Below are 144179 nucleotides of genomic sequence, written 5' to 3'. Positions count from 1 at the left end.
ATCTTTTTTTCTTCCTATTTTGTTTTTTTTGTCTTTTGTTCCTTTTCTTCTTTCTTTTTCTCTTTTCTTTTTCTTTCTTTCTTTCTTTCTTTCTTCTGTTTTTTATTCTTTTTTTCTTCTTTTTTTCTCTTTTTTTTTAATTTTTTTTTTTTTTTTTTTTTTTTGTTTTTTTTGTTTTTTTTTTTATTTTTGTTTTTTTTTCTCTTTTTTTTTCTCTTTTATATTGTGATTAAAAAAGCAAAAAAATTTTACCAAAATATATGCTTCGATTACGCTTGCTTTTAGTAAATAGAAACGTTAGATTGTTAAAGAGTTTATACACAGTGGACGACCTGGTCTCGAACCCGCTTCCACAGAGGTGATGCGGCTTTCAAACCGCGAGCGATCCACGTACGCCACCGCTGGCCGTCGCACTCGCCGCTGCATTCGGAACCTTCTTCAATCTGCAACCTGGACGTGTGGTTTTAAAAATAGAGGTGGTTTCCAGCAAGAATCGAACCCGCAGACTCATGGTCTCCAACCCGCAGCCTTAACGCCTGAGCTATCCGAGCTCACGCCGCTACCCGTCGTTTACGAGCTTTTCACGTTAGCGTACCAAAACACGATTAATACGTTGTTAGATTCACTCATGAGAGACTCATAAGACGGTGAGAGCGGGGCCGAAATCGTGGTTGGCTAGCTCAGCTGGTAGAGCGCCTTGTCTCCCAATCACAGGGTCGGGGGTTCGATCCCCATGTGAAACGTGTATGAAATGCAATGCTTGTCAAATGTATGTAATGCTTGCTAAATGTATGTGATCTGTATGTCTATGAATTGTGTGTGTGTGTGTGTGTCTGTGTGTGTGTGTGTGTCTGTGTGTCTGTGTGTCTGTGGGGGGGGGTATACAGAAGAAAAAAGAGCGGGAAAAAAAATTAAAAAAAGGGGGTTTTTTTTCCAAAAACTACTTTTTTCGACGCCATTTTGCGAATTTAGTCAGTTACTTATGTAACAGATTACTCTGTTCAGTTTTTAACTGTCGCTCATATAACGTTCAGCTCGAGGCCGGAAGCGTGGTTGGATAGCTCAGCTGGTAGAGCGCGTTGTTTCCCAACCACAAGGTCGGGAGTTCGATCCCAACATGAAACATGTATGGAATGTAATGCTTGTCAAATGTATGCAATGCTTGTCCAATGTATGTAATACGTGTGTGTGTGTGTGTGTGTGTGTGAGGGATTTCCAGTGGTCGAACGCGAGTTACAAATAACGCCAAAAAAGTTTTCTTTAAAATTATATTTTGCATATCTAGTCGATTATAATACTTAACTAATCGTTTATTTAACATCATGACTGCTTAAATACTTAATATATTTGATTTACTTCTACATTACTAATCGTTTACTTTATTAAATCTCATGACTGCTTAAATACTTATATTTAATTTTCTTCTCCATTAATTAATTGTTTACTTAACCTCATGACTGCTTCGATACTTAATATATTTAATTTACTTCTCCATTACTTTACTAATCGTTTACTTTATTTAATTTCATGACTGCTTCAATAGTTAATATATATTTTTTTACTTCTCCATTGCATTACTTAAATAATCATTTATTTCACCTCATGACTGCTTCAATACTTAAAATATATTTTTTTACTTCTCCATTGCATTACTTAAATAATCATTTATTTCACCTCATGACTGCTTCAATACTTAATATATTTTTTTTTACTTCTCCATTGCATTACTTAATCATTTATTTCACCTCATGACTGCTTCAATACTTAAAATATATTTTTTTACTTCTCCATTGCATTACTTAAATAATCATTTATTTCACCTCATGACTGCTTCAATACTTAATATATTTTTTTTTACTTCTCCATTGCATTACTTAATCGTTTATTTCACCTCATGACTGCTTCAATACTTAATATATTTTTTTTTACTTCTCCATTGCATTACTTAATCATTTATTTCACCTCATGACTGCTTCAATACTTAATATATTTTTTTACTTCTCCATTACTTTACTCACTCAAACGCTTCAATTAGCCCATTACTTGTTCTTTGATCACATTTGGCTTAACTACTCCTTTACCATAGTATTCAGATATTTTACTACTTGATTGGTTTGTTTACTCAATTCTTTAGGTATGTGATTACTTCAATAATCAATGACTTTGTTCTTCTCATTCATTCATTGATAATGGGCCGGTAGGACTGAGTCATGGAGGAGGTCACGGTCAAAGTGGAGCACGGTAGGCGCTTCCCTGCATCTGTGAGTTTGGCAGAATGTTTTAACCACAGGCTCTGCTACAAGATGAATCAATTCAAAACACCATATGACTCATTCAAACAGAGGAAAGCTTCCATCATGAAAGTCCACTACACTGTTGATGTGCAGTTGCATACATGGGCCCACTCAGTGCCACACAATACCAGATGAGTGTTACGTAGAGTGGCACTTTGTAAGAGTTTGAGTTATAAAGTGTGACACACTTTGCACATGTAGACCTGTTTCCCCTATTTGCTACATGTCAAGCTTAAGACAAAAAAGACAACAGACACAAATCCACTTTATTGCAACAACAACAAAAACCTGTAAAGTGTGACACACTTTGTACATGTAGACCTGTATCATGGCTACTCAAGTCATTTTTTTTCCTATTTCACCTATTTGCTACATGTCAAGCTTAAGACAACGCAGACACAAATCCACTTTATTGCAACAACAACAAAAACTTGTAAAGTGTGACACACTTTGTACATGTAGACCTGTATCATGGCTACTCAAGTCATTTTTTTTCCTATTTCCCCTATTTGCTACATGTCAAGCTTAAGACAAAAAAAGACAACAGACACAAATCCACTTTATTGCAGCAACAACAACAAAAATCATTGCACTTTGACTATCAAGTGAACAGGAAGAATAAAACTCTCTAACATAGGTTTGGTCTGTTTAAATCAACAACAACAAAAAAAAAAAAAACAGAGTTCTTAAAATTCTATCAAGTCTAAGTGGTGCATCAAACACCTCCCAGTTTAAAACTATTTGTCTCAAAATTGAGCCAAAACTCAAACCATTACAACTACATTTACTCTCTGGCAGTCCTCACAGATGGCTGTAAAGAAAGGAAAGTCCTATACCTAAGGTTGAAATGTTAACCTAAAGTGTGGAGCCAGTCACCAAGATTAAACGCGGCACAGTCTCTGTGCAGCCTTGAAATCAGACAGATGCCACTGGGTACAAGTCAAGCTTTTAATTTGCAAACACCCTCCACAACCCCAGATGCAATTCTTCCTCTTCATGGCCCAGGACACACACCAACTGCCTCTGACCCAACGCTTCCTGAATTGAACACAGAAACAGAGACAGGGAGACATAAATGAACCCTGAAATGTTTAAAAACAAACCAAAAGACTGAGCCATGTTGACCAACATGTTTGCTCTCACCTTGTCTCTCACAGTCCTCTGGATCAGCTGCTCCATCTGCACAATGCACAAAGAAACTAAACATGAGCCACAGGAAGAAAGAAAGTCTGACCTTGAATTTTTAAACACATGCAGCAGGGGGCGTACCTGAGCTCCACTTTGACTGTGACCTCCTCCACGACCTTCATGCCAATCTTCATCAACCTGTTAAACACAGCCACACACAGACTCACACCTACAGGCCCAAGTACAGCACCTAACCACCGAGCCACACAGCTCCATCAACAATACACAACTACTGACAGCCTCTACATCAAGAGCCAACTACATCTAACACACACACTAAACCTACACTGACAAATAACCACAACTAAGCCTGACAACACTCAGCTACACACTTCCAACACTATCTGCCCATAGGCTTCCACATATACACAGTTGTGTCCGGATCACAACTGCATATATGCTTCCACCTACAGACGACACTGACACAAACACTGTAAACCTACACCGACCTCAATGCTTTTCACACACACTGAATCCATCCACAACTAAACCCTGACCATACTCAGCCAGACCCAAACACCAATGCACCTGGATACAGAACAAAGCCCATCTAAACTGAGCTGAAGATAAGCCTGCAGTGCCAACACTCGCACACTCAGACACACACACACACACACAGAAAGAAATTAATGCATGCATATGTGTAGAAACACTAACCAACATGTTTGCTCTCACCTTGTTTCTCATGGTCCTCTGGATCAGCTCCTCCATCCTGCACAGGACAAACACACTCTACATCAGATACAGGTACAAACAGTCAGACCTATTTTAAACATTCTGCTACACTTCCACATACAGCAGGGGGCGTACCTGAGCTCCACCCTGGATATGGCCTCATCCACATGCAGCTGGAAAGAAAGAGACATTAATGCATATGTGTCAAAACACTGAACATTTGTCACATCTGGGTTTAAACTCAGCCTGGCGTCCACACACCACAGTCTAAAAGTCACAGTGCCAAACTATCATACATGTGCTCATACCAAACAAGTCTGACATATAAAGCCAACTATTACACACACATCTACTTATTCATGTCTAAAGTCAGAGAGGTACAGCCGAACAGTTACCCAGAAATCTTACTATTGCATCCAACAGCTCACAGTTTAAACTCTTACACTATGGCACCCAGACACCACAGGTCAACAGTCAAAGCATTCATCTCTCTAACATAGGTTTGGTCTGTTTAAACCAATAGAAAAAGAACAGCGTTTTTAAAACTATCAAGTCTAAGTGGTGCATCTAACACCTCCCAGTTTAAAGCCTAAGACTCTGTCATCCACAGAGCACAGCCTGTGCTGTTTCAATTACATATTAACTAGTTGTTTAAACATTTTCAACTACATTTACACTGACAGTCCTCACAGATGACTCTAACCACTTAAAGAATTAACTAAAAGTCCTAAACCTAAGGTTGAAATGTTAAAGTGTGGAGCCAGTCACTAAGTTTAAACATGGCACATTCTCCAAACTGCATGCAGCCTAGAAATCAGTTTGTACATCACAAAATAAGCACAGACAGCAAACAGACAACTGCCATTGAGTACAAATCAAACCTTTATTTGCAAACACACCCTCCACAACCCCAACAGGAGACAAAGCTCTTTACAATTCTTCCTCTTCATGGCCCAAGACACACACCAACTGCCTCTGATCCAACACTTCCTGAATTGAACACAGAAATGGAGACAGTGAGACACACATGAACCCTGAAATGTTTAAAAACAAACCAAAAGACTGAGCCATGTTGACCAACATGTTTGCTCTCACCTTGTCTCTCACAGTCCTCTGGATCAGCTGCTCCATCTGCACAATGCACAAAGAAACTAAACATGAGCCACAGGAAGAAAGAAAGTCTGACCTTGAATTTTTAAACACATGCAGCAGGGGGCGTACCTGAGCTCCACTTTGACTGTGACCTCCTCCACGACCTTCATGCCAATCTTCATCAACCTGTTAAACACAGCCACACACAGACTCACACCTACAGGCCCAAGTACAGCACCTAACCACCGAGCCACACAGCTCCATCAACAATACACAACTACTGACAGCCTCTACATCAAGAGCCAACTACATCTAACACACACACTAAACCTACACTGACAAATAACCACAACTAAGCCTGACAACACTCAGCTACACACTTCCAACACTATCTGCCCATAGGCTTCCACATATACACAGTTGTGTCCGGATCACAACTGCATATATGCTTCCACCTACAGACGACACTGACACAAACACTGTAAACCTACACCGACCTCAATGCTTTTCACACACACTGAATCCATCCACAACTAAACCCTGACCATACTCAGCCAGACCCAAACTCCAATGCACCTGGATACAGAACAAAGCCACATCTACACTGAGCTGAAGATAAGCCTGCAGTGCCAACACTCGCACACTCAGACACACACTCGCACACTCAGACACACACACACACACACACACACACACACACACACACACACACACACACACACACACACACACACACACACACACACACACACACACACACACACACACACACACACAGAAAGAAATGAATGCATGCATATGTGTAGAAACACTAAATGTTAACCAACAGGCAACGTCTCACATGGTCTCTCCAAATAAGCTCTGCCATCCTGCAAGAGAAACACAAACAGGAAGCATCAGCACACAAAGCACCTTTGAAACAGCCCTTGATATTTTTCTTAAATCCACTTACCACAAACAGTTCTGACAACACACCAACAGTTGCAGTGTGTCCCTCACTCCCACAGGATGGCGCTCTATCCTCACCAGCAGCACCTTCACTGGCTCCACCCCACATACACCTACAACACTCTCTGACTCTGACTCTCTCACACACTCTCACACACACACACACACACACACACACACACACACACACACACACACACACACACACACACACACACACACACACACACAGTATAAAATTAGTGCATGTATAAGTGTAGAAAGACTACAATGTGGTTCTTGTTCACCTGGTCTCAAATGGTCCTCTCACTCAGCTCCTCCCTCCTGCTGAAAAACACAAACACATTGGTTTTGGATACTAATCAAGTCAGTCCTTGAACTTGTAATATTTTGCTTCACTTCCAGCTGCAGCAGGGGCCTAACCTGAGCCCCCACCCAGAACTGAACTAAGCCCCATCTAAAGTGCATTAAAGACAAAAGCAGACACTGCCTTCTGATTTTAATAGACACATTCTCACACTCAGACATGGATGCATGCATATGGGTAGAAACACTGCACAATGTGGTATTCACACACCTGGTCTCAAAGGATCCTCTGGATCAGCTCCACCCACCTGCAGCAAATTTAGAAAAAAATTAAAAAAAACTTTGGATACTAATGTGTTCAAACACTTTTTTTTTTTTTTTTTTTTTTTTTTTTAATCTAAGATTGAGCAACAGGGCTACCTGCACGCCACATTGGCCACAGCCTCATCCAAGCTGGAGCCCCACTCAGTCAGATGCTGCCACCTGCTGAACACAAAGGAACACAAAAAAAAAAAAAAAACAGCAAACAGCAAGATACAACTGAGTCCTTCAATGCAGAAACATTGAGCATTATTGGTTAAGATGCATCTTCTCATGGTCCTCTTGATCAGCTCCTCCATCCTGCATGACTACTGATGTTATGCTGGACACAGTGTCCATCTTTAGAAGCTGAAGCGTTGAGACAGTGGTTCCATCCCTGCTTCAGCAGGCCTACAGTCACGTGACCACTGTGATTGATGAGTGCTTGAGGTTCTTCTCTCCAGGTCTTCCACTCAGATGCAGTACACACACTGTTGCTGGGAGTGAACACAAATGAATCCTTCAGTGTAGAAACACTGAGCAGTATTGGCCAACATGCATCTTCATGGTTCTCTGGATCAGCAGCTCCTCCATCCTGCACAACACACAAAGACACACACTCAACATTAAACATAGGTGCTAGGCAAGTCAAACACTGGAAGTTAAAACATCTTACAACACTTCCACATGCAGCAGGGGGCGTACCTGAGCTCCACACTGGCCATGGTCTCATCCAAGCTGGAGTCCCACTCAGACAGATGCAGCTACCTGCTAAACACACACAGACAGATACATGTTTAAATGTAGAAACACTGAGTAATGTTGACTTCCATGCTTTCTCTTACCCTCTGATGATTCTCTGGAGCAGCTCATCCTTCCTGCAGAGAAGGCACATGCATATATACACACACACACACACACACACACAGAAATTAATGCATGCATATGTGTAGAAACACTAACCAACATGTTTGCTCTCACCTTGTTTCTCGTGGTCCTCTGGATCACTCCCTCCATCCTGTACAGGACAAATATACTCTACATCAGATACAGGTACAAACAGTCAGACCTATTTTAAACATTCTGCTACAGGGGGCGTACCTGAGCTCCACCCTAGATATGGCCTCATCCGAGCCCCACTCAGCCACATACACCTGGAAAGAGAGAGACATTAATGGACACGTGTAAAAACCCTCAACATTTGTCACTCTATCACATGTTTAAACTCAGCCTGGCGTCCACACACCACAGTCTAAAAGTCACAGTGCCAAACTCTATCATACATGTGCTCATACCAAACAAGTCTGACATATAAAGCCAACTATTACACACACATCTACTTATTTGATTCATGTCTAAAGTCAAAGAGGTACAGCCGAACATTTAGCCATAAATCTTACTATTGCATCCAACAGCTCACAGTTTAAACTCTTACACTATGGCACCCAGACACCACAGGTCGACAGCCAAAGCATTCATCTCTCTAACATAGGTTTGGTCTGTTTAAACCAAGAGTTTGTAAAACTGTCAAGTCTAAGTGGTACATCTCACAGTTTAAAGCCTGAAAATCTGCCATCCACACTGCACAGCCTGTGCTGTTTCATCTGCATATTAACTAGTTGTCTAAAAATTTTCTGTTACCTACAACTCAAAATATTACAACTACATTTACACTCTGACAGTCCTCACAGATGACTCTAGCCACTTAAAGAATTAACTAAAAGTCCTAAACCTAAGGTTGAAATGTTAGAATGAAAGTGTGGAGCCAGTCACTAAGTTTAAACATGGCACATTCTCCAAACTCCATGCAGCCTAGAAATCAGTTTGTACATCACAAAATAAGCACAGACAGCAAACAGACAACTGCCATTGAGTACAAATCAAACCTTTATTTGCAAACACACCCTCCACAACCCCAACAGGAGACAAAGCTCTTTACAGTTCTTCCTCTTCATGGCCCAGGACACAGGTCAAGTGCCTCTGACCCAACACTTCCTGAATGAAAGACAGAAAAGGAGACAGTGAGACACACATGAACCCTGGAATTAAAAAAACAAACAAAAACAAAACAAAAACAAAACCAAAAGACTGAGCCATGCTGACCAACATGTTTGCTCTCACCTTGTCTGTCACAGTCCTCTGGATCAGCTGCTCCATCCTGCACAGTGCACAAAGAAACTAAACATGAGCCACAGGAAGAAAGAAAGTCTAAGTTTGCATTTTTAAACACATGCAGCAGGGGGCGTACCTGAGCTCCACTTTGACTGTGACCACCTCCACGACCTTCATGCCAATCTTCATCAACCTGTTAAACACAGCCACACACAGACTCACACCTACAGGCCCAAGTACAGCACCTAACCACCGAGCCACACAGCTCCATCAACAATACACAACTACTGACAGCCTCTACATCAAGAGCCAACTACATCTAACACACACTCAACCTACACTGACAAATAACCACAACTAAGCCTGACAACACTCAGCTACACACTTCCAACACTATCTGCCCATAGGCTTCCACATATATACAGTTGTGTCCGGATCACAACTGCATATATGCTTCCACCTACAGACGACACTGACACAAACACTGTAAACCTACACCGACCTCAATGCTTTTCACACACACTGAATCCATCCACAACTAAACCCTGACCATACTCAGCCAGACCCAAACTCCAATGCACCTGCATACAGAACAAAGCCCATCTAAACTGAGTTGAAGCCTGCACTTCCAATGCTCGCACGCTCAGACACACACACACACACACACACACACAGAAAGAAATGAATGCATGCATATGTGTAGAAACACTAAATGTTAACCAACAGGCAACGTCTCACATGGTCTCTCATGGTCTCTCCAAATAAGCTCTGCCATCCTGCAAGAGAAACACAAACAGGAAGCATCAGCACACAAAGCACCTTTGAAACAGGCCTTGATATTTTTCTTAAATCCACTTACCACAAACAGTTCTGACAACACACCAACAGTTGCAGTGTGTCCCTCACTCCCACAGGATGGCGCTCTATCCTCACCAGCAGCACCTTCACTGGCTCCACCCCACATACACCTACAACACTCTCTGACTCTGACTCTCTGACTCTCTCACTCTCACTCTCACTCTCACTCTCTCACTCTCACTCTCACACACACACACACACACACACACACACACACACACACACACACACACACACACACACACACACACACACACACACACACACACACACACACACACACACACACACACACACACACACACACACACACACACAGTATAAAATTAGTGCATGTATAAGTGTAGAAAGACTACAATGTGGTTCTTGTTCACCTGGTCTCAAATGGTCCTCTCACTCAGGTCCTCTCACTCAGCTCCTCCCTCCTGCTGAAAAACACAAAGACATTGGTTTTGGATACTAATCAAGTCAGTCCTTGAACTTGTAATATTTTGCTTCACTTCCAGCTGCAGCAGGGGCCTAACCTGAGCCCCCACCCAGAACTGAACTAAGCCCCATCTAAAGTGCATTAAAGACAAAAGCAGACACTGCCTTCTGATTTTAATAGACACATTCTCACACTCAGACATGGATGCATGCATATGGGTAGAAACACTGCACAATGTGGTATTCACACACCTGGTCTCAAAGGATCCTCTGGATCAGCTCCACCCACCTGCAGCAAATTTAGAAAAAAAAAAAAAAAAAAAACAACAACTTTGGATACCAATTTATTCAAAAAAAATTTTTTTTTTTTAAATTTAAGATTGTGCAACAGGGCTACCTGGGCTCCACATTGGCCACAGCCTCATCCAAGCTGGAGACCCACTCAGCCAGATGCTGCCACCTGCTGAACACAAAGGAACACACACACCAAAAAAAAAAAAAAAAAAACAGCAAACAGCAAGATACAACTGAGTCCTTCAATGCAGAAACATTGAGCATTATTGGTTAAGATGCATCTTCTCATGGTCCTCTTGATCAGCTCCTCCATCCTGCATGACTACTGATGTTATGCTGGACACAGTGTCCATCTTTAGAAGCCGAAGCGTTGAGACAGTGGTTCCATCCCTGCTTCAGCAGGCCTACAGTCACGTGACCACTGTGATTGATGAGTGCTTGAGGTTCTTCTCTCCAGGTCTTCCACTCAGATGCAGTACACCAGGGGTGTCAAACCTGTCCACAAAGGGCCGGTGTGGCTGCAGGTTTTTGTTCCAACCAATGAAGAGCACACAGTTTGACCAATCAACTGTCTGAAGACTGAGATCAGTTGATTAAATGAGTCAAGTCTGGTGTGCTGCTGCTTGGTTGGAACAAAAACCTGCAGCCACACCGGCCCTTTGTGGACAGGTTTGACACCCCTGCAGTACACACTCTGTTGCTGGGAGTGAACACAAATGAATCCTTCAGTGTAGAAACACTGAGCAGTATTAGCCAACATGCATCTTCATGGTTCTCTGGATCAGCAGCTCCTCCATCCTGCACAGCACACAAAGACACACACTCAACATTAAACATAGGTACTAGGCAAGTCAAACACTGGAAGTTAAAACATCTTACAACACTTCCACATGCAGCAGGGGGCGTACCTGAGCTCCACACTGGCCATGGTCTCATCCAAGCTGGAGTCCCACTCAGACAGATGCAGCTACCTGCTAAACACACACAGACAGATACATGTTTAAATGTAGAAACACTGAGTAATGTTGACTTACATGCTTTCTCTTACCCTCTGATGATTCTCTGGAGCAGCTCATCCTTCCTGCAGAGAAGGCACATGCATACACACACACACACACACACACACACACACACAGAAATTAATGCATGCATATGTGTAGAAACACTAAATATTAACCAAAAGGCAACGTCTCACCTGGTCTCTCATGGTCTCTCCAAATAAGCTCTGCCACCCTGCAAGAGAAACACAAACAGGAAGCATCAGCACACAAAGCACCTTTGAAACCAACAGTTGCAGTGTGTCCCTCACTCCCACAGGATGGCGCTCTATCCTCACCATCAGCATCTTCACTGGCTCCACCCCACATACACCTACAACACTCTCTGACTCTCTCACACACACACACACACACACACAGTATAAAATTAGTGCATGTATAAGTGTAGAAAGACTACAATGTGGCTCTTGCTCACCTGGTCTCAAAGGATCCTCTGGATCAGCTCCAATCACCTGCAGCGAATTAAAGGAAAAAAAAACAACAACTTTGGATACCAATTTATTTAAAATTTATTTTTAATTTAAGATTGTGCAACAGGGCTACCTGCGCGCCACATTGGCCACAGCCTCATCCAAGCTGGAGCCCCACTCAGCCAAATGCTGCCACCTGCTGAACACAAAGGAACAAAAAAGAAAAAACAGCAAACAACAGCAAGATACAACTGAGTCCTTCAATGCAGAAACATTGAGCATTATTGGTTAAGATGCATCTTCTCATGGTCCTCTTGATCAGCTCCTCCATCCTGCATGACTACTGATGTTATGCTGGACACAGTGTCCATCTTTAGAAGCTGAAGCGTTGAGACAGTGGTTCCATCCCTGCTTCAGCAGGCCTACAGTCACGTGACCACTGTGATTGATGAGTGCTTGAGGTTCTTCTCTCCAGGTCTTCCACTCAGATGCAGTACACACACTGTTGCTGGAGAGTGAACACAAATGAATCCTTCAGTGTAGAAACACTGAGCAGTATTGGCCAACATGCATCTTCATGGTTCTCTGGATCAGCAGCTCCTCCATCCTGCACAACACACAAAGACACACACTCAACATTAAACATAGGTACTAGGCAAGTCAAACACTGGAAGTTAAAACATCTTACAACACTTCCACATGCAGCAGGGGGCATACCTGAGCTCCACACTGGCCATGGTCTCATCCAGCTGGAGTCCCACTCAGACAGATGCAGCTACCTGCTAAACACACACAGACAGATACATGTTTAAATGTAGAAACACTGAGTAATGTTGACTTCCATGCTTTCTCTTACCCTCTGATGATTCTCTGGAGCAGCTCATCCTTCCTGCAGAGAAGGCACATGCATATACACACACACACACACACAGAAATTAATGCATGCATATGTGTAGAAACACTAACCAACATGTTTGCTCTCACCTTGTTTCTCGTGGTCCTCTGGATCACTCCCTCCATCCTGTACAGGACAAATATACTCTACATCAGATACAGGTACAAACAGTCAAACCTATTTTAAACATTCTGCTACAGGGGGCGTACCTGAGCTCCACCCTAGATATGGCCTCATCCGAGCCCCACTCAGCCACATACACCTGGAAAGAGAGAGACATTAATGGACACGTGTAAAAACCCTCAACATTTGTCACTCTATCACATGTTTAAACTCAGCCTGGCGTCCACACACCACAGTCTAAAAGTCACAGTGCCAAACTCTATCATACATGTGCTCATACCAAACAAGTCTGACATATAAAGCCAACTATTACACACACATCTACTTATTTGATTCATGTCTAAAGTCAAAGAGGTACAGCCGAACATTTAGCCATAAATCTTACTATTGCATCCAACAGCTCACAGTTTAAACTCTTACACTATGGCACCCAGACACCACAGGTCGACAGCCAAAGCATTCATCTCTCTAACATAGGTTTGGTCTGTTTAAACCAAGAGTTTGTAAAACTGTCAAGTCTAAGTGGTACATCTCACAGTTTAAAGCCTGAAAATCTGCCATCCACACTGCACAGCCTGTGCTGTTTCATCTGCATATTAACTAGTTGTCTAAAAATTTTCTGTTACCTACAACTCAAAATATTACAACTACATTTACACTCTGACAGTCCTCACAGATGACTCTAGCCACTTAAAGAATTAACTAAAAGTCCTAAACCTAAGGTTGAAATGTTAGAATGAAAGTGTGGAGCCAGTCACTAAGTTTAAACATGGCACATTCTCCAAACTCCATGCAGCCTAGAAATCAGTTTGTACATCACAAAATAAGCACAGACAGCAAACAGACAACTGCCATTGAGTACAAATCAAACCTTTATTTGCAAACACACCCTCCACAACCCCAACAGGAGACAAAGCTCTTTACAGTTCTTCCTCTTCATGGCCCAGGACACAGGTCAACTGCCTCTGACCCAACACTTCCTGAATGTAAGACAGAAAAGGAGACAGTGAGACACACATGAACCCTGGAATTAAAAAAACAAACAAAAACAAAACCAAAAGACTGAGCCATGCTGACCAACATGTTTGCTCTCACCTTGTCTGTCACAGTCCTCTGGATCAGCTGCTCCATCCTGCACAGTGCACAAAGAAACTAAACATGAGCCACAGGAAGAAAGAAAGTCTAAGTTTGCATTTTTAAACACATGCAGCAGGGGGCGTACCTGAGCTCCACTTTGACTGTGACCACCTCCACGACCTTCATGCCAATCTTCATCAACCTGTTAAACACAGCCACACACAGACTCACACCTACAGGCCCAAGTACAGCACCTAACCACCGAGCCACACAGCTCCATCAACAATACACAACTACTGACAGCCTCTACATCAAGAGCCAACTACATCTAACACACACACTAAACCTACACTGACAAATAACCACAACTAAGCCTGACAACACTCAGCTACACACTTCCAACACTATCTGCCCATAGGCTTCCACATATACACAGTTGTGTCCGGATCACAACTGCATATATGCTTCCACCTACAGACGACACTGACACAAGCACAAACACTGTAAACCTACACCGACCTCAATGCTCTTCACACACACTGAATCCATCCACAACTAAATCCTGACCATACTCAGCCAGACCCAAACTCCAATGCACCTGGATACAGAACAAAGCCCATCTAAACTGAGTTGAAGCCTGCACTTCCAATGCTCGCACGCTCAGACACACACACACACACACACACACACACACAGAAAGAAATGAATGCATGCATATGTGTAGAAACACTAAATGTTAACCAACAGGCAACGTCTCACATGGTCTCTCATGGTCTCTCCAAATAAGCTCTGCCATCCTGCAAGAGAAACACAAACAGGAAGCATCAGCACACAAAGCACCTTTGAAACAGCCCTTGATATTTTTCTTAAATCCACTTACCACAAACAGTTCTGACAACACACCAACAGTTGCAGTGTGTCCCTCACTCCCACAGGATGGCGCTCTATCCTCACCAGCAGCACCTTCACTGGCTCCACCCCACATACACCTACAACACTCTCTGACACTGACTCTCTGACTCTCTGACTCTCTGACTCTCACTCACACACACACACACACACACACACACACACACACACACACACACACACACACACACACACACACACACACACACACACACACACACACAGTATAAAATTAGTGCATGTATAAGTGTAGAAAGACTACAATGTGGTTCTTGTTCACCTGGTCTCAAATGGTCCTCTCACTCAGGTCCTCTCACTCAGCTCCTCCCTCCTGCTGAAAAACACAAACACATTGGTTTTGGATACTAATCAAGTCACTGGTTGAACTTGTAATATTTTGCTTCACTTCCAGCTGCAGCAGGGGCCTAACCTGAGCCCCCACCCAGAACTGAACTAAGCCCCATCTAAAGTGCATTAAAGACAAGAGCAGACACTGCCTTCTGATTTTAATAGACACATTCTCACACTCAGACATGGATGCATGCATATGGGTAGAAACACTGCACAATGTGGTATTCACACACCTGGTCTCAAAGGATCCTCTGGATCAGCTCCACCCACCTGCAGCAAATTTAGAAAAAAAAAAACAAAAAAAAAACAACAACTTTGGATACCAATTTATTCAAAAAAAAATTTTTTTTTTTAAATTTAAGATTGTGCAACAGGGCTACCTGGGCTCCACATTGGCCACAGCCTCATCCAAGCTGGAGACCCACTCAGCCAGATGCTGCCACCTGCTGAACACAAAGGAACACACACACCAAAAAAAAACAAAAACAAAAAAAAAACAGCAAACAGCAAGATACAACTGAGTCCTTCAATGCAGAAACATTGAGCATTATTGGTTAAGATGCATCTTCTCATGGTCCTCTTGATCAGCTCCTCCATCCTGCATGACTACTGATGTTATGCTGGACACAGTGTCCATCTTTAGAAGCCGAAGCGTTGAGACAGTGGTTCCATCCCTGCTTCAGCAGGCCTACAGTCACGTGACCACTGTGATTGATGAGTGATTGATGAGTCCTTGAGGTTCTTCTCTCCAGGTCTTCCACTCAGATGCAGTACACACACTGTTGCTAGGAGTGAACACAAATGAATCCTTCAGTGTAGAAACACTGAGCAGTATTAGCCAACATGCATCTTCATGGTTCTCTGGATCAGCAGCTCCTCCATCCTGCACAACACACAAAGACACACACTCAACATTAAACATAGGTGCTAGGCAAGTCAAACACTGGAAGTTAAAACATCTTACAACACTTCCACATGCAGCAGGGGGCGTACCTGAGCTCCACACTGGCCATGGTCTCATCCAAGCTGGAGTCCCACTCAGACAGATGCAGCTACCTGCTAAACACACACAGACAGATACATGTTTAAATGTAGAAACACTGAGTAATGTTGACTTACATGCTTTCTCTTACCCTCTGATGATTCTCTGGAGCAGCTCATCCTTCCTGCAGAGAAGGCACATGCATACACACACACACACACAGAAATTAATGCATGCATATGTGTAGAAACACTAAATATTAACCAAAAGGCAACGTCTCACATGGTCTCTCATGGTCTCTCCAAATAAGCTCTGCCACCCTGCAAGAGAAACACAAACAGGAAGCATCAGCACACAAAGCACCTTTGAAACCAACAGTTGCAGTGTGTCCCTCACTCCCACAGGATGGCGCTCTATCCTCACCATCAGCATCTTCACTGGCTCCACCCCACATACACCTACAACACTCTCTGACTCTCTCACACACACACACACACACACACACACACACACACACACACACACACACAGTATAAAATTAGTGCATGTATAAGTGTAGAAAGACTACAATGTGGCTCTTGCTCACCTGGTCTCAAAGGATCCTCTGGATCAGCTCCAATCACCTGCAGCGAATTAAAGGAAAAAAAACAACAACTTTGGATACCAATTTATTTAACATTTATTTTTAATTTAAGATTGTGCAACGGGGCTACCAGCGCGCCACATTGGCCACAGCCTCATCCAAGCTGGAGCCCCACTCAGCCAGATGCTGCCACCTGCTCAACACAAAAGAACAAAAAAGAAAAAACAGCAAACAACAGCAAGATACAACTGAGTCCTTCAATGCAGAAACATTGAGCATTATTGGTTAAGATGCATCTTCTCATGGTCCTCTTGATCAGCTCCTCCATCCTGCATGACTACTGATGTTATGCTGGACACAGTGTCCATCTTTAGAAGCTGAAGCGTTGAGACAGTGGTTCCATCCCTGCTTCAGCAGGCCTACAGTCACTTGACCACTGTGATTGATGAGTGCTTGAGGTTCTTCTCTCCAGGTCTTCCACTCAGATGCAGTACACACACTGTTGCTGGAGAGTGAACACAAATGAATCCTTCAGTGTAGAAACACTGAGCAGTATTGGCCAACATGCATCTTCATGGTTCTCTGGATCAGCAGCTCCTCCATCCTGCACAACACACAAAGACACACACTCAACATTAAACATAGGTACTAGGCAAGTCAAACACTGGAAGTTAAAACATCTTACAACACTTCCACATGCAGCAGGGGGCGTACCTGAGCTCCACACTGGCCATGGTCTCATCCAGCTGGAGTCCCACTCAGACAGATGCAGCTACCTGCTAAACACACACAGACAGATACATGTTTAAATGTAGAAACACTGAGTAATGTTGACTTCCATGCTTTCTCTTACCCTCTGATGATTCTCTGGAGCAGCTCATCCTTCCTGCAGAGAAGGCACATGCATACACACACACACACACAGAAATTAATGCATGCATATGTGTAGAAACACTAACCAACATGTTTGCTCTCACCTTGTTTCTCGTGGTCCTCTTGATCACTCCCTCCATCCTGTACAGGACAAATATACTCTACATCAGATACAGGTACAAACAGTCAAACCTATTTTAAACATTCTGCTACAGGGGGCGTACCTGAGCTCCACCCTAGATATGGCCTCATCCGAGCCCCACTCAGCCACATACACCTGGAAAGAGAGAGACATTAATGGACACGTGTAAAAACCCTCAACATTTGTCACTCTATCACATGTTTAAACTCAGCCTGGCGTCCACACACCACAGTCTAAAAGTCACAGTGCCAAACTCTATCATACATGTGCTCATACCAAACAAGTCTGACATATAAAGCCAACTATTACACACACATCTACTTATTTGATTCATGTCTAAAGTCAAAGAGGTACAGCCGAACATTTAGCCATAAATCTTACTATTGCATCCAACAGCTCACAGTTTAAACTCTTACACTATGGCACCCAGACACCACAGGTCGACAGCCAAAGCATTCATCTCTCTAACATAGGTTTGGTCTGTTTAAACCAAGAGTTTGTAAAACTGTCAAGTCTAAGTGGTACATCTCACAGTTTAAAGCCTGAAAATCTGCCATCCACACTGCACAGCCTGTGCTGTTTCATCTGCATATTAACTAGTTGTCTAAAAATTTTCTGTTACCTACAACTCAAAATATTACAACTACATTTACACTCTGACAGTCCTCACAGATGACTCTAGCCACTTAAAGAATTAACTAAAAGTCCTAAACCTAAGGTTGAAATGTTAGAATGAAAGTGTGGAGCCAGTCACTAAGTTTAAACATGGCACATTCTCCAAACTCCATGCAGCCTAGAAATCAGTTTGTACATCACAAAATAAGCACAGACAGCAAACAGACAACTGCCATTGAGTACAAATCAAACCTTTATTTGCAAACACACCCTCCACAACCCCAACAGGAGACAAAGCTCTTTACAGTTCTTCCTCTTCATGGCCCAGGACACAGGTCAACTGCCTCTGACCCAACACTTCCTGAATGTAAGACAGAAAAGGAGACAGTGAGACACACATGAACCCTGGAATTAAAAAAACAAACAAAAACAAAACCAAAAGACTGAGCCATGCTGACCAACATGTTTGCTCTCACCTTGTCTGTCACAGTCCTCTGGATCAGCTGCTCCATCCTGCACAGTGCACAAAGAAACTAAACATGAGCCACAGGAAGAAAGAAAGTCTAAGTTTGCATTTTTAAACACATGCAGCAGGGGGCGTACCTGAGCTCCACTTTGACTGTGACCACCTCCACGACCTTCATGCCAATCTTCATCAACCTGTTAAACACAGCCACACACAGACTCACACCTACAGGCCCAAGTACAGCACCTAACCACCGAGCCACACAGCTCCATCAACAATACACAACTACTGACAGCCTCTACATCAAGAGCCAACTACATCTAACACACACACTAAACCTACACTGACAAATAACCACAACTAAGCCTGACAACACTCAGCTACACACTTCCAACACTATCTGCCCATAGGCTTCCACATATACACAGTTGTGTCCGGATCACAACTGCATATATGCTTCCACCTACAGACAACACTGACACAAACACTGTAAACCTACACCGACCTCAATGCTTTTCACACACACTGAATCCATCCACAACTAAACCCTGACCATACTCAGCCAGACCCAAACTCCAATGCACCTGGATACAGAACAAAGCCCATCTAAACTGAGTTGAAGCCTGCACTTCCAATGCTCGCACGCTCAGACACACACACACACACACACACAGAAAGAAATGAATGCATGCATATGTGTAGAAACACTAAATGTTAACCAACAGGCAACGTCTCACATGGTCTCTCATGGTCTCTCCAAATAAGCTCTGCCATCCTGCAAGAGAAACACAAACAGGAAGCATCAGCACACAAAGCACCTTTGAAACAGCCCTTGATATTTTTCTTAAATCCACTTACCACAAACAGTTCTGACAACACACCAACAGTTGCAGTGTGTCCCTCACTCCCACAGGATGGCGCTCTATCCTCACCAGCAGCACCTTCACTGGCTCCACCCCACATACACCTACAACACTCTCTGACTCTGACTCTCTGACTCTCTGACTCTCTGACTCTCACACACACACACACACACACACACACACACACACACACACACACACACACACACACACACACACACACACACACACACACACACACACACACACAGTATAAAATTAGTGCATGTATAAGTGTAGAAAGACTACAATGTGGTTCTTGTTCACCTGGTCTCAAATGGTCCTCTCACTCAGGTCCTCTCACTCAGCTCCTCCCTCCTGCTGAAAAACACAAACACATTGGTTTTGGATACTAATCAAGTCACTGGTTGAACTTGTAATATTTTGCTTCACTTCCAGCTGCAGCAGGGGCCTAACCTGAGCCCCCACCCAGAACTGAACTAAGCCCCATCTAAAGTGCATTAAAGACAAGAGCAGACACTGCCTTCTGATTTTAATAGACACATTCTCACACTCAGACATGGATGCATGCATATGGGTAGAAACACTGCACAATGTGGTATTCACACACCTGGTCTCAAAGGATCCTCTGGATCAGCTCCACCCACCTGCAGCAAATTTAGAAAAAAAAAAACAAAAAAAAAACAACAACTTTGGATACCAATTTATTCAAAAAAAAATTTTTTTTTTAAAATTTAAGATTGTGCAACAGGGCTACCTGGGCTCCACATTGGCCACAGCCTCATCCAAGCTGGAGACCCACTCAGCCAGATGCTGCCACCTGCTGAACACAAAGGAACACACACACCAAAAAAAAACAAAAACAAAAAAAAAACAGCAAACAGCAAGATACAACTGAGTCCTTCAATGCAGAAACATTGAGCATTATTGGTTAAGATGCATCTTCTCATGGTCCTCTTGATCAGCTCCTCCATCCTGCATGACTACTGATGTTATGCTGGACACAGTGTCCATCTTTAGAAGCCGAAGCGTTGAGACAGTGGTTCCATCCCTGCTTCAGCAGGCCTACAGTCACGTGACCACTGTGATTGATGAGTGATTGATGAGTCCTTGAGGTTCTTCTCTCCAGGTCTTCCACTCAGATGCAGTACACACACTGTTGCTAGGAGTGAACACAAATGAATCCTTCAGTGTAGAAACACTGAGCAGTATTGGCCAACATGCATCTTCATGGTTCTCTGGATCAGCAGCTCCTCCATCCTGCACAACACACAAAGACACACACTCAACATTAAACATAGGTGCTAGGCAAGTCAAACACTGGAAGTTAAAACATCTTACAACACTTCCACATGCAGCAGGGGGCGTACCTGAGCTCCACACTGGCCATGGTCTCATCCAGCTGGAGTCCCACTCAGACAGATGCAGCTACCTGCTAAACACACACAGACAGATACATGTTTAAATGTAGAAACACTGAGTAATGTTGACTTCCATGCTTTCTCTTACCCTCTGATGATTCTCTGGAGCAGCTCATCCTTCCTGCAGAGAAGGCACATGCATACACACACACACACACAGAAATTAATGCATGCATATGTGTAGAAACACTAAATATTAACCAAAAGGCAACGTCTCACATGGTCTCTCATGGTCTCTCCAAATAAGCTCTGCCACCCTGCAAGAGAAACACAAACAGGAAGCATCAGCACACAAAGCACCTTTGAAACCAACAGTTGCAGTGTGTCCCTCACTCCCACAGGATGGCGCTCTATCCTCACCATCAGCATCTTCACTGGCTCCACCCCACATACACCTACAACACTCTCTGACTCTCTCACACACACACACACACACACACACACACACACACACACACAGTATAAAATTAGTGCATGTATAAGTGTAGAAAGACTACAATGTGGCTCTTGCTCACCTGGTCTCAAAGGATCCTCTGGATCAGCTCCAACCACCTGCAGCGAATTAAAGGAAAAAAAACAACAACTTTGGATACCAATTTATTTAACATTTATTTTTAATTTAAGATTGTGCAACAGGGCTACCTGCGCGCCACATTGGCCACAGCCTCATCCAAGCTGGAGCCCCACTCAGCCAGATGCTGCCACCTGCTCAACACAAAAGAACAAAAAAGAAAAAACAGCAAACAACAGCAAGATACAACTGAGTCCTTCAATGCAGAAACATTGAGCATTATTGGTTAAGATGCATCTTCTCATGGTCCTCTTGATCAGCTCCTCCATCCTGCATGACTACTGATGTTATGCTGGACACAGTGTCCATCTTTAGAAGCTGAAGCGTTGAGACAGTGGTTCCATCCCTGCTTCAGCAGGCCTACAGTCACTTGACCACTGTGATTGATGAGTGCTTGAGGTTCTTCTCTCCAGGTCTTCCACTCAGATGCAGTACACACACTGTTGCTGGAGAGTGAACACAAATGAATCCTTCAGTGTAGAAACACTGAGCAGTATTGGCCAACATGCATCTTCATGGTTCTCTGGATCAGCAGCTCCTCCATCCTGCACAACACACAAAGACACACACTCAACATTAAACATAGGTGCTAGGCAAGTCAAACACTGGAAGTTAAAACATCTTACAACACTTCCACATGCAGCAGGGGGCGTACCTGAGCTCCACACTGGCCATGGTCTCATCCAGCTGGAGTCCCACTCAGACAGATGCAGCTACCTGCTAAACACACACAGACAGATACATGTTTAAATGTAGAAACACTGAGTAATGTTGACTTCCATGCTTTCTCTTACCCTCTGATGATTCTCTGGAGCAGCTCATACTTCCTGCAGAGAAGGCACATGCATACACACACGCACGCACGCGCACACACACACACACACACACACACACAAACAAACAAACAGGCTTTGGCTATTAAACCTGGAATTTTAGACATTCAGCAACACTTTAAGGTGCAGCTGAGGGCTCACACTGGCCAAGGCCTCATCCACACTGCTGAACACACACCCTAAACAGACCCCGGGGCCATCTACACTGACAACTACCCACAATCAAGCCTGACAACACGACACACGCAACGCGACGCACGCAACTCAACCCATGCTGCCAACACCATCTGCCCACAGGCTTCCACATACACACAGTTGTGTCCGGATCACAACTGCATATATGCTTCCACAGACCGACAACACCGACGCAACGGCCCAGAAATAGCAAACGCGCGCTCCCAACCTACGGAGGCCTGAGTGCCTTCTACACACTGAATCCATCCACAACTAAGCCTTGCCAACACTTGGCCAGTCCCAAACTCCAGATCAGCTATACTGGTGACAAAGTCCATCTCAACCGAGCTAAAGACACAAGCCTGCACCTCCAACACTCAGATCACACACACACGTAAGTGTAGAGCCGATGAGCGAAGCCAAGCGCGGTGCTTTCTCCCAAATGGTCTCCGCTGCTCCGCTGGATCCCTTCGTCCGTCCTGCGGAAACCCGGCACATAATCAAACATGTTAGCCTCTGGTCACAAATCAACTCAAGCTCTGCATTTAAACGGTCTGTGTGGGCCTTACCTGGGCTCCACGTCCGCCATTTTTTGCTCCGGACATGTGAGCCGCCTGTCTCGGGCTCACGCCGAAGTTCCAGCTCCAGTAGGCCTGAATCGTCTCTCTGCTCTCAGCCACAACTTTCACTGTACACCGGAAAGTACAATAACAAATAACCCGTTAAACATGAACACAGACTTCCTCTGTCTACAGGTAACGGCTTCAGTTCGACCCACTTACCAGAAAAAGAGCTTGAACAAAGCAGAACGTTACGGAGGCACCCCGTATTCCACGCCTTATAAGCTGCACCTGACATAAACCTCTGCCCTGCTATTGGCTGAGCCCTCTCCTCCCCGGTCACATGGGTTTGATTAGCGCATGGGCAACAGGTGCGACTGATTTTTGGCGCGGCTCAAACTGGACTCTGATTGGACGGAACTAATGGGTGAAGTGGTAGGAGGGACCTGCGGTGACTGCCCTCATAAAGCAGCAGTAACGTCTGAATGGGAGTCCAACACAGAACAGGTGTTTGAAATGATCACAAATTGCCAGCGGTTCACTTTCAGTCTGACTCCATGGCTTTATGCATTAAAGACTTCAATCAGAATCAGTTTTATTGGCCAAATTTATGCACATACACAAGGAATATGACTTCAGTTTTCCTTTGCTCTCAGGCACTACAGAGCAACAACACAATAAACAGAACAACTATTTTTTGCCACAAATACCAATGGTGCAATGGGTCAGTCTGAATCTGGATAATGCAAACTGTGTGTCACCTGTGGCCTTCCCAGTAAAGAAATATCAAAAGAGGCAACACAACAGAGTTTATTTGGACTTTTACACACATAATAAAGAGTTCAAAACAAATTAAAGCTCATTAAAAGACATCATAGGTGACAAGAAGGGCCAACAAGCCACGGACACAGAAAGTGAACCTGCCCAACAGAATGTAACTGACATAAGATAAGATAAGATAAGATAGCACTCACAGCAGGGAAATTCACTTGTTCAGCTCACAAGCACAAACAGGAGAAAAGAAAAGGATAAAGTGCAGAAGTGTGCAAGTATAAGGAACAATGTGCAAAAAAATAGCATTTACAATCCAAAGAAAAAAGGAAAGTTACAAAAAACCAGTACACAAAATACAAAAACAGTAAAAACTAGTAAAAACTGGCAATATACAAATTTACATGATGGTGGAGGGGTGAAGAGACAGAGCTGGCCCTCCTGACCAGCTTGTTCAGTCTTCCTGTCTCTGTCTGTGCTGCCTGCTCCCCAGCAGACCACAGCATAATGTACAGCAGAGGCTACCACAGAGTCATAAAAAGTCTTTAGGAGAGACCTGCACACTCTAAAGGAGCTCAGTTCCCTCAGAAGGTGGAGGCCACTTTGGCCCTTCTTGTACAGGACAACAGTGTTGTGCATCCAGTCCAGTTTATTGTTGAGGTGAACACCCAGGTACTTGAAGCTGTCCACTAACATGGTATCATTTTTAACGCCAGACTCACTGTGCTACTTAGTAAGCACACCCAAGCTAACACAGCTGATGTTCAAGTGTTCAGCTCCTGCCACTCCAAGTGGTAGGAGTACAGATACAAGAACAAAATGATGGAGTCTACACTGTGTGCTAAATTAATATGCAAGTGATCTTTTATTGAAAATCTGGACGGCTGCTGTTCAGAAAAAAATTGTGTTTTAGTATGATGTATCTAAGACCCTGAGCTTTAATAAAACCCTTTTTGTTGGAATCTACAAAGCTTTCTCATCCTTTATCACAGACGACATGTATATAAGTGTGGTGGAAAAATACTTTCTTCCTGATGAGAAGTGAAATAAAATTCTTTAGACAGTAGCTGTCTGTCACACTAAAATACACAAATTGATCATATGATCAGTGACTACATTCCTTTAGGTTTGAGTAGACACATCATTAGCTGATATATGTGAAAATATTCACTTAGCTGTTTTTGTAGGACACAGACGTCCTTAGGTTGATAGCAAGCTAGGGGAAAATACAAAAACTCAAAACCTAAACATCAACATCATCATCATCATAAAGAGGAGGAATCCAATCAGTAAATAAATCAGTTGGGTTTTCAACATCTGACAGAAGACGAGTCTCAGCCAGAGAGGCCATCTGGTGTGTGATTGACCTATAGACCTTACAATGAGACTTCTAATGCAGGGAATAATACAACATCCAATCAGACTGAACACGCTCGCACCAATAAGGATACCAGTGATTCCTTGCAGTAGCGATGAATGGGCATAAAATGACATCTGGAGCACGACGAGGTTCAAACCTCAGCTATGGCTTTTCACCACCTCCAACTCCAAATGCGTGTCGGACAGTCCCATTAAACTGCAGCACAAGCTTTTCTGATATTTCTTGCAGAAAATCCTCTTCTGGTCCCGCTTTCTTGTTAAATTCGTGCAGAGATTTCTGTAGAAGAAAGGCCTTGTTTAGCCGTGGCTAAAATAATGTGGCTGTAAGGTTCCAGGGACATTTTGGTTGACAGGAACCAGGCTACCTTCTTCTTCTTCTTCTTCTTCGTCTTCTTCTTCTTCTTCCTGGTCGCTGGATTCCACCGTTCGCCCAAACGCGAGATGATTATAAATAAAGAACAGTAGGTGGCGAAAATCCTGCAGCCAGTAGCAGCAGCAGGTCTCCATTAAATAAAAGTAGAAGAAAACAATGACAACATCTGGTCTGTGGACACGAGAAAACGGTCCTTTTTGGTTTCTGCTTCTTCGTGACTTTGTATTTTGTTACGCTAAGTAGAGAAAGATAATCTAAGTCTTTTTTAAATTTCGAGGACTCCCTTAAGACCCACAAAAAAGTAAAATGCCTCGTATTTCAATTTTGTTTTTTTGTATTTTAAAACGAAAATCAAATAAACACAATTTTAATTTTTTTTTAATATCAACGTTTGAAGGAAATTCAAATACCTAAAGATACACGGACCAAAAAAAGGAAACTAGTTTATTTGGAGGAAGCGGAGAGAACAATATTATTTCAAATTCTGCATTACATGCATCAGTAGCTTGTGGTATATTACAAGAATACTGTTGCGATATGCACATATTTTAATATGAGTAGATAAATCATTACATCACCCATTCATAAATTAATTTTCCTCTCACTTGTCTCTGCATTATCTAACTTTACAGTGTTGAACAATGTAACCTTGATAGTAGGCAAAGAAAACACAACTAAGGCACTGGATTATATATATATATATATATATATATATATATATATATATTCATTGTGGGCATCAACTTATTTATATATATATATATATATATATATATATATATATATATATATATATATATATATATATATAAGTAGTAGTAAAAAAAGAAAAGAAAGCCTTTTAAATTGCTTTAAGATACCCATTAGGTATATATGCGCTTATATGTTCTGAAAATAATCTTTAAACAGTAGAAAAACCCAAATGAATGAGGGAAACGTGGACTGAACAACACTCCACCATCAAGACAGTTTGTGTCCTTATGTCTGCTTCCTGTCTGTCTCCTCAATCTGCTGAGACACTGAAAAATAAGAAAAATAAAACTCACAAAAAAATTCAGTTACAGTCAGAATTGACATAAACAAATCCAGATATATTAGTGTGTTTCACTGCTTCATAATAACTGAAGTACAGGACAGAAGGAGCAGAACTGAGAGGAATACCTGCTGTGATCTATCACTTAAAACACAGATGCAGCTAGAAACCAATATTAATCAATATCTGTACTCACTCTATTATATTTAGGGAGTATTTCTGGTTCTTGGTTAGTTAAGCGCTCTGATTCCTGAGTCTTCCAGACTGTTTCCCATCAGATGCAGCTCCGTCAAATGCCTCGTATTTCAATTTTGTTTTTTGTATTTTAAAACGAAAATCAAATAAGCACTGTTTTTTTTTTTTTTTTTTAATTTTCTTTAATATCAGCGTTTGAAGGAAAATTCAAATACCAAAAGATACGCGGACCCCTTTTGCTCAGAGCTGCACGGTGCTGGTTCATGTCTGTGTTATAGCAGCGCTCCATCTAGTGGCCAGGCCTCGTAATTTCAGTAAATGACGCGTCTGACGCCGGTTGACACAGCGCTTCTCTGGCTGCGTCTGTGTCAGTACAGCATCTCCTGTGTCACCGCCACCGGGACCAACAAACGCGCCCCTGAAGTAAAGGTAGGCTGTTGGATGTATGTCAGCGTAACACTATTACAGATGTGATTCATTCTGTCGACATCTTTTGATGGACGTGTTGTGAAGAGCTGATGCTTGCAGGGACGTTTGTGATGATGGTTATGTAAGTGCATCATACAGAGAGTCGAAACTGATAGTTGAATGCAGTGCGGCTTTGATGTCATGGTAATTTGATCAAGGCGAGCGGTGCCAAAAGTGCAGAGGGGTGTGGATCGGTATCATAGCGGGCTGCTCGCAGGCTAGGCCTGTATGGCGCAGTTTCAGCGGAGAAATATTCCGTTTGACAGTTATGCGGGAATCTTCTCTGTCCAGCATCATCATCATCCTGCTGCCACAGTAAAATCAGCACTGCTTGTGCAGCCGCCTGCAAGGTGGATGCCGAGACTTGCAGACATTTCTAAAACGCCTCCGGCTCTGCAGAGCAATGGACACTGAGTGTCTGGTAATTGCGGCATTGTCTCACACAGATGTCCTTTGTTGACATTTTTGCCACACGCTTTTTACAAGGAGATTCGTGTAAGCTAAATGAGGACAGTCATTCATTTTATGCTGACAAGTAAAAGCCATCAAAATCATCATGAGAGTAGCAGGTGTATTGGCCGTCGTCCTGTGATACTGAAGTAAAACCAAAAATCCTCAAACACAAACACACCCCCCCCCTAAAAAAATGCTCCAACAACAAGCAGTGTGATGATGATGATGATGCAGTCAGATAAAAGTTGAGTCAGCGCAGGTTAAAATCGTGCTGACAGAACCGTCTGTGCACGTGTACGTAAGCGCGTGCCACTGTAGGGAGACTGATGCAAGACTCAACCAGTGTCGCGAGCTTCATCGATTAGCTAAGTCACTGACTGAACTGTCTGCAGGAGGCTCACGGTAAGGGGCTGGATACCTCCATTGTTTGGTGTTTTACATTTGTATTCAATAATATCATTTTGATATATTAATATATTATTATTTTTAATTAAATGCTTAATGAAAACCGTTATCAGAAGGAATTTTCATGATTTCCCGTGCCAGTTTTGCTTAACATTAGCTCTACTCACGATAAATCTATACAGAATTAGCTAACGTTATGTAGTTATAACGTTTATATATATGTTATTACATTAACTCTAAAGGTTTGGCGGCCAATTGAGTTTTTTCTTTTCTGAGGTATATGGCGCAAAATAGGGGCTAATGGCTAATGGCTATTAGCTAATTTAGCTAGTGAGTTGAAAATGGCCTGTATGGCCCAGACACTGCTCTGCTGATTAGCTAAAGTTATTAACGTCACAAATTCAGAAACTGCTTAGAAAAGTAATCTAGTTTGCGACAAAAGACAATCCCAGTCCTGGAATAAATAGCTGTCTGATAGTCGAGTAATATGCTAATCTGTTAGCCTCATTTGGATAGTTTTCCTTGTAATGCCTTCTTGAAAAAACACACTCATTCTGCATTAAGTTGTTCTTTTAAACAGTAGAAAAGGAGACATTTAAATAAATAAACGGAGAAGAAAAACTAAACCGGTGTTCACGAAATCTATAAGGAGGGTGGGGTGCGGGGGTCCTTTCAGTCAGGGTTTCTGTGTGTCATACTCATTTAGAGGTACATTTAGTTCTTCCATTTGTTCATGTCTGAAGTTAACTTACTCAGTAATAACCAGTGCCATGCTGCACCATCCAGTCTCCCTTGTGTAATTCTATTGGTCTGAAGAATGATACTCGCTGACATTTGAATTACTTTGAGCTCCTTGAATTTCTTTGTCAGCATGATAACAGAAGTTGACTTCTCAGGATCTGCCGGAGACAAGCATCACTACAGACCTGAGATTGATTGATAGCTCTCCACAGCTCTGGGTTTTTGCCTCATTTGCTGGATGTTGTTAATTTCTGTTTGCTGGAATCTCTCACTGTCTTCCAGGGTCAGCTACTATGGGGAAAGAAAAGCTCCACATAAACATTGTGGTAATAGGACATGTCGACTCAGGCAAGTCCACCACCACTGGCCATCTCATCTACAAGTGTGGGGGCATTGACAAGAGAACAATCGAGAAGTTTGAGAAGGAAGCTGCTGAGGTATGACTCTTAATGACTTTTAATGATTCTCTAAAGTGTAACAGCAGGTGTTATAGTGCAGTCGTGTCCTTTTCTGTTTAATTTGGTGTCTCACCCAACAAATACCATGTCTGTTTCAATTATCTATTATATCTATTGTCTTGTTCTTCTCCTGAGTAATCTGTGCCCTGTTATTGTACTGTTATGCGGTTATGCAATAAATCTGTAAGCATTTAGTGCAAAAAAAATTATGTTTGATGGACATCATTGCATTGGTTTTAAGTTTAGCTTTAGTCTCATGTTTTGGGTAACAGTTTGCATTATTAGTTGTCCTGTATGTATGTGCAAGTTTATTTAGTTTTGTTAAAATTTAGTTTAATAAAGTTATGTGTCCTTTTCTTATTTTCCTCTACACATCTCCTAGATGGGTAAAGGTTCCTTCAAATATGCCTGGGTTCTGGACAAGCTGAAGGCAGAGCGTGAGCGTGGCATCACCATTGATATCTCTCTTTGGAAATTTGAGACCAGCAAATACTACGTCACCATCATTGATGCTCCAGGACACAGGGACTTCATCAAGAACATGATCACTGGGACATCTCAGGTAGAGGGACAGTAGGAATAAGGATAGAAAATGAGAAAAAGCTTGATGGAGAGAGAAAACTACTGGAGGAGGAAAACTCAGATTAGTTGAAAGGCTTTTCCATATCTCCCTCTCCTCACCCCTTTTCAGGCCGACTGTGCTGTGCTGATTGTGGCTGCAGGCGTGGGCGAGTTTGAAGCTGGCATCTCTAAGAACGGGCAGACTCGCGAACACGCCCTCCTTGCCTACACCCTGGGAGTGAAGCAGCTCATTGTGGGCATCAACAAAATGGATTCCACTGAGCCCAACTACAGCCAGAAGCGCTATGAGGAGATTGTGAAGGAAGTCAGCACTTACATCAAGAAGATTGGCTACAACCCTGACACTGTGGCCTTTGTGCCCATCTCTGGTTGGAATGGAGACAACATGCTGGAGCCCAGCCCTAATGTGAGTCTGCAGTGAGAGCCTGAACATTTACATTTAGCATTTAACATATTTGTTATAGTAACAAGTATGCACGTGTAATACAGTACTGTATATACAGATACACATCAAATTAGGAAAGTATGACCTCACGTATGTTGAAAGTTACATCTTTTGTGAGTGTTACATATATAGTGATAATATTAGTTTTCGTTATAGAGTATATCTTCATTATAATTCAGCACTTTCGTTTGTTTACAAAATCCGGTTAATAAAAGTAAGTTATTACATCTCCATGTCCTCAAATACACACAGCACTTTTACATCTTTAACAACAGCTGCTTAGGTTAAACCCTGAGCTTCTCTCCTTTCATAGATGACCTGGTTCAAGGGATGGAAGATCAACCGTAAAGATGGTAATGCCTCAGGCACCACGCTACTGGAGGCTCTGGATGCCATCCAGCCTCCCACACGCCCCACTGACAAGCCCCTCCGCCTGCCTCTGCAGGATGTCTACAAGATTGGAGGTGAGGGCGGTGTTGGTGTGGGTGTCTGTATAGGTGATGGTTGTGTAATTCACAGTTGGTAGCACAGATTTGAAAGATATTCCGTTAAGAGTATCTTGCGAATGAGAGCACATTGTGACAAAAAAGATCTGAACTGAATGTGGTGTTGAAAGAATTCCCACTGGCTTATAATGTCCTAAAGTGAGTGTCTGTCCTGTGTTTGAGGAGTAGTCTTGTAGAACTGTTTATGCATGTTTTTGAACCTGAAAGAATCAGTTTGTTCTTGCAGTTGTTTTACAGAAAGTTGTCCGTACAGACCTTGTAAAGTTAATAATTGCTCTCTATTAGGCATTGGTACTGTACCAGTGGGCCGTGTAGAGACTGGAATCCTAAAACCTGGCATGGTGGTGACCTTTGCCCCTGTCAACGTGACCACCGAGGTCAAGTCTGTGGAAATGCACCACGAGGCCCTGACTGAGGCGTTACCCGGCGACAATGTAGGCTTCAATGTCAAGAACGTATCTGTGAAGGATATTCGCCGTGGAAACGTGGCTGGAGACAGCAGGAACGACCCACCACAGGAGGCAGCCAGCTTCACCTCTCAGGTCTGCGTACAGGACTTAGCTTTGAAAGGGATTCTGACCTTTCACTTCACTGCTGCAAAAATATCCAAGTTCATGAATCTGTGCTTCTGCATGTGCCCTTACCTGCATCTGCCATCCTCTAGGTGATTATCCTAAACCACCCTGGTCAGATCAGTGCTGGCTATGCCCCTGTGCTGGACTGCCACACTGCACACATTGCGTGCAAGTTTGCTGAGCTCAAGGAAAAGATCGACCGTCGCTCTGGTAAGAAGCTCGAGGACAACCCCAAGTCCCTGAAGTCTGGAGATGCTGCCATTGTGGACATGATCCCCGGGAAACCCATGTGTGTGGAGAGCTTCTCTGAATACCCACCACTGGGTAAGTGCACTGTCCCACAACAGGATTCCTGTTTGCGGATCAAGCTGTAATACTGCAGTACAATTTGTTGTTTTACTAAAGGCAACAGGAATTTAAATCAATCATTTTCTCTTTGATCCTTCCTCAGGGAGGTTTGCAGTCCGTGACATGCGTCAGACGGTGGCGGTGGGAGTGATTAAAGGTGTGGAAAAGAAAGCCCCCACCAGTGGTAAGATCACCAAGTCAGCACAGAAGGCGCAGAAGGCCAAATGAACGTTGTGCTGGGCTGCTGCCCCAAACGCTCACCACGGCAGAAGACACATTAGCACCCCGCCCCTTCTGCACACCATAGTCAGTGTCTGGTCTATTATCACAATGCATCGCAAAAGCAGACGAAGGAAAAAAATAACTACCACACTGTTAGCGAATAACATGTTGAAACACTGTTATGTGTAGGTTTCATTGTCACGCAGCTCATGACAGAATAACTGGTTAAGCGCTGTTGTAGTTGGAATTGAGCTGCTCAGTGATCTGGCCAACAAACTTAGTTGCTTATTAGCAGTAATAAGGCAGAGTCGTTCCTTTGCTGGGTCCCTGTTGAAGTAATGCTGTGTTCTAGCTTTAAGAGATATGCTTAATAGCCAGAGGCAGACTGGCTGCTTGCATGTTCCTGTTTGCACCTTAGAGAAACAAGCTTCAGAAACTCTTGTCTGATACCTGAAGTCTTCATGCCTAGCACTTTGCTTGGCCTAAGCTCCCTTGCAGTAGCTCTGTTAAATGTTAGTTACTGTTAAGTTCATGCACCTTACTCTCTGTTGTTTGTGAGCATATGTTCATAAAAGTAAAGATGTTTAAACAGTCTTTGTTCCTGGTATCATTGCTACTGCTGCTTTACTTCCATACTCCCAAACTACTGAAGAACGGTTTCAGTGCATGACAATGAGAAAACAAAACACAAACTCTTCATAGAATTTCCTTTATTGATGAATGAGAATAAAAGTCCACTTGCATTTTCATTACATTACAGGCTTCATAAATCTAACTGAGATTATTACTAGTGTGTAAATATGTGCACATAATTTAAATAAATTAAAATAAATGAGACAGAATGTTAACATGTCAAAGGCCTGTTTTGTGCCCAGTAGCAAAATGATCTCTGAATAGAAAACTGTATGATGCCTCAAGTTAGAACATTTACAAGGAGAGAAAATGAAGACAGTGCAACCATTTCTGTTCAGAGGAATCTAATGCACTTTTCAGGAAACCGTAGGTATGGAGATGAATATGTACCACAAAAGCAAGGCACCAATATACTGTATGTACTGCAGGTTTTCTAGACTTCAGAGCTGGGGTCTTTTTTACTTTCTCTGCAATCGATTTGAACCATAAATAGTGCTTTGTCTTAATGATGTGGCATTCATTCCTCTGTTATAAATAGGTTTGGATATGACAACCTTTTCATGCAAAGTGTATTTAAATATCTTAAAAGAAAGTAAACTCCACCTCTCGAAAGCAAACTGACCCCAGGTCTCCTTCACATATTCTGGTCTTTGATATGAGTATTCAGAACTTCATTGAGGTACTGCTTGCTAAGGGTGAATATTCACCACTGAGGCTTCAAATGCTATATGGGTAGTATCTACAGTACCTGCATGTTGTGGTGCTGCAATTATTTTCCAAAACTTAGACAAAGCCACTTAACCTTACCTGATGCACCTGATTCTGCACCATGCAACAGGAAGAGGAAGCTGGTCATTAGTTATCTCGATGTCACTGCTCAGCAGTTCAAGAAATAGATTTTCTACTCATATTAATAATGAAATAAGCGATACATTCTGCAGTGAGTCCATTTCAAAGGAAGAAAAAAAAAAAATCCCACATCACTGTGTAAAAAGGAAAGCAAACATTGACCATGATTTAAATAAGATTTCATGTAAAAACGGGGAGGCAAAAAGATAAATGTAATACAAAGTTAGATTTCTGAACATTTCTTTCAGTGTGTCTGATTCGGAACCAAAACAAAGTGCTTTGCTAAGACACTCCTGTTCTGACAAAATAACAAACTGTTCTTTAAAGCAAGAAATGACATTCACAATGTGTTTCAATCCATGGCTGTCGTCAGCTGGAAAACAAACCGATCGGTGCATAACTGATCTGAAAGCAAGCAACAGCTGCTCCTTGCTCCTCTCCTCTGGACTGGACCTTAGATTCTGTTTAATGGGCTTTCTTATGTGTACATGTGTATATACATGTATGTTCTTTCAACATGATGGTACTGGAGCTGACTTGGCAGAAGTGGCATTGATAAGCGTCCACATACTTGGCAGTTACACTGACATTTGTCTTCCTGCTGTTCTCCTCAGTAACAGGTTATGGTTACGGCTGTCAAAATAAGATGCCCACCAATTCAGTTTACAGTTTAACTGACCGAAAAAAATGAAAGGGCCAATCCTGCAGTTCTACACGTTTTAGCCTATATCCTCCAAATCACTTGGAAACAAGCTTTTTCAGTTTCAGTTTCAGAAACTTGGATGTATTTTGTCCAGTATTGTTGGCAGTATGATATGCAAATCAGATTTTCAGACTTGAAAATGCAACTAAAAATTACCTGATGTTCACAATGACTTCTTACACAACTTAAGCATCTGCTAATTGATTTACTGTAGGGAAACAAATGAAAACCAGTGGATGCCTGAGAAAAAATACGCTGAACAAATTAACATTATATTTCCTTCTTTTGATAATGTTCGGCAAAAATGTTAAGTATTAATGACCTGTAGTTCAGGAACTAAAACTTGTATACACTGTTTTTGTGGCGTGGTACTTTCATTTGCTGAGGATTGTAATAAAATTGAACATTTGAGGATAGAAATTTGGGGAGATGATCGATCTGGTTTTCGAAAATGACTTGGAAATAAAACAGGAATAGTGGCAACACCAGAGAATGAAAAGAGGTAACATTCATTTCAGTATGGAAGCCTGTCATGTAATTGGAGAGACAGTGACATCTTGTATACAGAGCTGAATATGGCGTCACATCCCAGCATGCCTCTGTTCCACTAGCTTCTGTAACTCAATGCAATCTCTCATTCAGGATTTTTTTTGTGTCTTTGTGAATGAAACGAAGAATGTTCCTCAGGATTTCTTTCCGTATTCTTAGACAAATCATCCACCTCGACAGCACTGACTATTAGAAGTTGAATCCTTCAAAGTTAACAAAGTTAAACAACATTTTTTTTTTTAGCATCCAAAAAACTAGAGCTCTCATGAAATAAAACTACAAGTGCGGCAGCATGAGTACTTGTGTTTATTGTAACTTGGTTTGGTCCGTATCTATAAAACTCACCAGCACTATCTGTCCCCTAAATTCATTCTTTCTGGCTGTAAATCACAGCTTCCACTCCCCTCTGTGCTGGTGTTATTACATCCATGGTTTGAACTCGCTCATGGACTCGCCTCTTCTGTCAAGCAGTGAGATTTTGCCTGCGAACGTCTAGAGCTTATGGGAAATGGTGTTTGCTGAAGGCTGCTAAAAAGATAAATACTGAATAAGCAACAATATTAGATTGTTTTTCAAAAGACTACCATACTTATCTAAACACGTCAAGCGAGTCACACAACATACAGTTGAGAAAAGCTCTTTTTCAAGCCTGGATTTTTAGTTATTACCGATGTTCGATATCTCAGTGGGATATATGAGTTATGGGTTCTCTTATTCCTGGACAAGAACGCAAAAGTTCTGGTTTCACTTTGGCTCTCTATACAGCAACACATTTAACTATTAGGCCCCATTTTTCCCTTGCTTACTACAGATATGAATGTTGTTCTCAAAGGAATTTTCCATGTGTCTGTGCCTTCCTGCTTTGTTCAGTGTAAACTGTGTCTCGCTAATCTCAGTACCTTTGACTGAAAACATGCAGTGTTCATGCAGTGTCTCATGGTCACATATCAACCGGCTGTGTTACAGAGCCTTGTCAAGTTTAGTTGGCTTTGTTTCATAGCAGAGTCTCAGGTTTTGGGGGTCTGTGTTCCCGTTCATATTTATCTCAGGTTGTCAATCAAACTTTAAAACAAAGAGTAACTCATGCAATGATATGCCATATGTGATCAGCCTGTATGAAAATACTGTGATTCTTATCAAATGGATCAAAATGAAAGTTAACCAAAAAAAAAAAAAAAAGGACCCCTTGTTACAGTCCCACCCTCCCACTCCCATCCAAAAAGGATAAAAACTGTCTCTGCGAGGTGAGATTTACGTGCCTTCCCAACAGGTAGCTGGGTCTATTTTAGCCGCACGTGTGGCATGTTCAGCAATTCGGTGCTGCCAGCAGAGGGTGAGGATGCGTGACCGCTGGACAGGCTACGGTTAGAGCCCCGGGACCCTGCCCCTGCTCTGCCCCCCGTCCTCAGGAGCTCCGAGGTGTACGAGTGGGCCTCAGCAGTTCCCTGTGACAGGAAGTCAAATCCCTGCGCCTCTATGTCCCTGTCACTGATAAAAAGGTCCTCCTCACCCCATCCGCCTCCACCACTCCTGCCTATACCACCACCACCCCCTCCTCCCCCAGGGTCTTGGCTACAACTGTGGAAGCCAATGGGGGAGTCACTGCTTGTACTGGGGCTTGGAGATGACAGGCTGTGGCTGTGGTGGGTGTCCTGGACAGCCCCTGGAGGTACCTGCATCAGGTCTTGCACTGACATGGACTTGCCCAAGCCTTGGTCCATATGGCTGGGGCCAGAGCAGCAGCCCAGGGCTGGCGGAACCAGGGGCTCAAGCTCCAGGCTCATATGCCTCCTCCAGGAGCCCTCCTCCTTGGTGTTTAGCCTGCCATTGCTTTTGGTGTTGCCCTTTAGCTGCTGCCCTAACCTGCTCAGGCCCAACCCAAGGCCTAGGTCCTCCCTCACACTGCTGTGCTCCATCTTTGTCCCTAGACCTCCACAAAAGTCCTCCATGTCAGGGGACGCTTCTATGGAGGGCTCTCGCACCAAGTTGCTTGGGCCACTTCTCCGGCTGGGAGGGAGCGGTGGTGGTAGGCTCGGCAGAAGAGGAAATCCTCCGTCTCCTACTCCTCCTCCCCCTCCACTGCTGATACTGTTTGGGGTGAGGATGGGTGTAGAGCTCCCCACAGCCTCATCAGTGCCACTTTCAGGTGTGGTGGCCTGAGCCTGGGTATGATGATGGTGGGTATGATGAGGATGATGATGGTGGTGGTGATGATGATGGTGATGAGGCAGTGGCGACGGGCTAAAAGAGGAGGATGCAAGGCCAGATGGAGGTGTGGAAGAGGAGACATTGAGATTGAGGTTAAGCTCATTGGGTGGAGCCAGGATGAGTTGGAGTCCTCCCTGGGAAAGGTGGGAATTAGTGGTGGAGCGTGTGACACAGCCACCAGGGGGAGGCGCTCCGCTGCTGCTGACATGGGTGGAGCAGGACAAGTCCTTGCTGAAGACAGAGGAGTGGTAGTCAGAGGTCTGTTCCAGCTCGAACAGGGGCAGAGAGGAGAGCGTGAGAGCTGAAGACGAGCCTTTACGCAAAACCTGGCGATAAATGTCGAGCAGGGAGTCGAGCTTTGACTCAATCGACTGGACCTGTGAGGAGAAAGGGGGAGGAGGGGAGCAAGGAGTGGAGAGATACGAAAGAAAGGAAAGCAAATCACTGTGAAAGGAAGGTATTTTAAAACCACTACGTGTTGAATTTTTGTATGTGGTTATAACTTTAAAATCATTCTGTCCATTGATGAGTCTCCCCGGGAAGCATCCGTAGTGTTACACCACTCACTTGGTGTGAGGCGGTTGTGACATTATTAGCTAGTTCAGCATAAAGAGAGAAAGCAGTGAGAAGAGTTAGCCTGTCAATGTTGCCAGGTTTGATACACTGAGCCATTTCACAGAATTACTTCCAGGTAAAGTTAAAAAAAAAACATGGGAGTCGAAGAAAAGCTTTGCTAGAACTTAAGATTGTGTTTGTCTCAACAGCAGCAACTTCCTCTTTCTTCAGTTTGTTAACTGCAGAAAGCAAGTTGGGTCACTGTTACACAAACTATGTCCCATAATATAAACTCCCATTTACTGTCTTACATTACCATTCCACCTGTACAGAGACAGTAGGCTTCTCCTCTTCTCCTTTTACTTTTTTATTTGAGACAGGCTAATTGTTACCTCTGCTTCCAGTCGTTATGCTAAGCTAGGCTAACCACATCTTGACTGCAGCTCTGTACTTCATGCACAGACGTGAGATTGGTATTGATCTTCTCACCTAGCTCTTCAAAACTCTTGTAAAGAAAGCAAATAAGAGTACACCCTAAAACTCATTTGAGTTTTGTAATGAAAACTGAACTGTAAAAACTGAACTGACCCTTTTAATCCCCATCAAATCACATTTTCTGGAAATAGAAATAACCAATTATTTAATCCACCATAGGAAAATAAAACATAAAACAAGAAGTAACACACAAACCTGCCGCTCCACCTTACAGACGCGACCCAGCATGCTCATGTCCTCTAATATATCACCATCAGACAGCAGCTTCTCTCGAATCTTCTTGTCCAGGGGGATCTGGCCCTTGCCAAGGATTTGGTCCACTCTGGAACACGCACACACAGAAACACACACACACACACACAAGCACATGCAAACACAGTAAGACATTAATGATAAGAAAGAGTGACAAAGTAGAAATCCACGAGGCAGCCGACAGAAAGGAAGGAAGAGGAGACTGCAACAGAAGAATAGATTACCATAAGCACCTTCTTTTCCAACAGGTACAGGGAAATGAGAGTTTATACTTCCTCACTGGATTTGACAAATACTAAAACTGTTCTCTCGTGAGTTTCTTGTCACTTAACAAAAAAAAAACTTTGCTTTTTTTCTGATCTGAATAAAATCTTATATTCATTTTGTTCCACTGCGTCATATTCAAATTCAGTTTCTCCGTTACTCTCATTCCTTACATAAACACTGCTCCTGCTCAATCCAGTGAGGTTCAGTAGAATCGGGTTAATAAAGTGGGTTAAGTCTGTTAATGAGGGCATGGATAAGCCAAGGCAATGTCATGCAATTTTAACACCACCAACGTTTCTGAGAAATAAATGTTAAGAGCTTCAACAAGACCCTCCAACAAAAACACAGACTCACATTTTAAAATGTGTGTTTTCCTTGAGTGTGTGTTTTTATGCTTATTTGGATGTGTGTGGCACTGACGAGTGGTTTACAGCCTGTCCCAGGATGGTGTCACTTTTCCTTCCACCTCACTCTCCATTCCTCAGTCCCACAGAGGAATTCTTTTCCTCGTGGAGGTGGAAAGTTTATGAGCCACCAGCCACATGATCATACGCCCCTCTTCAACATGGAGCATGTCTGGACATACTGCATCTGCAGAAGACTGAAGGATCAGGCTGCTAAAAGATTCCTTCACAGGCGTGTTGAAGAGAGCACTGAGAAGTTGTGCCCAAATGCAGAAGGCAGGGTTGATTAGCACTGCTGTATTATCTAACATGTAGCTGTGCTGTGTGTGATTACAGGCTTTTGATGCATATTGTCTTTAATTAATTTCTCTGACATATACTGTAAGATAGCACAGTACATGAGATAAAGAAATGCCATTCTTTTTGTTGCAATAGAAACTTTATGGCCTTTTATTACAAATAAATACAGTAAATAAATGTTTCAAAAGCTGCTTCAAAGACAGAAGGGAGCCATGTTGTAATTCCACCTGTTGTTGGTGTTTTTTAGGTCAGTATGTTCTCAGTGTCAAAGTTTGTAAGACAAATATCAGTGTTCTGCTACAAGACGTGATCTGGAAATATGGATAAAGTGTTCTGGTTGCATTAGTACATTTTGGATGTGAGATTAACTGTTCTGCTCAGAGACTCTGTGAAAAGTTGTAAAAACAGCTGGTAGCACTAATTCTCCAGTCAGATGGACTGTTGGAGAATGCAATGGGATGATATCAGTAAAATAGCACCAAATAAACAAAAACAGTGTTGAATTTATGCAGTTTGTGTAGCGCTTATGTTTGTTATATGTGTTAATTTGAGGAAGGTTACTGTCTCCTCATTGCTGCACACAGATCTGATGTTTTTATCAGAGGAAAAGCTTCAGTTACATCAGACAGCAGCAAGTTTTTCACTTGCTGTCTGTTGTATTAACGATTACCTATCAATTAATCTATAAAGGTTAGAACAAATGTTGAAACAGCTGAGTGCGGAAGTTTATTCTTGACCTTAAAAACAGCAGTAATCTTAACTCAAGGTCCACTTACAAGCCTTTTCTGGACCTCTCAGCCACATCTCAAAGTGGATGGAGGTTGCTCAGTTGTCACTTCAGTCATGTGAAGACAACAAGAGTTATCATCATGGCAACAGTTGACCATGAGATGCTACTGAAAACAGCTCTGTAAAAAGCGAGCAAGTAGATTTTGGATTATTTTGTTAAAAAAAAATTATATATATGTTAATACTTTCTCAGTCTTATCCCCAAGTGTGATCATCACCCTGCAGAGGATCAAGAATAAACTGTACGCAGCAGCTTCAGTGAACGCTTGACAACAGCAGGGGTCAGTATTACAACAGTGATGGCAGGTAAAACTCACTGAGAATTTAGTTTGTGTGCGTGTGTGTGTGTGTGTGTGTGTGTGTATGTTACAGCAGATGTTTCTGTGTGGTAGGTGTTTACTTGTGTAAAGATCACTGAATTTCCCAGAATGCACCAGAAAAAAAAGGCAGAACCAAAGTCAATATATTGTAGGGTTTTGTTAGTGTTTGGTTAGAGGATGACCACACACCCAGGACAGAGGTGTTTAAGAGAGGGGCAACGAGTGAAGAAAGACTGGGATCATTTCACTTCTAGCTCAATCAGTTCAAAGAAGAAACCTCATATTCATCTTAATTTCGTCATAATTTCAGTTTTCTTTTTTTTTGGAGGGGCAACAAACTCTTGAATTGACTGACTGAAGTGAACTGAACCCATGTGACATGGATGGGGTGGGGAGGGGGGCAAATTCTGACCCCTGAGTGGAGTTCTTTCTGCCCTGGCTGTAATAGACAGGGAAGGAGGGGGAGGAAAAGGTCTTGGCTCTGTTGCTCAGGGGCTGCGGGCCTACAATCATGTCCAGCCTGTGAGGGAAGAAAACACACGCACACATACATATGCACACATAGAAAATGTAAAAGAACAAACAGACATACAGCAGCGTAACACACATATGTACCCATGCATTTATATGTTATGAGTGCATGTGCACGCATACATGCATACACACAATTACACACACATACACACCAAGACACAGATGTATCAGTTACAGTGTGGTCACACAGCTCTACTTTGATAGCAAAGGTTACAGTAATGAAAACTCAGCTGATGATGTTGTCATGCTGTGAGTGTGTGTGTGTGTGTGTAGTCTGTCCTTATTGCTACCTGGTCTGCAGGCTCTTGATGCGACACAGCATGTCCAAGTGACCGGCAGAGTACTGTTCAATCACATCCTTCACATCATAAGGACGCAGCGTCTCCTTAAACTTCTTCTTGGCTACATGGAACTTCATTATCCTGCGCAAACAGCAGAGAAATTTATGAAACAGCCACTAGGGGGAGCTCTGATCCAGTCAGTACAGGTGGACTTGCAGTGACTCCTTCAACATGTAATATTTCACAAACTGCGGCTAATGAAAACACAGCAAACCTTACCCCTCTTGTTTTTTTCAAAGGTGCTTGCAATGCGTCATACCTGTTTCTTTACACCAGAGCAAACAGTCACGGCACCTGAACAATCACTTCAGTGGACCTTATAAAAACACCCAGTGATGTAGTGGCTGTGTGCGTGTAAAACTATTGGTGTGAAAAAGCTTTCTGAAATGTAGGCACCTGTGGAGCCTCACCGCTAAATTCAGAGGAATTTGGCTGAATGTGAGAGTCTCGTAGAGTGAGACAGGGACCGGCAATCTACAACCCTTTGTACGGAAGTGTATCTGGCTTGTTGTCATAATGGAAATGCTAAGCACAGGAACAATTACATGCAAAAGCAACATGTCTTTGCAGAATCAGACTGTGATCACATTGTATTGGAACTAATTTTACTGAAGAAACAGTCCTCCATGTTGCTTGATGGTGGTACAGTGGTGGAATGTAACACTTACTCAAGTACAATTACAGAGGGAAATGACTCCATTACATTTATCTTACTAGTTCCTTTGCAGATAAAGCATTTTCAAAGAAAGGATATGATGAGCATCGCTATACATTAAACTGCCCATTGCAGTGGTATACAAAGTAGGTCAGCCACTTAAAACAGGAAGCATATGCAGGAAAATGCTGCATAAGTATTAATGAATCTGTAATAAAAATCTAATAATACAATACAAAAAAAATCTAACACAAGCTGCAAATATAGAATATAACATAACTTCTGCTGTTCAGTTCTGCCATGGAGAAATACTTTTTTGAAGTAAAACTCCAGTGGGTTGAGCCATAGGAGCTGAGTGACAGTTGAACCACAACTTTCTAAGATCTCACGGGTTCAAGGCAAAATTACAGTGTTTGTTAAAGCCCCCTCTGACTAACTATGTTTCTGTTTGGACATCATGACTAAGACACACACTGTGTCCTTGTGACATGGTCACCTTACATAGCTTTACAGTGTTAATGCTCCCGTGAACCATATTTCCTCTCTCTCAACATTTTATCCAATCACCAGTCACTTTAATCCCCCGGAGCACATTCAATCAGGAAAGCTGCTGAACAGCAGGGGGTTGCAATCAGGGTTTGTTTGCATGTAACCTTGGCAGTATAAAAATACAGTATTGCTTGGATTGGTGGAGGAAGTCTTATTTCCTTTGTCTCACCTGACAGCTCTAATGACAGACTTGACTGAGGGCAGCAGGTCCTCCACCGAGATCTCGCAGTGACAGCCCTTCTCATCAAAGCCATCCTCACCTGCTATGGTGGAGTCTGCTGCTCAGGAGAGAGGACACAGAAAATGACTGTTCAGATTTTGTTTCTTGGTCAGACCGCTTAATGTCACCAGTGGCATTTTACATGAAAAAACATGGATTACTGTGAGGCCAGGACTCAGACAGTGCGTTCACATGTGTTCCATTAGTCTTACTACTCTAAAAGCCTGGTTCACATGCAGTCAATAACCATAATCCTCCCAGCCACCTCCAAAGAAGCATCTGATTTTATTATCAGACTTCCTTACATGGTTGTAGAACAATAACAATCTCAGCATTTCAACCAATTACTGCTAAATGAAATAATGTGATTCCCTCCTCCAGGTCATCCTCCTACATAATGTTATGTGATGCTCAAAAAAAAAACTTTAAAGCTGCATAATAAGATTGGGGATGTTGGAACAAGCTGAAAACAACTCTGACATATTATCACATCATAAAAATCATACAGAAAATGTGTTAGTAAACAGTTAACATCCAGCATATACAGAGCAACATATATGACATATACATGTTTTTGAGCCTGGGGGCCTGACAACTAAAACAGTGACTCACAGACACTTAAATGCAAAATGATAATTACTTCTGCCATGGAGTTTATGTTTTCACACATCTCTGTTTGTTTGTCAGCAGGATTTTGACAGAAGTACTGAACCAAAATTTGCACCACATTTGGTGGAGGGATGTGGCAGCGGCCAGGGGAGAAACCATTACATTTTGTCATTGATCTGGTTAAAGTGGCAGATCCAGGAATGTTTACCACTTTCCTAAACACTGTGAGATAGTTACCTCCATGGGTTCATTACTACAGGAGAACTCTTTCACATATGTCATCCATTGTTTATGGATGGAAAATATTGGTGCAGCTTTAAAAGAAAAAAAAAATTAAATTGAGGTTGTCAGAGAGTAGAAATCTGGTTGCATTTACTGGGTTATTCTTAATTTTGTAAAGTAAAAAGGTAAACCAAGTTTAGGGTTTACACTGACCTTCATCAGGGTCTGATAATTATGATACTGGGGATTAATCAGGAATCAGACTGGAAGGAGGTGGATTGAATTGAAAGTGAAAGGGAAAGACAGATTGATCTGATAGAGTGACAGAGAAAAACAGTGTCCTGAGCTGCTGTCTGGAACAGCAGGCTAGTAGTAAAGAACAGGCCTCTGGTGTGTCTGCAGAGATATTGCTAACAATGCATCTTTTTGACAATACAGCTCTGTTTATGGGCCTTCAGAGTCACAACACTGGGTACACAGAAGGTTACAGTCCAAGAGCTGGACTGCAGAGTCGAGCTGTTTGTTCTGATTAACCAAATATTGTACATGACCTTGGATAAGCATCACTTAATAGTGCAAAGCATGTAGGCATCTGTTTGTATGTGTTGGGTATCACCAGAGGACAATGCCAAACAGTGTTGGCTAATGATTTGCTCCATTAAATATAATATAGAATCTTTTCACTAAAATAGCTTCTTTCACTTCTAATTAAGCCGTAATAAAAAGGAAACATTTCCCATCCTCTAACATCTCATTTAGCCAACATGTCAGCGAACAACCAGATGGAGCGTGGCTAACCAGCCAACCAGTTTGGTTTTGGCTAGCTTGGTTATTGATTCTTCTCCACCAGCAGGCCTCAGCCAGCTGGCTGGCTCCAACACCCCATATGGCTGCTGGAGCTCACCACCCCCACCTTCCATCAATCCCTCAGTCCACCCACAAACACCAACTGGCCATTACCCAGAAGGGCTTGCCAGGCCGGCACTTCTAGGCCAAAGGAAGGAAGTGCAAGCGACCATTAGCATTCCTCCACTCTGGCTGTCTGAATTAGTGGGAAAAACCAGTTCTGGTGGGTATATGGACAGTGCCTGACAATTAAAAACATGTGGGGGATTCACTTGTCACATGCTTGGACTTAAAGGGACTTTAATTCAACATTAAAAAAAAAAAAAAAAACAACACCTTTGCTTTCTTGTTGAAAGTTTGGTTGATACCACTTTCATTGTGTCTGTTAAGTACGACGCTGAATGACTATAACTCTACTTTGACTTTGGTTGCAAATCAACTTCATACTGCAAATTAAACAGAAGTAAGTCAGACATTGTCTGAACCAGGAATGGAAGGACAGAGACACCTACCATCAGTGGTGGAGCGGGACTGGCTCTTTAGGCGGAGTGAAGGTCTGAAACGTGTGCGATCATTGAAGCTCCAGCTCTTCTGGACCTTGGCAGGGCTGGTGCCCTCCGTACTGGCCTCAGCCACCGGTGACCGCCGATCGTTCACAGAAGACGTCTGCCTGTTCTTAATACTCTGACCTCGGGGGCTCGCCATCCTCACCCGCTCTTTGAAGCTCAACTTCTGACTGGAGAGTGAAGTTAGGATGAACAATGGTCAGAGAGGGGAGTAGGAAAAAGAGGAATAAGAAGGGAATGGTGTTGTGAAGAGGTGGAATGACAGACAGATAAAGATTTGTTAATGATTTCAGGGTAACAACATAAATGATCAAAGACTGCAAAATGCTGTTCCTTTACACAATATAATCATAAGGCAGTCATCATCCAGAACTTTACCTACTAATACAACTGTGAAGAGCTGCAGCACAAAATGGAGAAAGCCCAGCATGCATTGCAGCAGGTGCTTTGCACAAAATGCAAACTCGGGTTAGGTATTCAGCCGTGTGTTTTGAGTTGTGCCTGGATGTGTGCATCTATAACTGCTACAGTATGTCAGCCTACGTAAAAAACTAAAGGGACAGTCAGTTCCACACTGTTGTATCAAATGGTTTTATGTTCATTTTTGCTGATATCACGATAGGTTACTTACCATACACAACCGCAAATCATCATTTAAGCCACAGGATTTGTTGCACGTGAGTTCCATGTAATGTGTCGTGAAAGGGTGAGTTATGAAAAAACTGGAATGTGGAAAGTGAATGAACAGGACAATGGGAAGAAGAGAAAGTCAGGAGGTCGATGATTGTGTGTTCATGCAGCTTTAATGACTGCATGCAAAGGCAGCGTACAGGCAACAGGCATGGCTAATTTAAATACAGTCACTTAAGTGGTGCTGTATGTTAGATTGATCACGTGCAGTTTTAATCCAAAGAATAAGGCTGGTGACGGTTTATACTCTATTTTGTTTATCTCACTGTCAACAAGTGTAATGGAAAGACCAAAGCTAAAAAAATGTGTTAATCCATCTCTCAGTGCTTTCTGACTCTGCTGCCTTTTATGTGTCAACAACCCACTGATGTAAATTAGCTCACAAACACAGAATATAGTTTCATTTTTCAAAAAAAAAGGCTCAGTAATTTCCTACAACAGCTTGGTGCTCTGGGTTGTAACAAACAATCAGGTATAAATGATGTGTTTGTAAACTGAATTACTTTCAGCTGCAGATGAACTCACATTTGGTGCACATGTGAGGATTTACAGTAGCAGGATGGTGCATGTGGGATTGAGTCAAAATAAACCACAGTGGTCATGTTCATGGTAATGGAGGAACATGTCACCCAGTGCAACAGTGTGACTCACTCACTGATTCATTGCTGGTTTTGGTCTTTTCATTGGATTTGTTGGCAATAAAAATACAAGATATCACAAGACTTATCTTTGAAAGTGACTGTGGCTGTAGAGACACATACTGTATGATGTGGGTGTGTTTGAGAGACAGCAACATGTCATAGGATGGCACCACAGAGCTAAAAGTTTGTGTTGGGAATGTGGCGAGTGGAGTGCGACATGTAGTTTTAGATGCAACACCAGGAGCCACAGTCTAATCACTCTACAGTCATGAGAAATCACGTTACACGTTAATTATTTAACTGAACATGAAACCTGACACAAATGTTCTGAGAGCAAATGTAGTTAAAACCAAAATCACAACAGGCAGAAGTAGCGCATTGCTCAGGCAAAGATCAAACAAAGGCAGATAGTGTTTTACTATAGAGGCGACTGATGTCTCCCTGCACTGGCTCTGCCCTCTCTCAGGCTGCACAGCCTCCTACAAATACCCATGCACCAAGAATTAGTCAGCATTCCCAAAGAAAAACGTCATGTAACGGGAGCAGAAATGCTGTGTACCTATGTTTCCGAGTGGTACACCTCCTCAGTAGCTTCTGTTTATTACTATGAATTTTACTAAAAAACCAAGGGGAGATAGACATATGGTGATGTGTTACATGATGCAGAATTAGAGGAGAGAAAATGTTTAACTCTGAGTGTTTTAAGGATGAAATATTGCACTTGTTTCACCTTATTTCCATTTGCCCTTCTTCTTTTGTTTTTTTTGCTTTGACCATTGTGCTTCTTGCTTTCTTATTTGGTCCTCTACATTGTATTAATTTAGTCTGGCTGGCTGTCAGTGAAACGCCTGACATGTAAATGCAATGATCCTTCATAAGACTTTACGTATGCAGGCTATTAAGTATAAAGTAATATGTCAGACTTTCTGCTGGCACTTCAATTTGTCGACCACTGACATTTAGAAGCAGCGGAACGGAGGCAATTGAGCTTAGTCGAGGAAAATGAACATCTACAGCACCATTTGAAAAAGGCTGCAATTTGGTGACTCATGCACTTCATGTAGATATCCCTCATTTAACTATGTGAATTCAGCTGGGCCATGGCAACAAGTGCCTGAGTCACCAGTGTGAGGCCAATAACCTTTAGATAGACACTTGTGGGTTCACTGAGGGTATTAAGATGCAGACCTTGGTCTTTGTTTTTCAAGTATTTGTTTTTTTGTGTTCATTTATTTTGTTCTTTAGCTGTGTTTTATCACCATACTTATGTGATGTATTACCTTGAAAATTAATAAATAAATCTAAGTAATAAATAAAGTAAGGCAGCTCTGGTTGGACTGTACATTGTGGCTTTTAATCTCCTCTCCAGCTCTGCAGTGGAGATGTAAATAGAGTTGGAGGTTTGAAAAAAGCATAGGTGGAGACTGGAGCTCTCCTCCCTCGTTCTTCTGTCCTTCCTGTGTGCAGGTGAGGCTGACTCTCCTATCTTAATTTGGCTATATATGTATATATTTTGAAAACTTTTATCACATTCTTTGGCTTCCTCTGCAGTGCGGTGTAGTTCATATATGGCACCAGGCTCCAGGGAAAAACAGTTCGACTGCCTTCAGTTTGCTGTGGTGGTTCACAGACAAACATTTACTCAGTGTTTCATAACTGCAAAAACAACGTATTACATGGCTAAGCCCTCACTGCCCTGCACGCTGTCCTCCCCTAATGATTAGAAAAATGCATTAGCTAAAAGACAAACGTCAGGAGCAGTGATATCCTTAAACAGTTTGGTAATATGACCACAGTCACACTAAATATCATTTCTAATAAGAGTGTAATAAATACCTGAGGCAAGAGGATGTGTGTGTGTGTATAATTGCTTGTATTTGAGTGCCTCAGCAGGTACACAAAAATACAAGTGATAAGAGAAGAAAGATAAAGAACCCAACGACAAACAGAAAGCAGCAGGGCTACGTTTCATCACCCACAATCCCAAACCCCTCCACTTTACTGTTACAGTACAGTTCACACTGATATGGATCAACAGGAGTCTTGAGGTTTATTGGTTGATATTTTTCTCCAAAGAGGCCTGGGCTTCATTCGAAAGTATGAGTGGAGATACAATATCTGAACTTCAGTCCAGATACCAAAACAAGGGTTTTCTGATTTCTTACTGTAAAGCTACTTAAAGCTACACTGATCAAAATGACTGTGTAGCAATCGCTCATAGTTATGAACTCACATGAATCTGCAGGTCACCTCATTTCTTTTACATTTTAGCATCTTTCAGCTGATGTTTTGGTTTTAAGGTCAGCAACTTTATAGTTTTTTTCACTCTCATCAACTTCAAAACCACAGAAAAACTGCTGTAATTTCCCAGCACAAAACAGCAGACGAAGGAAGAGACGGGCTAGTAAACATAGTGCAGCATTTAGCAAGGAACAGCTAATAACCTGAACAATAACGGGAGTAATGAAATGCTTTCTTTCCTTTAACTAAGGAAGCCAAATTTCTCAGAAAAACTTTAACTAAATAAAATCTAAATGAGCAAAGCTCATATTATTTGGACATAAATAGGTGCAGTTCAGTCAGAACCAAAGCGGTATTCAGGTCCTCAGGTCTACAATTAAATGATTTAACCACAACACAATGAAGGACAGTGAATGTTCAGTAAAGCAGCAATAACAAACCTTGTGGTCGACTCTCCCTGCTCCTTCCTGTGTGCCATGAGAAGAAAAAAAACATACATTAGAAAACATCTTTTCATAATACTAAAGTTTTAACAGCTTACAGGACCATACCAGTGCTTTTGCATGTTTCTGCTCATTTACTACAAACCATGTAGATGTTAAATCACCCTGAAAACCACTAGAAATTTGAATTCATTTGAATTCATTAATTCAAACCATCACTTATTTTTGTTCAATATAAAAAATCAATTTGCTAATTCTTGAAAATGGTTTACATTTTTTGTTCAAAAATGATGGCCACAAACGTCAAGTGTATCTGATTCGTAGTTAAGGAGCTAAGACCTGGAAACACACTGGTGTGGTCCTCTCAGTCAGCATGATAGGAAGATTGCATTTTTTCTTTATTAGCTTTGTCAGCAACTGTTGGTTTAACAAGTGCAGAGGATTTGAGGACAGCAACACATCAATCAATAATAAGCATTCCAGGGGAAATAGACCTTAACAAATAGCAGGCTCACTACAAACATGCAGGTCAGTGCAGACTGTCCAGGCAAACTAAGGAAGCACTTGCACAAAGAGAAGGTAGTGACTGAGTAACTGAAGATTTTCCCCTTAATGTCCTTGCAATCAGCGTGTGTGTTCAGTACATTAAGTTCATTATGACTATAACTCTACACTGTATGCCTTGCAGATGGTTTTCCTAATATTTCCAGGCTCCATACAGGTTTCTGAGGGATGGCATGCACACACACAAGGGGGGGTAGAAAACACACCAGAATGAGTGCTTAATTGGGAGATCAAAATGAAAAGTTGTTCTAGTGCCAAGAATTGCAAATGTACTGTTTGGAAAATGTTCAATATCCCAACAGGGAAACCTCCTGGTTAGCTGAGAGAGCATAATTAGCTAACAGCTACCAATCAGGTGAGAGTCATGGATTTTTAATAAGGTGGTGGTTAATTTTACACAGAGGCTGGTAACACATCAGGCACACATCTAGTGGTTGTATGCATGTATGAATGTCCAGCTGAAAAACAGCAGGAGATTCATACATGCTGATGTTACTAATATAATATCCAGAATGGATGTGTTTTTAATCCGTGTTGCCCACGTATGGTTTGGAACACACACACAGCCCATTTCTCTCTATCTGCTAAAGCTAAAGCTTGTGCTTTTACTTGTACTAGCTGTGATTTTTCACTTGAGTTCTATGTGTCACGTTATCAATCAAAGAGGGGGGAGCAATTTAAAAAAAAAACCCTGGATATGTTGGGATGAGTTTCACATGTAAATTGACCTGGTTGAACTGGTTTCTATCTTTTACACCGGACGTGTTTGGTTCTGTTTTTCTGTTGGTTACTACAGTTTCTTTGGGCTGGTGTGAAAGCTGTCAGCTGGACCATGGTACGCTGTTTTCTGCGTCCCTGTGTGTGCATCCTCATTTGTCTGTGAATGGGAAACCTCTCCATACTGATCCATACTGTATCTTCACGTATAGATATGTCGGCTGCCAAAACTGAATTATTTGTGCTGTACTTCCAAATCACTCAGGGCATCAGGGCTGAGTGACGGCCCAATTTAAGAAGACTGAAATGCTGCAAATTCAAAAAAGCTTGACTGGCTCATTGAGGCCACAATTGCCGTCATAAATAGATTTGCTGCCTCAGTCTCTCAAAGTGACAGCAGTGAAAGTCCCCGGCCCATTGAGCACTCAAACTGACTTAAGTCAAACACTGAGAGCCTGAGCCAGCGTGAACAGCGTGGAGGGATAAAATGTTCATTTATATAATGGCAGCAAAATTTAAGGGTGGTTTAGTGAAATCAGCGTTTTGTGTTAATTCAAGCTGGCTGCGATTAATGGAGCCTGGAAATGATTAGTCTTTTTGATGGCTGTGAACCATTTTCTCATAAGAAAAAAGAAATTATCAAAATGAATGCATTTATATGGTCAATAAAGAGAAAAAAACAGATACATTAAACAATAAGACAGAGTAGAAAAAGTGAAAAGGGCTGAATAATTTTAAATAAGATAAATAGTAACTTCAACTGTACATTATTGAAGTACAGGGAAAGATGGCTAGAGTGGCACAGACACCAAATACAGACACCAGCTGCCATAGTTGTACCTACTTTGTAGGGCTGCAGGTATGCAACGCCTTCAAGTGAGGCTTCCAGGTAGCAATGGAAACCGAGTTCTCATCAGCCGCATAACTACGCCAAACACACTGCATGCAGAATACACAAAACCAGGAAGAGGAAAAAAGTACAAAGAGGAGACCCCAAAAGAAAAAGAGAAATAGAAAGAAAAAAAAATAATGAGAACAAAAAACAAAACCAAGGATGGCGTAAGAAGGAAGAGGAGGAAGAGGAGGGAGAGGATGAGGAGAATAAGAAAAGAAGACAAAGTAAAAAAGCTGATTAGTGAAAACAAAAAAACTGGTGTGTCACACGTCTGTGGTTTGGGCGGAGGTCAGGCATGGATACATGCCTGTGGGAAGGCAGGAGGCTCTCATAGTGCTGCCATGTGGCGTCCAGGTAGGGCCTGGTGCTGTCGGTGGAATAATAACGCCACGCAGCCTGGTACAACATGGGGGCGGACAGGATGAAGAGGGGCAGGAGGTGGTGGAGAGAAGACAAGAGGAGGTGGAGGTCAGGAGAGGGAGAGATGGGAACACAACATGGGAGAGACAGAAGAGAGGGGAAGCCAGAGAGGGAGAAAGTGGAGCACGTGGGAGGAAAGTAGGTGAGAGAGCAGGGGAGGAAAAGGAAAGGAATGGAGAAATAAATGAGGAGGACAACGTGAGATCAGCGCCACTAAAATTCAGGATGACACAAAATGAGTGTGAAGATCAGGCTGGAAAAGGAGGAAATGCGTGATGCAGAAATGAGGGTGGGGTTGGGGGGTAGGAGGGGGCAAGAATGGATTTGCCGAACTCCCAGAGATTAAAGAGCTTACTGCAGAGTGAAGATGAGGGGGCACAGGGCCAGACAGAGAGAAGTTACATGCTATGTGCTGTTTACTGGGTAAACTGAGGATTTCGGAGAGTCCGGGGAGGAAAAAGAGAAACTGGAGAATGATAAAATCATTTAGGGCTTTCAATCACAATTTTTATTTGGTGGGTATTCAGTTCTCTTACACACTGTGGTCTACTGTTTTGAATAAGAGCAACAATTCACATTGACTTTCATACATTGGCAATAATATTTTTATTTTCCAGCCCAAAACTGGCAAAGTGTGTGAGTGAAACAGAAGAGAGGAGGGGGCGGGGGGGGGGCTGTGTGCTTTACCTGGATGAGGTAGGCTGCTGGGTTTCTTCTTTTCTCAAAGTGCTTCTGTCTGTGCTGCTCTTGGACCTTCAGGGCAAAGCCTGAGCCCAGAATTCCCTGGTACGATATTAAAAGGAATAAATACTGGATGCATTTGTAAACCAAAGACTCTGAAGTATAACTGAGCTGCTGAGAAAGGCACTAAAACTCCAATGAGAAAGTCCACTGTGGCTGCATGAAAAATGACATGGTCAATTCAAACAGCATGTAATATGTTTATTCTTCTTGTTAGAAGAGAGTTAGATGAGAAGATCAGACCCACTCTCAAGGCATATTCACATTATGGTGGAGGAGCAGCTTTTGCGCGTGCCTCCGGTTTTATTGTGTGTGTGCTGTGTTGTGATAGCTCTGCGTGGATGCAGGGGTGAGCCAAATAATTCAGATTGGTTGAACTGTATCCTGAGCTGCGCTGGCCTTTGTGGGCACAGCCAGCTGCTGCTGCTGACCACTGCTTGAACTGGAAGATGCACAATTCATCCTGTTTCCAGGCGATTAGCTTAACTTTACGCTAAGGCAAGAGTCAATCCTCTCACCTCACTGTCAGCAAGAAATCAGTTTACTTCCCAAAATATCCCATGAAAAAAAATAAATAAAAATATGCTATGGAATACAGTAACTGTGATAAAAAATACACACCTAAAAATAGACAATATACTGTAGAATTCATTTAGATTTACTTCTTTTTTTCAGGTGTTTGATTAATAAGATTTTACTTTAGTAGATTTGGACTGAATTTCTGTGATTTTACTTTGATCTGATTAAAGCAGAAATGAAGGAAATTAAAGCAAGAGTTTGCTGACGTACTGCCATCGTACTGACCTTTATTCCACTAACATTCAACTAGGATCCATTTTTATTAGTAGTTTCCCCTGTCATTGTTAAGTGCAGCTTTTATTAAAGTTACAATTATATAAATTCAGTAGTCCTCAGTGGAGGATTTATAAATTCCTCTGCTCTCTGAACATCACAGTGAAAGGAACCATTTTAAGAGTTTGGACTTACTGCTGGCAAGGCAAAGAAGGAGATGCCCAAGAGGGCGAACCCTGCAGATAGCATCCGTCCTGTCCACGTCTTTGGTGTCTTGTCCCCATAGCCAATGGTTGTCAGGGTGATCTGTCAGCACACACAATTATGAATGAAATGAAAGTGTGGAAAAAATGGTGTAAGCTCATTTGTGAGGACAATAGAAGTAAGCGATTCAGTTTCTTTGAACAGCAATAAAGGAAATTTCATTCACTTGTGTATATTTGAGGAGGCAGATATTTCAAACTCTCAGCACCCTGAACTGAACTTATCAACAAGGCTACATCAGGATACAAGCTCCTTCAGGCAAAAATACAAGTAACATTTTAGAGGCTTCATTTGAATTCACCTCTAGTGGACAAAAAAACAAGAGGGTGGAACCTGATCTGTTATTATTTTTGTGAATAACAAGATATTTATTCTCCAACAAATCTAATATATTCATTTGTCTTTCTCTCTCTTTAGCTGTCCTGGGATAAATGTTTTCTGCTGTGCATAACTGTGTTATATTTGCATGTTTTTCCTTCTGCATACTGCTTGATTTTGCTGCATAGAGGCATGATTTGAAATGATGCCTTCAGGCAGTGAGGTCACATCTGAGTGATTAGACCTGTGTGGAGCCTTTATAGGAACAAGTTTGGCCTTGGTTCCACGTACACTGATGAAAGCCTGTGGCTGAAATGTTTATTCTGTCTTGGCTTAAAAAAAAGGGGGGGGGGGGGGGGGGGGGGGTTGAAGCACAGTATGTGGGTTGTTGTTGTCGTCCTTTATGTGTGAAGACCTACTTAAGTCTATGAGGATCTGTAAAAGACACAATGAGAGCCCATTTTGACAATATTACACCTTTGACTGACGAGAGGACAAAACCGTCTTGATGAAAGAAGGATCCTGTGAAAGATGTTTTAATAAGAGATGAAACAGAGTTAATTGTGATAATGATTCGAAGAGATGGTACTTAGCACATGACCACTGAAATGAGGCGTGCACATGTGTTCAGTAAAAGCCTGAGAAGTAGCATTTAATGCAGTGTATTCATTATTTAATGGCAGGAGCAAATAAACCTGGCTGTGAACAGGGATGGGAACTGCTTGCCTTCAGCACTCTGTTTATCCCTGTGTTTATCACATATCCATCTGACTCTCTCTCTGTTTTAGGCACATTGATCACCCTGGATTATCCTTCATTCAGGGTCTGATTACTACGCACGACAAAGGCGGCTGCAGCCATTTAATAGCTTTATGATTTTTTTGAGCCAGTATAAAAATGGCAGCTAATGGAGCCGTGTGGGGCTAATGCTCAGAGGCAATGAAAAACTGAATCCCAGCAATAGCAAGGACACTGATTTTCAGCATCCAGCCCGGGGCACATGTTTCTGAAGAGGTATCAGCAGACTTTTAAGGCAAAAATCACCATCTGATGCAAAGATGTGTAAAAAATCAATTCAAGAAATCCAACAGAAAGTTACAGGTAATGTCTGGCAGCTGTTTGCCATCATCTCCATTATTTTGTTTTTACTGAATCTTGGCAGGCAGAGCATATTCCACCACACTCACCGTGCCCCACCACAAGGCATCAGCGTAGGTAGCAAACTCCTTGTTGAACTTGTTCTCCACAAGGTAGACGAGGAACGAGGAGAAGATGAGAACCAGGAAACCGATGTACCAGGCAGTTACCAGTTCCTTCAGTCAGAGTGTCATCATGGAGAAAAAAAAGGGAATTTTGTTAATGCACAACCACTTTGGCATATGAACATTTACAGTAGGTCAACATAAATCGGCTTTTCTGTGAACTCTGAGGACAAAGGTTTCTATGAAATTGATTGACCAGGTGATAAAAGTGAAAGTTGTGACCATTTACTTGATCTGATTTTTACTATAAATCCTCTGGATGGGAGCTATTCATAGAAAGCCAAATACAAAAGAGCACAAGAGCAGGAACATACAGTATATTATATATATTATGTATATTACATGTATTATAATCATTAAGGTTATCAGGCAGGCACTTATTGTCATGTCTCACTGAACTGATACCTCCTCTAGCAAGTCAAATCTGATCACAAAGCAGATTTAGATGTAATTTCAACCTATTCTACTATCTACCTCTTAGTAAGCGGTGGTGGAACATGTATCCCTCGATTTAAATACAAGTACCAATATGGCAGTGTAAAAATACACAGTTACAAATAAATGGTCTGCATGAAATATCCTACTAAACCAGTATTATACTGTTGTAGCTAAATGTATGCTTTTTTTCAATGAGACCATGTCAGAACTTTAGAGTGGAAATCACTATTTGGTGGAACTGCAAACAACTTTACTGTTTTTATTAGAGGTCACAAGCCAGGTCAGCTGGAAACCACTGCTTTAATCTTTATCAGTGTGATGTCTTTTATAAGCTTGAAACGTTTTTTGCTGTTGTCAGGAGTGAATCACACTTAAATGGAGCTCATAATGTAGATAGAGGCAAAAACATCGAGTCCTTACTGCCAACCAGATCAGTCTCAGGTTTCAGGTTGGGTTTGGGCCCGGATCATGTTTCAAACGTAACTGATCAAAAACATTTCTTTTCTCACTCTGACTGTGCCAGTTGTCTGGGTCCATGTGTGTCATGTGTTGCAGGTAGATACGCAATCCCCAGATTGAAGATTAAAAGGTACAGAGTTGCATTACAGTTGCATTAGTCTGGTGGGATAAGAGTCAGCAGAGGATGAAACAAAGCAGAAAGAACAGCCTCGGGTCTCAGGTACTTTAGTTTTATTGGTTTACTTTAACTTGTCAGGGACCATGTATGAAAACATTAACATCATACAAAGATAAGAGACACTGTGTACCAGATTTAACTACCAATTACGATCCAACTGCAGTAACTGGGCAAGCAGACACAAGACAAACCTCAAAACTGAGAGTAAGGCTGGGGCTGGGTTATGGTCTCAGTTGTAGGCTGGTGTAGAACTCCACCCTGACCACCAAATTACCAGCCCTCCAAATGCCCAAATGCCCAGCTCAACTGCTTACTGCTACATATGATGCTGACTACCGCCACCACCTCAGCCTTCATCCGTGTGTTATTTGATCTCACACTGGCTCACACCGATCTGAGGCAGAAGTAAAAAGAAGTTGGTGGATTTGTGTGGGCTGATTGAGGTGGAGCACAGAGAGATGAGGTAAGAGGTAAGAAAGCTCAGACGTACGTGGAGAGGGTTTGTTAGAGAGGAGAAGCTGGACTGAGCTCTAAATATTTCAGCATCAACATTTCAATACCACTGAACCTGATACTTCAAGTTCTGCCCCTACACCCCCCACCCCCACCCCGCACCGCCTACCTTGCTGTGTGCGTAGACCACAGAGCCCAGCAGTTTCCAGGTGCCTCCTCTTCGGTCCATTCGCACCATGCGTAGGATCTGCAGGAAACGCAGGCTCCGCAGGACCGAAGTGGCGAAGATGTTGCCCTGACTGCCCGCAGACACCACCGCCACTGACGCTATCAACACTATGATGTCTGGAGGGCAGAGAGGAAACACACAAAAGGGCTCACCAAAAAAATTTAATCTGCAATATCCACAATTCATTAGGAATCAACCCTGAAAGTGAAATATCTCTGGTGTCATCTTCGTAAATGTCAGTTTTGTAAATGTCTTAAGACATCACTAAAACTGAAATCTTATTTCAGAGCAAGGATTGTTTTAATAAATAAATGTGTTTTTGCACAATATGTTGCCTTTTTCACATGCTTATTCATTTAGTATATTTTCATTATATTTCTTGCATAGTTCATGAATAATCCTGTAATTCAAGTAGGTATTTATTACATATGATCACTGTACTTTTCTTACATTTTTGAGGTTTCTGTATCAGTCAAAATAACAATCATTACAGCTAAGACAAAGTCACACAAGTAGGTTGCACATGTTTTTCCTGCACATGACAACAAAAAGAAACGCAAATGACTTGTAGTAGGAGCAGAGAGTGAGCGAGTGTTCAGTCCTGATTGCTTAAAGCTCCGACCTAAAGGCAAATATCTCTTATTAAAACTGATCTTGATGTGAAACTGTCCTTTAAACAGCCAGCCTGAATGGCTCATTCAACGCTCGGGGTCAGGATATGTGGGACTAGCTTGATGTTTATCATGCTGCAGCTCACAGCTGTCACCTCACTGTGGCAAATTATCCCAACAAAGGCGCCATTTTACTGGAGCTGACATAATGTGCCATGGGCATCAACAGCACAATGATGCACCATGTACTCCTCCTATACACACTATATGTTCATATAAGTCGCCTGGTTACCACATCGATCTGCTGCAGACACAAACAGGACAGTGGGGGAAGATGTAACTGAAGCATTGGCCCATGCAGAACACTTCACACACAGAATACTTTATATCAGAAATGATGAAGATCTCTGCCCTGCGTACCACTGAGAGTCTAACGGTTTGTGGGTTTCGTATTTGTTTCTTTTCGATGTCTCATAACGCACAAGTGCAGACAAGCCGTATTACTGCGTGTGCTGCAAATTGTGACAGACACATAGGCAAACATCAACAAACAAAGGCACAGGCAAAGGAACATACACACATACAGATTTGAGTCTGTTCAGAGGAAGTTCACACAGAAACCACACTGAGCAAATGAATAACATCAAACCCACAAAGAACACAGACAAGTAAAGCTCTTTTGACTCAGAACATTTTTTTTCCTTCTCTTTCCCCCTTTGCTCCGCTCACAAACAGATCTTCCATTTCAGTGACGTGCCACGTGAAACCCTACCCTTGACTACAGCTATTTCGTTTTTTGAAAGAAAATGCTGACCAAGGTGTGGCTGATGGCTCCTGCTATAAAACATGGATCAGTTGACCCATAGAGGAGAGAGGGAAAGGGGGGAAAAAGTCAGTAGCAGCACCATGAAAAATACATTAATGACACCCAGGGGGTGAGAGTCTCCAGGGCGCCCACAGATCTGTAGAGGGGTCACTCCCTTTGAAAGTCCAGAGAAAAGAAAATCTGGGGGAAGTGAATGGCACAAGGTGGAATATGTGTCCATGTGTAGGTGCATTTGACATGAGTGTGTGTGGCTGTGGTGGGTAACCACTTGCACAGGCCAACATGCCGTCTGTCAAAGATATCCTTGGCTTAACCTAACAAGAAACAGGGTCCTGAATTTTCAACAGTACAGATCCATACTGTCTCCTTGTTAAGCTGCAGTCAGACAGTATTTTACTGAGTGTAATGTGTTAGTATGCTTTGCAAAAAAACAGACAGTCCAGGAATTAGTATGGGTCAGGTGCAAACTGTTGGAGCTAGCATAGCTAGAAGGCTAACAACTGCATTCCACAGCCTCTTATCAAACATATTATTATTACTATTATTATTAATAACCCCTATCAGTGTCTGTGCAGTCACAACAAAGCATTAGGATTCATTTGCTGTGAAAGTGTGAAGGAGAGAAGACACATTGTGATTGTGTATTTGATTTATTGAATTTAAATTGTGTTGACCTGTCTCCTTTGCACTTCTTCCTCTGTCAGACCAGGAACAGCCAAACCTGGGCTGGACCGGTCCATTTGGTTAAATAGGGGGGTTCACAGGGGAAGAAACCAGGTGTGGTAGAGTGGGAGGGGTGTTTTTTCTTTTGTGGTGAAATGACCAGTATAAGTGTCTTGTTTAAAAAGAAATATGTGTAAGTAAGTTTAAGTGAACTTCTATTTGATAATGTTATTCGATATTGTTCTTATTGTAAGTGCAGTGTGCTGGAAGAGATAATTGATATTGATTTCTTGAGAAGGTGCAGTTCACCAGTATAAAATATTTTTTTTTCCCACTTTTTGCTTAGTTTACTCTTTCTGGTTGGCCCCAATGTGCACTTTTTGCTGTGCAGTTTTTGAACAAGACTCTAATTTTGTCAAATAAAAAGGAATTTGGAATTGATCCAGACTGCCACAACTCACTGTTGGAAACTGGGTTTCTCGGCCACCCTCACAGTGGTAACAAAAATGAACTGCATGAACTCATAACAACCTCAGAGTGGTTGATTACAGTAATATAAGCAGAGGCACAAATAAGAAATAAGTCTGATGGAAGCAAACTAAAAATAACCCGGCCCATCTAATCTCTACAGTACCCGAATCAATGGATGTTCATTACACTGATTTCCCAAGTTGCCTCCCAACATACAGCGCCATCGTTTCTGAGAGGCATTTTATTTGATTTGAATTAAAATAATACAAATTCAAAGCAAAAATTTTTTTCCATGATAAATGCGCAGGATTTGGGAATGTAACCTCTCATTTGTAGCATAAAGTGCTCTGATCTTCAGGGAAACCCTCAAGTGAAAAAAAGGGACAGGGAAATCCAACGAACACATTAGGAAGGCTGTGTAATATCACAGTGGATCCTCAGGCACACCATTCCAGCACATTTACAAACATTTGTTGAGGACAGAGCCCAGTGAATGATGGGAACTGTATGCTGCAGGAATCATTGTCATTGGCTGTGTTTCCTTCTCTGTCCTCAGGGATGGGTTTTGGTCTTAATGGACTTTAAATGACTCCAGTGGACAAATAACCTGCTTACACCAGTCACATTTCAGTTTTAGTTAGTCAGTAAATTCTGGTCAATCTAGGACACTACACTTTGACATACATGGACAGAAACACAGCCTCAGTAACTCTTAGTCACGAACGAGTGCGACAGAGGACAACGTTTTATATTAGTGTTTAAATTCTGCATGTAATATTCTGCCACTAATATGACTCTGTACCGCTCCAGCTAAGTTGTTTACATGTATCTTTGATAACCAGCAACCGAGGATACCTGCTGCCACAAATAAACTTTTTAACAGAATCTCCATCTGGTATAATCTGAGCACAATTTCAAGCTCAATCATTCAACAGATGAGTTAACTAAGTGATTAAACTTTCGGGTACAATCCTTTGTGCCAAAGGCAGCTCCCACAGAAAAAAAAATCAAATCAAAGTAAAACAAAATGCTTGGTTCAGTATTTTAGATGTTTTACAGATAAACCAGGGGAGAGACTCATTAAGGCTCACATATCAAGTAGTAGATGATAAAGTAATACAGGTAAGGTATAGGTAAGCAAAATACCATATGACAATAAGTTTAAAATGGTGTGACAAAATAATGTCAAGTCAAGCTCCAGTTATTAGCTTTGTATGAGCTTTCAACCACATCTCATGGTCTTCATCAGTGAATGAAACTGGCTCAGGTGTTGACTCATTTATGGTCAGTCATCTGGTGATCATCTAATTTCATCCATTAGCTGAGGAAGACCATGAGATGTGATTGAAAGCTCAAACAAAGCTAATAACATGTCAGTCATGTCATTGTTGGATTTATAACATCAAAGTGGTGTTAGTATGTACAGTGTTTGGAGGATCTGGGGAAGACCTGTTCAGCTCACTACCAGAGGAGAAAACTCTGAGACTGAAAGGGCCCCACAGAAGGACGAGGAGTGTTCAGTCTTCCTCATATTTAATTATGAGTTTGTTCACTTATTGTTTTCACTCCAGCTCTGTCATTTTCTGGAGCCAGATTCATTTCAATCTGTCAGTAAATCACACATTACTCTTCTGTCTGCACTGCGATGACATGTGAAGCCGCAGTTAGTCATTTAACTGGTGGCTGTTGAGGTGGTGTCCAGCAAATGATGCAGGCTTTGCAGATAATTGGTGGATTTTCTGGGGGATCCTCACATCTAGAAATTTCTATCAAGTTCATTAGTTGACCAAAACCCAGAGTGGTCATGAAATACTCACATTAACTGCCAGTTTTAATCAGGTTTAGTCCTTAATACAGATAAAGTAATTATAGTAGCTGATTTTAATGTTCATGTGGACGTTGATAATGAGCCTTCGCACAGTGTTTATCTCACTATTAGACTCAATCGGCATCTTTCAGAGTAGAAATAAGCCCACTCACTGTTTGAACTACGCCTTCAAGCTTGTTTTAACATATGGCATCGAAGTCCAACATTTAATAGTCTTTCCACAGAATCCTCTTTTATCAGACAACTGTTTAATAACTTCTGAATTCCTATTACTAGACTACACACCATTAGACACAGATGTCTGTCTGATGGTTCTGTAGCTAAATTTAAGGAAGTGATTCCATCAGCACTTAATTCAATACCGTCCCTCAATATAACAGAGGACTCCTGTGCTAACTTTAGTCCCTCCCAAACTGATCATCTTGTTGATAAAGCTGCGGGATGACTGGGAATGACACTCGACTCTACTGCCCCTCTAAAAAGGAAGTTAATAAAACAAAAGAGGTTTGCTTCTCGGTTTAACTCCTCAACCTGCAAATCAAAGCAAACATTGCAAAAACCTGAGAGAACATGGCGTTCCACCAAACTAGAAGAGTCACCTGCTCCTCATCATCATTAATAGAGTAAAAAAACAACAGCCCCAGGTTTCTTTTCAGCTCTGTAGCCAGGCTGACAGAGGGTCACAGCTCTATTGATCCATATACTCCTATAGATCTCAGTAGGAACAATGTCACAAGCTTCTTTAATGACAAAGTTCAAACTATTAGAGAGTAAATCCATCACTTCCTGTCCTCAGCCGGCACCGATCTTATGTAAAGGGTATGCCTGCTCTATATTAAAAAGTGCCCTGCGGTGACTTTAGTTATAATTTAGCACTATATAAATAAAACGGACTTAATAAAATAAAATAAAACATCAGGTACAATCAAAACTTCTAAAGTATTAAAAATGTAGTAGGTTAGAAATATAACAAAAAAAAAAAACCCTACTCTGTGATTTTATACACAACTCCCATAATCCCCCTAAATTTGATTACATCACGAAGTCCCAGAGGGACACTTCTAAATGGAGACATGAACGCACATTTACACAATTACAGCACAGTAACAGGGCCTCTCTCTTTAAGGAAGTGAAAACACAAAGAAAACTAAACGATACGACTAATTTATTAATTAGGTTTATCCGTCAAAGCTACAAATGCATGATGGGAGAGATCATCTTGTGAAGCTGCATCACCTCCACCTGTCTTTCTGCAGCTCAGGTGCTCTGAGTTCAGCTCATCTTCTCTTTCATTTTCTCACTTTATCCCATTATCTCTCTCTCATTCTTTCATGCACTCTGTCACACTGTCTCCCTGCCTCTCTCCCTCTCTCTCTCGCTAACTTTATTTTCGCTCCTTTGTTTTGCTCACATTCCCTCAGCACTGGCAAACAACAGCACCCGCTGCAAAGTGTGACAACGGGAGCTCGTGGAACCCCGCGTGACCTCCATAGCCCCGCTCTCTCTCTCCCTCAAGCACCCTACTGCACTTTCCAAGAAGCAGCAGAGAGATCCATGTCTAAACAGTGGAAAGAATAAAAGGCAGTTAATGCAACCTCATTACGTAAATGCTCTCTACTCTTATGAGCTCTGACCACAACTGAAAATAACACGAGCAAACCATGGTCAATAGCGTGCTGTGGAGCCGTGCTTACGTCTAACATCAAATTGCATTCACAGAGAGGAACAACCATGGTCCACTAGAGGGCAAGTACAGGGCAACAGAAAGGTGAAACAGTGAAGGAGAAGACATCATACTGCTGCTGGGGAAAAAAAAAGTTTTTATGGGGGGAATTGTTAGTGTCTACACAAACTTTTGCTCCAGCAACTCACCTATGACACAAAAGGGCTTTCTGGCAAAGCGCAGCCGCCCCTGCCATCCTCTGTAGCGACAGCAGCATCCCGCCGACCAGATACGGATGATGTACTCCAACCCAAACACCACTATCATCACAAACTCCTGTTCAAAAAGACAGAGACAATAGCTGTTTTGGCAGTGTTTTAATGACGGTAGCAGAGCACACTAATGTGGTTTCTCAGGCTCTGCAAATTAGTCAGTGTCCATTACAAATACACCATCACGTGTGCTCCTGTCATTATAATGGTTGCCAGGTTGACAAAATATTGCATCTGATAATGACTAAGACAGGCTGTCTGTTAATGCACACGCATTCATTCAGCTTCCATTAGATAACAACACTGATGCAATTAGAACAGTGCAATTTGTGAAATGGCAGCTGCAGCTGCAGGGGCTATCATGAGCAGTAAACGCTCGACAGTACAAAAAGGAAAATGACCTCTTCTTTCAGTGAGAGGCTTTTGAAAAACATATGTTGAGTCATACTTAAAGCATTTTTGCTCTTGTGCCCACTGGTAGCTCATTTCATCCTTCTTCACTTTCCTCCTGAAGGCAACTTTGAACTCTATTCAGTGTTATTAGAACTAAAAGTAAGTAAAGTTCCCAATTTGAGGACGTGGCTGTAGATTCGTAATACTATACTCAGTCTAATAATAATAATAATAATAAACAAAACTACAGAAGAAACGGGCTATGAACGTATACAAGCTGAGAGATAGAGGAGGAGAGAGGAGCGCAGTGCATCATGGGAAGTCACCCAGCTTTCTAAGCCTATAGCAGCACATCCAGGGTAATGGTTCAACGCAAAGCCTGAGCCAGCTTTAAACATAAGCTTTATCAAAGAGGAACGTTTTTAGGCTACTCTAAACCATGGAGTGGGTGTCTGCCTCCTGAACTCACACTGGTAAATGGTTCCACAGAAGAGGAGCCTGATGACTGAAAGATCTGCCACCAGTTGTACTTTTGGAGACTGTAGGAACCAATAGTAGGCCTGCGTTCTGAGAGCACAGTGTTCTACTGGAGTAACGTGGTACTATGAGCTCTTTAAGACATGATGGTGCCTGACCAGTGAGGGGCAGAATTTTAATTTCTATTCAGGATTTTACAGTGAGTCAATGCAAAGAAGCTAATTCAGGAGAAATATGATTTCTTTTCCTGACTGCTGTCAGTACTCACACTCACACTGCAGCATTTGGGATGAAATGGAGAGTCTTCAGAGACTTGTAGGCACAGCCTGATAATAAGAAATGACAACGGTCTACCCTGGGATTAGCCTCTGAACTAGTTTTTCTGCATCTTTTTGAGACAGGATGTGCCTGATTTTTGTAGTGGTACATAGGTAAAAAAAGGCAGTCTTTGTTTTATGTGGAAGTTAAAGGACATATGCTGATCAAACATAACTCTGAGATTCCTTAAGGTAGAACTATAGGGCAGGACAATGCCATCTAGAGAAACTATATCATTAGATAATGTGTTTCTGAGGAGTTTGGGGCCAAGTACGGTAACTTCAGTTTTGTCTGAGTTTATTAGCAGGAAATTGTTGGTCATCCAGGTCTTTATGTCCCTAAAGCATGACTGAAGTTTAGCTAACGGATTGGTTTCATCTGGCTTCACTGATAAATATAATTCTGTATCATCTGCATAACAATGAAAGTTTAATTAGTGTAATATTGCATAAAGGAGGCATATACAAGGTGAATAGAACTGGAAGAATTAGGAGGTTATTTGTAATGTTCACTGCTGCTGCCTCTGTGCTGTGATGCACTTTAGACTGAAAATCTTCAGATTAATTGATGCTCTGTAGAAAGTCACACAGTTGAGAGGCTTTCTCAAGAATCTTAGAGAGAAAGAGAAGGTTAGACATTAGTCTATAATTGGCTACAACACTTGGAGGTTTAATTCCATTTGCTTTAAAGGACTGTTAATAAAAACACGTTGATCACATCTAGTAAAATAATGCGGAACCTCCTGAAACAAGAATAATGAATAAAATAAAATAAAAATTAAAAAAAGAATAATTAGTAATAATTAAAATCTATTTACTATAGAGGAGGAACTCTTAATAATCCCAATACAGTACTGAACACATCCATCTAAACTGTTACATCACAGTTAGCAGACATTTCTCTGCTCAGGTTTTCTATTTACATTTCTTTACTTTTCTACTTCAGTACAGGGAACTTAGGGTCCACTGAGGACAATGACCTGGGAATGTCCGAGGAATTTTAGGATTTTGGGGACCTGTAGGGTTCTGATCTTTGATAATTAAAACTTACAGGCTTTCATGGGCTGATTGCAGTATTTTTGGACCCAATATATTTAAGTTTTACAACATTTAGACCAAAAAAGAAAACAAAACACGGATTCAGTATTTTCCATTACAGCTCTCTTTGAAAGCAAATACATTTTTACAAAAAATATAATTGATATAGATCCCTTAAATTTGTCTTTTTCAGTGGTGACAAATATTTGTGTTGACCTGTAGTCTCTAAAGCTCAAAAAGAAACCTATAAACTTTAACTTTTTAACTTTTTTGCAACTTTTGCAACAAAGACACAGTTTCTAAACTACCTGGGCATTTTTGTGCTACATTTTCTCATTGCTCATCAACCAACATTTTCACTGATACTAATCTGCAATAAGCTAATAACACCGCAACACCCACACGATCAATTTAATGGTGAGACTGGCGTGAATTTCTTGGTAATCAAATAAACAATATGGGTAATAAGTCAAAACTAAGGAAATAAAAGTTTGTTTGTTTGTTCTGGTTGTTGTCCCGTTTCTTACCAGGATGAGGAGACAGTGGGAGGAGAAGTCCTGATGAGCTGGGATGGTTGAGAACACAGAGAGCACCAGGCAGCTGAAGACCAAGATGAACCTAAATGAAAAACAACACAAAGACAAAATGGAGAACGATCAACACAACATACACACAAAACTGGAATCAAACAGGATGATATCAGCGGTCTGCCCTCTGAATCCACCGCACTGACCAGCAGATCAAATCACAGATTCCAAAACACAATTTCCACTGGTCACAGACAGTCTGTGGAGCTCAGAGCCGTACACTAAAGTGGAGCTGTCTGCTGTATTTTCCTCTGTGACAAACTCTTGAACCCGTTTTGGCATTCTGGCAGCACAATCACAGAACTTATTTCCTCTCTGCAGTGAACCATGAGTCCAGCTATTATTCAATTTCCTGAGATATCAAGTTAATCATGCTTGTTTGTGCAACATGATTTGCAAGAAACAAGCAGTGAAACTGCGGCTATTGGAAAACAAGCAACATCCGACCATTTCCACACTCTGACTGTCGCTCCCTCCACCAGGAAACTGTAGCCTTCCATCTTCATAACCATAATATCTTTTTTTTTTTTTCCCATCACATTAATCTTCCAAAAACACATCGTTGTCTGAAATACGAGCATGGGGTTTAGAGTTATGGTGGCTCTTGATGCTAAATGGTGAGAGCACATCTGTGTTTTATCATCTCAGATCTCCTCTTAAGCCTGCTGGAGAAGGACTGGTCCACATGCTGTGTGTGTGTGCTTTCTTTTAACTGCTGTCCAAGGAGAGGTTACAGTGGGCAGACATGGCTTTTTTCAGTCATGTCCTGCCTCATGTTTGTACAGTTACACAATCCTAATTCAATTTAGAGACCTTTTGGGAAGCTCTGTCCTTGAGGGCTTTAAAATTGCGAATAAAACTTTCACTTTATCGTGAACTTCATCACAGTTGAACAGAACTTTATCTGGGAATTTCAGTTCCCCACAGAGATCCATCAACCCTCAGATAAACAAACATTTACCTCCTGTTCACGACACAGATCTGAGGATAAACACTTAATCTGTGCAATATTACTCACTGTTTACTTACTAAAGAGTATAACACATTTACTGTCAGACATTTTATTTCAGTATCTGAAGTCTGACAGTGAAATCTCTGCAACATCTAGTGTCCTCACAAATTCCAATATGAGAACAGAGAAAGTAGAGTTCATGGTCTGTACACTACTTCTACACAATTCCACAATGCAATGTGGCATATTTTTATAGTTTATATTTATCTATTTTATAGTATACTATGCAGTAAACAGCTTAGTGTGCAGAGGGTGGAAAGCATGTAAACACGGCCATGATTTCTTTACTCTGTCATCTTAAACTACAGAAATTCTAACTCAATATGCAGAAAAATATTGATCCTAAACTTGAAATGTGTTGTTGGTAAGAACTGGTTCCAAACCATCAGAATCCTGTACCTCTGAGTTTATCAGTTTCTTTTACAGACCTCAGCATAATTTTCTGACAGTTGCACAAAACAATTACATCAAACTCAAATTTTGAAAAAGAAGCAGTCACGGCTGAGAGGAAGAAAGGAACAGTCCAAACAGCGGCTTCATTTCACAAAGAAAGCTGACGACAGCGCCCGTTGTAATGTGTGTGAAATGGCAGTTTTGAGTAAGGATGGAAACACCAGCAATATGCTGAAACATCTCTCAGCACGACACGGCCAGGAAAATCCAGGAATGCCATGTGTCTGCCGCTCTACACACGAGTGCCACTGCTTCACAACCGACCAGCGTGTCCTTTACTGACAGTAAATATCCTGTAAACAACAGTAAACCAGTAAAATCTTATGAATAATGTTCTTCATTACATGCGAGATGAACAAACGCACAAGCTGCATGCACTGGCTCCTGTTTTTTCCTGATTTTGTCCATTTGGCAAATGCATCATTTCCTGTAATTCACTTCAGCGTGTGCACGTCATGAATCCAGTGCCACTGACAACACAAACCAATGAGTGGAAAAACATTTAATAGCTGTAACTGAATAAATGGCAGCTGGAAACTGTTACCCTACAAATAGAGTTTGATATGACAGAAATCTTGAGGATTATAGAGTCATCATAAGTTACACACCCGATATGTGCTAACAGGAAAACACACACCACCAATGTGTTGTCAGCCGTTACAACCAGTTTACTACCATGAAACTACAGACCCAAATATTTCACAACTGGATTTCTTAATTCAGTACAATGATATGATGTCTTCATAACCACTCGACTTCTCAACTATTGGGGCATTTTGAATTTTACAATCCTTTTCTACTTGCAGAAACATCATTAATGGCAATCATTAATTTGGCTCTACCCATAATACAGTTCGTCCACAGCTGTATAGAAGCAGAGACTGGGGACTCCTTACTGTCAGCCCCTTGGTGCCAAACTGACCTCAGATTGTCACAGAGTTGAAAGGAAGTCTTTAGAACTTGGAAATGGAAGGCAATCGGTTTTATGTCCAGCGTTTGAATGGCGCCTGTGTGAAAATGGTGGGTGTGCAGAGTGGGTCACTGTCCCATAGCCTTCAGTACAGTACAGGACTGTGCTGTTCTGACCCCAGTCGGACCCTCTCTGACATCCACTGAACCCAAATGGAGGTCAAAATTTTCCACAGCCGCGAGGATGGTTATGTCATTATTTCCTGACCCATACATTCTCCTCCTGCTCAGTCACATGGCTCACAGAGCTGCTGGAGGTTCACAGTGAATTAAAAGCATACAGTATCAGAAGTTTGAGGTTTGCTCTGTTGACATTTCCAAAGATTTGAATAATGCGGTTTTGATTGGAGGAAAACATCTAGTGACAAGCATTGTGGTGCTGTCAGCTGAAAAGCAAGCTCCTTGTCACCGGCACACCTACGCCTCTCGCACTTACAAGGTTGTCAGACCGAAAATTACAGAGTGACAATCAACTCCCTTCATCCATAGCCTCACTCGTGTTTCCATTTTCAATATTTTTTACTTTAAAAGGGGATAGAGAACCACTGAAAAGCACCCTGACAGAGTCATTAAGCACTCAACAAAGTTCACTAATTAATCCCACAATCTAGTGTTCTCAGCCGGCCTTGGTCCGTGTGTGTCATGATGCCCTGTGCTCAGGATTCATCTGGAGTGTCTCAGAGTGATCACTCTGTGCAGCAGCGGCTGAAAATGAAGCTGGCAAACACACACCCCCCACACCCCCACACACACACTAACACAAACACACATAGTGACATCTGTCCTTCCACCCACTCATCCAATCACTTTTTTCAAATGCACCCTCCGCCCCTCCTCCACTCGCATATAAACAGAAAGAGACCCAGCACCACTGAACAAGTGGTAAGTGCTGTTCTGATTTGCATGATTTAATTGATTTGTTTGAAACATGAGTTACAAGACTAATGACTAATGTTCACAAACTGCAACAATGCAATAAAGCCTATCATCCATCATCAGTTTGAATTGGACTGGTGGATAAAAGCAGGCACTCAGGACCTCTGTGATGCTCTCCATCTGTGTGTGTGTGTCGGGGTGGAGCATACCAGGCTCAGAGGGTGACAGGTAGCTGGCTTATTAGTATCAGAACCTCTGTATGAAGTGACTCTTAACATTTTTTCTTTGAGGGTCAATTAAATGATCACATCACAAAAAGATGCAAGTCAGCCGGAAAAAGATGTAAAACAACCATTATGCAACTACTACAAAGAGACACAGAGAAGCCACAACATAGTCATTCTGTGTCTCTTTCAGTCTGGGGTGGTCTTGCTCCTATGTAGGAGGAGTAGGAGGCTTTTATATGTCTGTGCCCGACGGCCCATTGTCTCAAACAGCAGCATTGATATTATTCATTTCATATTAGAATATTTAAAATTGTTTATTTGGTGTTCATTTATTACACTTAATAATAATAATTATTATTATTATTGAAAATAACCTGGGCTTTAAATTAGAGTTTTTTTACTTATTGTCCAAATGTGCCCTTCCTTCTTTGAATCTGTGCCCCCAGTTCTCCCTGTGTGTGTCAGATATAGAGAAGAATATTTCTTAGAACCATTACTCTGAAGACCACAAAGACCATACTGATGGGTCTTGTCATGTGTTAATTGGATCACAGCACACTAATATGATAACGCTGCTGTGAGGGTCGGATCTGAGCGGGTTTCGTACGTCAGATGTCCACAGAGGAAGCTCTGATTCACAGGGCATGTAGATTCGTACGTCCTCTGATGCTGTCCATGGTCCTGAAACCAAATCCTGCTCCTGGTCTTGTCCGACCAGTGGTTTGCGGATTCATCATTAAACGCTACTTTCACTGTACACCATGATGGTAATTGATCTGCGATGAGTTCAAAGATGGTATCTTTGGTATGATGGTATACCAGAAGATGGTATCTTGATGGTACATTCTATCAGCAGCTTATAACTATCTTTTTTTTTTTAATTCCACCATATTAGATGCATATTACATACAAATAACCTGCAGTATTTATTTGTCAGTTAGTATTCTAGAAATGAATGCATTTACTTCATAGTACAAACAGAGGAAAACATGATGATGTGTGCACCAACAGAACTGGAAAACTACTTTCATTTACAGATAACAGAGAAAGCACAGATTTTTTTTTTTTTTTTTTTTTTTTTTTTGTCTTCTGGGGTGTTGCTGGAGCTGCCTAATTAAACCATCAATTAGCTTTGTCACTTTTCCAGTTTGAAACCAGGGCCTTCAAATTTAAATTTTTTCCATTATCAATAAATCTGTAGGTGATTTTGGGATTGATCATTTATCACAACTGAAATGTAACATCTTCAAACCGCCTCGGAAATTTTGGCCTTGGAAGACTGTGTAGAGTCACTTTTGATGAGTGCATTGTTTACGCCTATGATGCAGTGTTTGTTTAATGCAGGTAAAGACAGTAACAGTGAGATTTAACTAGAAAATATAAAAAAAATAAATAAATACAAATTCTATAAATAACTGCTCAGTCCAAACCTCACAATCTGAACGTACAGACCAAACGATGGTAGGACTAAATAAACAACTAATATTTTAAATTTGATCATTTTGACACTCATGTATTGTCCCTTTCAGTCATGGACAACCTGTCAGGTATTAACCTTTGCATAAACCAGAGAAGAACACATTTGAAATCAGCACAATTTTGGTCATTTTGATTCATGACTTCAACAAGGAAAAAATTATCAAAATGTGTGGTATGAACCTGAACCATCAGGCCACTGGATTCCTCAGCTGATGACTTGTTAATTAAAACCTGGTTAAAAATACTACATAGTAGGAAACAGGAACTCAGAGTTAGTGTTAAACCATGTCACTGGTACAGTTCATGGTACAGGTCAGTGTGCTTTGCGTGCTTTGGCAGAAGGTAATACCAAAGCTCTGGTTGTAGACATAATAAAAATCAACCACTGTTTCACTTTTCCTCTTAAATGAAGCCAAGCCGGAGGACAGGGGGAGCGAGTGTGAACTTTATGTCAGCTGTGTCTTATCCTCAGTGACTTTAAGAGAAGATGAGGATAGAGAGCGATACCTGAAGCCCAATAAAAGGCCTGTGGTAAAAGTGCTCCTGTCTGTCAGCCTTCCTGATGTCTGTGTGTGTCTTGTTAGTAGCTTTGCTGTGTGTGTGTGTCTCTGCTTGTCCTTTTGTTTATGCTTATGTTGTTTACTTGGCTAGGATCTGTATAGTGGCATTGTTAGATTATTGAACAGCTCTTACATAAAAGCTCTTACATAAAATCACTGCTGTTCTGAGAATCCCTGAAACTGAGAGTTTCAGGTTTCAGGTTTGGGGCCCAGGGACTCTTAAAATTCATTGAAATACTGAAGAGGTAGCTCAACAAATACAAAGTTATCAAGCTAATTAGCTAAGAGATAAACCATCCACTATGGGTCCGAAAAGCTGAGTAACATTACTGGTAAAAACCTTATCATCAATAGTCTCCACATAACTCTCCTCAGTTGCCCGTGTGCCTCCTTTTGTGGTGACTGTGACTCAAAGCCCTGACCTCCTGACCTCTGACCCTTCTGCTGAAGTCACATATTCACATTCCTCCACACAGTCAGCCGTGCACTGCACATCTCAAAGCATTCTTTACATTCGCCCTGACAAAGTGTTGGTCTATTCAAACAGCGACAGGCCTTCTCAGTGTACTCAGAGCATTTCAGAGGCTTTTCATGGAGAGGTTTAGATTTAAGGGACATGTCACACACTGTTTAAGTACTGTGATTATATTCCCGGTCCGTACACTCTTTCAAAACAATCACACACATATGCAAAAACACTCTAAATCTGCAAGACAGCACGTGTGTTCTGTACAAGCGATCAGCTGCTGACAGAGAGAGGGGGGAAATGAGCGAGACAGTAAGGCTCAGACAACTACGCCACGAGACCGAAGACGACAGAACAATTTCCATAATGCACCTGGGCTCTCTTTGAAAGGCTGAGCCGGGGATGCAAGCTGTATTTCGCCAAGAAGCAGTGGCAGGGGGCACATTGTGTGTCTCCTTCCCCATAACGCTGATGTTATGCATCTCGGTCTGTAAGAGGCATTGACAGAGAGAGCGGAATGAGCAGAATGTGTTTGGGAGATTAGACAAGTGCAAATGAACTTGCAAAGTTGGCTCGAAAAAGGGAGCGGGGGCAAAGATTTTCACGACGTCTGACTATTGACACAGTGGGGTGTTTGGGAGGAACCCTGTGGGTTTGTTTGTTGCTGTGTGAGGAGTTTTGCTGTGCATAGTGTTTAGACAAATGACACTGTTTCGATAACACAGGCAGCACGCAGTATGGAAAATAATGCTGCTGAGTCTGATCTGTGCTTCCACACAGGGATTTTCAGACTGCTGCGACTTTCTTTAAGAATAACACATTCACTTTATCTCACAGTATTACAGATTTTCATGCCTCTGCAATGCCATGTTTCTTATGTTTGGGTTAAGGACAGAGCCTTTGAAAGACGTTCTCTCCACCACAGTGAAGGGTTTGAATTGTTTGGGACAGATTGTGAAGTGAACACGTGACAGCCATCTTGTTGACTGCCAAGATTTTCAATTACAGTTTTTCACTCTTCATCTACCTGCCAGACAGAAAACCATTTAATCCATCGCCCATTTAATTTGATGTTTTTCACTGTTTGTGTGTGTGTGTGTGTGTGTGTGTGTGTGTGTGCAGGCTGGACTCATGAACCTCTGTATGTTTTTGGTAGTAATTAGTCACAGGGTTGCTATTTACGACACATACACTCAGCAGGCAATTTATTAGGTACACCCAGCTAAAACTAATGCAGGCTGAATAACTGGCTGAATAATCATCTCTTGTATAACCTTTGTGAAAGGAGGATTTACTGCAGGACTGTTGTACATGAATCCTCTCTGTGTTGCCAGTTGGTCAAGTTTACCTGCACTGACATGTTCTGACGTCACTGGATAGAGGGAAGACCACAGGGAGACTTTGGTTGTGATAAGTTTAATTTGCTCCTCGCTGCCCGGGGGAGTCTCTGGGAGTCATTGTACATCTTCACAGTGAAGTTTTGTATTGTGTGTTTTCGATGTCAATGCAGAGATAGCTGCATGGTTTACAAAAACCAAACATTAAGTAATAACTAACTATAAAACCACTAAATCCTATTTTAGAAATGAGAAAAGTGTGAAGCCTGACAGGTGCTGTGGAGATTTTAATACCAAATCCTGAATATGTAGGCACTGTAGAGGCCCCATGACCATGACTTCAGTTAACCCTGTGTGTTTCTGGTGTTTTCCCTTTCCTCTGTGTATGTGTGTTTATGTTTGTGTTGTGGGCGTGGCGTTCCTCTCTTTCTCTTTCTGTTTCCTGATCCCTGATCAGCCTGCACACCTGCAATCCATCCATGTATCATCCTGGCAGTACACCTACCCTGTTTCTTCATCCATTCTAATGTGGACAAGCCAACTACAAACACACCACCTGTAAATGAAACAACTTTCACTAAAGGCTAATTGTTCAGCCAGTTCCTCAGCTGCTGTGCCAAGCACCAGTGTTTCCGATGAACACAGATCAACACTAGTACAGTTATTATAGACTGACAGTCCCAGTGCTAAGAATATAGGATGAATGTGAAGTGCTATTTTTTGACGACATTAGCATCATGTGGTTGAACCATTACTGCTGATCACAGTTTGACAGGGCACTGATGTGGTGCTGTGAGACGTCATGTTGTCACATTAAATGCGCGTACGTTACTGGTAGATGTACTTGTCAGGGCCTTTGTGTGCTCTTACTTCCTCCCTCTTCAAACTTGAAAACCTTTAATGCTAGGTTCAAAGTGGTGCACATTCTGCTGCCTCCAATCACTGAATCCTTGATTCAGTATCGATGTTCCCCAATATACTAAAGCAAAGCTCTGTACAGGCAAAGGCTTTCTTTGTTCCTGCTTTGCATAAAAAAGCAATTTATTAATAACATAACACAATATAACAGGAGTCATCAGGAACAACAAAGACTCAAAATTCTCTTTAGCTCATTTTGTTATTAGATTTTTTTCCCTTGTTTTTATTCACCAGGTGGCAGGGTAATTAAAGTCTGTGACCGAAGATGTGTAACATTTTAACTCGTGCTCTCCCTGACAAGATGATAACTATCTTATGCTTGTACTGTAGGTTGAGACAAAAAGGTCTGACAGCGAAGCTTGTTTTCAAACAGCAGTTAAATAAAAATCACACGTAACATCATGTCCTGGTGTCCTGGGAGGAAATACAAGGCGCTCTAAGGTTTTTAGGAACACAGTGTGTAACTATGCAGTTTGTTCTCTTGCCGTTCATCATGCACAGTCTGTGATTCTTTGGATATTTTGTACTGTTTTCTTAAAAGCCTGAATCTTGCCTTAGTCTGTGTTAGATTGTATAACCAATTACTCCTTCATCTTACCTCACTTCTCACTGTGCCCTGAAAAGATAATTAGTGCAAAAAGCAGATGGACAGGGAGCATCATCCTGTAATGCTTCCCCTCACACAGCAGCACTGGAGATAGAGCTACACAGCTGGGCAGAGATATCAGAGCTCCACTCCAAAAAAAGAAACACGGGAGGAAAACAAGAGGAGCCTCTGTGCTGTGAAATGATGTGCTGTTACAAAAGCAAGATGTGAAGGCGCTACGAGGAGAGAAAGCCACAGAGACCACCCACAGTGCACAGCTATTTCACACTTGCCTTTCATTTGAACACATCCAAGACACCACAATGAAAATTTAGCAAAAACTGCTCTGGATGTAAAATAAAATGTTAAGGGCCTCTAACATGCTTTTAGGAAAGAAGGAGCAATACAAGTGTATAAAACCACGAGTGCATAAACCCACAAAGCAGCTTCACTCTTGTTTAATGTGTCCTGTTCTCTCGTGTTGAGGCACATAAAGAGGCTGTGCAAATTAAAACTCCATCAGCAGAGCTGTAGGAGGATCTGTAATTGAAAGTAAAGGGGAGGAACTGAACAATTCTGACCTCATAAATGAGCCAGACCCTGACTGTGCAGCCTCCCACTGTTTATGAAGCTTAGATGTGTTGCTGGTGAAGTGTAAGTGCCTATATTTACTGTAAGGACCGGCACCGAAAGATTCATTATTTTATATCAGGATCACCATTTGAAAATGTGGTTACAAAGGTTTTTTTTAAAGCATGTGTTGATTTAACCTACTATAATGACAGGAGTTGCCAGAAAATGTCTATCTATATCTCAGAAAAATGAGTTATGGGAGCAGGCCAAACAACAAAAAGAGACCTCTGGCTGGTCAGTATGCTCCGTGCATGCAGATGCCTGTCTGAAGAAATCAACAGTGGGCTGTGTTTGATCCCCTCACATCAGTTTCAAACAGGTAGCTGGCAAGTAGGCAAGCTTTGAATCTGTATCATTAAGGGGAAAATACGGTTTTCAGAATTCCCTGTTAAAACCTCTGAATTTGGAGCTCCAGGATTCAGGAGAGTGAGACAGTCTGTCCTGTCAGTCTGTGAAGCTAATGTAACGTTAGCTTAGCTGCTGACTGCATCAGAGTCTGAGATCACACTTTATTAGACGTGATATCATTAAATGTTATGTCACTTTTCACACTTGCAATGTAATAAATACAGAGAAATGTAATAAATGTGGACAAAAGTGATGTTGACATTTGTCTCACTGCTTTGGGAGGACCTGAGTAACAAGTGACTGCATTACTTTATGTGATCCATGTATATTCACATTGATACTGCTGCTTGGCTCATTATTCAGATCTATGAAAATCAAAAATAAAGCCCTGGAGTTAGATGTTTTCTCAAAGCTGAAATCAATAATCATTTTCACTGTCAGTTTTTTTTTTTAACCTAACATGACTGGTTTTATCTGACCAACAATCCCAAACACAAACAACCATGTTAATGGAGAAAAGCAGCAAATCCTCACACAAAGCTGGGATCTGCAGTTGTTTGGCATTCCTCTTACTGATACATGACTTACACAAAATAGCTGGTTGTTTACACTCAATTTAAAAGAGCCACCACAGACAGATTTTCACTGGACTGGAGTCTAACTGGAGCAGGACCACCTCCTACCACACAGATTCCCATCTGGTGACTGGGCCACTCCAGATCTCAGTGGATATTTCATGTACAGTCATGTGCTGAGCTGGAACAGAGATGCTGGACATTGTGATGGGCAGCTTCTTGAAACAGGAGCTCTCAGCAGTGCTTGGCAACATTCTGTACCTAATGTGATTATGCTGTTAAAGCTCTTACATTGAGGGCTACAGTGGTTGATGGGTGAGAGGGAGTATGTCAGTGTTGTTACCACATGGCCTCACAGAGATGTTTCATCACATATTAAGAAGAATTCCTCTGCTGTGTATCAGTATGTTCTTTCTGATAAATCCTTTCTTTCCTTCATTTTCCAGCCTCAGATGAATCAGAATCAAGAGACTCTGCTTCCACTGGAGACTGATGTGACAGGTTTTATAAATGGGCCCTCTAGGACAAGAATTGCATGATGATTCATCCTCACTACTTTAATATGAGTATTTCTCACACACAGCTCTCATTCTCCCTCTTATGGCAGAGGATATGGTCCAAAGCAATCATTATCAGGGATTGATCGGTATCATTTTCAAGCCTATTGATCCAATTTCACCGCTGAAAATGTCCACAGTGACTTTCTCGTACAGTCACATGTGCTTGGCTGTGATGTGCTCAGTTCAGTGGCGTCCCACTTTTGAATGACTCTCTCCATCAATCAACGCTATTTGTCTACTTTCTCCAGCCGGTGACGGGTCAATACTTGGACCTCTGGGCTCCGCCCCATTCTACCTCCAATCTCCCTCTAGGCAAACAAGTATTAATGGTGCCAGGTGAGGGGATAATGAGGCACCCAGACATAGACTCACAGAGGTCGGGGGGAGCGGCAGAGGCACACAGAGTTCTCATTGTCACAATGTAATGAGAGATGGACACAGAAGAGGAGTGAAGCGGCGTCCTGGGGTAACCCCACAGAGTTTGGAAAACTAATACCTTTATGTCTTGAATAAAGGCATCACCTGTCCAGATGGTGCTCTGACCTCCGCTGGAACCGCCACACCCACACTCCCCTTTGGTGAGCACAGCCACCTACTCAAAGGTCAAATTCATAGATAAATAAACCAACTGTATGTGCAGAAGATGAATCAGCAGAAGGGGAGAAAAAAAAAGAAGTTAGTGGCTTCATTTCATTAAAGAACAGCATCTGCGGAAAACAAGAATCTCAAAGGTCAGCAGAGTTTAGATCAGAAGAATTTCAGCAGAAGTGGTCAGCACTGAAATGAAGGGCATCAAGACAAAGTGACCCTGAGCTTCAAACTTTAGAGCTTTAAACTAAATCAAAAACCACTCTCTCTGAAAAACTCCGGCTCACGGGGGTAAACTGTTGCACGCTTTGCTTTCCAGCTGGAGCATGGAAGAGACCAGCAGAGCTAAGTGCTCTGCAGCAATTTCATTCACTTTGATATCGGCTCAGGCAAACCCCTGTGACCTCAAAATAGCAAGGACCCCATTAATCAACAGTGTAGGAGTGGGCCGGTCGATGGGCTGACATCTAACATCCATCTCCATGCAGTCTAAATTTGGGTGATAACGAAGGATGAGGCTGATGGCTGAGAACATTAAAATGGGCTGCGCTGCTGCACCAGAGCTGAATTATTCATCAAATACAGATATACGTGGTGACGACAGCGCTTCAATCAACAGCCAATCTTTATTTTCAATCTTCAGCTCCTCTGTTTTTCCTTATTTACTTCAGATCCTGGAGGTTGGCATTTTAACATAATCAATTTTTCTGCCACAAACTACAAAAAAAATCTCACACGGAAGAATTACGTAGTGTGTGTCTTCCAGGTGGCGAGGCAGGAAGGAGAGTGTGGAGTTCAGGGTGGTGGATGGATGTGTAGAGCATCCAGATTATTGAATTTGGCTTTTAAAAAGAATTGGTATCTTTGATCGTAACTACCTTAACTACACAGACCAGGGTTTTTGGCAGAATTGTTTAATATCAATGTTCTGTTTGTCATTACAGTTGTAATTAAGATATTTTAAAAAAAGGGCAACCAGTTTTCATTGTTATTCTTGTTGCTCATCATCATCTCACTGCCAATGTTCCTTTAACCTTTGGCTTGAGGACAGCTACTTCACACTTAAGCTCTATTTGATTAACTTATTGGATTTTCTTCTTGTGTTAGTGTTCACTTCTACTGCTCAAGCTAATTTCATGGATATTCAAAGATTTCTGCTCCTGAAAACATTACCACCTCCTGTAGAGGAAAGGAGAGATGTAAAGGTGCCTAATTCTATTTTTAATTTGCCTATTTCTAAAATCTAAAATCTGTTTGTAATGCCTACCTCTGCCTTTACCTTTATTGTCTTTTTACAAAGAAAAGTACACAGTAGGGCATGTAAATTCAATGTACCTACATACAACCTTGGAGGCATTAATACCAAAAGTACATCAATACCTCTGTGGAGAGGTTGCGTGTATATGTACACTTTATGGACATAAACAAATCAGTAAGGAAAGAGAGAAAAAAACAGCTTGGAGGCCTGAGCAATTTACTGTGCGATGTGTGAATATCCATCCACAAGGCTAAACACACCAGTGAATCCAAGAGGAACAAGAAGCCTTGAGCAAGGCTAGAGACGCACGAAAAGCAGGAGGAAAAAAAAACTAAACTGGGCAGTGGGGAGTGGAGGGTGGTGGAGGGCAGCAACTAACAATGACTAACATGCATGACAGACAGAGATGGTTGAGGAATGGCAGATCCATTCACAAAAAACAAAAACAAAAACATGTCTTTCCTTTTTGAAACAAACGCTGTGCTTATTTTATATATTTTTTTAATTTTTGGTTTTGTGGATCCAAACCCACCACTGATATTAAGACAATACATTCAAACATTCCAAACATGGAAAAATCTTCCACTGTCTATGCAGGAAAAAAAAACATTTCTGTCAAGAGACAAATTTGACATCTGATGATAAAATGTCTCATAACCTACCCATGAATGCAACATATATTTCATCTGCTTAAAACTCTACTCCAGATACCAAAATACAATTCATTTCAGTTCTTTAGTGGTAGACTGGGAGTACAATCATTGGAAATGTGATAATGCTGTGACGAATGACCTCTGGACGACATGATAAATGACCTGCAGGGGAACACTAGAGACTTTACAGAGGGTCCATATCTCCAACACTGACAAGCCACCATAAAAATATACAGAGGACAACAAGGGAGACTTTGTGATGAGGCCTTAATGATTCTCAGCAGATATCTGATGTAACAAGGAAAATGACTGAGTGTCAGCATCTCTAATGGCAGCAACCATAAACCACCCAAAGTCTTTTAACATGAGATCATCAGTCATCTTATATGAGACAATCTGCCTGTCACTGCACAACATGTGAATGAAAAAAAACAAAACAACCCAGCTTTCTTCATACTTTTTTCCAGCCAATGACCAACATGTGGAGAAACAGTTCCATTTTGGTAAATATAGTAAAAGTCCCTTTTACCACACGGCTCATCTGGATTAAAACCAATTCAATTCACTCATTTATTCAAATCAGTGTTTTATCTTCAAACTGTCGCCCCAGCAGCACCTCACCTCACCCAGCTGTAATCTCATCAGAGATGGTGGTGATAATGTCACATCTGATTTTCTAAACATAGTCTCACAGAGGCAGCTGACCAAGCGTGTACAGGGATGGGAACTGATAAGATTTTATTGAAACCGATGCCATTATTGATTCTGCTTATCAAGTCGATTCCCTTGAGGATTTCTGATCAATTTCCTGTGTCGGAAATAAAAAGGGTGGGACTACACAGGTTTTCAGCAGCTGTTTCATTATCTCTGACTTTGAACTGTGAAGAACCAGAAGAGGAAAAAAAGGGATGCATGAGACTCAGGTGTGGATGAACTGAGAGAATATTTGTGCAGCATTTACTTTCATTTACATTTTCTTAGTCAAAGGAACAATCTTCTAAGCCTGCCTGTGTGGTGCTAATGTTATCATAACATAGAACACTGACCCTCAGGTCCCACCGGTTGAGAGTTTGACCGATGTGCATGCAGAGACTCATGAAGTTTAGAGGGGGAGAGTGTAACCAATTTTCTGTAGCTACAATTTACCAGTGTTCCCTAAACACCTCATGCAATCTCCATTCAATTACTGTAGCACTCACAACTCAGACTCAGGTGTGTGGCCAAGATTGAATTATTTTGAAAAGAATGAAATAAGGCGTTCTAATCTAAGTTTTTACTTAAATTGAAAACGGGATTTTATCTACCTGAGCAGGTGTTGATCTACCTTGGAAGACCGCACTTTGGACCGTTTCTTCCTCGTCACAACATTAAAGCCAGGCACTGGTTTTATTGTTGTGTCTGAATTGTGTGTATAATTCTGTACTGAAGATACGAATACATCAAACTTAACATTGCAGAGATAACAAACACCATGTTGATGAAGTGTCCGTGTCATGCCACAGCAGAACTGCTCCTATCTTACAACAAGTTTTGCTATGTTGACAAGTCAATAAACAAATTCACAGAACACCTGCAGACTGTGCAAGCGAGTGACATGAGATGCACAACACAACGTCTCCACCACGGCTGACGCAGGACAGAAGGCCACATCTTCATCTTTCTCTACACATTTGTCTTTTTATCAACAACAGCACCATCAGCTACCATTTGTTTCCCCAAATGACAATTTACACTACTTGTTTTTCAAATATACGAGAACCCCAGACGCGCGCGCGCACACACACACACACACACACATCCAGACACTAGCATCAGACTGGCTGTTCATTAAGCGGGTGGTAGGAAAGTACAATCAGCACATTTCCACTCACGTCACCATAAACTTTTATTTAGTTGCATGCAGAGATGATAAAACGCAATTATCAAACTAACCTCACAGTGAGGGATGGGAGTGTTTCCTATATATTGTAGTTCTCTCATTATTTCATTACATTGTGTGGGCCCTTGTAAACTGTATGCGCAGGCCCTTTCATTACCATTCACTACAGAAGAAGAAACACAATGGGTTTCTGAAACATATTCAGCACTGAGACATAATATCAGGCTGCAGATTTACACTATTAAGCTGCAGTATGACGAGATGAGACCTAGCCCCTGGTTCATCCCTTTGACTCGGGTTATGAAGATGAATTCAGTTGGATAAAAGCAATTACAACAAACAACGTATAACAAAGATGAATAGGTAGACAACACAAAGAGGAGGGAGGCTTCAGCCAAGCGATGACAGCACGCTCTCTGAGGCTGATACATACCTTCCCATCATCAGTAACCTTCAGCCCCATCACAAAGGTGGGGGTCAGCCATTGTTCAAAGAGGAGTTCACCCGTTGGCTCTGTTAATTCGGCAAAGCAACATTCAGAACTGTTTTCAGCACCTTTCACTGCTAACACAATGACAAGGAGGAGAATGACTGATGGGAGTCTGACTCCTCCCTGACGCTGCTCTATTGCTCTCTGAGGCCTGACTGACAGCAGATATTACAGCCAAGAAAACACATGCACCTGATTGCATGCCACCGTTCATGGGAAAACCATTTTCTGCGGAGTCGTGTGGAAAAGCAGTACACTTCCTGTTCAGTCGCAGAGTGGTGAACAGCACATTCTTTGGCGGGCCCTCAGTGTCTCTGTTAAAGGGATTTGTTATGCCGTTTTTACAGAGCGGGTACGCTTCAGACCAATGCGTGCGACTGAGAGAGCTGCTTGGTTTTTGTGGAAACAATAATTGAAGCGCCAGATAATCATGCTCACTGTTTTCTGGAAAAACTGTTGACTTTTCTGTTCAAGGTAATTTGAACTTGAAGCCACCATGGAGTAACACAGAAATCAGAAATCAAACAAAGAAATCAAGAGGCACATAAAAGGGTCAGAGTGACAGAAAACTGTTGTGGTGAAAGGTTGCACAATGAGACGTTTTATGGTGTGAGACTGGGTTTTTAATGACCAAGCACATTTTTCAAATGTGGGGCATTCACAGGGTCAGGAAGATAAAAAACATAAATACAGGAGCCGGTTGGCTGTTTTTGTTACAGTAACGATAACAACCTCACAGTAAATTACAACCGGGCTCAAGCCGCGGCCGTGATGAGAGACAGCCCGAGAAAGCCAAATGGAAAGATGATATAAATCTGAGATGCTAAATCTATTCACTTTAGAATGCACAAGTTGGAAATTATGAGAAGTTTTCTGGTTTAAGGGTGTGGGGAGGATGAGGTCAGAGATGGAGGTATTTTCCATCCATTAGTGGTGTAGCATGAGATACACACATAATTCACTTTCCACATCTTCACCCAATTAACTAATCACATCACAATCGAGTGAGCTCTGGCTGGATGCTTCACATCAGTGAGAAGTTATTAAGCCCCGAACGCTAAGCAAAGCTTCTCTCCCCGTCTCACACACACACACACACACACACACACACACACACACACACACACACACACAACATAGAGCTGGTATTGTACTCCAGAATGATGTGAATGAACACAGCTGATGCAACCAGATAAACCATTTCCAAACACATTCTGGCAGATGTTAGCTCCTCAGCTGAAGTATGTTTAAAAGCCAAAAATATGAATTAAGAATGAATAATGCGCGGTGCGGATGTTACCGGCTTTGGCAGCTGTGCTTGTTCGCATTGCAAATTCATTGTGAAACCAAAATGTCCATAAAATACTGAAAATCTGAATCTAGGAGCCATAAAAGCACAATTATGTAACAGGCAGAAAGACAGGTGCAGGTGAGACACAAACACAGCCGCCTGTGACTGTGATAGCCTGGACTGTCCTTAGTCTGTGTTAGTTGTGCTTGTACAGGAGTGTGTTAATCTACTACTACAGCTTACTTTGAAAAGGTCACCGAGCCCTTCAGCGACAAAGAAAACACTCTGCTGGCTTTGGTGTATCGTTTGGGACTCTGCAGAGATTTACCATTATTGAGAAGGAAACAGACTTCTTCTTCTGTCATTTGAGGTCTCATCAGAACAGACAGAGATGAGTGACAAATTGAAACCATCATGAAATGTCTTAATAAGATGTTTTTCCATGGTGAGCCCCCAGAAAAGCCTCAAGAGGTCAAGAGACTATTAAAAAAAATGAAAAAGCGATTCAGTCTGATTAGGAAGACAATTCAGTAACTCATCGCCTACACATCTGTTTCTTTAACACCAGCATTTTTACTGTCAGAGGGACAACATCATTTGTCAGTGCCCTCCAACACTGTTACAAATCACCACTACAAAATAAAACCAGTCTCTAATAGTCTACGGCTAAGGTTTGGATAGGATGGAGCAGTAAAATGACCTGGTCAGCATCACAGAACAATCATGCTTTATGTTAAAATAACTACTTGCTTAAGGTTTGAGAAAGGTCTTGGTTAAACACTGACAAACAGGAGGTGAACAGTGGTGAACCATCCACCAACCCTAACAAGAGTCAGAATTTCTAGGGCCGCTACATGGATGTGTCACTTACACACATGCGTCACTTTTTGGCCTTTGTTGAAACAACTGATTCTGTCATTTATTTTGAGAAGATGATGGTTTAAGATCTCATCAGATTATCCAAACCACAGATATGTAGAAAAACATTTTATTGAAAATGTTCTTCTGAGGCATCTCTACAGTTTGTTTATCTTGTGCTTCTTGTCAGTGTCTAATCCAAACGAGCATGGAAACATGGATTCCAGGAGATTTTCTGTTGGAGATTTTCCTTATACATTTTCTATTCTCTCATTCTTGAGGATCTTTCAGCCTGGGTCTCTGTGTAGTTCAGAATCTGTCTGATTAGTTCAGCCTCTTATGTCTTTTATGAAGACAAATGTGCACCGTCTCACAAAATCATGGAATAAAAATCTCCTCAGGGTGGTTTTTGATCAGATTAATCAGGACTAAAGAGAAAAACATAAAGAGGAGGGCACAGAGCTGGTTGATGAGTTGATGATGTTATTGTAGGCTGTGTTGGGGTAATGGCAGCCCAGCAGAGAGAGACACCGTGCTATGACCAGCTGAATGCTTTGCTAAAGCTACATTTTAAAATGACATTCAGTGATTCAGTTCTTTCTTTGTGCTGGTGACAATGACATTCTCAGTCCCATCTCGTGTATCATTGACCTTGAATTCAGAATCAGACATGCATTCAGCCCGTCCGACCGCGCTCAGTTTCAAAGCCAAACAGCCCTCAAAGCACACATTTGACAACAGTGTTCACCAATAGACATATTTGAACAAGAACAATACGGATAAATAAGTCTTTTTCTTCCATGTCTGAACTGCCATTTGTGTAAACAGGTGCCACTAAAGCTGCATACAGATAGTTTCTTGTCTTCAGTTTCACTTTCAGGGGGATTAGAGATTTAAAAAAAAACAACTTTTACAACAAACAAACAACAATTAGCAACGATTGCTTTTAGCAAACATGGTGAAATAAAGTCATGTGTTTGTTCAAAGCATCAATGATGATGGAGTGGATAGAACAAAGAGATCGGCCCACAGTGCTCTGACCGATGTGAAAGGTCTCTGGCCAGAAGAGACTGACTCTCTTCCATCACGCTTAATGCATCTATTAGAAAGAGAAGTCAGGCGTATCTGGCCTGTTTTATTCACGTGTTTGAAGGCAGAGAAGCACTGACCCAAACGCTTTTACTTCCTACTTCTCCCTTCTCTTTTCCTTTGTTTCCCTGTTGCTTCCCTGCTGCAGTTTAAAATGCTGAATCACACCAGCGAAGATTTCGATTTGTCTGAAAACCGCTTATTATGCTTAATTACTCCCACTGATTGGCCGTTGTCCCCTGTCATGCCCTGGGGCTGCATGTTTGTTTGTGTGTGTATATATATATATGTGTGTGTGTGCTGTATGTCTGTGGGTGAACGTGAGTGCGACTATCAGCAAACAAGTATTTATTATTTAGGTTAATATGTTTGTGTGATTGTAGTTTTCACACTTATACAGTGTGAAGTGTGTGTTTTGTGCAGGAAGTTGACAACTAAACAGGCTGTATTAATTCAAATCACACCTTCAGAGGTCAGATATTGATTTCACAACAACAGAGTGAGAACAAAATCCCGTCTGAATGGCTGTGAGCTCCAGTTTATTCAGTGTTTCCATCCTGTCTCATTCATGTGCAAAATCACTTTTTAGTTGTATCCTGGTTTAGCTGTTAACAGTTTTTAAAAAAAGTGCAAATAGTTTGAGACACTCTTTAAATCTTTTTAACCTGACGAGCATTGCACATTGTTCTTCTTCTCATCTCCTCTTTCACTTCTGGCCCGTTGCTGTAGCGGTTGTTAAAACACCTGTATCCGACCAATGGCTCCATGGCTCAGGCCACTGTTGGCAGTTCAGCAACTTCACACTACAGTACAAGTGTAAGCGAGTTTGCACCTGGAAGTCATTGCCTCACGATCCTGTTATCAAATTACCAGGATGAAAACACACTGGTGTTAGCCTGCTAGCAAGCTGCTGTTGTAGGCTGGAGAGTGAAAGGTGGCCAGCATCCCTCTCAACTACAGCATCAGACACATACATTTGGCCACTTTGGTCAAGTTTCCAGGTTAAATACTGATAAACTCATCACATAACCAACACTGGGATCTCAGAGCATCTTGGGGGTTGGGTAGAGTTTGGTGGGTAAAAGCAGAGCTGGGACCAGCCCTCTGACCTACACGTGCTTCCTGTTGCCCATCCTCACTCTCATGGTGCTCATCACAGATGCTCGAGTACAGCATGTACGAACATACATCACGCACCTGTGTGCACAGCCTCCCTCCCTCTCTCATTACTTATGATTGACAGGGCAAGAAATAAATGAAAATAACACAGGCTGTAAACAGGCCAGTTAAGCCAGGTTATTTACATCCTCGTACTTGAGGGTAAAATCCATTTTAAATAAATTAGCTAATTATCACTTATTGAACCTTAATGAACCGTTAATGGATTTAGGTTCCAGTGAGATCTGCGTGCGAGCATCAAAGTCCAAAAGTATTCAAATCTATTGTCGTGGGAATACTGCATGGCTTCCACAGCGGACAGCAGAAGAGTCTGTGAGTTCAGCAGGAAAGAAACAAAAAAACTCCCCCTCTCAGACTGTACTTGATCATCTCTTACTGAAGTAGCAGTAGCAGGAGTGTAGAGTCCTGCTAACTGCACTTGATCTCTTTTGCTTGCAGCTATGTTAGAAAGTGCTGGGTGTCAAACTCAGCCTAACACCCCTATGGCTACACAATGGCCAAACCATTCACATCATGCTTTCATCATTTCTGTCAAACTAGCAATGAAGCCATTAAAACTGACAAACAGCATGCTACAGTGTACGGGAGACTGCAGATGAAGGCATTGCTGCACATGGTAATTCACTGACAAAGCAGTTTGGATGTGTGTGTGTGTGAGTGATCGCACCTCTCCTGCTGAGACTGTTGACACAGGAAATTACACTTGTCATCTCATGACTTAGGCACAAAAAAGTGTAGATTGTATTTTATGGTGTGGCTCATGTTGGTCTGATGATCCAGCAGCATAATGATGCTCCTTCTCTCATCCAGCACTGTTTCCATGGAAGCATTCAAAAGGTTTGAGCAAGACTAAGGTTCCTTATATTTTTAAATGAACTGATCTGTATGAGGTGTTGTCCAACCATGTCTGAAGGTAAAAGTACTTATACCTGTTGTAAATTACTACACTCAAAGGTTGGGCAAAGAGCCTGACACTGATTCCTTAAGTGAGTGTGCTTGATGCATTGTCGGTTTCAGATACTTACACCATTGGAAAGGTGTGGGAGGATGGGAGGGTTCAGACTGTTTTGATGATTTGACAAGCTCTTTGTTTCAAACATACTCAGGCCCTAATGAATTTGAGCTGTGCCAGCAGCTTTATCTGGGTGTACTCAGGTACAGTGGTACTAAATGCTAACTGCTGGTGTTAAGCAGTAATCTTTCCCAAGGTTGTCAACTTGGTTGAGTGTGTTATCATTTTAATATTTGCAGATTAACACTAAACATAAGGTACAGGAATGTTGTTATATTTGCAGGTAGTTTAATTGAAATGATGCTCCAGAACTCCATGGCGCCTCTGCTGTATGAAATATGAAATACGCCTTCAGTGCAACAAACTCAGCACCTAAACCCACAGCCAAAAACCATCAGATGTATTCAAACATAAACGCACATTGGTGTAGCACGCTCATGTACAAAAACTTTCAGGAAAAAAAAAAGGTTCATTTAGGATAATGTTGCATGTCACTGTGGATTTCGAATCCTTAAGGCAAGTACATGCAGTGTTAGGTCTGCATCAGTGTGGAAACCACTCTGTTATACAATCCCATCTGCTCTACGGGCAGGCAGGTCAGACACACTAGTAGCTGAATGTCTGTCTGAGAATTCAGAGCCATTAGAGGCAGATTTCTGAATAGCCTCCGCACAAACTCAACGTGAGGCATCAAAATGAACCTGAAACACACAACAGAGACAAGAGGGCGAAATCCCGTGTCTAAATCCCTCAGCAAACACGGGCTGTGGAAATGAATCGCTGTGAAAATCTGCCTCTAGTCAAGAGAGCGCAGAAAGACATCTGGTCCTGATTACACTACTCGCTGACAGCAGGATGTCTCCTCTCCTCTTTTTGTCTCAGCTTCATCAGTCCTCCTCCATCTACCATTTCAGTACGCCCTCCGCTTTTCTCAGCATCAACCTGTCTCCATCTTTTTCAGCTTTCCTCTCTCACTTTCTGTCTCAGTTTTCTTTGGCTTGTGTCCAGGAGTTTTACTAATCCCCAGGCGCTGTCTGCAGCTCTGCAGCGCTAGCAGCGGTAGTTTTAGTAGGGGGGTAATCAGAGAGGGGTCTTAGCTCTCCAGTCAGACAAGGCCCATGGTGGTTCTGCTGCTGGGGGATGATGACCGTCCTGTCCCCTGGACTCACTGATCTGCTTGGTGCTTTGACTTATTTATAGCGTTAAAGGCTCGAGAAGGAGAGACAGAGTCAGCAGTGACAACAGCACCAGCAGGGTGACAAAAGGTCATTCCATTACTGTAGTTTGAAAGTTGTGATCTTTGTGGCTTTATTTTACAGCTGACTGCAGAATATTACATATTGGAGTATAATACTTGATGGTGAGGGAGAGACGTGAGATGTGAGGCAAAGATGCATGAGGTATAAGGGTCAGGCGTTTGCCAGGGTTCTATAAAAGTCGTAGTATAGTCTGAGGTGGAGCCTGCAGTGCAAGTACGTCCTGCATTAACCTCACAGAAAAACAAGAAATGAGAATTTGTGATAAGAGATATACAGTTAACATCAAAGGTGTGGGGGAGCTTTATGCTAACTCTTATGACAGGTAAGAAATACACAGATGGAAAAAAATATTTAGAAAGTTTTCGCACTGATTATAACAGGAAATAAAAAAAGTCAGATCACTGTCCATACGCAGGTTCTACTTGGGCAGCTGGGCCAGGTAGATAAAATCACCTGTTTTCATCGGAGGCAAGTCTCACATTAGAGTGCCTCATTTCACCACACACCTGCCTGAGCTGTGTGCGCTGCAGTAACCGATGGGGCCTTTGAGGGGACATCCGTAAATTGTAGCTACAGAAGATAACCTGAGTTGCACTCTCTCCCTCTAAACTGTACGGCCCTAGATCGTCTGCCCAAAACACAGAACTGCAAAACACAAACATACTGTATATAAACACACAAAGGCCCACTGACCAGTGTGGCCAGGGGTGACAGATTGTTCCCTTTGAGAGCAAACATGTTAAATAATTCAGGAGCAGCTGAAATGCTCGCTAACACTAATCTGATTCTGCAAAATGACACAAAAGTTTCTTTTTGAAAAGTGCCTCTGCGCCATGGTGAGACAGGAAAAGGGGTTTTAAAGAGCGTAGGAGCTTTAAATCTTTAATGAACGTCTGTCATAATGATTGTATAAGACAGAAAGCTTTCGTTTCCTAACAGCCCATGGGTGTAGAGAGGGGAGAAATACCAGCGTTTTTTCCTGCTAAAGTGTCTATAAACAAAGAGTTTGCATGACAGCAGATCAGGCTGATTGGCCAAAGTGCTTTCTGCTGTAAGACAATTCTTGCTGTCATTCATCAGGAAAAGACTCCGCTCTGTGTAATGCACTTCTGTTAAAAGAAAACATATTATTTTAGATGGCGTAGTGGAAGAAAAGCTCTGCTGTCAAATGTTAACTTAACACTCTGGAACCAGCAGATGAGTAAAGGAGAAGGAGCCTGAGGCTAGTTCAGACCACTGGATGACCAAAAGAAAAGATCTATTCCACTTCCTTCATTAGCAGCTACTTACTTTTGCAGGCTTTGCTGCCTTGAATCATCAATCAAGGGTCACGCAAATGTTGTTGTCTTTAAAGACAGAGCGACAATCAAGACATTGGTTGATTTTAGCTTTTTACTCTAAGTTTGATCTGGATGATGTTGTCAGTCAAAAGAAAAAAGAGAAAAAAAAAAAAGCATGATGTAAAGTGGCTGTGGGGGTTCAGGGGTCCTGTCCCTCCAGTGGCGCTCCAGATTGTCGCTCCAGACAGCATGAACTCACCAGAACAGCATGGTAAGCTCATGAGACGCAGGCCATAGCGGCTTTGGAAAACCTATCCCCTGACATTTTCCATTCATAAAATTCCTGGAATTGAGATGAAGGAGGGAAAATAAATCAGGCTGCAGCCTGGTGTCTGTGTTTTTTCATATATGTGTTTTTTTTCATGTTGCTGTGATTGGCAGAATGAGGGTTTAGCCATATGTTTCCTCCTGCTACCATTCTCCACAGCCTCCTTTTGTTTTTCCTATTGACATTAAATAGACATAAAGTCGGGATTTGCTGAGTGCGCCTTCCAAGTGAAGTGGTTAGAAATGAGAGGCTTTTACGACATGGAAAGGTCTTCATTACTCTGCATATTACCACGAGCCATCTATTGATGGAAATTTCCGCATCCCCTCACTTTTCCCCCCCAAAAAAAGAAAAGAAAGAAAGAAAAAAAAACTAAATACATGACTATAATTTCAAAAATGCCTCTTTAATCTCTCCCCCAAATACCCTTGGTTTTGTTTTAGTTCTTAAACACTCTCTCTATGATGTACAGTATGTCTACCACATTGCGGCTTATTTGGTTTTCATATTTATTGAAGAAAATTGGTGAGCTGGATCGAATAAGGCAATTCAATTCCCTTTTCTAATCTGCAGTTCTTTGAGGTGGTTTTTCATTCGGTAGTTAAGGGCCCTCCCGCTAACAAACCACCCCTGCTGCGCCAATATCTGTGCATTGTAAAGATAAAACGATCAACTTTGAAGTGGACATAAAAAAAGACATCTGTTATTTCATCAGGCAAACAGAAGCAATCCTTTCTTCTGATCCCTTACAAATCAGATCAGTCAGACTAATACTAAAAACTTCTTTGTCACTGCAGACGTCACACTGAGCCCAAAGCAGGTGACCTGGGTTAAGGTTGAAATACAGAATAGACTTGTGTAATATCACTGCATGAAAACAGTACAAGTGGTTGGATCTTATTGTGTGATAGCATCCACTGTGTTTCTTTTCATAGCTGATGGCTGCCTGGAGCGCCACTATGAGCCGATCCTCGAGCGTTGCCGGTCGTTACCTCTGTATGGAGATAATTAATCACCTTGTTCATTTGTTTATTCATCACTTCACAGAATAGCTTTGCCTCATAACCTCTCTCCTTATCCCTTAACCCATTTATTTTTGGCAAATTATTGATACGGTGCCAAAAGTCGGGGCCGCACCGAGTCACAGGAGGGAAATTACATGCAAATTGAGATGCAACAATCAAAGCTGTGTATAAAAAGCGACATGCCCACATGTGTGCGCTGAGACAAAACAGCACAGGAATATTCATATAAATCAGTGTCTGGTACAAATATACCACACACTGTGCTTCATACTGAAGCAATACACTGGAGTTCATCTCAGGCACACAGTATAGTGAGGCTATAAATTACGCCGTCTGTGATGGAACATGGTCGAACAAAGTGAGCTGCACATTTCTGAACAAAAGAAATCAAGTTTATTCTTGAGCCAGTTTAACCAAAGTGCTCCACAGGGAACATTAAATCGAAATGAAATGGACTGAATTGATCCTGAAAGCTTTGATACAATTCCCTCAGTTTAAAATTGACATTTATAGATGTAAGTGTTTTGTAATGTAGTTACATTCATTCTTGTAAAATGAAGTTTTATTGCTATTATACCATTATTATTATTATGTTCTCAAAAACAGCTAAGCGGTCTTGGCTGAGTCTCTCTCCTACTGGCCTCCAGCACAACTAAATCCTGACAGATCTCACTCTCATTTGTCTTCTTTGCACGTTGTTTGTCCCCTGCCAAAATAAAAACCGTGCTCGGTTTCCAATGCATGTGTTGCCTTTTTTTTAGCAAATAAGTATGCAGAATGAAGGTTTCACAAATGGGAAGAGGTGTTTAAAAATGATGTGTGATACTTACTGACAATCTCATCCCAGCTGCAATTTGGCCACAGTTTTAGGTCTGGACTGGGAAAAAAAAAGTAAAACCATCTGTTTTACCCGTTTGTATAATGGTTTACTGATGTGAGGTGTCTTTAGATCTTGTGCCTATCTGACAGTTTTAGGTGGTGTAGGTGGTGATGTGTTCATTTCACTTACAAATCCCAAAACAACGCAAGACTTTTTCAAGTAAATGATTGTTCAAAAGGTACAGTATGTATGTGGGATTCTGCACGTCCTCTAGGGATGGGTATATGGAATCTTTTATCAACGTATATGAAATTATTTTTGCAGGAAATTCAATTGAGAAACTGTTTGAATAAAAACACAGACCGGGGTGTCTGTTTCTGGCAATTCAGTCAAAGCGAATACCTGAAAAATTCAAACTGTTTCATGTAACGCAGTCTTAAAATCATCGATTCCCTACAGTCTAATACATCCAGTGAGGGTAAGGTGAGGGACAGTCAGCATCATGCTGAGGGTTTACCAGTATCACCTTACCCTCTCCAAATCCCCTTCATTCTATTTTCAGTCTGTGACTGAAAATGATGCAAATATAATGTCTGGTGTGACTTTTGTCTGCTTTTTGTAACCCACGCTCTGTGGGTGTTTTTGTGTCCCTGAATGTGTTGGGAGTGTTGTAAAGCAAGGTGTTGGTAATTTGGGAAAAGTGAGACCATCGGACCACCACAGCCTGCGGAAAGGTTGCCGCCTCTGACTATTTTCTCTTTCCTTTCATGTTTTCACGCACGCTCTCTCCTGTGTGACTCATGTGGACTTGTGGTATGTGACGTCCCCTGCTGCACACCACTGCTAATTGGGATTAGAATATTACCCACCAAAACAATGCTGCGGTGATATGAGTCTGCTGGGTCCAGTGGCCTTTATTCACCACAGACCCAATAATCCTCCTGTCTCTGGGAGCAAAGCTTATTAAACCTTGTGGAATGGAGCCCATTATGAGCGCCCGCCGGCTCTGGCACCTACTGCAAATCCTGCCATGGCACAGATATGAAGCTGTGGCCAGTGTGCGGGCTGGTGGATGGCTAATCACAGCCGCGGTGTTTGGACTAGCCGATTAGCGCTCCTCACTGATCCTTGATCTCCCAGGATTAAACCCAAACAACAGCCGAGCCCAACTATATGGGATCAAACAGAAACATGCAAGCATGTCCTCCCTCTCACACACACATTCATATGTAAGATGCTCTCTCATTTAAGCGACAACCTCTTTGGTCATATTTACTCCCCGATTTGTTAAAGTTAATTGGGAGTTGAAACACCTGATCCTCATTCATAACACACTCCTGTTCCATCTCTGTTTAGAGTAAAAAACTGTTTGTACGTTTCACTAACAAGTGACTTATGGCATCATACTGAGCTGTTTACTGTTGTACTCATTCTCTCTCTTATCAACTTACGTTTGTCTGCATGGGTTGTGTTGTGGCGATTTCTAGTGTGCCTTTTTTATCTGAAGTATTTTTATTCTGTTTATTGTGTTTTATTGGCCTTTTAATGTCTGTGTTTATTGTGCACTTTTATTGTGAAGTGTCTGCAAACCAAATTTCCCTAATGGGACAGTAAACTTTGAATTACAATTACAATCTTTTTGGGAACCTCTAATAGGAAACAGGACACAAAGAGCTGCCTAAGTGTCTCTACGTTAACTGCATAACTCTCCCCTTCAGATTAAGGCAGCTACTCATTCAAAATATAACATCTGAATGAATTAGAGATAATACTTTTTTTTTCACTAATTAAAAAACAACTCATGTAGCCTAAACTATGTAATAGTAAATATGTGTTTATTCATGGCGCCTCTGATGCTTACGTACTAACGTGACAAGCTAATGTAACTGTAAACGATGCAGCTGCACTTTACGAAGTCGGCAAACAGCCTCACTTTTATCCGCTAATTTCCCATCTGTGCTGTGGAATCCAAAATGCTCCACCACATTACTTCATACACTGTTTGATGTCATGATCATCCATTCACAACAGCTCAGAAGTTTTTCATTTTGCATTAAAACAGATAACAACAACAGCCAAGTTTAGCGAGGGCAACAGGTCCTGAAGTCAGATAGACAGTGCATTTCAGGCAGAGTCTCCACAAGAGCATAACACACATCCTGTTACACTTACATACTTTGAATTGTAAATTCAAACAGATCAATACAGATTTCTTTTTTGCTCCATGTTCAAACTGTGGTTCGAATTTCAAATAACAAATGACGACACACTGTCCAGGTTTCTCCCAGTGCATGAACAAACTTTAGTGAGGAGAGCTACAGCTGTTTAATGTGATTGCACATGTGCCTAACATCAAATGAGGCCATTGGTTACCTATCACAGTATTCAGTGATACTTTGGTGCTGCGGGCTCATTGCCCTCAAACAGACAAAAACCATCACCCTCGTGCTGCATAATCTCTGCATGAGTCTAATGTGAGTGTCCCGCAGGGACAATCACATAATAATGACAATGTAATTACAGAATAGAAAATGCATTGTCAAACAATTAAAGTGCTTCTCACTTGAGGGGAAAAGAGCTCATGTCTGCCTTTTTATTTTATCACTGCATTACAGCATGAAAAAATACAGGATAAAAATGCATGCAACAGGCTCTGAGGCAGCCACTCTATCCCCCACGATGTGAATCATACTGTATGTGTCCATACTATATGTGCAGATCTGTGAATAAGGATGGATATTTATATGGATCACTGCATATTCTTGTACATTGCCCCAATATGGAAATTAACAGTATGTTCAGGCACCCAAACACTGGAGGCGTTGGCTGTTACTCCAGATAGAATGAAGACACATTTATTTCTGTACTATCCGTGGCTGATATCTTGAAGACAGAAAGGAAGATATTACTTGGCTGAGAACAAGTTTAAATTTGCATTTAACTCTTCAGTGACGAAGAAGAAGAATAACTAAATAGTCCTTTGCCTGGTCAGTAATGTCTCTATACATATTGAACCAGGACAGTAAACAATCTGTGTGTTGATTTAGTTACTTTCCCTCTAGCTATGCCGACGGTTTCCAGATGAGTCAGTATCACTGGAAAGCTGTCTCAAACCTGATAGCTGCTGGTGCAATGCACTGAATTGCTGGAGGCAGAATAGCGCAGTATGTTGAATATGTATCAGGTCGTGTTGTTAGCGCACTTGGCCAGTCTCTCTGTTTATCAGGCTCAAGGCTCCAGTGGTATCTGTCTTTAAAGCTGTTAGCGAGGGGAACGTCAAATCATGTGAACTCAGACCTTGAGCTCTGATCGCCAGACAGAGAAACAGGGAAGCAGAGAGAAGGAGCGAGGGAGAAAGGCCTCCAGGTAAAGATAGCCAATGGTTTCTGATCAAGACCAGTGACGGCGTCGATGGCACCCTCAAGGGGAGGCTGATGGTGCTGTAGCTCCCATTTGACACTCCACCCTCGATCCTAAGGGCTTTGGACAAATCTGGTGCCAAATTAAGAACTAAGAGAGCTTGTGAGGAATGGCATTACAGACATAAGGCGGCTGAAAAAGGGAATGAAGGACTGAGTATGAAACTGTCAGTAATAAAAGCTTTATTGTAACGTAGTTATTCATCTTCATGACTGGATTGTTCCTGCCTGCTAGGCAGCTATTGGTTTTACTTTATTTCAATATGAAAAATTACATCTGACATCTGGCTTTATTTGATGTTTCCGAACACGTTTATCAGATTAGAATGAAGCTTTTCTTATTTCAGGTGATGGCTAACTGCCTGTCACACCAAATGCACAAGTTCATTTTGTTTGTGCAACTTATAGCACAGAATGAATGCTTCAGATTTTTTTTACCTACAGTATGTCCCAGGAGGACCTGAGAGTAGACTTGCACAACTCCAGTACTTCTACTCCTTCTTTCTACAATGAAATCAGGTCTGTCCTAACCTTTGTCTCCTGTCAGTGCCAGAAACCCACTGGGTCCGTTTAGCTCAACTTTGGCTTAAAACCTGCAGGACAATGAGGGCAATGTGCACCAATATGGCTTGTGAAGCTGTGAACCTAACATCTGTGAAAATCTCAGACATCAATTGCCTCAGGCTCCTGTCAGTAATGAGTAATTGATAGACTGTATAGAGCTAGGTCAGTAATACTGTGGTATCTTTACATAGTAAGGCATCGCTGCTCTTCAATCCACTGCTATCAGCCAATAAGTTGACTATGTAACTTCTGTGCAGATCAATAAAGGTGTGAAACAAGCTACAGTTATTTGCTGAAAATCCAACAAACATTGATGAAAAAAAAAAAAAAGAAAAGGTTATACGAAGTGTGAAATCCAAGATAGAAATGTAAATGGTTGGTGAATCATGAGCAGGGAGGAAGCACTACGTGAGATCCATCTGCCATGTCTGTCCCTTTTCAACAGTTTCAAACACTGAGAAGCGCTAAGTCGTCCCGCAGGGCTGATGGTTTGTCTCTTTTATCTGTTCTGGCGAGCAGAATGTTCAAGCATGTGCACTTTTTAGGAACATAAGGAGATTTCTTCGATTTGACACAATCCTTGCAGCCAGTGTGTGTTCAGCCAGTACGCACTCCTCAACTTTGTAACATGAAAGCAGCTGGTTTTTCAAACAACTGAGAGAGTAGAATGTGCTTGTTTAACTTCATGCACAGAATGAAGAGAAGTGACATGACGCTGGGTAAACTATAGGGTTAAAAGGTCACATGTGCTGTATGTTAAAACGAGATAACATGAGCCAGTTCTAATTTTAAAACAAATGACAGCACTGTAATGTCCTCATTATTCATTTTCAGTCCACTTTGTGGCTAATTAATTTGACCACTCCTCTGTTTCCAGGCGGTTCCGGCTAAAGACGGGACCCTAAATAGCATCATACAGCATCACACGCTGGTGTCTGTGATGGAAGAGGGAGGGTAAAGGAAGGAGCCAAGGAAATGAGGCCAATTTCCCTGTGGGGCCCTAGTAACCAGGAGCGGCCAAATGGGTTCCAAACAGAGAAGCCATTAGACTACAGCCTAATGGCAGCTTGGATCCACCTCTGAGTTTCTGTCTGGGTGTCTTCTTCTCAGTCAGCCTGTCTTTCTGCACTTCATTGCATTTATTCTGCCTGTTTGGTTCTACATGTCTGTCTGTTCCTGAGTAACCTCATCATGCTCCCCTTTTTTTCTGTTTTAGAATGAAGAGGCTACACAAACACTATGCTTTGCAACGAACAGGAGTTAAAGTTGGAGTGATGACCTCAGCCTGGAAAAAAAAAAAAAAAACACAAAAAAAACATTGGAAGTGAAATTCTACAGAACGGCTACTGTGTAGGAAGAGAGGATGCTTAAGCCAGACGACTGGGGCCACTCAGGGAGGTTCACTGTGTTTCCAGTGGCAGTAAAAGGGAGCAGGCCTGAGCTGCGAGCACAAAGTGTGCGGGGCAGACTGGAAGTTGAAGAATTTCCGTCCAGGGCATGAGTGTGAGAGAAAGAGAGAGTAGGCTAGTGTCTGCCAGCAAGAGCAGTGCTCTCTTTTTCAACAAGGGAGAGGTCATGGCGTGATTTGCATGTATTCCAAACCACTCCGTTTGGCGGGAAACTGGTTAGTGTGTGTCCGCATATGGGCGTGTGTGTGAGGCCATCTAGTTAGTAAGATCTATCCCACTGACTGCACATACACAGAGACATGTGCACACAGGCACACACGCACATCATTCAATTTCCCACCTCAACAAGTGTGCCATTATGCTGGGCACAGTGGAAGGAAGGCTGGGTGCAGCACGGCAATTCAAAAACCAGCACTTGACATATTCAGCCGCAGAGTCCAAACTGCTACGGAAATCATGCACATACCACGGTCAATCAAACACTAATAACAGCTTTGCCTCAGCTCAAAATTATAGTTGGGAAGGGTCATTTTGTGTCAGTCAGCTCTGATGTCTTTATTTCATATCTGCACGGCTGACCGCTGCGGATAAGTGGATGCTCGCAAGTGCATCTACAACCTTATTGGTTGTATTTCAACATCACACCTCAGCTGCTTTCCGGCACACAATGCGATCATCATGCAGGGGTGCAGGGACACACCGGTAATCAGGTAAGTGCGGACAATGTCACGACAGCAAAATAACAACCGTATCGCTCTCCGTCATCACTTTGCAGATTCTATTAGCTGCGCTAATATGATCGATAATGAGAAGGCATTACAGAGGCCAGAAATAACCTGGCAGGGTGGTGAGGCTTCATCCCAGCTCCGGGTGCCATCGGCTATAAGAATATATGGACTGTGGCCATAGCCAGCTCACCTCTCCCTCTCCTATTTGCCGGGCCTCATTATCGCACAATCACGCCTCACTAGCTACGAAGCTGCCTTGGTCTGCCTGGCTGCCAGTCCAGACAGGTGGGAGGAAAGAGAGTGAGAAAGACTCAGACAAACAGAAAGAAAGAGAGCAGACTGAGAGGATAAGGTAAATGTGAGAGAGTGGTAAAAGGGTGGAGATTAAGGCCAAAGAGGTCGCAGCAATGAAGAGGTGGTAAGAGACGAGAAGGAAGCGAGACAAAAGGGTTCAAGTCACATGTAGAGGGAGTATAAAAAAAAAGCAGAAAAAGCATAGGAGAAGATAAAGGAGAGGGTAACAGAGACGAAGCCAAGAAGACGAGAGTGGGGGGGGGGGGGGGGGGTGTAAGAGTTTGTGGATGACTGTAGCAATGTTTCTCTTTCTCCTCCCCCTCCTTATTTTCCGTCTGAGTTACACGGTCATTTGGCGGCACTGGCTGAGACCACCGGCGTGTTTCCACTTGGCCGTCTGGTCGTCTGCCTGTCTGTTTATCTGTATGTCTGCTTGACTACAGGTTCTCACTGTCTTCCTGGTCGTCCACTCAATTTCGCCTCCTGTCTGTCTTTCATCCAGTCTGACTGTTTGTCTGTCTGTTTGTTTGGCTGGCTGACAGTTTCTCACTGTGATCAACTTAAGAAAGCAGAGCCCTGATTTCCCCCTTTACCACAGAGTCAGGACTTCTGGGGGGCTGAGCCGAGTGAAGCAATGAACACACACACACACACACACGCACACACACACACACACACACACACACACACACACACACACACACACACACACACACACACACAGGTCATTTGACACAGCCTGACATGTATATGGAATATTACTGCGTGTTTTCCTGTGATTTCCTGTGATACAGACAGTGTCTCTGTCTCCTTCTCTCTTTCAGGATCATTTCTGTGTTTAGCTTTCCTCCTCCGAGAAAAGTACTTTCTTAAAGGAAACAACAGATTTGAACAGTCTGTCTGTAACTTGGGTTGAGGTTCAGTGTCATTTTAAACAATCTGAATCGCTTCTGATGTCTGACTCCTTTTGAATCCCTTATTGAACATATTTAGGTTTACTTTTCAACAAGAGGAACTATTGATATATAACTAAAAAGCTTCTGTAACCGTCTGTAATCACATATTGTTCACTGAACTGGCAGGAACACCACAGCTTTCAGTGATAGACTGATTAATGTTCATTATGTGCAGCTGAAAATGAGATTAGCATCATTTCAAAACAGGAAATGTTGATTAAATGTATCTGACACACTTAAACGAGATGCAGTGTGCTAACCTTAGTTCTCATCAGCTTCTTGCTCCAAATGCTGAAGGTCCCTGTGCAGAATTATTGATAAGCTTAAATTATTGATGTGTATGAAATAAAAACATTGAAGATTCAACTGAAATTTGCATGATGCAATTCAGAAGACACAGCTTAATACCACTTCACTTCACTGTCTTTGTACTTTTTTTTATTGTATTTTTCTTACTGTAGCACTGTACATGGAGAGAATGACAGTAAATTCTACCCTGTAGCTCGTGCCTTGCACTCACCCCTCTGTTGGTCTTGCTGAACTGCAGAAGCACACAGTTCACCTATCATAATGTCACAAAGTAATACCTCTTTCTCCCTTTCACTAACAAGTAATCACTGACACCAGCTTGCAGACAGAACACTATCCAAACATTTTCATTTTTGGATTTTGGCAACGGCAACATTTGTCAAGTGATGGACAGCTCAAGCTAAAAATGAAAAACCTGCAACACAAATTTTTTGTAAATGGTTTAGTGCTAATATAAGAAAAGTGAGATACATATTTGCCATTTTCTATGTATGTCCCGAAGCTAACAGGTGTGTTAACTATCCAATTCATTAGCCTGACAACATGGGAATCATCATAATTCCATCAACCTCGAATCAGATCTGGAATTAACGTTTAAAATTCAGCCCTAACAGCAACAAGCCCATCTTACCCACTGGCTTCTCAAGTGTTTTTGAAGGCAGCTATAGAGTGAAGTAGTTTCATATTGTGGAGTGTACTGAAAAACCGCATTCTGTCTCAAGCTTTTGTTTGGCAGTACATCTACACTGTTTGGAAGCTGAATGTCACCTTTGTGCGTATGTAAGATGCATGTAATGTAAGAACACATTAACAGTGGAGACCTTACATTTTTTTGACATTCAAAGACACAGAAACATGCACAAACACACACAAAGGTGACACTGACTTTGTATATATATATATGTGTGTGTGTGTGTGTGTGTGTGTGTGTGTGTGTGTGTGTGTGTGTGTGTGTGTGTGTGTGTGTTTGTGCATGGTTCTTGCATGTGAAGCAGCATGCCTCCTCATATTAGACCTCAGGGTTCCAGTGCATTTTCACCTCAGTGGATGAAAACAGAGCAAATACAGTAACTGCCAGACGAAGCAATAAATTCTCAAACCTCAGGCTATGAGTCTGTCATACGTTCTTTCAATGTTAGGTGTTCAGTGGAGTTATTTAAAGAGACACCTTAAATAACAGCCAAGTGGCGCGAGCGACACACACAAACGTCTGACTTATGATGGAAAAAAGTGAGTAAACGTTGCCATCCACCCGGAGCCAGCTTTGCTGTGTCTCCATTTACAGACATGTTTTGGGTTTGGGGAAGGAGGGGGACTGATGCCAGGTCAGTCCACACATGTTTCCACACCTCAGACTGAACACGCAATACTCTTCAGCATTTGAAAACACTAGCCAAATTTCAAATTTATCTCATTATGACCTTCATTCTCATCACAAACAGGAGAAATATGAACTCGAAACTGGAGTTTGTGAATGGTGAAGCATGTGTTATATAAGTTTTATAAAACCAGCAACCCATTTAAAAGTGTTAGGTGTCAAAGTTTTTAATTTCCAAAGCACATTTTTCTCTATAAACCATGGTGATCTCACTCTGGGTAGCACCAGACAGAGCAACAGCAGCACATTTTACAGTAGCATCTGTGCATTATATTTGGCATCATATGCAGTGAAATGTGACTTTTTGGTTCACCAGGATTTCCATTAGCCAACACTCTGGGAGGAAAATAAGAGACAGAGAGACATGCAAAAGAAAAATCTGCTGCGTTTTTTTTTTTCTTTTTTTTTTTTTATAGCGGAAAATAACAAAGGCACCCAAAATCAACCACAGAGCGTAAAACTTTACAACCACCAGAGAGGCGTTAAAGGAGGGTCAAAAAGGTAACGAGGACAAGGTCAGCAGTCCTCTGGACACACATATGGGTTTGTAACTGAAACGCTCACTCTTTGATCCAGATTTGGTTTGAGGACTAATCATATGAAAACATAACTTGTTCGAGGTATGTGACTTCTGTTACAGTTTCAGACCCCAGGGTGAATTGTGATTTTTTTCTGATGGGAGGTAAGACGTTTTCCTTCCTCAGCCCTCTTCTCCTCCTCCGCTCCACTCCCTGCTATTTGTATTTCACTTCTCTTCCACTTTCTCCATCAACTCATTATACTATTTTTATTTCCATATCCCCTCTCTGTCACAAGGCTCGCAGCAGATGATGGAGAGAACATTATAAGAAAGAGGAAGATGACAGTGATTAGCACTGCAGGCCAGGTGTGATTAGAGTTGACAGGTCACCAGGCTGCACTACATAATAGTGGAGTTATAACACGTACCCTGTAATGGTCACTGATTAGTCCTTTATGATCCGGATCTAGCAACATGACAGAAACCAGATCAGCAGAGACTTTTTCCCCATCACATACGATTTGAACCAAAATACTGAACCAAAATTGATAGTTTGGTGTTGAAATAGAGTGCAGAAGCTGGAAAACCAACAACTACTGAAGGCAGCAACACAACAAATTTCACAACGCAACATCATGACCACCAAAACGCACTAAATGAACTATTTTAAGCAAGTGAGTTTGAAGTTTTTCTTTAAAGCACAAATCCAGATGTTCACAGATGTTGGTATCTAAAGGCAAATGTTTCTGGAGGTTTTCTGAGTAGCCACATTCAGAGGTGGCCCAAAAAGCCATTCATCACAGAGGGAGGTAAGACAGGATGGATCATGCAAACAAGGATATAAACCAGTCCCACCTGACACTGAGCGAGATGCGGGGTACACCCTGGACAGGTTGCCAGTCTATTGTAGAGCTGGCAACCTCCATGTTACTAGGTAGGTGGGTCGTAAGTATGAAGGGTGTATCCAGCCATTACAGCCGTGGCAATGATGGAAACAATTAATGCCACCTTTGCAAAAAATGTTCAGCTTTTCTGTTTGAAAGGGCTTTGACTTCAGACTAATGTGATATATCACATGACTGAAAGTGAAGAAAGAGCCAATCATCCAAAACCATCCAATATGTTTTTGTTGCTATCACATCCCTGTGACTACAAAGATACTTTGGAAAAAGAAATAGAAATATCTCAAATTAAATCTTCTAAAGGGTTTCCCAGCATCTTTTTAATGCTCCACTGCAGCTTTTGCTTTAAACATGTACTGTATTAATAATCACCTGCAGAATAATTCCTATAATCCCTACATGAGCTTTCTGCAAAGGTCATTACAGTCTCTCCTGCTGACCTCACACAGACTATGACATTTAAATCCGGCTAAAACTGTACCACTTACAGTGTTTTTACACTGTAAGCCAAAGCTGCCATGTCAAAAAGCAAGGAGTGAAATATAGTTATGAACAGTAAGACAAAAGGAGAACAACAAAGCAGATGGGGGAGGGAAGAAGAAGCTTAAAGGGAGGGTCTGATTAGTTTGGGTCAGGTCTATGGAGCAGTTTAGTTAATTTAGTGTTAAGAGGGGAATTATATCAGTAATTAGCTGGTCCAGGAAATTGATCTCTGGGCCGCTTTGGTTGGGTGCTTAGGGTTAAAACAGATATGGTACTGAAATAACAGCAACAGCGGTAGCAGAGAACAGCTTGTTTTAATTGTCTCTGAAGTGGAACAGCTGGCTGCGACTACTGGGCCTCACAGCATAACACAGAGAGAGAGAGAGAGGAGGGGGGAGAGAGAGAGAGGCAGGGAAAGAGAGAGAGAGAGAGTGAGAGAGAGAGAGAGAGAGAGAGAGAGAGAGAGAGAGAGAGAGAGAGAGAGGAATTGGCGCCCATGGCCAGGGGTTGAGGATCAGGCCAAAACCTTCATTCTGCTCTGTAGAACTTGAGAGAGTTTGTCCTTACTGACATTACGATGACTTAGGCCTCACTGCCAAACACAGATTCAGTGAGAGATACAGCAGTAAACACTTTGGCTAACCACAACAAACAGTTACAATAGTGAGAAATGTCTGTGGATCCGATAAAAACAATACAAACATTTCAATAAAAACACGTCTAACGGTTTCAAATAACAGCAGAAATCATTCTTTAACACCTTGGTCGCAGCCCATTTCTGCTGGAAAATGAACCAAAACTGTGAATTGAGTCAGACACCCAGCTTCCTGCTCCTTTTGGGAAAACACTCAGCAGAGAGGCTGAACTCAGTTCCTCTGATGCCTGTTTCTGGCTGCTTTTTTTCGATGCACTGCAACAACCGCAGCCACCTTCTTGATTAGTTGTTCAAAAATAATCCTTAATTATGCTTCTAAAAATAAGTGATGCTGTCTCTACGCAATCACTGCTCCTTCTCCAGCTTTGATAGCGTTAATACACTAATTGCATTGCTTATGGAGTAGCCTCTTAAAGGACCAGTGTGTAGGATTTAGTGGCATCTAGCGGTGAGGTTGCAGATTGCAACCAACTGAACACCCCCCACACCTAACCCCACCCCAACCCCTCCCTTTCCAAAAGTGTAGGAGAACCTAATGTGGCCTTCAGGTAACGTAAAAACACGAAAGGCTCTCTGTAGAGCCAGTGTTTGGTTTGTCTGCTCTGGGCTACTGTATAAAACATGGCAGTGAAACACAGCAGGCTCCATGAAAGAGGACCTGCTCCCAATGTAGATATGAAGGGCTCATTCTAAGCTAATGAAAACACAGCGATTCTTAGTTTGAGGAGATTACACTGGTAAAAAGATAATTATGAATATCATATTCAATTTCTACCAATAGATTCTAGTAAAACACACTGGTCCTTTAATGCTGCTGATTTCTAACTTCTCAACTCCTCCTAAAGGTCAGAGTCATCACATATGCTTCATAACCAAAGAGGCAAAACTCTTTTTTCCTCCGTGCCACACTGTGTTATCAGCAGTGCACAGGAGGTCCATGAGGTTCCATCAGGCTCATCCCCCCATATTGGGTTTCACATGTGACATTCATTTTTCACTCAAATGGCCCTTCTTTTGAGAGGACGAGCTGCGATGTGGTGCACTTCACGGTGCAGATAAAGCAGTTGTTTTTATTGAACTGTCAGAAGCGGTATTGATGGTACACCAGTATGCGTGTCTACTGCAGTCTATAGAAAGCATTTTTCATTAATGTTCATACGTGTAACATGTGTGTCAGGATGGCCACGGTGGTAATGACAGGTGTTGCTGAAAGAGTAACAGTGTCTCTGCGAGTCTGTGTTACGTTAGAACAATGAATCGTTTTTACATTGAAACATGTAGAGTGTGTAGTGGATATTTCAAGGGAAGAGGCCTGAAGACTGTGATAGGAGGATGGTAAAATGAGCACACAAAGACAATGAGGTATAAGGGAAATACAGAGAGAGAGCTTTGCTCTAAATAGCATTAACTGCTACAGGCTTCTGAACGTAACATGCAACTGACAGAGCCAGAGAGAACGCTGAACAGATAACACGCCATCGCTACTGGACGACCAGCAACAGCCAGTGGGATGCTTGAAAGAATCTCCACCCTAATTCCTGTACTGGACAACCAGGGGTCCAACCAGAGGCTTTCGCTGTCAGTTCTGGGTCCTGATGAGGGATCACAGAACCAGAATTCACTGGACGTTTCTACTTCCTGTTTCCATAAAGTGATGCTGGAAAGCAACACGGGATCAATCCATTTCACTCTAATACTGCAATAAATATTGTGTGTGTTTACATGCATTTGTGTGTGTTGAGGCCCTCAGCATAGATCTGTGTATAAACTCTTTTCTGGTGGCCATAAGAGCTCATTCAGCGACACAGCATTTGAAAACTTTATTAAAAAGAAAGTAAGAATACAAATCCACAACTTAGTTTGGTGCTTCCTGCTACATCTCAAATTTATCTGCATATTTACAATGCCTTCAGACCTAAGCCATAAAACTCTGTCGGATATAATCCAGCAGAAAACAAATTATGTTCCTGCAACGAGGCATTTCTACTGAGTATTTAACCTGATATATTGCACCAAGATGCTGGTGAGACCAAAGGCTTCTCCTTTCCCTGATCATAAATATTCAAATGAGATGCTCAAATTGTGTTGGAGAGATTATTGGAAAGCTACAGAAGCATGCAGGATTCTCCCTAAAGCCTGGGTGAAACCATGTTATGCACTAGACTGAATGACTTGCTGAGACACCAAGTCTGAAATTAAAGTGGGATCCCCTCCCTGCTGCCTTAGAAAAAAAAAAAAAAAAAGGAGTCAGGCTGTTGGCATTTTAAGATTGTGTGAAAATCCAATATGTCTGTTGAGTAAGACCTCCTGAATTGTGCTCGGCAGAAGACGGAGCTTTACGTAACTGCTGAAGTCTGAACTTTATGAAAAAAAAAAAAAACGTGAGAAAAGAAATTGAAGGAGAAGTTAAAGAGAGCCAAAAATCTTGGATGTACAATGCACAATAAACAAATCAGATCACAATAAAGCATCAATAAATCATCTATACTTTGTGAGAGAGGTGGCTTTGCATCAGTGCAAAGCAAGAAGTATGAGAGAAAGATGACAGAGACGTTCATGCTGATTTGTTGTTGTATTTCTGATGCAGGAAATCGCACAATCTGAAACATACTGATGTACTGATCTGTGTACTGGCTTCCTGCTGTGCTTGATGTTGGCCTCATTTAGCTTATGTGCAAAATATACATCAGATTGCTGTCTCACATCTGCCCTGGTTCACAATGAAAATTCAGTTCAAAACAGTCAGTGCACCAGAGGTGAACTTTTTTTTTGTATTTTATCACTTCTAAATCGACCACATAGGCTAAGTACAGTTGTATCACACTACACTAGCTGGTGCATTTTTTTTTTCAGTCATGTCACACCAATGAACAGCACAGGGACCTGTAAAAAGCTACTTACTGTTGTTATAAAACAGACTGAAGACATGAAGAGTCAGACAAGACTGAGTCCAATTTTTAACTATTTATATTTAGCATAAATCAGATTTTATGGCTCCCCCAGCATATTCTGATGACCATGATGCACTTCATGCTTGCCACTAATGAGCACCAAGGATCTTCAGACTGGGAGGATGGAAAGGAAAAATCAGTGTTTATGTTGGTTTTTATAGAGTACTGTGCTCTGACTGGTCAATGTCAGGGCACAGTTAACAAGCTTTTACACTTTGCAAACTCCTTTTTATCCTGACTTCCCCTGTCTGTTGAACTATTTTAGAAGATGTTGTGACTTGCCACCTCTTCAAACATCTACATAATCAATAATATTTCAGTGATTACATCCCTATCATCAATGATGACAAGGAACTGAATAGATATTCAGTAAGACCGTATAAGAAGTAAAGGAAACAAAAAACTATTTTCCTGAAAAGCTGTCAGAGAACCAATGGAATAGCTGAACTTCATGTCATCTTACAAACCTCCTGTGCTCTCTAATCCCCTGCGAGATGTAAAACAAGAGCACTTTGCGTTCTCAGCCTGCCGTTACATTCCATGTGCAGTAAATGTCCTTCATAGTCCATAAACTGGAAGGAGAGAGCGTGGTCAGCCGCACGAGTCACAGCTAGAGCCAAAGATGAAATATGGTTCTGCAGCTACACTTGCCGATCAAATTTATTCAAGAACTTCCAGTGGATAGTTCAGGTGAAATTTGCCAAAGTTCCTTGAACAGCTTCTATATTTTTTGACCAGCCCTGCAAGTAGTGCGTTCACTCAGCCAAGTGTAGGAGGGATTCATGTTGATGCCTGAGTCAAGAGGAGCAGTTGTTAACTGTCGACTCTACAGTGTACTTAATGTGATGATACAAACTAATGACTAAGCCTGGCCAACAGCAACTCTGAAAACTGATTAACCATTTGAATCATTTTTTTAAGCAGAAACACCAAAACATTGCTGGTTCCACTGGGGCTTGCTGATAAGGCCAGAAAATACATTTGATTTTTTTTTTTTTTTTCAAACTTGAGGCCAGTTCACAATTTTAATTAAGCTTTTACCTGCAAGGCTAAACATGTTCAAAACATCCCAGTGTTTAGGAATGAATGTACAGTACAGTTTAGCTAGAACCTTAACCACTTACAAAGCTGTTGTTAGGCATTAAAAAAAAAAAAAAAATTAATAAAACTTGTCCCATATAGCTAGGTTCCTTCAGCTAAACAGAAAACTGTCATCCACTTTAATCATTAGCTTTAGCACAGACAGAGCAGAAAATTCCACACATTCAACTGACATAACACAAACATTTAGACACTGGCTGTGTCAGCAGGTGAAGGATCTGCAGTCACGTGAACAATGACAAATCTATTTCAGAACATGGAGCCGCAAGAGGGTCAAGGCTGAAAATGTCATGACAAATGCGGATTTTCTCATCTGGAAACTTCACACATTGAAATCGTGACATTCACACACATGAAACCATTCCCGAATTCCCCCGCAGATGCACACACACACACACGCACACACACACACACACACACATACACATACATACACATACATGCACACACACACACACAGTAGTAATAACCTGTGCTTGTGACTCACCAGCACCCAGACATGCTGCGTTTCAATATGAGAGACCATTAAAAAGGCAACAGCAGCCGTTCCCAGCACCCAGAAAGATTTCTGATTTATTACGTGTCATGTGTGGCTGGTCTGTATGCGTGTGTGTGCATCTAACTGGTTATATATTGTGTGTACATTTGCATCAAAGTCTGTACACGTCAGGCCTTTTCTCCAGCCTCACATCCCTTCACACGCTGAGCGCTGCTGAAGGGTCACACACATCTATCTCGCTCACAGCCTTTTGGTGACTCACTGCACTCTGGCCGGAGGAAAGGGTTTCTGTATTTATTACCAGTTGTACAGTACACCTACACACTGTGGAGCTGGAGTGAGATCGGGCCAGCCGAAGAGACAAAAGAAGAAGAAAAAAAGACTGGATGAAAAGAGACACAGCACTGAATAAAGCTTACATGTTAAGTTAGACCATGGAGGAGCGAAACCTGAGGAACACCAGAAGATAGCAGAGGAAACTTCTCCTGGAATACATTCAAAGATAAAGCAGTGCAGTAAGTGAGCAGTATTAAGGCACTCTCTGTAAGCTGCACCAGTGGCAGTTCATTTGAGGTAAAGCACGTTCCTGAGAGCTCAAGAAAAAGAAAGAAACAAGGACTGCGCTCGGAGGCAACTGGAAGAGAAGCTGCGTGCAGAGGCATCGCAGTGAAGCTCTGTGTCGAATGGAAAAGCTCATTTGCTGAAATGTAGCGATGCCTGGGAGATAGACCATTACGCTGAACAGCGCGTGTTACAAGAAGAGAGGGGCCAACCAGGCACAATGCTGCCGTTAGGTTTGACAACTGTAACGCATGCAGAGTGATGACGTCACCAACATATACCGAGACATAAATCAGAGGGACAGCAGGGTAACATGTAGGAGGCAGAGACGCTGTAATTCTGTTGTGTTGGGATTAGAAGAAATCAGCAATGCAATCAATACCTGATTTTAAAACACGTTCATGAGTGAGGGCACGATGATTAGCTTGTCACATGTATACACCATGAGAGCTGCTTCATTGTAATTCGGACGTTTTGTCTTGTGATGATCACGAGTGGATGGTGTCCACCTCTGAGCCAGTGTATGTCAGAGATACAATAACAGATGTCACTGTGTGGCTACGTCCAAATAACAAGTTACAATGCATTACAGTGACTGAAATCAGCAGGCATTATGGAATTTGATTTATCATCCTGTTCTTAAAACATATCAGTAACGCTTCATTTTCCAGGTTCAGTATTTCCTAATAATTGTTTTGAAAGTTTCCTGGAAGTAACCCTGTGGTTTGTACTAACTAAACGACAGAGACCCAGTTCTGAGACTGTTATTTTTAATTAGTTCAGTTAGTTGTGTTGAGTTTATTACAGGCTTTCAGATGAACTTCCATGAAAGAGATTGCTCCATTTAAACCTCAGTGAATATTTATAACTCATTCATTTATTATTGGAAACTTTACTCATCATTTATACTGAAATGTTTTGTTGTTGTTGCTGTTGTTTATTGACACATTTCTCATTTTGTATATGAAGCTCACCTAATATCCTTTGAATCGAACCGTAAAAACAAAGTGTTAGCAACTTATCTATTACATTTTCAAGTCATTATATAGACTCTGCTCGAGTTCCTTTCAAACTATATAGATTTAGACACTTGAAGGTTTTCCTTGGCTCTGCATGGGGCTAAGGTTGAGCTCAGCAAGTAACTAAATATCTTTGAACTTTAATATCTTGTATATCCTTTCCATAGGCACTAATGGCACATCCAGAACAGAACCCCATATTCACTTGAAATTGCTACATACTGCTTAATATGCTGTGTATTCCAGTTGACGTGCTGCAGTGTGACGTGCGTCAGAAGACACATTGCAGCGGCAATGTGTTTTCAGACTCACTGTCTAATAGAATCCATTAAGGGTGCCAGAGATAGTAACAAGTCCTCAGCAACTGAAGTCAACAATTGAATACAATAATGTAATTTGGGCCAACTCTAAGCAAGCCCCTTTTTATTAACTGTGAATTACACTCTTGAGATGTTGCCATCACCATTGAACAGCTGTAGACTACCGCCAGACTCCTCAAAGAGTTTCCACTTTGACACAAAGAAATGCTCAGTATTGTAGAGAAGAATTTTCTGTTATCTGTTAACACGTTATCTGCTGCTATTGTCCACATAAAAAAAAAGTAAACAGCCAAAACAGCAGACAGTCCTGACTGGGGTCTAATTTCTGAATGAACAGAGCCATTCTTAAACCAGTCACCACAAACAGAAGCTTCACCCAAATCCCCATTCACTATCAGTCATTATTCCAACTAATGATTTAAGCGCCAATTCTCAATTGGGTCCAGAATGGCCAGAGTTCAGCCTCTACAAGCTGCTTGACTGTAAATGGATTAACACCAGCAGTGTTCATAGCGTACACAGAAGCCCAGCAGCCTTGGTTGAGGGTTACCAAGGTTTATCCATGTGGGCAGAGTGTTAGAAACAGTCCAAATGGTCTGTTAAACAAAGGCACGGAGTCTCTGTTGTTGCTGGCACTTTGCATTAAAATCAGATTTGGTGACTAAATCTCGCAAAGAGTATCTAAACCGTTTGAGCTTGTTTACATTTTTGGATACTATGATGCTCGCTCTTTTCCTCCAAGAATCCAATCTGGAAGAATCTCGCTTAGTCTGGCAAGATAATCTTAAACATACAGGGAGGCTCTCTGTAATGCCAGAGCAGCCTATTACTCATCATTATAGAGGGAAATAAAACAACCCCAGGTTTCTTTGCAGCTCTGTAGACAGGCTGACAGAGTCATAGCTCTGCTGATCCATTGGATTCTTACAGCTCTCAGCAGCATCCACTTCTTTAATGATGAAAGATAAAATGATATTAGAGACTAAATTCATCACCTCCTGCTCTCAACCAACACTGACGTATCTCCAAACACAGGAACATAAGAAACAGCTGTAAAACCTGATATAAATTTGTTTTTCTCCCATGAACCTTCACCAGCTAACTTCAACTGGTCCTTCACCTAAACCATCAACCTGTCTCTTAGACCTGATCCCAGCTTGGCTGTTTCAGGAAGTTCAGCACTTTTTTACTAGATGTGATCAACGTGTTTTTATTAACAGGTCGTGTAAAACAGTCCTTTAAAGCAAATGGAATTAAACCTCCAAGTGTTGTAGCCAATTATAGACTAATGTCTAACCTTCTCTTTCTCTCTAAGATTCTTGAGAAAGCCTCTCAACTGTGTGACTTTCTACAGAGCATCAATTAATCTGAAGATTTTCAGTCTAAAGTACATCACAGCACAGAGGCAGCAGCAGTGAACATTACAAATAACCTCCTAATTCTTCCAGTTCTATTCACCTTGTAAATGCCTCCTTTATGCAATATTACACTAATTAAACTTTCATTGTTATGCAGATGATACAGAATTATATTTATCAGTGAAGCCAGATGAAGCCAATCCGTTAGCTAAACTTCAGTCATGCCTCAGGGACATAAAGACCTGGATGACCAATAATTTCCTGCTAATAAACTCAGACAAAACTGAAGTTATCGTACTTGGCCCCAAACTCCTCAGAAACACATTATCTAATGATATAGTTTCTCTAGATGGCATTGTCCTGCCCTCCAGTACCACCTCCCACCCCCCACTTCTACTTCTCTGCTCTATGTGAAAAGTGCCCTGAGATAACTTCTGTTATGATTTGACATTATATAAATACAACTGACTTGACTTGAGCTGCAGAACCCGAATTGGGTAAAAAAGCTCAAAATTAAAGTTCACTGGGTGCAGGAAGATTAACGTTTCACTGTCTTGACTGTTGTTTTTCAAAATCTCACACACCCTCACACGCACACTTTTCCTCATTCTCGCTCCTTGATCTTCGCTGTCTTGAGGCCATACACACTCTGTTTTGTAATACACACTCTTTCCCTTCAGTTTCCACTGCTGTCATATCGTCTATTTGTCCTTCTCAGCTCCATCTCTCTTTGCCTCCCTCTGTTTCTCTGCTCTTTCTTTCCATTTGCTGAACTATGCTCCAATTAGTTTGGCCCCACAAGGCAGCAGTGTACCAGTGAGGACACTTTATAAGGACATCCCCACACAGACATACACAGTACTTTATTAACCTTTAGTTTTATACTGGCCACCTTATTGCTCAGCACATACTGTATAATTAACATTATATACATGTATATATTTCTGCCTCACTGCAAGATTTTATATTATTAACTATTATTATTAATCATTATATTTTACTGAAAAAAGCAAATACATCAAATAGCTTCAATTAAAATTACTATACAGTAACATATATGCTACACAATATTATACTGTTATGTGCTCTTATATATTATGAAATGGTGAAGTCTACTGCAGTTATACCTTAATATACTAAACACGTTTGAAACACATCTTCACAGAGGGAACCTGTCATCATGTGCTCTATTTTCAGATTGACATAAATAGGACATAGGCCTGGTATAGTTGGTTACAGATTACATAACTGTGTTTTCATTCGCCTGGAAAACAGTGATGGTGTGACATAAATGTGGCTCTGTTATCGAATATATAAAGCTTCTGTACCAGTGACAGGAAATAAGTGATTGTTTTATGTTTCCTGAGCATGAGATGAGCTTCAGCAATGACACTTTCCTAAAAGTACTGTTGTCATATCACTGGTCTTTTCAAATAAGGGAGGGGGATCAAGTTAAAGTAAATATAGAAGCTGGGAAATTACAGTACAGTTAATCATGAATCTCCCAAAATTGCCATGAAATTACTTTATGTGTTACTCAGGGAGGAAGTGATCAAATTATTCACTACTCATAATCACTCACATCCTCCATTACATTGCTAGACTTACTGTCTCTTAAAGGAATAGTTCGACATTTGTGAAACTCACTTTTTTGATTTCTTTTCATGAGTATGAGGAGAGGACTGATTCCACTCTCATGTCCATGTGTTCAGTACAGAGCTGAACTCGTGGCATGGTGAGTGTTGCTTAGTGTAGCATAAAGACTGAAAGCAGAGGGAAACAGCTAGCCTGGCTGCGTACAGTTCACAATATGCCAAGAATTATTACATAACTCCCCCTAAAACCAGAGATATTGCTTTTTACGTTTTCTGTATGTGTATGGATCAAACAAACAAGATGCAGCATAAATAGTGTTGGTTAGTATGTATTTACAGGATACCTGTTTCCCCTTGCTGCCACTGTTTTTGCTAGGTTAAGCTGATTCCCTCCTGGCTCCAGCTTTATAATGTCTGTCTTAATCATGTTCCCTGCATTGGTATCCAGAGGTTACCAAGTTTAGGGGCCTAAAATGTGTGCACTGCATCTTTCCAAGTAAGAATATGTGTATTGTATATTTTCTTCTCTACTGCTTTCTTACCTGCTGTATGCTCTGCAGACTACCAAGCTTCATTAAGCTTGGTAGTCAGTAAACTAGAACTGAGAAGTGAACCAAGATTTTTACAAATAATAACATGAATAAGCTCGAATTAGCAGAGCATCCATTTGCTGCTGTCTGGACCAAACCTGAAGCAGAAAACCCCATCCAGCCTGAGGCATGTGACAGACAGAAGCATCTATCCTCATACAGAATTTCAATAGCTATTCAATCTCTCATGTTCAATCATACCGGCTGAAAGGCTGCAGTGGCTGCACTTATGCAAATCCACATGTATGCTGAGTGGTACACACAATGCATTTATTTTGCTCTGTGTCATACGTTCACTGACACCTTCCATTCTGAACGCTCACCTTCCTGGATTATAGCAATTACTGAGCAGTGGAACAAGAGGAGAGAGATGAGTAGAGCAGTGGTGGAGTGGACGAAGAGACAAATCACAGCATGAGAACTGAATTATTTGCATGGTTTTTTGCATGTTTTTCATGCCTCCATGTGCATCTTTGCTTCAAATCACTTGCCTACAGGCTTGGAGTTGCTGGTCAAAATCAGTTGCCTCCCACTGTACAGCAGCTGTCCTTCTAACTGAGACATTAGTGTCTCTGAAGCACAATTCAGATGGCATTTCCCATTTCCATATGTACGGCCTTACATATGTGAATCACATACATTTCTAAATCTTAGTCTGCCTGTGCAGTTCTCATCAGCAGAGAAGAATAATGTTTCATCCAAATTGATAGAACACACTGTGCCATCTCAGACACATTTAAAAAAAAACAAAAACAGTACTTTCTGCTAAATGCACTTCCTTTTTTAGAGCATTGTGTATGCTGCAACAGAGACTGAAGCTTTCAGCCGAGCTCCGGTAATTCTGGCTGTCAGTCGCAGCAGCGCACACTGACAGGGAGGGGGGTTATCGCTCAACGCCTCGTTAGAGACATTCTGAGAAAAATAATCCTCCATTGTTGTGCTTCCATACAGAGGTTATTTGACATTCCTTGGCATGTTTTAAGCCAGAGAATGAAAACAGGCGAGTGTGTTCACTAACCAGCCAGAGAGGACTTCTTAGACAGGGATCTGACTTCACTAGGCAGGCATATCATTACAAAACGATAAGGACAAAATACTGACAATACTTCCATTTCATTTCACTATATTGGAATTCAGAATTTAAGAAGTCAGGGAGAGATCGATTTTTTTTTTATTTCAGTTTTTTAAGAAGCTGCTGCACCTGTTGCAGTATAATCCTTACAAAAGCCACAATATTTTCTCAACATGACTTTCTTGCTAAATCTATGCAGTGTATTTTCAATTTAACCAATAAAACCACAGAATTACAGTGACAGTTGCGTTTCTAAACACCGTTGTTACATAGTAAGTCAGAGGAAGAAGAGTAAGAAGAAACCAAGATGACTACACTGATTCATGCCAAGTCCACGATTTTTAAGTGCAGCTGTTAGTAGAAAGCTGGATTCAAATTTTATTTTGTCCATGATGGAGAGGCAGATCCAAAACGTCTGACACAGAAAATCAAAAGCCTGTAGACAAATGACTACAGGACACTGTACAGGATATAAAGAAACCACCTGGAAAACTTGTGTTGGTTACAGCTATATAAAAAAGATTAGGGTTATAGTGGGTGACAGGGACCAGGAGAGTGGGGTGTAACGCAAGAGTAAAACAACAATAATAACAATAAATACAAATATACTTCATCCACCTGGAGATGGGGTTGCACCCCTACTTCTTGATGCTCTGGCTGAGAGTGACTCCCCGGTCCTAAATCACTGCAGGACCAGCTGTGTCTGATGTGCATGGTACATTTTGGTGGGGTGCATATAATGGGTGGGGGCCACATGATGCGCCATGGGCGGGGAATGTACCCCTGTGCCCCTCCCCTTGGCGACAGGGCCTTCACTAACTGTCAGTGTCTACATGTCTCAGTATGTAAAATACTTTTAAGTTCATCTCTATCACATTCCAGTAAAAATATATTAATACAAACAATATATTTGTATATAAAAAAATATATATAAAACAAACACTAGGGCAAAATAATTGAGTACAGCAACAGCTACAGCTTCTCTCAATTACAGGTTTGGTTTGTTTACATGTATTGCAAACCATTTTGTACTCGATTTGCAATTTGACTGACAGTTTTTGATGTAAGCTCGACAGTCTGTGAGAGCTAGAAGTGGTTTTCAGTCCATTTGAGGCTGGAAATTTGATGCATGTTTCTAGAACTGTAGAAAAATTGCTTCCATTTATTTTTTGTTTATGTTGTTATATTTACCATCACTGCAGCCTCAGCTCTGAGTTATGTCAATAACCCCTCACTGATACTCGAATCACGGATTTTGGTTGTTTAATGTGGCTGAACCCTTTCAATTAAGTAGGTCATGTGACATGTTGACAGCACTGGCAGCTGGAAGGTGATGTAGCAGTCAGCACTAACTGCACAGGATCTCCATCCAGTGTCACACTCAGTTAGGGCAGTTACATCCAACCCACTGTAGCATCTTCATAAATGTTTGAGCAGTGGACACATCAGCATGTTCACAGCAGGTAAAAGAATGAGACAGCAATTAGGGACCGACATGTTAGGAGCTAATGCTGACACCACTGTTAGTGCCCTCAGAGGGACACACACACACACTCACACACACACACACACACACACACACACACACACACACACACACACACACACACACACACACACACACACACACACACACACACACACACACACACACACACTCACACACACGGTGAGTCTCACACAGTAACAGTGATGATATGTCAGGCTTTTTTGAGGCTGTGGACCCGAGGCTTCCATTAACCTCCATGTTAATAATTAAGAGAAGCCTGCTTTGGAAAAAATAGCTTGGCTGTGCAACTGAGAGGATAGTGAGAGGGAAGAGTCTGACGGCAGAGAGGAGGGTGAGAGAAATGAAAACCTGCTGGAGAGAAAGTGAGAAAGTGAGAAAAGGCCTGAGAGAGAGGAGATACTGTGAGAGAAGTTACATCTAAAAAGAACTGTGTAATGGCTATAGTGGCTAAAGTTGTTCCACGTATACAACTTGAACATATTGTGAATTCTCTAATAATACTCTGAGCAAATGCACATTTATTAAATGTAATTTACTGTCATGCAGTCTGATGGTTTATTACGGTAAAGCTACAGACCTCGATTTGTGTGGAAAAGGTCAGTTCAACTACATGAGAGAAAAAATATTTTGTCACACTACACTAATCAATATTTCTATATGAAGATCAAATCAAATCTTTTGGTATAATGTGAAAGGTGCTGTTTGACGTGACAAACACACAGAACTCTGCAGTCTCCCTCAGCTCTGCACAGTATTTTAGTACCTGTCAGTGCATTTGTTGTGGTTTTAGGCCTACAACTTTATTGTTTTGGATGGTGGTTAGCCCTCACCAACTATGCACTGCACAGCTTTTTAATAGAGGTAAAAGATAGTGGTAAAACCCATACACCTTACCAGCCCAGCATCAAATGGCAAAGAGAGAAAAAGGTTTGTTACCAAGCTAGTGGAGCATTTTGCAACTAAAGAGACAGATACTGTATTTACCTCAGCAGCTGAATGACATGTTTACAGAGCAGCAGCGTTCAGCAGCCACAACAAGTTGTGAATGCAACACTGACACATCATCACCTTTTAAGGTGATTCAGGTGATCATTCTCTGTAGCTTCATCACTGCAGTGAACCCGTCCCCACTGCCACACTGTTTTTCTTTAATGTTATTGTATAAATACTGATAATAGCTGTTTTAACTTTATCAGTCAAAGTAGTGCATGCTGGACCAATCCTCTCCCACACTTTACTAGTCAGGTGTACTGTACTTGCATCTGGTTAACCCATACTCTTCTGTTACTCTCCTGTCCAGTTCTCTTCTAATGTTCCCTCCCTTTCCTTCATCCATTTATCTTCCCCCTTCATCCCTTTATCCATTTCCACACCCATTCATCCTCTCATCCCTCCACTTCCATCTTCACTCTTTCATTCAATCCTGTGCATACCTCTCCTGTCTCGCTCTCCTCCATGGACCATCTAGGGCTCAGAGTAGGTGACACGATGCCTGAGACAGATCCCCCACAGAGACTCTTCCTTTTCAGCCTCCTACACATCCCAGAACAGCTTTATCTGACATCTTTCTCTTCCTACGTTCGTCACCTTTCTTACATCTGTCAATCTTCTAATTCCTCACATTATAAAAACTTTACTATAACTACACTGTCGGGACATGGTCCTTGGCTCTCTTATTTTCATTTCTGCCACGAGAACAATACAAAGGAGAAGTTAGAAGAAGTTAGAATATTTTATCTGGTAGCAGACATTTCAGAGGCTGGAAACTGTGAGATACCACCTGGGGAAGGTGTAAATGTATTTCTTATCATTTGGGTGAAGTGACTCTTTAAGGCTGTTTGATTATTGCTAAGACAGGAAGTGGACTGGTACAGAATTCCTGGCAAGTCTGGCAAAATAAAAGCACAATATCTATCTCAGGAGATATGAGACACATGGAGATAAGTTGGCGGGGGCAGCCATGATCAGGGTGTAACTGGGAATGGAGAAGGCTCCTTAGGGGTGGGTCGAGTGGGGGGGGCTGCTTCAGCAGCCTGTGCAGCTGCTGAGTTTTGGTCCCCTGGCAGGTCACATGGTGCAGATGACGAGATGTGTGGCAGTGGTGGGGGGGGGGGGAGTTAGAGGTTGGGGGTCTATTTTTGAGCACTGCCGTTCTGAAGCATGAGGCCCCCCCTCACCACCAACACCATCACCACCTCCTCACCATCTCTCCTCTCTTTGCCTCCTCCATCCCTCCCTCTTTTCTCCCCTGGCATCCCATTTCCCTGTGTAATTAGGCTTCTAATTAAGGCTGTGGATGTTGAGAGGATGAATGCCCACTGTCGCTCCTGCCTCTCTCTCTCCCTCGGTCTCTCTCTCTCTGCATGGAGCCTGCGAGCTGCACTGTGGGTCTGCAACACAAAGACTCAGAGCTGGCTCCTCTGACTAATTCTGTTTTTGTATATTTAATATTGAGCTGCAGTTTGGTATGAAATACGGATATTGTGCTAAAATGCAAATATGCGCTTCATGCATCAAAAAGGAGAGAAATGCGGTATGTTTCCACATCAGCAAAGGATTACACGGAGGAGGTACAACTAGAAACAGGCAGCAGTGGTATTAAAATAGCACAATGAAAAGAGTATGAAGGTCAGGGCTGTGGATGGATGCTTTGATTTGCCTTTCAGTCCAGCAGCCAAGTCCAAAGTCACTCCAAGAAGTTCTCTAGTGCATCGTTTTCAGTGAAAACATTTTTATTTGAACGGCAGCAAACAGCTTTCCTTTCATCCTAACTTTGAACCTATGATTAACCGTACTGTAGCTGTCCTTTCACATGACAGACAGGTGAAAATGGCCTGTCTAATTCTAGATCGTGTCACATGTCACATTGTCCTTTCACGGTGAACAAATGTCACATATCTTCACATTATTCATGTCCGCAACACATAATCATGATTTTGGGGCATGTGTGTGCTCTTGTCAGCAGTTTTGCGACTGTGCACAATAGTTACTCATGTTGTTTATTGTGTAATGTGTGTACAAGTGCCCACTCCACATGGACTTACACAAGACACCAAAAGAACCACTGCAGTGAATATTCCAAAACAAGACCTTAAATTCTTACATAAAACATTACTCTGCAAATAAATCGTTTTCTCTCCTCTACAAATAAATTCCAAAAAGGTTTCTTTTCTAAACACATTCAAAGTTTTTCTAAATCATCCAATCAAAGGCAATCATCAGAGGCAAAGGACATTATCATACAGTGCATATAAAAGGACCTCATCTTCAATCTCACCTGAATTACATAACAAACTGTGAACACAAGCTCTTTGACTTCTGGCTCAGTTCTTTTTTTCACAGTAAGTCGGGTTTGTACCAAACATCAACAGGCCATCTGAATATCACAAACATTACACTGTAACCTGTTTTGAAAAATAAAACATAAATAGGTCAGACAAAATAAAGATTTCCTTTCAGTAATCCACAGATATCCATGCAAAATGTTCCAGTTGGCAGCTGTTCAGAGTGAAAACAGGGGCGTGTTGTTTCAGGAAGCGCTGAGGCATGAGACAGAATCCAGGTCCAGTCTGAGTAACAGGTCTGTGAGTTTAAAGAACTGTAAGAGGCCAAAACACTGCAGAGCGTCTTTAATACAAGATATTACAAGTCTGGAAAGTTATCAAGATGGCACGTATCTTACAGTAAACAGTTTGGTTTTTTTTCCATTTCTTCATTTTGGTGAAGAGGCTGCTGTTTTTTGAGCACCACTCGCACTCTTCAGACTCATCAGGCTATTAATAGCCGTAAATAGCTCCAATTAGCAGATGAAAACATGAATTTACCAATGTTAACCTTGTTGTTGCTGGATTCCTTCCTGTCATCCTACACCTCTAAATTGTCAAGGACAGGGGGGATAATCAGGGCCAAAGATGAGCATGGTCGGCATGTGGATTTCCACATGGAGGTCTACAGAACAACGTTGCACTGAACGATGTCCGGGGCACTGAGATGTCAGCCAAATATTTATTAGTCAATGGGGACGCACCCCTGAAAAAAAAAAAAATCCACCCACACGAGAGGTTTGCGTCAGAGATGCAAACAAGAAACCAGGCAGCGCACACGAGAGGGCTGACAGCGTAACCACAAAGCCGACAGGCTGATCAGTGAGACAGAAGCAGAGGGAGCTGTTTACAAAAGGACATATCATCAAAAAATAAAAGAACAATTCTTTAAACGATTACGCAAATAATTTGTTTGCAAGTTTTACTTTTGAGATGACATTTCTTTTGCTTCAGTGAGTTTTATTCTCTTTCAAACTCTTTATTTTTAGTTTTGTTTGATTATACTGACACAAATCTGATAGTGGCCTTCCATCCATCACATGGATATTTACATTTCAACTCCCTGCTGGCCCCCACCTGCTCAATGAGTTCAAGCACCCAGTATGCAGAAAGCCTCTGCCAATCATATGCATGGTGACTGGGTGACCAATGACAACACACACAGGGAATGCACATGTAGAATGGATACATATGTACAGGTCGTTATGTGGAGTGAGGACAGATGGATGGATAGATGGATATGCATATGGACTGGATGATGTGTGGGCTAAGTGTGTGTCCGAGTGTTTATGCATGTTTGTATGCCTGCTGGGCACAGGCATGAGTGGTCATTCGGTAAGCATTTGTCTGTGTGCTCATGTAGTTCAACAGTTCATTTATATGCGTGTGTGTGTGTGTGTGTGTGTGTGTGTGTGTGTGTGAGTATTAATGCAGTACAGGGTGTGAAACAGCTGATGGGTTCAAATTTAAAGCGTGACAGTGAATATGTGGGTGAAGAGATGAAGGCAGCTGTCTTTCACATTCATATCACATAAATCACTCTTTTAACATGACCCACTCCTTCATTCGACACGGCAGAACAACAACGTCTGTCTTATATTTTCTCTCCTAAAGATTATCTACCTCTGTCATTTCAAACCACAAAACACAAAAGCTGCGAAAATTCACCACATTTCTTGTTCAGCTCACAAAGTATTGAGCAGAAAAATATGACAAAGACCAGGATGCACAGTGTCACAGAGAGAAAACCTCCCACACAGTTTAGTAGCATTACATAAAGGAGGGCAGAGAATGATGATTTAGTCTGTGCTGCTCTGAGCTGAGTCTGTCAGGCAGCACAAAACTCTCAGGATCTTTACTGCAACCAAAAAGCTCCACCAGCTGGTTCTGTCTATCTGCACTTTACACAAGTTGAAGATAAGAGTTAGTTTCAGGGTAAGAGGGTGAGGAGGAAAGATTAGAATGCAGCCAGAGAGGAGGTTCAGCCTGCAAGGCTAAACTCGGGGCAAAATGATACATTAATGACCGTGGTCTGCAAACACTGGCATGTCCCTGATGACCACTAGAAGGCAGATAGTTCATGTAGTTGTATACAAGAGACAGTATTTCAGAGAAATGTAAAATCATAACGTTCTAAACACTGAGTAGTACTTTGTTGTCTGATAAACCTCCAAACTCACTCTCAAACCAACCGTCCCAATTAACAGATTCTATTTTCAGTCTTCATGTCACAGGGTGTGTTAGGTGTTAGGTCCGCATGTTAACAATGCACAGCGACTTCAGTCCGGCTTTTCTTTTCTTTTGGCCAAACTATTTCGTTTTGATATAGATTTTTTTGTTCCTAAAAACTGTCATTACTCAGCAGCTTCGGTGAATGAAAAACAGGTCAGCGGTGAACATTTTCATCATAGTTTTCATGAACTAAATGAACAGCGTAACAGCGTTTGTCTCTACGTACTACAGGCTGTTGCACCTGTTTCCACATCTCAGAGAAGGCTAAGTGGTCCATTACACAGTGCGGCAAATTAAGTGGTATTTACTTGTGGAAAAAAAAAAACTGCTCATCAGTGAGCACAACAGCATCTCACAGACATCATGATGCAGGGAGAGTTACAATCAATCAAACACACACATGAAACGCTGTCTCTTTTGTGTCTTCGAGCACACAGTCCTTAATAACACCATGGGCCATACAGTATAACATACATATACAGAGTATAAAATGAGCCTGGTGTGTTGCTATGTGTCTCAAGGCATTAGTGGCAGTGGAGCTGCCACCACCCTTGATGATTTAACATGGCCCTACATAATGATCATGTGGAGCAGATGTGAGCCAGGCCCAGCCGAGCCTTTGGATGGACTGTGCAGTGAAAGAGGGAGGCACATGCTGCAGGTGGGTGAGGTGCTTCTGCTCCCAGTATGAGGCGCAACCACAAAGGCAGGGTAAATTAATATTCAAGCCTGACATTTATAACAAATATTGGTATTAAAAAAAAAGCAAAGAATCCAAACTGAAGATCTTTCAAAGGACATTTTTCACACTCCTCACTTCATATATAATTATACCTTGCTGTCAGGCTGACGGCGTGCTTCCTCCGAGGAAAAACCCTGTGACGTTTTGTCGTGGAACAATAACATGGCTGCTGTCTGTGGAGCCTGCAGGATCACATATGCGGGCCGTTTTTAACTAGTCCTCTGTCTCCCAGTTTAATTATAGAGAAGCCAATAAGCACACAACTTCACGCTGTGTTTACAGCACCATAAAAGACAAAGCTTTTTCTCTGTGTCACTGATGGGTTCAGTTGTAATGGGCCCTGCTTCACATTTGTCCTCAAATGGAGGAATTACCATTTCACACACTCACCAGACCATTTTCTGTCCCATTTTTTTTTTTTAAACTGAACTTTCAAGTTGTAAAGAAACAGCAGACACCATAACAAGAATGTAAGAGCAGCAAATTAGTTAACTGTAGAAAAAAAAACTTGTCTGGAGGTCTCGAATACATGTAAGAGGAAAACAATGCGTAAAATGATGCATTTAACAGCTCTCAGCGGCACTTTTACAACACGAATCTCCTATGACAGATGAGTCCTCTAGACACTTGCCCACAAAGAAGCGCTGTTTCAATCCTTGTAAACGCCTGTAAGAACAGTGGGTGGGCCCAGTTAAAAAGGCTACAGTGAGTGTGTGTGATAGAGCATGGAGCATCATTAAGTTACAGAGTGGGGGGGGGCATGATATGATGCAATTTTATTCATTAGTGGTCTGATGGATGTTCAGCTGCCTGTGATTAGGAGGGGTAAACAGCAGCTGTTCACTGGAGTGAAAGTTGTTCCGCCGGGGAAGGTCATAACTCTGTCGACACTGGGGAAAAATAGAGGCTGCTGCTCAGGACAGGATATGGCTGATTCACGGACAGAAAGGAGTCTGACTGCCTGACCTGTCTCGATTCATTAGTGCAGTGATTCCCAAACATGTTAGTAGTACCCTGCGGGGTGCTTCAGCAGCTGTGGGGCGATATGTGGATATATTTCAAAAAAGTTACGAAAATAGAAATTGAGATTCGAATAAGACAATTAACCCATTCTGTGTCCACTAGAAAACAAGAGATCAGAGAGCTAGAACTCATGGATAGATGGTGGAAACAGGTGGTAAAAGTAATGGCACAGTTCAAATAATTAGCTAAAAGCAACAAACTAGCAGGTGAAGTAGTTTGCTAAAACTAAATGGTTGTAATTGTTATTTAAAAGTAATCAGTTCATGGCTGAAATGTCCAGCTTCAGCCTCTCCAAACAGTAGTAGTATATATGCAAACTTGACTAAACTGCATTAACACTGACAGTTTAACTGTATGAAAATATTATTACAAGCTGATAATGTTCATTTTTATCTGATTGACAGTGCTTAGTAACATCCAGTCTAAAATCAACTCAACATGATTGACACTGTTCGTGAAAGGGCTCCTCAGCTGATCTGACAGTGATGTAGCACATCTGTCAAAAGAGACTGGAAACCACTGCATTACTGGTTTGACTGTGCAAAGGCTTCACCTCAGCTCTTTCCACAGTGCAGGGATTTCGATCTTCTCATGACAGAAAGGCTGAACTTTGCCCTTAAGGGCCAATGCATGCTCAGGTTTGTGCACAAAGGAAAGGCTGCTGCTGCCAGAAGCCCCAGAGGGAAGTCAGGCAAGTTGGTGGTTCAAGCAGACGGAGAATAAAGCAGAGGATCACGGACCTTTCAGGACGAAGCAGCAGATGGTTGCCGAGGAAGCTGCTTGACATGCATTAACGTTCATCCAGGTGCACAGAGAGAGACGGAGACAGAGAACAAGAGCGACTTCTTTCATTTCTTCTGCTGAGGCACTCAATGTATTCATAGGCTATGCAATCTGTTCAAAAGTCATTATATTCTTCTATTCATGAGTAGCCGGGCAGATGCCAAGATACAGAATTACGGAGTCAGGTTGGAAGAATATATGCATCGTGACAGTTTACAGGTTTATTGTTTGCTAAGGCTAGAAACCTCTGGCTTAGAAATTTTAAATAAATGCTGGCTAAGTTACAATCACAGTTATTTTCCCCATCAAATACATGGCTATGACCATAAATGTGATGCAAGTTACTTTCAGAAACGGCTTTTGAAGAAAAGTGTACTCAACATTAAATTCACACTAAAGCAGGCCACCAGCTCCAAGCATGAATGGAAGATTTTTGTGAATGACACGTCCTAAAATTTTCAGCCTTTAAGGACACAGAGGCAAAACAACAATTTAAGTCAGACTTGGCAAGTGCACTTCAAAAAACAGAACAGAACGGCTCGAAACATCCTGGCCCTGGTAAGAGGTCCTCTGTAATCCTACGTCAAAACAAGGCCAGGGAAACATCGACTCAATTAGCAACAAAAACAACAAAAAATAGGTTTTGAGAGAAGGAACTAGGACGATGTGGGATTTTAACACACGCCAGCTGAGAGGGAGCTTTTTCTATTTTCCACTGTGTCAAAGTTTCATTTGGTTCAATGGGTGTTTTTCAAAGGGCAAATGGTTATTCTAAAACCAGAATAGACGTGTGAAGATGCTACGTTTTGGGTTCAGCAAAGACTTGCCTCTGACACTTCACATCTGACAGCATACCTCTCACAGCTCCCGAGGTTACACAAAGGACATGATGACCACAGTTGCTGCACAACAAAACACACACACACACACACACCACAATATTCTGGGACGCAGGAAGACTAAAAATGACCAACTTTACTTTGGCTGATGCTGACAATTGTCTGGTTTTTTTTTCATGGTAGTTTTGTGCAAAGGTGTCCTGGAGAAGCCTCACAGCCTCTGACGACAGCACTTGTCAGAGTCCCTTTAAATGTCAGGAAAGTTAGGACATTAAATTGTAAACTACATTTCTGGCTGTGAGAGCTCTGAGCGACCTGGAGCCTCAGCACTGGGGAAAAGCCCTCCTGCTCTTTCAGATCCACTGTGACACCCCGCACGCTACACCAGCGTGGCAGAGATGAGACTGATGCTTTCAGCGCTCTCAGGCTATAAGACAGAGACTGGTGTGCAGCACAGATCAGATGCAAGGGTTCAAGAAACTGGCCACTAGTTTGAGTTTTCAGTTTTCAATTCATGTTTTAATTCACCAGCGCTGATGAGACCTGTGAGACAGATATATGGACAGTACCATGTCTCTAAGCCCACTGAGCCCACTGAGTTTGCGAATCCCACCTACACGTCCTCCAAATGAAAGGAGAAGGGATTTGTTTGCGGCTCGGCTGTCACAGGTGGTAAAGCAGCGTCAAACTTGACAAACTGTCATCAGAACATTCACAACACACAAATCAGGAACAGGTGGCAAAGGTGGAGGAGTGCGATAAGATTCAGAGGACAGGGGAATACTGTACGTAGACTTGTAGAACTCTTACATTAACGTATGATTTACTTCAACAGTTTGAAGAGACGATATGGAAATGCCTTACTTAACCATTGTCATACTAGTGGTTTTGGGGCATTTACAAAGTACACTTCTTCTTAATCACGACAGGAAATTGGTTAGAGCTGAGTGTGTGTTTAACAACTGACTGCGTCTTTAATTTCAATTTTCCACAAAGGAGAAAACGGATAAAGCCTCACAGAGAGCTGCGAGCCACCGAGAGCACATGGGAGCTGCGGAGTACAAATATGCAGAACTCATAGTTTGAGGATTAGATCTAAATATAAGTTATGAATAAAATCTCTCATTAAAATATATTTAATTCTCCTATAAAACCAATAACGACGGTTGGTTTTCCATCTCCCTGTAAACTGCCAAGAGCAATAATTCTACTTCACAATCCTCACCACAGCAGCCAGGCTAAAATATAAATTACTTTGACAAATATTTTTCCAAAAACCTCAGTAGCCATATGTAGAACTGAGCTCCAGCGGAGCAGGAGCATGACTTAATCGCTGTGACAACGCAGTCTGACGGAGACTTCAACAGAGAGCTGAAACCCAGAAGACTCCGTCAATGAACTATCAATATATACGTGAAAGTACAGCACATACACCAAAATAATTTAGAAAAAAATTTGGGGGATAACATGACCGGAAGAGTGTTTCACTGAAAGCCTCTCCGCTTACAATGCACCTCTACAAAGAACACACTAAGCCGATATATTCCTCTGTCAACATACCTTTCAAAACGCTTTCATCTATGATATGTGATCGGGCTACTGTACTCCATACTAATCATTTCTCTCTGCAGTCAAGCTAGCCTATTAAAAGCCTGGGTGGGTAATATGACCCATGTGGTGCAGTCATTTCAGCCACTCTGTTATTCCAACAAGCAGCTGTTGTGTGTTCCTACTCAGCTTGATTCCCAAAATCCAACTCCTCCTCTAACCCTCCCCCTCCCCTCCCCCGACACTTGAGCTGGCATGCTGTGGGGTCAAGCTTATTTTGTAAAGACAAACACTTACGAGTTGATTTGTCGAGCAACGGGGAGACATGACTTGGCAAACGAAAGCGATGGGCAGCAGCTCACAGTGAATTTAACAGACTTATGTTGGGATAGTAACTGACATTCAAGCTGCTGTCTGGGATCGCTCGTGATTTAATATTGATTTATTGGACACAAGGTTTCTCACGCACAGTTTGTAACACAGTCAACATTGCTTACGCTTGATTTTGAGTGGACATGATTTGACCCTGGGTTTCAGAACATTAAGTACAGTACAGTTTAGTTATTGTACTGTATGTAAAAATACTAATGTTGAACCCCCGTGGCCTCATCCTCCCTTACAGTGTGTGAGTCGCTGATTGAAAATGACACACCAGCTGGTCATAAACACTCTACACATTGCTCCTACTGCTCTCGCTCCCTCTCACTCTCTCTCTGCCACAAAGCAACAACTGTCCATAATACTAGTACACAAATAAACACACACTCACTAGTTTTAGCTACTGGTGTGATCTTGTCTACAGCTCCTGTCAGAGCTCGTAAAGAGGGAAGGAACGGGGCCAGAGTAAACACAGCACGATTTAAGAGAGAGGCCACACTTCAGTTATGATGAAGAGGTGAGAATAAGTATCATTTTACTCAGGAGGTATAATAAACATGGAGGAATCTGCCTCAGTGGTACAGAGAATATGTAACAAATCTGCAAATGATTGGAGACATTTAAAGGAGTTCAGCCATGAGGCAACAGGTAAAGGCCATTTTCATTCCCCTTATTAAAAAACAGAGTAGTTTGCTAGTGGTAGTCGTAGTAGAAGTAATACGTTATAATAGTAAGAATAGGCCTGGGATTCCCAAAGCCTGTGTTGAGGGTTTCACAAGAAAACAAAACTATGGCTGGACAGTCCTTTATCTGTTTGCTTCTCTGCTCCACTCTGTGCTCACATATACAGTCATTTAATACAGCCGAATTCCCAGTAAAGCTGTTCTCGTTTGTGTTTTTCAGTTTCAGCTGTCAGACAATGGAACATGTAAAAAATAGCGACTGAAATGCAGCCCATTAATATTCGTGTTAACCAGCAGTCACTAAATGCACCCCCCCCCCCCCCCTCCAATGACACCTCAGAAACTGTTCATGCCAGTTCATTTTGAAAGAGCAACAGCAAACAGAGAAACTCCAACTCTCACCAGGTCGACCAATGGTGTAACTTCCTCACTCACTCAGTCATGGATCATGTACCATGGATCATGGCCAGTCCAGCCAAAGAAAATGCACTACTGAAACAAAAGAAGTCCAAAACCAACAGTTTAATAACTTAAATGTCCCTATAAACACTCACCCGCCCACCAACACTGAAAAAACAAACACCCTGACACGCACGCACCTTTTTATATCTGACTCAAATCAAAAACATTTTTCATTTGCAGCACCCCCCCGCAACCCCCCCACACACCCATACAGAGCCTTAACAACAGCACTAACACAACTAACATGACAGCAAGTGGCACAGAGTGGGAAAGGAGTTTCCCGAGGCAAAGGTAACTGAACCAACTTTTCTACAAAGGCCTGACATATCTCTGTGTACCATCAATAACATTAATGCTGGTTGTTAAACAGTGTACCCATCTGCACAATGTCCAAACAGCTTTCCACAGAGAAAGCTATCAGCAGCATCTCGACAACCACATTCGCCTCAACAGGAGCCAAGTGAGACTGTGGGCAAAGAGTCAGACCGGAGAATATCAGAACCAGTAAACGGAACCACAAAACCAACCATTTAATTATTTAGACACACACACAGATATAGAGCGAGAGAGAGACAGGGAGACCGACAGACAAGGTGATATTTTCACTTTTAAAATACAAGGTTAAAAATCACAATAAGTTTGACACTTTTTAAATACATGCTTACCAAATAATATCAGCCTATAAATAGCAAATAGTATTATTTGCTTCTCTTATGGCAAACAATATAATGTGCTTTTATTTTTGCATTATTTTAATTTCTTTTTATATTATTTAATTGTTGTGTTAAATTTTAGCAACTATACTTTTACACTTTGTTGTTGTAGCAGTACGGCCACTGTTTCTGTTCGCTCATTTCATCTATTTGTTCTTTCTAATTAACCTTTGTAAGAAAAGTGATGTACAAATTAATTTATTAGTGTTAGTGTTGCTGTAAATATTATTTCTCACAATAAGATTGTGACAAACAGACAAAATTAATGTTCACTCACCAGTCAGTGAGAGAAGTGGGAGTATTGGGAAGAGGCTATCCCTCTGAGGCTGGGCCTGTATTCTGCTGTGGTGCTGGAGAAGACGACTCACGTACGTACATGGAGGTGAACACTGTGAGTAGAAGCATTGCACAGCTTTTGTGTTCTTGAATCAATCTTGGGGAACCATGCTGATCCAAAAGTCACTCACCCCAACGTGAGTTGTACTTTGAACAAATCAGATGTTCCCATCTCCAGGACTGAGACCGCCATCTGAAAAGTTGCCTGATCTATGGAAGGCACAAACTTTTTGTTCTCTTCAGTCCACTCGCTGTCAGCCAAAATGGAAAACAACTTTCTCAGGAAGAGGAGGATGTTACCTGAGAGTTCAGGGGAGCTTTCAAATCATTCTTGCCAGACTTGTCACAAAACTCTTCATCGCTTGGTCCTCTCGCATTTCATTCTTCTCACAACGCTCCCACAGACTTTCTCCCATGAAAATCTCTCACCAAAAGTTTCAGCTTTGACTACAAAGCTTCAACCACCTCGAACACATTCAGGACTGTCTGCTTCTTGTCTTGTAATTTCAGATTAAAGTGATTCAGATGAGACATGTCATACCAAAAACAACATCCGCGATCATCACTTCACAGCCTGTGAAGTTGTTGGGCTGTTTGGTTCTGTCGGCTCTGAAAGCTATGAAAAGCTATGATGTTTCAAACTAAGACTCTAACAAACTAAATTTATCTTGTCTTGTTACAGTATCCATCGCCTCTTTCATTTTCCCACACAGTTTAATTCACAACACTGATTTGTGAATAATACAATGTTTACCAAGTCCTTGTGTTGTCCCACCATTGACAGAGCCTCATTGGACTGTGTCAGTTTGTTAAAGATGATTCTCCAGTTGAAGCAGGAAGCTGCACACATTGTAAACCACTCATCATCAGCGAATGGCTTCTTAGTTATCGTGAGGCTGCATGCAATGATGTTGCACTCTCTTGTGAGGATGATGAATTACATTTTGTATAAACAGAGTGCTTGTATGATGTTACCAGTTTGCTATTTTTTGTTTGCGCTTATCTGATTTTGTAGTTGGCGTTAAAACTAGCAGCGCTGCATGGTATGGAAGTGCCGCTTTGCAGACGTGGTCCAGGAAAATAAAACAAAACTTGATCAGTCCAGTCACTTAACTAGACAGTTTACTAGTCAAGGACTGTAGAGAGCACACAGTAATTCATACAGCTACACATTTTCTATGGTGTAGGTTAGAGGCTGAGGTTGTTTCCGAGCAGGTTAGCCATAGCAGCTTAATAACATTAGAATGTGTTAGAATCCGTGTTTTTCAGGTTGTTGGGGAGTTCTAACAGATGGGAGATTTCAGACTGCAAAAACTCAATCAGACGAAAGCTGAGAACAGTGGGCACATGGTAGGAACAGACATTTTAATTTTGAGCACCCCCCTGTCACTTCTTTAACAGCAGATGGTGTGAGATTAGAGTGTGCATGACTACTGAATCTTGTAGGGATACATATGTACAGGTTTTTTTTTTTTTCGTAATGCATTGATTGCTCCCAGCTATGTAAAACCATGTTAAATGGAAGACGTTTAAATCTTCTAAAGTGCCACATCATTAATGCTCCTCTGTGTCACTGCAGCTTGCCTGTGTTGGAATAATGATCGCTGTTATTTTGGAGACCATCTTCTCTGTGACAGATTAAATCATTTTTCCTCTTCTGATGCACCTGCAATTTGGCCTCAGATGATTCTCACCATTATGGAGCTATTTTAGTGGCCTCATTACGTGACGGGCACTCCTATAGCTAGAGCTCCTCCATAGCTGTAATATATCAACCAAACTGTCATGTGACCCACCGTTGTGATGTTTGTGTATGTGATTAATTTTACTTTCGCATACAATATGTGTACTCGCTGCTCATCACATTTCACAGCTTTATAAAAGGCAGAACTGCTGCAGCTGTAAGAGCTGACATGTCAGTCCTTGTGTGTGTGATCTCTTCCTCCTTCATCCCCCCCCCCCCAACACACACTCACACACTCTACGTGACAGGGGACTTGGCCTGAGGTGACCTCGGGAGCAAACTTACCACTAATGTGTTCTGACAAGTCAGCTACAAGAAATGCTAACAGAGCAATGTAATGGTTAAAACCACCCTGGTGCTTATTCATACCTCAGCACTTTAACCTCAGTCCTCTAACCCTGCTGACTTTTCTCGTCTCATGTCGTCTAATTTTGTGAAGACAAATAAGAGATTACACTGGTTGGGCTGTGGCTGTGTGAGAGCCTGGAATAGTTCTGGGGATCTCACTGGTTCAGTTTGCCTGAGGGGGGTCATAAGTATCATAAGTATAGGAAAAAAATGAGCCTGACCAAAAACTATGGCTCCCTCTCACAGAATTCAGACTCAGAAATGAGCTAACCCCTGACACTTGTGACCTGCAGGCATAAAACACAACTTAAGAGAAACTAGGCTATAGTCGAAACAGCAGTGGAAATCTCATAAACTGACTGATTTACGATGAATTATTAAATTAAATTATTTGAAGATATTTAGCTACTTTTTTCCCCAGATAGTTTCAAGACTGGAATCCAGAGTTTAGTGATAAAATCAATCAAACCTTTCCTAAATATATGGAGAAGTATACATGACAAAAAGCTCAATATCTGAGTATACTGTGACCTTCCATCTCTCTCTCTGCTCTCTGTACCTTTGTGCCATGTTGCTTCTTGGACAGCCATTAGTTTTGGTGGGGCAAAGCTTTGCCTTTAGTGAGGTTTACTTCACAGAGGCTTCCACACTGAGCTTTTTATGTTCCCTTGCAGAGGAGCTGTGTCGGGCTCGCTGCTACATGGGGTGACGGTTGCCCAGAGCAACCACGATGCACGGGGAACACAGAGTAGGGCTGATATCACATTTTTTCTCTGTGTCTGAATTTAAACATCAAAACATGGACGACTGGACTGTGAGGAAAGAGGAGGAGGAAATAAAGGCCAGCATGTAGCGCAAACAAGGCTGATTCACATTGAGCGAGTACGTAAGCCCACATGAGGACACATACAAAGAGGACATTTGTCACGTAGTAGAGGATAGGCTGGTTCTGTTGGGCATTTGGAGGTGTCTTCATTTTGAGGAACAGTTAGAAGATTTCTAGAAAAACTGTTGTAATGCAACAGGAAACAGGAAGTGTTGAAAGCATCACATAACAGACAGAAATCAAAGAAAACTCTGCCTCTCCTTCCTCTTTTTCTCTTTTTTCACTCCCACTGTCATTTCTCTCTGTCTGTCTCTTATTTCCTCCACCGTCCTCTCTTTCACTTCTTTCCACTATGGAGGCACATTACACACTGTAGGGGGGGGAAGTTGAGGGACAGGCTGGCTACCCAGCTGCAGTGCTGCCCCTGTGGGTAAGACAGGGAGGTCAGAGGGCCTCTGGCCTGTCACCCACTACACTGCAGCATTATCAAGCTCGTGCCAAGCAAAGACCACGGCCTGCTGCTGTATCTCCCTGATGTGCTGCCATTTTCCCTCCTAGGACCAATCTTCAGCATGTTTGCTCACTCTGGCTGTGAATGTAGACAGTTATAAATCCTTTGTCCTTGCAAAGAACCCCCTTCCCCCATCACATTATGACTACTGTAGTGTGTAGCCTATGTCACACTAGAACAAGGCATAGTGGTGCTATTTTTGCACCACGAGTGTCTTTCCTCAGGCATTTTGATTCTGTGGGTTTTTTGACGTTAGCTGCAATATCAGCAAAAGTTGTTCGGCCTTAAACAAAACAGTAATATTTGTGTTTGACTGATTTTTTTCTGTGCAAATTCAGCTTTCTAGGCAATAGAAAAGAAAAATGTCACATCCTGTATCCAAATGTGCTCCCTCCTCCTGGAGATCAAGGCAAATCATGAGGAAATTGAAATCCAGAAAAAAACATGCATTGTATTAGGTGTACTGGATATTAGATTAGGGCAGTGTGGGAGTTTAGGGTTAGCTGTGTTATTCCCACAGGGAGAAAACAGGCCTACAGACCCATGAGCACTAAAGTAGTTGCTGCATGCCTAAATATAGCATGGTAGCAGTGGCTAGGGCATGGCTTGTATCAGCCATGGCTAAATGCTGGCCACGGTGGCACAGCAGTGACAGCATGGCCAGTAGGAGCCACACCGTAATGCGCACACAGCCAGGAGCACTCACTCTGATTTATTTTTGAAACCCCAAGATGGGTTTTTTTTTGTTGTTTATTTGTTTTTTACAGTCTCAAGGATGCTCAAAAAGCAGCATCAGTTGCTATGGCAACTGGAAAGCGCTTAAAATTCGGGAATGACTAAAACAACAACAAAAACAGGCTAAAAACAGAGGGCAGAGCTATAAGAGGCCATCCTCGCTGCTCCTGTCTTTGTGCTAGAGAGCAGCCACAGCGCTAACACAGGCACAATGATGACAGAAACGCAACCAAGCAGCACTGTCTGCACAAGCCACAGGGGACAGAGACGAAGGGAGGATAAGTGGGAAGAGGGAATGAAGACTCTGAAGAGATGCACACTCAACACTTGTACACCACTCACAGCTGATGGTATAGGTCATTCTGAAGTAATGCCACTACAGTTCTGGGAGATGAAGTTTTTCTTGGAAGTGAGAGAAGAATGGAGGAGACGACTGCAAAAACTAACATGAAGTCAGAATCAGGTATGAGCAGATGAGAAAAAGGTGCTTTTCTCACACTAGAGATGACTCACTCAGTACTTTGTCACACAGACTGCAACCTGTGAAATGACTGGTCGGGACAATCAGCAATAAAACCTTCTCATCAGAGAGTGAGACTCAAGGTTCAGCCAGGTGGAAAAACCCTCGCCCACAGTCACCAGTTCCCTGCTGCGAACAGAAATTCCTGTCTAGGCTTGGAAGCTGGATCTGACAGAGTTCACTGGTGGGAAGCCAACAAATAGTGATGCCTACTGGTTCATCAACTTTCTGGGCACATGCAAATCAAGAGAAAAGGGGGAAAAACAAAGAACATGAGCCTAATTTTGATACAAGAGACTACTCTCCTGGTCTGCTCGCTGTGGGGGGGTTAGAACAAGGTAGCCTTTCAAAGGAAGCAAACAGTGTATAGGCGTGTCCAAGGCCTTGTCTTTTTGTTTACAGCAGGCTCATCTCTGAAAACAGAACAAGGGAAACTCCCTCTAAGTAAACACAGTACTGAAACATGATACCTACAGTATGCAATCCCCTTCAGCTGCTGTGGTCCTCTGATTGGTTTCAAACAGGTATAGTAATTTATATATACATGCTTAGATGCAATACACACATTTGATTGGTTTCACATAATAATTAAGAATTAAGAAGATGAAAATTAAGAAAATGTGTCCTGTTGTAAATTCTTATATATCTCACAGCTCATAGAACTTTAGTTCTTATTGAAGGCTTTAGTAAAAGCTGTGTCCATGTTTTGAACCAGTCCCCACATACACCATCCAGCTGCCATAAACACCCACTAGCACACAAAATGTGTATTAATCCGCAACTAAAAATAGTCCCTAATGAATGCACTATTCATTCCTGTTTGCCAAGACCTGCAGTGTCCAGCTGATTTAGGAAATTACTAAGACTATTTTATATTAAGATACATCTATATACATCTATATCTATATCTATATATCTATATCTATATATATATATATATATATATATATATATATATATATATATATATATATATATATATATATAGAGAGAGAGAGAGAGAGAGAGAGAGAGAGAGAGAGAGATTTTATATTTATAGTGTAAGATTTACATCTTCAGTCATCATTCATTGATCTTGGTTTTCTCATGGGATTCACTGACAGTAAAAAAAATTGGAATACCAGTCATACCATGTATTTTTATTGCAAACAACCCCCTACATTTTTTTTAAACAACTGCAGTCATTGATTTCAGTTTTTCCAGCGCACTATGAAGATCAGACTGAAGAGACTTGATACCTAAAATAGCAAAACCACAATTTTTTAAGGCAGGCCCACACACATGACATTATGAAGTATCACATAACCACAGTTAAATGCTTAACATGGAACAGAGCTACATTAAAAATCATTTATATCAAACACACATCAGCTGTCCATTCTGTCTGAGTCAGACTTTCACTTCTCCTCGTCAAGCTGTCACAGACACATTTACACCATGAACGCGCATGCAAAGCACATGAGCATCTTGACACAGCTTCTGCTCCTCACTCTTGCACTCATACAGCGACAGGCAACCGCCATCTGGACAAAGACATCACACCTCTGCTTTATGTCACCGCACTGATCAAACCAGCCAGTTCTTCTTCGACACTCGCGCTGAAGCAAACAGGTCGGCACAGTTTACAGCGCTTTGCTCCCACTGTTTATAAGAGGCTTCTTTCCATTGAGTCACACACTGAGCAGGTGACAGTGGGCCACGCTGTGCGCTGACACAAAATTTCCTTATGTGTCACACAGGTTGAGAGCATATACTCTAGATCTATGCATGGATGTGAATGCTAGCACCTACAATGATGGCTCTGAGCTGAATCTACAGCAGAACACAGCCTTCACCACAAGGCAAAAGACTGAGAGAGACAATGAGCAGGAGGTTTTTAGGAAAAACAGACATTTCTATGTGACAGAATCTCAATGGCTGATCTATAAACGATGGCTCAAAATATTATACATAACAGCACTGACATTTAGAGCAGCATCTGATTAGTCATTCAGATGCCTACTAAACATTTTATTATGTCTGCTGGCTTCAAATGCACAATGACGCCCATCAAACACAGCTTTCAGGACGAGTCAGCATCCTTTACTGCAGCCTATAAATCCAAGTATTCCAAACTATAAACCAACTGATAGATATTTAACAAGTGAGAGCAGCGAGTTCATGTCACTATGCCCCCATCGTTCAGCGTGCCAGCTCAGAAATCTGAGGTGGAGGAACACTGTATCCATTTCCCCCCACACTTTCCTACCCCTCAACATACTTGCAAGGATAAGAGCTTGTTAATCCAGAGGTGAGATGAATGGCAGCACTGTGTATGTGTGTGCGCGAGCAGGAAGGAGGGCAGGCTGGGACCCCAGGGGCAACTCAACTCAGCACAAAGAGAGGCTCAGTGCTGCGACTGTCACACATAGGGGACGAATAAAAATATACTCGCATGCAGTAGTCATAAAGAACGCAGCAAACTGCAGCACCGGAGGAGTTACAGGAAACATGTAAGCAAGATATCTGCCTATATTCAGCTATCTCTGTATAAAGGTTACACGGTCAAATACTGACATTGCCTTCCCCCAAGTATCTGCCATGACTTCACCGCTGGCTTTTCTGTTGAAAATCTAATATTAATTATACAGACAACACACACATGATGAAGCCGATGCTGTCACTTCTTCATGTCACAATTTTCAAGAAGCAGCTTCACCAGGAGGCATGTGTGGCAGAAAGTGGAACACAGTTGAAGGTGAAATATCACTTTAAGCATTAAAGGGCATGAGGATGGTGGATGTGCTGTGTGGGCATGTCAAACAGATGATAACTGGATGCTGCGAGGGAAGGCTCATGAGCGTATTTTGCTCCTCTGACCTGTTCCTAATGTGTCGGCTCAGACGAGGCAGATAAGGAAAGGGGCGTTTTTGTTTTTTTTTATTGACTCCTCAAAGCAGTGGATGATGAAATTGAACTTCTTCAAGTTAAGTAAACAGTGTTACAGCTGTTCAACCAGAACAGCTTGGCAAAATGAGCATCAAACACACTGATCCTCATGGGGAAGCATGCACACGCACGCACGCACGCACGCGCACACACACACACACACACACACACACACACACACACACACACACACACACACACACAAATACAAAGGCAAGAGTATAAAAATGACACCACATTTTTACCACATGAAACATTTTTACTACTGCAGCAATATTGTTAATAATGTTATGAAGAGAGGTTTAAAGGAGGATTATATGTGAAGATTATTCTAAAGCAAACAGAATTACATGTGTGTCCTGGCATTTACTTCTGTTTTTTTTAGTACAATGACTTTAACCCTGATCAAAAGATAAAACACACACAGATAAGACTCCAGAATATGGTGTTTTCTGAAACCCTAACATCACTTGCGCTTACTCCGCACATATTGGCTCTAAAACTCTGGGCACAACTTGCTTTAAAGCTCCATGAACATGTTCTTCTTTTTTGCCATTTGAGTGGAACATAGCAAGCTGTAAACACAACACTGTCTCCTATAAATGACCTGAATGTACAGCTAAACTGCAACAGCAAACACATGTTACAGGCAAGATAATCACTGGATGAATTACGTTCAGGCGCAAATTTAGTTTTGAATAAACAGAGATGGTGGGGTCTATAGTTAACCCGCAAACCACACAACATAAGGATTTTTTTTTTTTAACCGTGAATCATGCAAAGCTATTCTAGTGGAGTCCCAAAATAGAAATATAGAGCTATAGAGCTTGAAATGTGGATAATAGGAACCCTTATAAAAATATGTATAAGTGCAGCTTTAAAGCATATTAACAGTCAATGGTATTGCAAAAAAAAAAAAAAAAAGCACTGAGAATCTGTGCCTTTAAACATAGCACAGTGCCTTTTAACTATGCGGCTCCCTGCAGTGACATCCACTCCACTGCAACCATTGTTCTCATGTACCCTTGTGATGAAAAGTACATGAGTGTTTTGCAGGTGGTCCGTGGAGAGCAAACAACAACAACTGATCTCTTATGTATGCAAGGAATGTAGAGGCACAAAACCAGTTAGTAAAGCAGCAGACAAGATGATGAGCTTAAAAACCTGTGTAACAATAAATCAGAGCTTACATAACAGTTTCAAGAAGAGAAAGTTTTTCATTTTCTGAAATTGCTACTACTCTTGATTGCACTGCATTGAGTTTATCTCACTAATTGTCCAACACTCATGATTACAATAATTATGCCAAACACAATAAATAAATACAGATCATTTAAAGATACAGTTGGCTAAAGTTTTACTTGGCCAGTTTACATCACAAAGCAGCTCAAGGAGAGAAGATCATCCCATTCCTTCTTAACTGATGATGGAAATGTGATATTTGCCTCAGGAATAATCTGGTGTCGATTATCAATCGGGCATTCAGGGTGACAGGGCAGCCTCTGGCAAAGGTAAACAATGAAACCACCTGAAGGTGGTTAACATGTGAAGGGAGGCCCAAAGCAAAATCAGACTCTGAGCCCTTAAGGGCCTAAGGCTGTCCGTGCTGGGTCTGGTCACTCCTGAGTTTCAGTTCATTTCACTTTGTTGCTTTGTGTAAACTGGCCCCTTAAAGCCAATTCAATTTTTAATACCAGTAAATATGAAGCACAGCTAGCTTTGTCATCGGCTGGACACGGATATCATTTCATTTTGTAGATAAAAAATGTGACAGGAAGGCTCTCAACTGCAACAATTTTCATATTAGCAGACCAATGCAACTTTCAAGGCCACTGAGCATCATAGCAACATTCATCACAGTACAACAGGGAGAGCAAAGAGCTGAGAGAGTTCAGTCTCTGCATTTCTCCAGTTCAAGCTCGCTACCGCGGGGATGAAAGAAGATCATTCACCAACTTCCCAGCCACCCAACCGTGTGTTCCTATCGTTCATGAGCGCTCATGTGAAGAGACCCTGAGTCCGAGGATCCTTGTGGGCATGCGTGAGTCAATACTTTCATAAGATATGTAAATGAGCATTTTGGAGTCAACCTTTTAGCAAAAGTGTGGACCAAAGGAAAGCCAATGGTGTCTCTCCTTAAATTATAGCCCCAATAAAAAAAAGATATGGGAGGTCATCATTGAGCTGGATGGGCCCCCATGGTGGTTGCTGACATCATTACAAAACCTCTTTAACCTTACAAAGTCTGGACAGGCCTCATAAAGAACAATTGATGGCTGAAACACTTTCACACCACAATAAAGGCAATTCTCCTCTGTAAGGAATTATCACACTGCTGGAAATAGATAGAAAAGACAATAAACTCCTGTGTTCTGTGTAAAAAAGATCATTTAAAGGTTTAATTTCCTTATTTACAATATTTTTGTTCCAAATACAGGCTACTAGAGCTGTACATAAGAAAATGATGACAACGATGGACTGTTATAAAAAGGCGGGTTTATCAGACAGAAATCTTGGACGTGAAACAAACTCCTCCTGGACCATGATTGGCTAGAAATACCAGCTCCTCTAGTTCATTTGAAACAAATGATGCATTTAAACTTTCATGGTCATTTACAAATTAACCTGAATGCAAGGACCTGTTGGGCCTGGTTGTGTCCATACTGTCAAGTGATTTTCCACTGAAGTCCCTACAATCAGAGGCTTCACTAGTGGGGACTACATAAATCCTGTTATATCTCCGAAATTCAAGCGTGTTGAACTCTGACATGCAAATCTGCACCGCTGACCAATAGCAGACTTTCTCAATAGTGCTGATCTTTGAGGTAACAGAGAGCCAGAGAATCCAGATCAAAGGAAGTTGTCATAGCGTATCAGAGGTGTAGCACCATCCACTTATTATATAACCCTCCTCTGTTTGAGTGTAAACTGCCCTGTTAGCGATCAAGCTAACATACTTGCTTGTTGACCGTAAGCAAGTTAGTTTTTGGACAGCCTTCTTCCCTGTTCAGTAACTCTGCTCAGTAAAAAATGAGTAGAACCTGGGGTTGAGTACAACCCCAGGACAAAAAGCTAGAGAGAGTACACAGCACAGCACAGGGGAAACAGAAAGAAGCTCACACAGCACTGCATGTTCTCAGCGTGCTATTGTGTTAACCCCTTTGTTTTCCAGCTGCAGTGGTGTGAGCAGCACTGCCACTATTCTTAATTTACAGCATATCAGGGTTATTGCAATTACTAGATCCCGGCTTGTAAATAGCATTCACATCAACATCCAACTCATTATTAGGACAGATTTTTCTGAAAGCTCAAACATACCCGATTTACTGGTGACTGGTCCCTTAGTTGGAAATTACCTGTAAAAAGCAGGGTGTTTTGAAACAGTGGTACCTAATTATGGTAAATTCAGTCTCTAAAAGTGTTTTTGCTAAAATCACTGACACAGCGCATGTGACAAATAGGCAGGTGAACTCCACCAGGGACCCTGACGTGCTTTCCTGTGAACAGTTTGATTTAGCCACTTCAAAGACGCTTTAAAAATAAAAGTGATCAGTTTCAAGAGCTGGTTGGATTAAGAGCAATAGCTCAGGCAACTCTCTTTCCAACCACTCCTACTACTGCATGGTCACAGACACACACACACACACACACACACACCCCACCCACACCAAAAAAAGATGGTGCTCAACAGTCAGCGCGTGTCTCAACTTCCTTCCTCTCAGAAACAGTTATGATGCCACAACAACAACAGTTGCACGCGGGAAATCAAACGCAGCTGGTTGGGAGATCAAGAATGACAGAGAGCAGCCTGGAAAACTAAAGATGTTCCTGATTCTTGGCCTTCAGGAACCACCAGGCCCTGAGATCTGTTTTTAACAGTACACATGTGAAATGTACTGAGGCCCTTCATAAATGCAAAAGTCACTGAAAAAAACCCACCAGTCTGACTACATATCCATATTTTGGTTAAACTACAAGTGTACGAACCACAGTGTGTTAAACCTTACATTTAAGCTCTGCTGACAAAACAAAGCCTCCTGCACAGTTAGCATGAGAAATAATGTGCAGAGAGGGTTACAGTAAACCTCTCCCTGTATCAGGAACCCGTAGATAGGTATCAGTGGGTTAGTTCATACAGTAAAAAAGGGATGTTCTCAGTTAGAATGAAACTGGCTCTGGTAAAGACGTTCTCATGCTGTGCTGTGTTTTTAATGATGAGCTGTACATGCATGACACCCACTGTTTTATCACCTGTCACATGTATGTCTGTCAGCAAGTACAAAGAGTGACAATCTGATGTGTGGAAATATGTGAGACGCGAGGACAGTAAATTCACAGTAAATAAAAAAAAAAAGCTAGGGTCATTGTGTCTTTGTGTTTTGAGCCGCTGGGAAATGTAGGATCTGAAACACGTTCCTGCTGTGAGGGTGGAACAGCATCAACAGGTGTGCAACTTCAGATATTCACAACAGACTACCCTACAGGCAAGTAATGAAAATAAAACTTACACAAACGCATGGTAGATGAACGCCCAGGCTCTCGGTCTCTCCAGCACGTTGTACAGGTAGTTTTGGAGCCGCCGGTACCGCACGTTTCTCCGGCCGCTCTGCGCGCTGTATATGAGCGGCTTTCCCAGCAGACTGAGCCGGGCTCCCTGCTTCCCCCTCAGGCTCTCAGAGCCGGCAGCACCTGAGGCAGCGGAGGCTGACAGCAAGCCGTCTCCCGCGTTGTTCATCATCCTTCGTCCGGACTCCACATCTTTCAAGCCGTAGCCTTCGGTACTGTGCCCCGGCGATGTCCTCATCCAGAGCCCGGTACCGCCTTCGTCTCCGCTGTGGTTCCGGGGCATGGCATCACCGAAGCGGGCATCAAGTGCGCGGAGGTCTTCTCGAGCATGCGTCTCCTCTGCCGGGAGCCGTGCCCTGGACGAACAATAAATTACACGTGCGAGGCGCAGTCTAACAGGCGCCGAGTTGCCAGAGCAAGGCGCAGTGTTTGCCGTCACACTTTGACCGCCCTCTTTCCGCTCGCATCAACTGCTGCCGCGCGTAAAGGTATCCACTGCGCCTGTCCTGTGCGCGGTGCTGTCCACTCTGACAAAACAACAAGTTATGGATACAACGTGCGTCCCCGTGAAGCTGGGGGAAAGACACTTCAGCGTTACTCTTCAGCACAGACTGTCTTTCCTCTGCGCTTTACCGCCTGTTGCTTCATCACAAAGCCGCGCGTCCACGGCAGACGCTCAGCAGTGCCCGGGTTACTTTATCTTGAATCTCGTAATAAAAAAAAAAAAAAGTAAACAGATTTTTATCTTCTTGCTTCACCACTAAGAAGAAAGAGGCTCGGCCTCAGTGAGCTGTGAGTTTTTTGGACAGCGGCGGTGCCCCGGGGCAGAACAAATGCAAATGAGCAACTGTCGCTCCACGTGTAATTTAATTTCCCGAAAAAAAGTTTCTGAATTACACCAGGCTTTTAAGAAGACTATCAGGTAACATGGACGAAGGAATGAAATTTCCACTTGGTCGAGTGGAAAAGTAACCACTGAAGACGGCTCACTGAACATCTGCAGAAAATATTAGTGTAACCGGTGGTGTAACCAAAATTGCTTTTAATTCAGAGAGGCCCGTCTTTACGATATGATCTGTAAATAAGCTTTTATTAAACGTTGTTAAGGTTTTATTTGCTACAGAAAAGCCTCGTATTATTATTCTTTCGAGGCAGGTTTGTCACCCTGCTGTCACTGAAACCACGTGGCATTAGAGACACGTTTGTTTGGCGGAAAAACGCGCTTTTGATGCCCGGTTTAATGAAGATATGTGTTCAGAGTAAACTTGGCTGCGGGTCAAGAAGCTGAATGGACTGAAAATACTGGTTCCTTTGTGTCATTACAGCCTAAAGTGAAAGTGGTTAGATACATGTAATTTCAGTTATGCCCTCGCATTCACTTCCCCTTCACAGACACAAGTGGCCTACACTGTTTGTTTTCTCACTTTAACTTTACAGAAGAATTTCCTACAGCTGCCTCACCATGGGCCACGCACAGGTTTGACGGTCTCGTCCTGGCTTTCAACAAAACCACGCCATCTGCTGGTCACTGCAGCACCACACAACGTCTCCACAGACCAAAATCTCAGGTTTGGAAAGCGAATCCTCTCTTTTGCTCTCAGTTCTGATGCTTGTTCCTGCAATACATGATGCGACATGGTCACAGAAATATTATCTGGGAACTGAATCTCCTGCAGTTTATTATGTTGTCCAATGGACATAGATGGTTCATTTAAACTCAGTTATACAAAGTCATTACAACAGACAAATATTATTCAAAACCACAGATCTTTATTTAAAAATCTAGTGGGGATCTCAACATTATGTGTCCGGCTAAATCTTGGAGTAAATGTGAAGTACAGACATAAAAGTCGTGGGTATGAATATGGTTTTGTAGCCCACAGTTTCATTCAGTTCCTATCATTCTTCCATGTGTATGTATATCCAGGTATATGTATAACCAGGATTCTCTGAAAACCTGATCCTATGCAAGACACTTGTGCACATGTGAATACAATCAGTGAAGAGCTAGAACAAGCTGAAAGGGAATATGACACTGTCGGGCAGTTTAGAATAAAATACCTCAAAGCAGCTTTAAGGGGAAACAAAATTCATTCAATAACTCTTTACTTTTAGAGGTCAGAGTATAAAAGCACATCTGCATCAGCATTAAAGAAACATATGTAAAACTTGTATCTTCTGATAGTAAAACAAATTTTTGTTTAGATTCTAAGTGAGGATTTTTACATTTTATTGCAGAGTTCTCTGTGGATATTATACTTCAAACAACTAAGCCTTTTTATTCTAAACTAAATTGTACATAAACTATACACATAGAAAATGATCTCTGACACATTGCCACTTGTTCTTTTCTTCTTGAGGGGAAGCAGCAGTTGCTTCACAAATGTATAACTGTGAGGTTATTATCTCATCTTGTCACATGATGAGATGGTTTCCTGCATCAAGTGCATGCAACCTGCATCGCAGCTTCAGCGAGTGAAAACATTCGAATGAGCAAACACAGCCTCATGTTGAACGCTTCTCAAAGTAAACAGTCACATCAGGAGACATCATTGAACTTGTATGTCCATTTGTCCCAAAGGTTTGTTTGTTATATTAAAAATTAACTTCATATTGTTTGTATTCCA

The 144179-nt window shown here is 41.9% G+C and overlaps 2 protein-coding genes across 3 annotated transcripts; one reads left to right on the top strand and one right to left on the bottom strand.

Annotated features, from left to right (window-relative positions):
- The first annotated feature begins 27538 nt into the window (after positions 1 to 27538).
- Positions 27539 to 32840, top strand: LOC121180474 (elongation factor 1-alpha 1). Its single transcript, XM_041035916.1, has 8 exons — positions 27539 to 27580; positions 29501 to 29655; positions 30059 to 30238; positions 30368 to 30664; positions 31017 to 31167; positions 31495 to 31751; positions 31874 to 32108; positions 32236 to 32840. The coding sequence occupies exons 2-8, from the start codon at positions 29512 to 29514 to the stop codon at positions 32358 to 32360; spliced, it is 1389 nt and encodes a 462-aa protein (XP_040891850.1). The 5' UTR covers positions 27539 to 27580; positions 29501 to 29511; the 3' UTR covers positions 32361 to 32840.
- Positions 32841 to 33049: 209 nt separating this feature from the next.
- kcnq5b (potassium voltage-gated channel, KQT-like subfamily, member 5b) lies at positions 33050 to 142219 on the bottom strand. Of its 2 annotated transcripts, XM_041035604.1 has the most exons (15): positions 141495 to 142219; positions 66052 to 66142; positions 63237 to 63363; positions 56906 to 57081; positions 55134 to 55259; positions 53560 to 53670; positions 52519 to 52614; positions 51361 to 51455; positions 49233 to 49259; positions 45167 to 45390; positions 42927 to 43035; positions 41503 to 41634; positions 41091 to 41198; positions 38542 to 38668; positions 33050 to 37673 (listed from the first exon to the last, which is right to left on the bottom strand). In XM_041035604.1, the coding sequence occupies exons 1-15, from the start codon at positions 141833 to 141835 to the stop codon at positions 36369 to 36371; spliced, it is 3195 nt and encodes a 1064-aa protein (XP_040891538.1). In that variant the 5' UTR covers positions 141836 to 142219; the 3' UTR covers positions 33050 to 36368. The 2 variants fall into 2 exon arrangements, with proteins under 2 accessions (XP_040891538.1, XP_040891539.1); XM_041035605.1 differs by lacking the exon at positions 41091 to 41198 and having other exon boundaries at positions 141495 to 142218.
- Between the last annotated feature and the right edge of the window lie 1960 nt (positions 142220 to 144179).

Source organism: Toxotes jaculatrix, chromosome 4 (assembly GCF_017976425.1).
Source record: "Toxotes jaculatrix isolate fToxJac2 chromosome 4, fToxJac2.pri, whole genome shotgun sequence".
NCBI classification, from domain to species: Eukaryota; Metazoa; Chordata; class Actinopteri; family Toxotidae; genus Toxotes; species Toxotes jaculatrix.
Note: the sequence above shows the minus strand (reverse complement) of the source record. Positions and strands in the feature narration are given on the sequence as shown.

Excerpts from the sequence above, each read along its gene's own strand:
- LOC121180474 (XM_041035916.1), top strand. The coding sequence starts at position 29,512 with ATGGGGAAAGAAAAGCTCCACATAAACATTGTGGTAATAGGACATGTC. Across the intron at positions 30,239-30,367 it reads TGATCACTGGGACATCTCAG|GCCGACTGTGCTGTGCTGAT; the intron begins GTAGAGGGACAG and ends ACCCCTTTTCAG. Across the intron at positions 32,109-32,235 it reads CTCTGAATACCCACCACTGG|GGAGGTTTGCAGTCCGTGAC; the intron begins GTAAGTGCACTG and ends ATCCTTCCTCAG.
- kcnq5b (XM_041035604.1), bottom strand. The coding sequence starts at position 141,835 with ATGCCCCGGAACCACAGCGGAGACGAAGGCGGTACCGGGCTCTGGATG. Across the intron at positions 66,143-141,494 it reads TTCATCTACCATGCGTTTGT|GTTCATCTTGGTCTTCAGCT; the intron begins GTAAGTTTTATT and ends TTTTTCATTTAG. Across the intron at positions 45,391-49,232 it reads CAGGGAGAGTCGACCACAAG|TCAGAAGTTGAGCTTCAAAG; the intron begins GTTTGTTATTGC and ends TTCACTCTCCAG.